This window comes from Mugil cephalus, chromosome 18, assembly GCF_022458985.1.
Source record: "Mugil cephalus isolate CIBA_MC_2020 chromosome 18, CIBA_Mcephalus_1.1, whole genome shotgun sequence".
In the NCBI taxonomy this organism is placed as follows: domain Eukaryota; kingdom Metazoa; phylum Chordata; class Actinopteri; order Mugiliformes; family Mugilidae; genus Mugil; species Mugil cephalus.
This window is the reverse complement of record NC_061787.1, coordinates 17652628-17767110: the sequence shown is the minus strand read 5'-3', so window position 1 is coordinate 17767110 and position 114483 is coordinate 17652628. Positions and strand designations below refer to the sequence as shown.

The window sequence follows — 114483 nt, the reverse complement described above, 5'->3', positions numbered from 1 at the left end:
GCTAATGCTAACTGCGAGCTAACGCAATGTTAGTTACATGTTTCAAGGGGCGTCCAAGCAGAACTACTTTACCCTCCATAGTGGTTCCACTTACTTGTTGTAATATCTTTGTTGGAGAGGCTTCACTTGATAAAGACAGACCAGGCTTTGTCCCTTCTGTGTCCTCCTTTGGTCAAATCGTCCATCCAATGAGTGAGAGTGTAGGGGTCGGTGAATAGAATCCCATCTGCCAACTTTTTAAAATCCTGCTCACGGTCTTAGAGAGTGAGTGCATTAGTATATTCTCTAAAATATGTGTTTTCCTCGTCCATTCTTGCCAAAACAGTCCGTTGAAATATGATAACCAGCGTTTACAGACTATTGTGCTTGAGATGTTTTGCATCCAGTTAAGCCCCGCCCCTCAAAAAAAACCTCACCTTGTTTACAAATCATGAAGGGGTCTATAGGAACACTCCAAGGCTGTGTATGAATCAGCAGAAAGCTGGCCTTTTCACACTTAGTTGTTCATAAAGGGGAAAAGGCAACGAAAACAGTCCTAAAATTCTCTTGACGCAGTGTTCTCTTTAAGTGGAAAATATTGCACTTCAAGTCCACTGAGAAGTAGAAAAGCAAAATCCTATCTGAGTACAGTTCGAAGCTTTCTGCTCCTTAGGAATTTAAATGAGCATTTGTATCTACTGGCAGAAGCATTAAACAAGTACACACAGACATGGAAATAGTTATATGATGTTGAAACAGTGACAGAAATGTTGTAAGAATAACGTGGAAGTGTTGAGTGTATATATGATCTCAGTATTTGCTGGAACCAAGTTAACAGGAACATGGGAAGAGGGCAAAAAAACTAGTGATCCCACTATTCCTTCATTATGACTGCCTTCCTAACATTGTGTAGGTCTCTCTTGTCCCTCCAAAACAGTTGTGACTCATCAGAGAATTGACATGGTCCTTCTGAAGGTGTCCTGTGGTGTCTGATAGCAGATTATTGTTTGTGGGGGACTTTGGGTCCTATGGGTTGAGGGGGTCTCTGTGGATCATACCACAGATACTTGATCAATTTAGGATCTAATAAATTTGGAGGCCAGGTCAACACCTTGTGCTGTTCTTCATGGTCAGTGTATGTTATTGTACAGATGATCGTATTATTGATAATTACTAAATAACAGAAACACGTAAGTGTTTAATTCAATAACGTTTAACAGGACTACTAACATTCTCTTAAATGATCACCTAGTTCAGTTCCAACCTTTCTGATGTCTGTTCAAAATAAAACGGCCATGAAGCTAAGATTTAGTGCAGGATTGTTATATTTCAATGTATTTTTCCCCTAATGTACCTAATGTTATGTCAAGTCAGTGTACTATTGGGATAGCTAAGCAACTTAGGTTTGATGGGTCAGCCCGTGGAGGCTGTTGCACAAAAAAAGCAGATGTCAACAACAACATCAACACCTTCTGTGGTGATTCAGAGCAACTTGTTTGACCTGATTTCCTCCGTTGCAGGGATTGGAAATTGGCCTACTGTATTCTGATTGCCACATAGGTCTATGTTTTATTTAATTTAACTTTTTCATTACCTAACAACAGAAGCTTGTTTGTTTAAAGTAATAACCAGATTTCTGAAATTGAGATGTGATGTTTACATGTTCAAAAACCTTATACATAAACAGTGCGGACAATGGGTTGGATCCTGTGTATTAAAAACAAGGGATCACATACTCATGGTGTGGTTGACAGAACCTGGCCAGATGCTATCTGTGCGTGCCACGCTCTCCTTTTGTCTCAAAAGTCAACCTGTCAGGCTGTTAGTCCGATCCTAATGTCACCTTAGCCTTTACATTTTTTTTTTTTTTTTTTCCAGGAAACAAGGCTGCGGTTGTGACAATGTCTGACCAAGTTCAGGTCATTATTGTCAAATGTGAAACAGGCTTTTTACCAGGTCTTGCTCTATTATGAAACGGCTGCGTGAGGTTGGTCTTTCTGTGTTATTGTGCTACACAAGAAACCCCCTTTTGTGTCTAAGAAAACCAGTAAAAAAGTCCAAATACTTTTCCCTCAAATTAAATTCTGCACTTGCAGCTGACCTAATGTTCACCCACGGTGTCTCAATCTCCTCTCGCCTTCCACAGGTGCCTGGGAAAAAAAGCCCTGCAGGCAGAACAAAGGAAGGTGTCCAGAGAATGGAAATGTCAAATGCAGCACGGGCGAGCCACTGTTAAGCCCTGAATCACACTCCTGAATGCATGGCCACTCTCCGCTGCTAAATGCTAAACTAATTGTGATCCATTCCTGCCTGAAATGATTTGGAAACCATTAGAAACAAGTGTTGAAACTCGAAATGGGATTATTTGTGTTGCATCGCGCAGCAATTTAGAAGCCAATCAATAGACAATGTGCTTAATCTAACTGATTTCAGGACTCACTGTTCACTGGAGGACTTCTGATCCAGACTGAGAGACGGCACAGTCGAGAACCCGATGAACTGAAGTTGTAACGTATGCAGCTGTCTTTAGGACTTGTGTTTCAAGTGACAATGGAAGTAAGTGGAAGTAAAATTCTGTGATATGATGAATTATATGTGATAGAAAAAGGCTTCCATTTCATCTAAGGATGTAGGATTTAAAGGCCTTACCGTCGGGGAGCAGGTGTCGGTCTTTTATAACTATGTTTTATCTGGGATTAAAGTTATGTTGAGTCATTGTGTAGAGTTTACACAATGAAAGCATTCCGTTTTAAATTTGAACGTCTATGTGTCACAGTCTCAAATGAAATATCACGCTGACATTTTCAAATTCCTCACAAGGTTTTTACAGTTGAATAAAAAGATAAAAAGAAATACAAAAAAATATAATTCAGTCGCTCCGCTGACTACATTAGAACTTAATTTAGAACTTGGCACTCAAATTGTGATTTTCTGTTAGCCCTTTAATACCCAGTGTTTTGCCTGTGGTATGTTTACACAAGTGCACTTTGGATTAGCATAATTACGTCACAGTTTGCACTATTAAAAAAGTTCCGAGAGTTTCTGAAAGTTAGGATATTACATTACGGTAAATTCACTTGTACCTCTCCCAGAAGGTTGAAACACTCTTATAACCTGCAGTAATTTGTAATTAATTAACAGAATTTGTTGAAAAAAAATGGCACAAGTCCTCACTCAAGGATGGTTTACTGACTTTTTTGTCGTTAGAATAAGCAAAAAGAAAAGCCAGGCGGGCATTCTGAGGCTTGGGAGTTAAAGGGTTAGAGCGCCTTAAGCTCATTTAAGTTACATCTGTGACCTGCTAGAAATTATCACCAGCATCCCTCCTGTGAGAGTCAAACAAGACATCTCATTTCGTAGGTATTCCAATGTTGATTTGGCCGGCCCCTCTGCCTGAGGTCGTATTGGAACAGCGAGGTTGAGGTTTCTGGCATTCTGCGGCAGGTTCAATTTACTCTTTCCTCCTCTGTTGCCAAAAGCTCTCCCTGTGCATGCCAGAGAATTTGTCAAAGTGTGATACCCCTGCAAGTTGCATCTAGATTTGATTACATCTTACCATAAAATTGGATGACTAGCGCGGTGTTTCCTTTGATAGGATTTTTGACAAGGACAACGTTTGTTGATTTCCAAGGATGCTGGGGTTTGGACAACGACCATCTGATCTGGTCTTTAAGCAAAGCCCTTGTTGCTTGTGTCCTTAGTTTGGAGAAACACCAGTTTGGGTCTTTATAGGAATAAAAACGGTATTTCTTCCTCTACGTCAGGAGTCTTCAATGTTACGCAGACCAAGGATCCCCAGACTGATGTAGAGATTAAGTAGGGACCCTCTACCGACTATATGTGTTCTACATTAAACTCAGCCTAGTGCTATTTATAAATATACATTGTTGTTATCATTTTGCATTCAATATTAAGCTATCCCCTATCCCTTTACTAAAATGTGTTGGATTCGTGTTACTGTGTATTTAAAGAAATATAAATTTGTGGGGGAACAGTTAAAAATATATATTAAAAATGTCAAATCAACAATACATCACATTGTTCAGGCAGTCGACTGAAAATGAGGTTTGAACACACTTCAGTCGCTAGCACGGTTGAACTCAGCTAACACTGAGGACACTGAGGTCATACCATCATGATTCATACCATGGATCAGAGGTGTGAACTAAGTAAACCTATTTCAATTTTCAAAACCCTTTCTACTTCGTCTCCATTGTATTTGAGAGTATTGTACCGTTTTGTTTGTTGTTTTTACATAAACCAGGCAGCTGTAATTAGCTTACAGCAGACTTCTACTTGGATCATGTCAGATACTTCTACACACAAATACACAGTATTTTATGACAAATGAATCAATGTAAAATAGTACAATTTGCCACAAACGAGAAAAGTAACTGGACATGATGACATGAAGGTGGGGAGGTAGGGTTTTAAAAGGAACGGCTGTGGGCAGATATTTTAATGACTAGTGTCTGTGTATCTCATAATAAATTTAAAATTAAGATTTCAGATTTAAATATGTCTGGGGATTATGTAATAATGCAATGATGTTCATAAAGCCCATATAGTTAACAAAGAATACAACTAGATACACTTAACTTAATCTTTGAAAAGCCATGTAAAGTTAATGACTTTGGGATTTCTAAAATCCTGGCTACCGCCTGGTTTCAAGCAACTCAGTGGATACTGACTGACAAAGGGTCAAAGCCCCAAAAATAAATCACACTTGTGTGTCTTTTTTGTGACAGTGGAGATATTGGTTGTAGAAAGATGGAAACACAGTGTGAGGTTTCTAACTTCTGTGTTGACCTCAGTCAGGGGCCGTTTGCAAATCTCCCACCGCTCCGGATATTAGGATAATACTTTGTTTGACGTCCGTCTCGGTGGCACTCCATTTAGAAATAACAGCGCCTACAACATAACAGCGTGATGTAAGAAGTAAGTACAATGATTAGGCTTTTTATCGTGTCACAGAAATGGAAATGTGTAAAGCAGCTCGGGCCTCGTGAAATGCACGGTGCACTGTTTGAGGGGTGATGGATCTCGTCGTGTTTCACCTCCACATTCCGCACCTCACGGTCGCTGTGCTGAAATCAAATAACATCCTCTGCGACAAAAGCTTTGAATTATGCATTGTGGAACTTAAATAGAAGAAAATCTCCATAAAGTCACCAGGTCTGACCAGGGACGCACCAAAAAGGACGGCCAATGACAACCATAACGTCTTGTAAAGCTGTGAAGGACCTACAGTTCATGGACAATACTCCACAACCCCCCTAGGAGCCCCGGCACCTAGCACCACCTTTGAGTCAGATTTATTTCTGTTGATGTTTTCTTGGGTCCTAAACTGCGGTCCTGCTCTAAAACAGGAAAATCACTGAATGTGTTTCTGTTTTTGATCCCTGCTGTAACCTGACTGGACTCCGTTGGAACACTATCTAATCGTAGCTGCTCACTCATCCCTATATGCTAATGGCAGCACAAATAAGCCAATAGGATTCAATTCCCACAGTCGGTTACAGTAACCAATATTCCTGTCAGCATATCCTGTGAGGACAAATTGGGAACATGGTATTGACAAAAGCTAATTTAGTGGAGCAGCCCCCAGAGTGGTGGACTTCGTTTCTCCGGGGCCCGCCAGGCCGCACCATTTGTCATCATTATCATTAGCAACAGGAACTGACCCATGTGCCCACTGCTAAACCCCAAAATAGCTCTGTCCCGCTGCATGTCCTCATACGTTTTTTTTTTTTCCTCAACAGTAATAAAACTGTACCGTTATTTAAATGAGAAACAGCATTTATTCTACCCCTCCAGGCTGCAAAACCCGGCCGAGAAAGCCGCCGCCTATCAGAGAGGCAACCAGCTGAAAGCACCGAGGCGTGACTTCATGCACGGACACACTGCGTACAGCGAGGGCGGATCTGGACGGTAGCCGCTAAGAAAGTAAATCCCAAATCACTCGCAGGGGCACGTAAATCTGAACGGGATGGCCCCGATTCACAATCAGCCCGAGGCAGACGCCTCTCAGCCTGCGAGCGAAGTGCAAATCCACCAAACTGTGTGGCCACATCCCCCTCCACCCCCTTCCACCCCCTCCGCCTCCTCCTCCTCCCCGCTAATCCATTTTCAATCATGCACTTTTTGGATTATGCCTGCATGTAATTCTTCTCAGGTATTGTTTTATAACTTAATATGATATTTCAATTTGGCCGAGCTGGGTTATGGGTTTAGGACGCCGTGCAGGATTGGGTAAGCGGCCGAGGTCTGGAGGCAGCAGATTGGAGAGGAGGGTTGGTGCCAGGCTGAGAGACGCGTGATAAACCTTTGACACAAAGTCCAAATGCAGCAGGTGCGTAAAGGTGGCGAGGCCGACCCGATTCAGTCATTCCGAGGCACGCCACGTTGCACCGTGAGCCCTGCATTGGTCCTGACTCTCACTTACAGATGCTAAGTAGAGGGAAAACTCAGATGCTTCCATCTTGACTGACCCTTTTCACATCGTGTAATGCTGAAATATATCATAATGCGGAGAATTCTTCCGTTTGAGATTAGATTAAACGCTGACAATGAAGTAGCCACTTCACTGACTTTTCCAGTGCTTCATTTCATCATTTCAAAAGGAAAATGCTGTTTCCATGATGCACTACTTCTGGATAATTTGCAGCCTGGCAGGGATGTAACAACCGCACTTATAAATGTAACAGATTCTTCTGTGTAAACAGTAGGGCAGATCTTACAAGGCTGAAAAATGTGTGACTTACAGTATTGTGTTTTTACTGAAGAGGTTTCTACATATCCACATTCATCACAGAGTAAGCAGTCTTATGAGGCACCCATGAAACAGATTTAGGGGTTGCTTGCCTTGCTATCCCGCAGCCATGGACGTAAAGAGGATTCAAACCAGTGAACGTGCAGCGTGCTCCTCTCTAACCGCTAGTCCACTGCGCTCACACCTATCTTCTGCAACAAGAATCCTCCAGCAGATGGTGCGGCCACACACAGAGCGCTGACCTCGACATCATGGAGTCAGTCTGGGATTACATGACACCGACTAAACCCGCCGAAGAACTGTTGAAAGTTTGCCAAGACGCTTGAAACATGTCTCCGGCCAAGTACCTGGATATCACCGAATACTGGTTCAGTCATTTTGAATGAACAGAGAATTAGAAACTCGCTTTTCTAATTTTAAGTTAAAACTTAAACCCTTTGTGCTTAAACTATACTTTTCTGTTAACACACCCGTGTTTATGCCAGTGCAGGACTTTAACTTTTTAGTTTAGATTTTACTTTTTTTTTTTGGAATACTCCTTTCACTGCTGGAAGTCACCACTGTCTGTTCTGTAAGTTTTCCCTGAATTTGCATCTTTCCGCCTCAGCCCCGTGCGCTCCCGATGACACAGCTGTATTCTGCCACATAAAAGTCTGTGGAACACTAGCTTAAATGCAATATATTTTTTATGAATAACCTGCCGCTCTCCTGCCCCCCCTCCTCCCTCAACCTCCCGGACTAACAAACACACCCCTCCGGATAAAGGCAACATTACCCTCCATTGAAGAGGCGAAAAAATTCAATACTTCTGTGCTTGGCGTCCGCCAGACAGGGAAGTGCAAAAACAGCTTTGCCCATCAATTTTCTAATAATCATCATGAGGTACGACAAGAGGAAGAAGAAGGGAGGAAGGGGGAGAAGAAACTGGAGTGGAGGTGGGATATTGGAAGATGGGGTCGTGTGATTACGGGTCTCTCAAGTAAAGAGCCGGGTTGGATTTTACGGCTTTGTCTCGGCAAATCTGTGAATAAAAACACTCCCCCTTGTTCAGACATATCCTCCTTTCGCGCCCCTCGCCGACCTTTAGCACGCCACAACTGACACAGCCGTACCTTAACATGTTGTTCAAGTGTTAGCCTTTTATTAGCCCCTTGCCTTCATTCACAGAACCCCGCGTGCAAAACCCAGTCTGCCCCGAAGCTGAGAGTTCTCGGGCCTTGAAGAAAAGACAGAAAAGAGCTTAACAGTCTGCGGATGAGCTTCAGAAAGTGTATTGTGAGGGAACATTTTATATGGTGTCTTTGTATTGAGTCAATAAATGGGAATTAAATGTGCTCTTTGGTAGCTTTCCACTGTGCTCTCCTCTTTCTTGTCGCTGAGTGAATTAGAAAAGGAGGTTCATGTCAGGCAAGTTGCCCTTGGGCTCGCAGAGGAGAGCGAAAAAAGGGAGGGAGGCAGCCGGGAGAAGAGCTGTCTCCACCGCTGCCCTGTATCCTTAACCTTTCCCCTGCAACACGAGTTAAAGATGAACTGAGGGAGATCTTAACCGTCCAGCAGAACAATATGTTTGGGCGGTGCAGGGTTCATAGATTAATGACTCAACTAGCCCTCTATTGGAGATACGTTCCCTTGAAAAACCTTGGTGGCCCGCATGCCGCTTTAGAAGTCCAGCCCGTCAGCTGGTGACTGCTGGCAAGTGAGCGGCTGACGTGATATTTTCTTTTCAGTTGCCTCACTGCACGTTTCTGTTGAATTTCTCCAGTGATTTGCTTGCGTAAGCCCCCTAATGTGGAAATGCGTTATCCATTCCCGGCTGTATGATTCACTGCACCGGAGACCTGTCCAAGGATGTGTCCATGCCCCCTGTGCAGCAGATAGATGCAGGGAAAAGCCATACATTACTTTATGCAGCTGTTGCAAATTAACAATGCTATCTACAACAGTGGCTCAAAATGTCAGAAGTGGTTTTCCAGTCTTTGTAAGTGATTCCTCATTAGCAGCAAGCTTTTAATTTCATCCTTTTTGTGTATTAAATGAATCATCCTCAACAGGGTTTCCAATAACTAAAGGTAACTAAATAACTAAATGATTTAGATAATGAAACATCTCATGTGTGACTGGGATGATATCCCCAAAACGACACGATTCATAAAATAATTAAAGCGTGCATAGTTTCTGTGCATGGCTGCATTCGGCTGCATGCTCGCTGGCTTCAGCAAAGAATTAAACTTCAGGTGAAAGTCAGTTGTCAAAGCCTCACCGCCTCATTGTGTCTGAGAGCAGTGAGCCTGGTCACTCTCTGTAGTCTCGGAGGCTCCTTTTTCCCGAGCCACTCGGAATCTTATATTTCTTTTTGTCAACCACTCGCTTGCTTTTTGATCAACTTTTTTTTTCCTTTTTTCTTTTCTTTTTTTTTAAATAGGTGCCGACTGGTTTTGGAGGGTTACTCCTGCGAAATCTGCACCTGTGCGTCCGGCTCTAAGTGACGCTGCGCCGGCACGGAGAGCTCTCCTCCATTCCCCGGGAGCGGCGGAGACAAGAGGGTCGCTCCCACGCCGAGGTCTCCTTGTTCCTGCGCCGTGCTGAAGATGTCCCGTTTTAAAGCGGATTTATTTGGCTGCAACAGGCGACCCGACCGGCTGTTCTCGACGGTATGAAGCACTGAGAACCCAGGTGAGAGGCTCAGACGGCCGTTCTCTTCTGATTTCATTAATCTCCAACTGGACGGTGGGGCGCGTAAACTTTTGAAGCTCCGCTACGACGCGCGCCGCGTGGGTGGCCAAATTGTGCGTCGTGATTAGAGAAAATAATCCGGCAATTTTGAGGAGCAGCTGTTTTTTTTTTTTTTTTTTTTTTTTTTTTGAAGGTTATATATCTGCTTTGATTGAGCTCTTCCTCTCCCGTGCGCGAAGATGTGGGCTAGTACTCAGCAGAAGCTTCACTCGTGGTGGTCAGATAGAAGCCAGGTGTAACCTTAAAGCTGCTGCGTGCGTTGCAAACGGAACAGACGAGTTACATCTGCTTTTATTCAGTTTTGTGCATAATTCACCAATATGCTTTGTTTACCGGACACCTGGACGCGTAATGGGGGCAACAGGAACAAGAAATTAGAAATGCATAAAATGCATGACAACGCTCTTGCTCTTGTGTGACTGGAAACCCACTCCGTCTTTACACTGCCTTTTAAATCAAATCCTTCTGTGGCAACTTTGACGCACGTTCCCTTCAAGCTCTGTCTGTCTTTACCTCCGACAATACCCCCGAATATTACAGGCACTGGCACAGGGCAGAGTGATGAATGTGCGGGGGTGATTAGGGGCCTCTCTGGGCCCATAGAGGCTGGATACGGGCTGTACACATCGGCGCATTCAGCTGTGTAGAGGGTTGTCGAGCTGCTGCGAGGTTAACCTGCGCGCCAAGTGTCATGACCTGACTCCTTCTAGCACCCACCCCACCCCCCACCATTCTCCCCTTCCTCTCAGTCCGTGGTAATCAATTAAGGTGTGAGAATGTAACTTGCTTCAGGAGCTTGATTTAAAAATAAATAAATAAATAAATCTCTTCCTTTTTCTATTGTAGGCTGCAGATGAAGCAGAATGTATTTTAAGCTCCGTAATCAGTCATCTAATTTGCCACGAGAAGAAGGCGTGAGTTTCTAACAGCAGATGGGCGATTTCCTAAATGATGATGAGTTCGTGACCTCCTATTTATACATTTATTGATCTATATATTGCCCATCTATCCACGGACAAGTGAACTTTTATAATTTTAGAATGATACCTTCACTCACCCTTCTTTATTCTTTATTCTGATTAGGATATGCACGCGTATCTCGTTTTTTATTTGTTTACGCAAGGATTTGGAGCAGTTACGCACAATTCTGCCTGTAGTAAACGGGTTTGCATTGGTTATTAACATGTGAAATTATGCACTTGGATGTGGCCGCCCATTACGGTTTGCTCCTTTGAGGACTCAAAAACACAAATATATGAACAACAGTCTTCTGTTGACGTTATCGGTTGGCTGTTGAGCAATAATCACACAGCGTCCCGATTTTTCCTCCTCCTATTTGCCCGGATGCTGAAATTCCCTTGAGACCGAATGCTCGCCGGCATTTGTTGGATAATTTAACGAGATCCAGCTACTCGCGTAAACTCCACTAAAAGAGGTTCAACTACAGGCGATCCTCCTCCCCTCTGAGTTTCCACCGGGTCCCGAAGGAGGATGGTGCGTGTTGATGCCTGTGAGGGGGTGGGTGGGGGTTGGAGGCGAGGTGGAGAAGGGCTGGAGGGGTGGGGAGAGAAACCATAGGTGTGCGCGGGGGAGAAAGAAACAAGCTGAGTGTGCGTCTCATCTAATAGAGCCTCGGAGCGCATTATCTTCCCCGCCATCTCCGTCTGGGCGGTTGGTGCTGCGCCGTGCCGGGGAAAACGGCCGGGAGAAGATGCGTTGACTCGAGCGGATATTCTCAGCAGCCGAGACTAATTGGTGTGATTCATGTCCCCGTTGAGTGGTCGAAGCCTATTCGTAGCCAGGGATAAGGAGAGAAAGAGAGAGGGGACGAGATACGCGCAGAGATCCGCAGGCAGGAGTCTTTGGAAATGAAGGAATTATAAAGAGGTCTAAAAAGAGGAGTAAGACGCGCCAGCAAGTCAAAGTTTCTTTTGCAGCAGTCGGGTTTCTTTCTTTTTTTCTGCGGACATCACTGTGTCCTCAGACGGACGCCGTGATGGAATGACACTTGGAGAGAGCGTGATGGACACTTTGGCACCGGGGCTCCTGCTAAAGAAATCCTCCAGTTCACACCAGGCGCGATGCTGACCCAGCCCTCGGGACGGTGATCAGTCATTTGTTTTGAAGTGGCAGGAAAATCCTCCTCTTGATCGAAACAAGAGCGAGAGATGGTGCGCACAGCGATTCCTCCGAGACTGACGTGCGCACTCATCACATTGCCGTTAAGGAGCGCATCTTAAAGAGCTTCATTCTTCATTCATGTTCATTCTGCTGCTCTGAACTTGTTGAACGGCGTTAAAAGAGCAGCGGGGACGGGGAGCGCTCGGTCCAACAGGGACAATCCCAGAAAGGTGAGTTTTCTCTTCGCTTTTAAAGTTTACTTTTGCGGGGTTGAAGCGTCATTCGCACCGTCCTCTTATAGCTCGTGAAGTTTTTGGCTCTGTCTTGGATGCATTTATCTCCAACACCGAACCCAGCACAAGGAAGAGACTGGCAGCTGTTCATCTACAATTTGTACAACTTTTAAGGTATTCCCACTCACTTGAGACTTGTTAATATTTGGAAATGTGGCGACCTTGAATGCATCCAAAAGTTGACACCCGTTTTTTTAAGAAGCGCCCCCTTGTGGTACGTCTTACGAAACCTTTGCCTATCTGTCACGCATAATTACATTGGTGTCACACTGCAGCCAACAGGCCTACCTTAAATAGCATACGTCTTTACATCAGCACCTCCTTGCAGTCGAATTTGTTTCCGTGCACGCTTTCAGTGTTGCTCACTTTATAATTTTTGTGTTTGTTTTTAAATTTTATATAAGCGGTAGCTTTTCATTTAACTCTAACATGCTTGATTTCATCGCAGCTTTACAGCCTGATGAGTTTGACTCCAAGCGGATATTTAACGCATCAGTCTGTGGGAGTTGCCGTGCATGGGAGTCAGAATCTGGCTGCACGATTTTACCTTGGCCTTCAACTGCATAATGGCCAAAAATTACTATGTGATGCTTTTAACTGCCAAAACATGATTGCTCCTGGGTTCAGGATCCATCCAAATTGGACGAACACATCGTGCATTTGAAGTGGAACATTTGAAGTAATAAGAAATAAACAGATAACAGCTGTTCACCTGCAGGAATACTACACTCCACTCGCAGTGGAAACAAACAATCGTATTAGATTCCAGTTAGCAACTCCTAATCACAAGTCATTTTCTTTACCTAGCATGACTGCAGTCTATTTTAAGATTTTTTTTTTACACATTCCATAAATAATAATAGGTAATAATGAGTCACCTTTAAAGCAGCTGTCGCTTTAAACCTTTAAACCGTGTGATGGTTCCAGCCTTTTCACAATATTGTCAGCTCGAGAGAGCTACCTGGGCGAGCACATTCTTTAGAGCTAAAGTGGACATTTTGAGTATCCAGACATGTCACTGTGGTTGCAGAATAATGTGCTAGCAGCCTTTTAGGAAAAGTGTCTTTAATAATGCATAAGGTGTTCCTGTGTCGCAAAAGAGAAGTGTTCTTGGTGGCGAGGAAGAGGCAGAGAGAGAGAGACAGGGAGAGAGGGATGGATGGCTGAAGAGAGGGAGAGATGGAGGGAGGGAGGGAGGGTGGCAGAGGCGTGATCTTGTCTGGCTGTGTCATTGGGCGCCCCGTGTGCCGCTGTGCATCTGGCGCTGGAGTAACTGACGCCCGAGGGTGTTCAGCTCAACTCGGGGCAGCGTCGCCACAGTCACCCTGTCAAGAGTGCTGCTCTCCCTCTCGTACAGAACTGCGTGAGGCAGCTTCGGCGGCTCAGGGGGAGGGGGGGGTGAGGTGAATGGGGCTGGAAAGAGGGAGTGATGGAGGGTTGTGGCAGATGCAGCTGGTGGAGGAAAGAGAAATACGTCCTCAGCAGTCAGGGACTCTCGTGCCTTTTGAGGCCTGGCCTGTCTGGCTCCGGCAGAGTGTGGGTTTGAAGGGTGGCGGCGGCCTCATACAGCGAGTTCACGCACAGCTTTGTGATACCCGGCACTGTTCAGTTTCTACTTATTATTGTTTTGTTTTTTTTTCTTCGCTATTTTCTCACAAGAGCCTAAAAGCTTTTCAAGCACGAACAAAGAAGACTGTAAAAGCATTTGATGAGACGTGCAAATAAAAGTAGAAATCAAGCCCCTGCACACAGACAGTTTGTCTAACCCTTCTCTTGAACCAGCCCACCCGTCCTCGGCTCACACTCTTTTAACCAACTGTCAGCGCTCCACACATTCGCTACCTGTCGTCATTATTAAAAGATCATAAGCCTGCCGATTCGGGGCGGCGACATTTTAAGAAGCGGGAAAGATTGCTAAGTGATGGACTGACTCGGAGGCAAGCCCCAGGGATGCATTATAGGCGTGCTCACTGTTCCACGGGAACGCTGGCTGTCATGTTTGCAGGGCCACGCTCCACTCTTCTTATGTTTATTCATGAGGACAGCGGCCCTATTGGCAGGTTGTTAACAGGCGAGATTAGGGATTCTGGAAAGGAAGGCAGAGGAATCTGGTGAGCAGAGCACAAAGAGCAGACAGGAGGCTTTTTTTTTCTGAAGCTGGGCCAGCTTCTATCTTTATCTATCTTTTATCTGTTTCTTACTGTCTGCCCTTCTGTCCTCCTCTCCTTCTCTCTCCTGCGCTCTTCTGGTTTCTCTTTTAGTAAAGGTGCTGGTGGAGAATATGAAACAGGTGCAGTCAGAGAAGATGAAAGTAGAGGCAGGACAGAAGCAGGGTCAGAAATTGCCCTTGAAAGCGCATAAACTGTGTGAAATTAAAAACGAAAGACGGGAATATAGCACAGATATCAGTAACCAAGTGGTTTATTAATTATTCCACTTACAAATTTTAAGCTTATATTAACTTTTTTTTTAGCTGGCTAAATAAGCACAAGTAAGTACAAGTACTGCCCCCCCGAGAGCCTCGGTAGACTGGAGGGATTATGAGCAGACAGTTCTCTCCAGTGAGGAGGGGAAAAAAAGTCTTTTTGTTCGGTTAACAAGTAAGAAATGCAGTGTGGAGCAGTCGAAAATGTTGGCACTACACGGCCGAGAGCGGGAGAAAAAGCTGAGCCCACACAAACCACTGGTCAAAAAAATATAAAACAATCAATAAGGGCAAAAAATGAAGTGGTTAGGGACAGAGGGGTGGAAAAAACAGAGTGTGTAGCTGCCGAAGTCAACCATAAAATACGAGAATTACAACATCTGAAAGCCTCATGACTCGCAGACCCGGTTCACACGGACACATGCGTGAGTTCTAGTTTTAAAAGTGAGCGGAGGAGAGAAAAAAAAAAAAGAAGAGCGGGGAATAAATTGAAGGATGTGTTCCTTCATTAGTTTATTTGATGACATGCATGATTTACAAGGGACTCCCACCAGCAGCGAGGGCTCCGGGGACGAGCGTGCAACGCTTCCCTCTTGATTTGGAGAAACACTCGGTCACGCTCGAGTGGCCTCGGGGATGAAATGGAAGCGGACACCGGGGGATGTTCCCCAGCCCCAGAGACAGGCGAGCGGCCGGGTGCAAAAGGGTGTCTGTTTGGGTGGGCGTCGACCTCACCAGCCGAACAACCTCCGTTCCAATCCGACCGCGCTCTGTGAAATATTCATGTGTTTAAATATAAAAATCTTGCAGGTCTCAGCACTGGTGGGTTGATACCCGCGGTGCTCTGTGGTTTCAGGCATGCCGTGACTGCGCGTCTCACGAGCTGGTTTACTGTATGAGGTTTACTGGCACTCGTAATATATTTAACCTGTAGCATTTATAAACCTGTTCTCATGCAGGTTTCCAGAATGCATGTAGCAGATTTTAGACTACACACTTCTACAGACACGCTACCTATTTGCTATCTCTTAAATTGGTTGAGGTCCTTGGTGCTCCACCACAAAATTGCTGCTTAACTTTTAGGAAAGTAAAAGTTTTACAGTTCACAACTATTTTGGACCATTTGTTCTTCAGGTTCTGTGCCTCGAGACACTAAGCATCAAGGAGTAGATTCCTTCAAGTGGATTCACAGTGGAAATATAACCATGGCGTCCAAAGGTTAGAGGATCAGAAGTATTTGGATTCACTTGAAGCCAAACCATATGACCTGAAGTCTTTAACCACAGACATCAGCAGACCGTTCCCCGGTGATGGCCTTCTCCTCAGCTCTCACATCTTATTGCTCTCTCTCTGCCTCTACTCTCAGCTGACTGACTCGGCCAGTCAAGGATGTTCCACCTTTTCACCCTTAAAAGCTCTTCGGTCGCCTCAGATGCGTATTTAGCATTGACCTGACATGAATTTGAGCGTGAGTAACGCTCGCTGTAAACCTCTGCGGGGGAGTCGTCAATGAAGGCCAGTGTGCCGCCTCCATTGACAGCCAAACACGATGAACCACGAGGCCCGTCTCTGGGGCCACGAACTCTTTAAGTGTGAGTTTTGTTTCATCGTTTTATGGAACTTCTTTCTGTTTGTATGTTTATGTAAACTGCAGTTGGCCTTTGGGTCTTTGAGGCTTACCGGGGGTTTGCACCTTGCGGTGAACCCTCTGAGGCTTTGCTCATGAAGTCTTCTCTTGATTGTTGACAAGGAAGCGTGTGCGCCTACATCCTGGAGCGAATCCTTGACTCGCTGTTCAGTCAAGCAGTCAAGGTTTTTCTTCACCATGCAAATCATTTTCTGCTCATCCACGAGACTTGTGCTCCTCCATCTATCAGGTTGTCATCTTCCTGTGCACACTTTTTATTTATTTATTTAGGTTTTTTTTATTGCACCCAACTGAGGATTTTGACAAACCAGCTGCCTTTCATATCTCTCTGGTAGATTTTTGAGCCTTATTGCCATCTTATACAGTCACCGCATTTTGACTCTCAACTCCACCTTCATCTTGTTCCAGAATCGGGCGTGTTTCCATGTGTGGGCTGGTGTGAACACAGCAATCGCACTCTGTTCTCAAACTAGTAATGGAGCTGAGAGGGTGGCCCAAACCAGCTTGTATTCTTTGCAAGTAGAACACATATTAGCCACGAACCAACACAATGACTATTGTAACAATACAACTAAGCAGCTCCGTCACGGGTGTGTGGCAGAATTAGTGCACCTTCTCAGCATATACATTGATCAGCCACAACATTACAACCACTAATAGGAGATGTAAATAACACTGACCATCTTATGACAACTCAGTGTTCTGCTGGGAAACTCTTGGACCTAGAATTCACGTGGATATTACTTAGACATGTAGCACCCACGGAGACCAGACCAGGAAAACTACCTACCATAATTCTCGTAATACAGAAGTCCTCTGATAAAACTAATCCAGCACGAATCCACATCTCTGCAATTCAGGGTTGATGAGTTTTTACTTTTTTTTCTGCCTCTTTGTCACTTAGGAATTATGAAGGATGTGCTATAAGTCAAAGTTTGGACAGATGTTAAAACACACAGTGGAGATGTCACCCAGGATAAATAGTAAAATAATAAATAAAATGTTAGGTAGGGGCGGTGTTACCTCAGCCAGTGGAGCGCACGCCACACGTGCTGAGGCTATATTCCTCTCTGCAGGCGGCCCCGGTTCAAGTCCTGCATCGCGTACCCTTTCCTGCGTGTCTCCTCCCTGCCTCCATTCCTGTCCATCTCTCTACTTGACTGTCAATAAAGGCTAAAATGCTTTAATATAATAATAATAATAATAATAGGTAAAGTATATGTTTTATCATCCATTATAATTTGCAAAGTAATTAAAACTGTCTCTGACATGCAGTAGAGTGAAATGGGAAGTAGCAGAGCCATAACAATGAAATGTAAATTTGGGTAAAACGCAGAGTTTGTTTGGCCCGTGTGAATGTGCCACATGAAACACAGACGTAGGGAGTAATATCTGAATCCCAGGACGTCTTTAGGTAAAACTGAACCCGTGCAAAAAAGGCTCTACACAATTTTGGGAGGGTGGTCATAATGTTTTGCTTGATCAGCGCATATGATAGTACAAGAGAAAATATTTACTGAACCTTTTTTATATATATACACTACCAGTCAAACATTTGGACACAGCTTCTCATTCAATTCATTGAGAAAGTGTGTCCAAACTTTTGACTGGTAGCGTACATATATATATATATATGTGCATGATTATATGAAGTCATACGCACACACGTATATATTTCCATACATGAAAGAATTTCCTGCACGCGCTCCTCCTCTGACGTCCTGAGTCTTGATCGATGGTTGGAGGAAACGGCCAGCCCTAAAATAAACCCTTTTTCTCGCTTAAAATGCACGTCCACACTTCTTCCATCTGCTCTCCTTTCCTCCACCTCACCTCGTCTCCTTGGGGCGACGGAGGGTTATAAGCGGGGAGTAATGAGAGGAAGGGGCCGCTGTGTCCGGGATGGAGGAGTAATAATGACCCAGCTTTTGTGATCTCTATTGCTTGTTATCGAAGCCCTCGCCAGGGCTTGTTGTCTCATTACCCGTGACTCGAGCCGCTTTTTATCCAGGGGTTGCACATGAGCAATGCGCACGCACTCTTAACACGCTTTTTGTGGCCATCTCTTTCGCCTCCGTCTTAACATGGTAATATTATGTCTCTTAATGGGAACAGGGAGCTCTGTGCCAAGAGTTCCTCTGGATAATTGGCTGCTTCCTCACCTGCTGACATCCCTCCCATTGACATTCTTACATTTTACATTTAAGGTGCTTCATTTCTTCGCCCCACCTTAACCTCCTCCTTCCTCTGTCCTCTGACTTACTGTACAACACATGCTCTCGCGTTTTATAGTTTTACACCCGTGCTTCTAATAAAAACCATGGATTAAATGCAATTTTCTTTTGTACTACAATAAATGCTAAAAACATTTTTTTTGAAGGACATATACACTAAAAGGCTGTGGTATTATTTTTCCAGTTCGCATTCAACGTTTGAATATCTCACATTCACCACATTTCTCTGCCTATATCATTTTGTTTCCAGTAGCATTAATGGATATCTTCCCATCTTGGCTGCTGTGCACTGTGGTGTATTTGTATGCTGCTGAGGTTTTGCCCCTGACCTTGGCTGTTCCTTAAAGTGATGATTTACATTCAATCAGATTGAAATGACTCTGAATGGCACGGCCCCCGAAACACAGAAACAGCCCCATATCCACCATACATCTCTGTACCATGCATCCCATTTACATTTTGAGAGGCACATAAAAATAGGATTATTGCCATATCCCCATACGTACATGTGAAGTATTGCTAAGTGTGCCTTTACGCTGCCGTCTTTCAGCGGGGCCCCTACAACTCAACGTCTCATGTTCACATTTTATCACGTCCTATATAATGAAGACCGCACATGGAAGTTGCGTGATAGTTTTAACACATCAGGTGGCATATTAAATGTGCAGCTCCTTTGTAACGAGGATTATTTTCCATATATTGTCTCTCTTGAATTGTCATATTAAATATACTGTATGCCACCGTATAATTACTCCACAGCGGGTGCTCCGCTTCGCATCCTGGATATCTTGTTAATTCTAAGAAATCCACATTTCATTCTCTGTGAAAAATCACGTGTGTGGTGTGTTAATGTAATCTGATTTTAGTGACACTATTGCTGTTCTCTTTAATTTAATGAGTAGATGCAGCATTAAGTCTAATCTCATCTAACCTGCTCTAATCTAATCTAATGTAAAAGATCATTTGAATTAATAAGCAATATTTCTGAACGGTGTGTTATGTCGTGTGTGACTGAAGTCTGTCCCTGGTGTTCCCCTCCCTCTGGTCTCATGTGTGTATCCACCGACCTAACTACTGCCGACATACCAAGGGATCATGTAATGCTGAGCATTTATTTCAAAACCTAAGTGTGAACCTGCCAATACGAGGAGCAGTGAAAGGATAAAAGGGAGCAGCAAAGTAAAGCTGATGTCTAGTTGTGTTTAAGTAGGCGTTTCAAAACAAAAACTTCAGACAAAAGGAAAAGCGAGGCCGCGGCCCACGTCTGGCAGTTATAAATGGATGCTATCCACCCTATGAAGTAAATCACTGTGTGTGATATATAGTGCTATGGCTTCTGCTATGGCCTTAAAGCCTGAAAGCTACCTGCTCACATAGGACTGTTGTAGGGTAAATTGAGCAACATCAAGGTACAGTGAAACTCTTGTGTTGCTGTATTTTGAAAAGGTAAATGTATTAATTATTCACTCCATTAAACTTTTGTGTATTTACTGTCATTTGCCTTTCAAATGTCTGCCCACTACTTTTTATGTGTACAAATGAATGTAGCAAGGCCAGGAAGTCTAACTGTAAACAGTAAAAGTCTGCATTAGGGCTGTCAAGGTTAACGTTTATTAATGCAAGCACACAGCTGGGGGCCCTTCAACCCTCTCCACCTCCAAACACATACAAGCTTTCAACAGCCATAGTTAAATAGATGGTTGTTGGTGGTAATAATTGAAGAAATTAAAATAAACTCTATAAAGAAAGTATATTTGTCTGCTCCCATGTTGACAAAAACATGAATACTTTCATTTAAGTTACAGCTAAAAAGCGAGATTAATTTGCATTAACTATGGAAATCGTGTGATTATTAGCGATTAACTGTTTTAATCTTCTGACTGAACATTTTAAACACCACCAACAACGTTAACGAGAGCTTGATCAAGACAGACAGTGGAGATGGCCACACTTAGCTTGTAGCTTGTATTGCTCATAGTGTGAATGCATGATTAGGGCGGGGCTTTTTTTTCTCTTTAGCATTAACTTAGCATTAAGGCCCAGCATAAGATATACAGGGATTTTTTTTAAAACTGTGAAGTACCTGAATTAAAATATAGAGTTGGTTTCATTTCAGCTCATTTTTCTTTTAAACTCATCTCTGGAGCAAGCGGCCATTTTTACCTCCAAAAAGATAGTAGTGGAGCATTAGCCCATCAAAGGCATTGTCTTTATAGGATTTTCACCCATCAGATGGAAAAAAAATGAATGATAACTGTTGCCCCACATCTAATGGATAGCAACTGCCAGATCAGCTTTTTAAAGGTATATTATGTCGATCTGGTGCTTACAGAATGCTGCTTTTCAAATATATATTATTAATGAGCCCCTAGATCTGACTCCAGTGCTCAGTGATAGCCATTTAGGTATCATAATACACCTGCTGCTGCCAACATTTATTTTTTGAGCTACTTTAGGCACAACTGTGTTCATTCTTTGCTCAAATTAAGGCAAGTATACAGTCTCACATTTCCCATTTGTGAGTCTCACAATAAGGCAGTGGGATTCCTAATGAGAGGATGCAGGAAATGGAATCAATGAATATTATGAATCAATATCAGATCTTTCGAATTGGAAAATCTATTTTTTAAAAGTCAGCCCTACTACAGATGCATTGTATTGATGTGTGTGTGCCCTCGCTTCGCCTTTATTAAATCTTTATTTGTGTATTTTTATCTACACTGTGCAGTTGTGGCACATTTCCAATTGTATAACCAGCAGAGTGAGTCTACAACATTAAGAAGAGTCCAGTATTCATGATAAGGTTGCTCTATGGTTAAATATTGCCACGGCCACATAAAACATGGGATTTCTTCATGTTCTTCACGCTCTTTCTGGTCCCAGCCCATACAGTGTGGGTGTGTTTGTGAGGTGCGAGGAGAGTTTGGAGGGCCGCGGGAAATGCTGCAACAGTGTAGGCTCGGTACTTCTGAGTGCGGTGGTGGTTTGGTGTGAAAGCACCCGGATCCGGTTTACCCTGATGGCCTGGCTTACTGATTTTCTGTGTTTTGATGGACATCACACACCAACATGTGGCACCCCATTCTCACACCCATGCAACTTTCTATTCACACTTACACCTTTTTATCCATGCGTTAGACCCGGCTAATGTTCTTTCACTGTCAAGTTCTATTCCCATAAGGGAAGTGTATTCACTTCTGCCTCCCCTCCCTTCTTCTGTTTCTTGCAGTGCCAGATCGTCGCGCAGGACGAGGACCATGATTGACAGCCAGGCGAGCTGAGGAGACCTGTCACTCATCTTCCTATCAGCGTGTCAGAGGGCTATCTCCTTCTCGCTTTCCCCCCCTCTTCCTCCTTCTCCTCCTCCACCACCACCACCACCGCCCTCCTCCCACCCTCAGTCCTCTCCTCTTATCTTCTCAATGGAGTGGTAACCCCGTCATCCCTTACAGTCATCCGCCACGACAGAAATCGTAAAGAAAAGCTCCTCATGCCTCCCCTCTCCAGTTGAGTGACTTGTAATAAGTGGAAGCAGAAGAGTGATCCCCCTGTTTCGCACCCTCTACGCGGCTCCTCAGAAAGGAGCGGAGAGAACCAGTCATGCGTTTCCATTTCGCGTTGACGCTGCAGGCAATATGGACTGGTGTTTGCCAGGCGGCCATGCAGCACTACCCCGCAGCGTGGGGCCACTACGACGTGTGCAAGTCCCAGGTTTACTCGGACGAAGGCTTAACCTGGGACTACATGGCCTGCCAGCCAGAGGCAGCAGACATGACCCAGTACCTGAAGGTTACCTTGGATCCCCCCAACATCACCTGTGGAGACCCTCCAGAGACGTACTGTGCCCTGGTGAGTACGCGCAAACGTGAATGGGCAACTGTGACGGACAGAGGCAGCTCTGTGCGTCATGCGTCTGCTCGGCTTGTTCTGGCCTCGCTGCTGTGACACACACGCTTTGTGCGTGACTCAGACACGCTGCCGCGGTGGCTGTAGGTTTGAGCCCATTGACGTCATGTTCTGCTGTTTAGAGAGCTGCTGCTCGGTGTACTCTGCAAACACTGTCTGAAGTGCTGTTGACGCTGCAGAAAACACTGTATAATGTGAACGCATGCATACTCCCTCCGTCCCGAAACACACACACACAAACGCACACACACAGAAATTGGAGTCACATGAAAATATTGTTGCCTCACTCGTGACTTAAAAGTAAAAAGACGTCCCAGTGCAGCTTTTCTGTTACGTCTGTGTTTATCTTCTGGAGGGACTGGCCTAAAAATTCAAACAATCTCTGGATGAAATAGAGCACAGATGGACTAAAAATACAGCAGCTTCTTTGAGGACATAAGGGGAGCATTATCTTAAGTGCAAATGCACAAAGTTTTTGTTTTTCTCGCGCTGAGCAGCACCTTTACCCACGCAGTGACTGCTCATTCCTCGGTCTTTATTTAAACGCACTGGTCCACTGATAATAATCAGTGTCAGCCTCCCTTATCGGCCCATATGGTCATTCTTCTACCTTTAAAATGTCCTTCTGAACGTTCTGAGGCCGGCAAGCGTTTCTTTGTATTGAAGCGCATTTGGATTCCTTTGAAAAATGAATCTGTTTTAGTTTACCGATGTCACTGTGTCGTCTTCTGAGGGTGTCCTGTGGTGTCTGGCGGTAGAATGTTGTTAGTGGGGGACTTTGGATCCTATGAGGGGAGAGGCCTCTGTGGACCATCCCACAGATACTTGATCAGTTTGGGATCTAGTGAATTTGGAGGCCAGGACAACACCTTGTGATGTTGGTGTTGGGGCTCAACTCATACTCAGTTCAGAATATGGTAACCCCACATATTTCCTGCAATACCAAGAAAAACTGGATAGTCCTACCACCATTCAGAGCAATGAAGTATGTGAAATTAAATGAGACATTCTCAACAGATGCCTAATTCGCTGTTAACTGTCCTTCAAAGTTATCTTCTTGTCAGTATATTTAACAACGGACGCTGACTGTAAACTGCTCGTTTCTTCGATGGCAGTCGTTTTGAAGAAATCATTTGTCAATCACCACGTAAAGCCTGTCCAAATGCTATGATTGGCCCTGCCGATCTTTGACAGGGCCTAATCAAATTCACAGCTGGGTAGGAGGAAACACTGGTGGGGAAGTTGGTCTGGCTTCCAGACAAATTTGTCTCAGTAACAGCAACTGCACTTCCAATATAAATCAAACATTTGTTCCCAAAATATATTTTATTACTTGGGTTGAACCAGTTTGAGCTAACTTGAGAAGAACACAACACAAGGGCTGAATCACAGGACAAATTGCTGCACACGTTACAAAAATTAGGATGATTTAAAAGTGATATTTTATAGGATTTAATCATCTGCTTTTTTAACTTGAAACTGACTTAATAGAAACGATTGGCTCATTCGGATGAACTCCTGTGATGGTGTTGATTGCGCCAATTATACCGCAATCATGAAAATTACAAATTCCCCAGGGCGCTGAAAATAAAATGAGCAAAAGATGCGTAACAGGTCAAGTATTTTATTAACAAAACGCCCTCCTCTTCATTTTTTTTTTTTTGTTTTGAGCCTTGAAACTCACAGCTGGTCGCCTAAGATTACTGCTAAATGATGAATCCATTTTGGGCCGCCGTGCGTTAGCGAGTCATCAAAGATTCTCTCTGAACAAATGCGCTCCTCAACAGCTTCAAGAGCCCCTTAGATAAATAGCGAGATGTTCCAGGAAAAGTAGTAAGTTGAGGAGTATAAATAGACAGCCGTCATCAGCAGAAAGTCAGCTGAGAGGGAGAGCAGAGGAACAGAGAGGGATTAACAAAACACAGATGACAAAGACAGTGAGAGAGGGGGTGAACATGAGACGGAGGCTCAGAGGACTGTGTGCAACGCATATGATGACTGGAGAACTAATATCTCCAGCGTATATAGGGATGGAGGCCCTGAAATGTGAATAATTCAACATGTTTTGTAGCTAATGTGTTTTATTCATAGGGCACATTATTCAGCCCGACATCTCTCAGGCACTTTAAAAAAAAAAAAAAAATGCTGACTTCCATCATCAGCTGACTCCGAGGTTGGTTGAAGGCAGAATGAATCAGCCGGGTGTGGGATGCCACATCTGGGGGGGTCCCGGTCAACAAATTCCGTTACCCTCCGTCCTGAACTCCCTGACCTTTCACTGATCCGCATTTGAACCTGAAGCGATCCTTATTTGCTTTGGAGCAGCTGCGTTGCGGATGAATTGTCTGAATCCCGCATGAACCGCGGTCATCCGTGCCCCGATGCTTCGGCGGAGCTGTTCTATTTCTGGACGCGCAGTTGAAACCGACTTTATAATTATTATTGCCAGCCTTTTAACAGTCTGATGATCGCTTATTGAATTAGCGGGAGTTTGCGCCGCGCTGTCGCCCTCGTGTCTCCGGCAGTCAATGTGGTGGGAGTGCTTCAATTAAACAGGCAGTGGTTAGCTCCCACGTAGCCATTTCCTCTCTCAGCCGTACTGTACTAATCACAAATCACAGGAACATCAGTGAAATATGACCCCCGCCGCTTACAATAGACTTCAATCCTCTGCAATTGGTTTATGTTTACCCCCAGGCAGTAACGTGGCTCCAAATCAACATCGGAACAATTATCATTGATATTTCAGCTACTCTGGCTGCCAATACACTGCTGCAGCGCCAATAGTGGTTTGCATCACAAGTCAGATCAGTGCAGATTCGGAGCAATTATCATTAGGCCGCGTTATTGGAGAATTTCATCTCTCTGGTAATTGATTTTGCGGAGGCGGGTGTATTTTAAAGCCTTGTATCTGCTTCCTTGGAGTGCTGGAGGTAACAGACACCACAGCCTGACAAGAGGAGAGAGACGGAGAGAGGTGCAGCGGCTCGAAGGCGTGGCGCTCATATGAACGTGCTTATCTCAGGTTGCGGCCTTCATCCCAGGGTCACAGATGAAGGGAGACAGCATCACACACAGTGCACTCGGCCGCACGCGCCGCTCTCCGCAGTAAAGACTTTTTATTTGCCTTCTGGCCCACTGACCTTTTCGATAGCAATAAGCTGGCATTCACTGAACTCCGGCACATGAATCCGCCATCATATGAGATTTCACTGTCCCCTCAAGTTAGACTCAGACTGGCCTTTAAAAGCGTGGACAGCGCCTCACAGCCTTTACCGGCTGACGACTTTGAGTCCGTGCGGGTCTCAGGAAATGCGCCTTTGAGTTCGGATTGTTGCAAATTAAATTCTTGAAAAACATAAAAAAGTACCTAACTGGAAAATCAATGCAAGCACTTATGCTTAATTGTGTCTTTGTTGTCCAGTGCAGGTGGATTAAACTGAGGAGTAGATGTGCTTTCTCTGCGTCTATCCACTGCATCGTGTTGAAGGACACTCAAGAGAATTCCGAGCGTTTCATTTACTTTACTGCAGAGATTTTGAGGTTACACACAATGATTCAAACAGCCCGACTTATCAAGCAGCTCCCGCGTTCCGCTTCTTATTTACTGCACGCGGCGTTGGACATAAAGTTGCGACTCCATAATTTAAAACGGCGTTCGAAAAAAAACGTGCCCGTGTCTGCATGGATGTCCTTAATGCATTCCCGTGCAAGTACTGTACTGTATGTCTCTGTCCGTGCCATCAATTTACAACCAGGAAGTGCTGATGAAGGCTGAAACCTGAGTGCCGGGTAGGCCGGTGCATTTCGTGGCCAATCAAATCTAAATGAGGAATCGAAAGAGGGGATTATTAAGACACAGTGCAGCGTGTGGCTTTCTCCCGTTTTAGCTTCAGTGAGAGCAGTTTAGATCACAAATAGGGTCCTAATAAATCTGTTTAAATAGTAAAGGTATCCGCATCAAAGCACATGATATTTATTTACTCATTAAAGCTAAAGTATGGAGCGTACTATCACTTTTCACTCACTTTCAATGCAACTGTGTGTGTTTAAATGTGTGATTTAAATATATATGGGTACTCTATCCATTGCGCAGTATCTGCTTCATTCCCTCATACTAAATTTCAAACCTTATAGTATATGGGACATACCATATGCTTGTGAGCAAAATAAAATGAGTTCAGTGACATAAAAAGTGACTTAAATTGTGTGTATGTGCTCTGAGCCCAACATTATCACCTTCTCTTAAGGTGTGCGACGCTGGATTTTTTTTAGTGGTATGGTTAGATTTGTTGTTGTTGTGCGTTTGCTGTTGAGGTCAGTCTGCCGCCAGGTGTGTGTCATTACGCTCCCTTAGAACTAACGGGGCTTCGTCAAGTCGTGGAAGACTAAAACCACAACTGAGGAAACGCGAACGCAAACCTTGCGGTATGTGTGACATACCATGCAGTACACCCGTGAGCAGAACCAAACGAGTTCAGTGACACCTTAAAATTGCGTGTCTGCTTTGTCGCTTTTTCTCAAGTGTTATGACAAACATCGTATGGCAAACACTACATGATACAAGCAGCACACGTGGTGTATTTTTAGTTTAGGTAATTGAATGTTTTAGAGGTAAGGTTAATACTAGATGTGCTGAGGTCAATCTGCTCCTTCAGAGTGAGAACAGGTGTGCATCGTTACGGCCCCTTAGAACTGGCGGGGTACGTCAAATTATGGAACGCTAAACCCACGCCTATTGACATTTAATTGGTGCCCCAATACCTGCTTTGACTTGTGGTTATCTCAATCGTTACATTTTTTAAATTTTTCAGGAATTGGCGCGCACACTTTAAAAAATTTTTTTGCGTAAATACCACTTGATTCACCCCCCTGCTTACCTGAGCAGATGGTCCGTTCCGGTGTATATATGTCTGAGAGGCAGCACTTCTCACTTCTTATTAGTGGGAACAATGCTTGTAGGTTGTTGTTGAGTTGTTGTTGAGTTGTTGTTGATATATGTTGTGCATGTGGTTGACTATGCTGAAAGGTTCCTCAAGATCTCCCTCAAATATGTGAATTATATAGAGTGCTCTGTCAAACTGCTGAGCAAATGGTGAAAATAATCACGTGAAGAGCAAAAATTGCAATGTTTGCACTTTTAACTTTGCACCTACAACGAACATGATTGTAATTGACCGACCAAATATCCAAGAACTCACTGAAGCGCCGTACGGGGGCTTTTCTAGGTGTGTTTGCAAATATATGTACTATAGGCTTGCGTGGATTTATATTGTGGTACACAAATCTGACCTTTCCCCATCACTTTATAAGCTGATCCTGGTTAGAGGTTTCAGAGAGACAGAGCGTTTTAACTTCCCCGTACCTCCGCCGTCACAATCTTACACACTGTGCCGCCTCTCAACAGGCTCCACGCTGACATTTCCTAGAGAAACGAGTGCGCTGTCAGCTGCAATATGTCTCATTTCATACCGCAACACTCAGTCAATGCAAGGGGTTAGAGGAGGATGAGATGGAGAGAACAGAGATGGCAGCTTCTTTTTTTTTTTCTTTCTTTCCTCTGATGGCTGTGACAATCTGGCTCATAAACGTGTCTTTATTGGCTTTATCTTCTGTTTTTTGTGAGGGTTTGACATCGTAAAAAATGAGAGGTGAATTTTTAGTTCTGCTGATTGATATGAAAATTCCAGTAACCTTGTCGCAATTAAATAGCATCAGAGACTAATCGCTCATTTAACAGAACTATTTAACATCAGAGGATTAAAACAACTCGACCCATTTTTGCGAGTCTACTTTCATCTTCACCAGACCAAACATAATAAAAGATTTATTGAATTTCTTGACAGAAAAAGGGGTTTGTTTGCTCGGTGATAGCTATCTGAGGTACCAAACAAAGCTGGAGCTGGATTATTTCTGTATATTTCGCCAACAGGCAGCGTCTGAGTCTTGACTGAATTTTTCACACATGATCTTAATCTTTGCTCAAGGGAATTCTGTCTCTCATGTGATTTAATTAGCCTAATCAACCCTCAGACAGTCTGAAGTCAAGGTAGCGCACACTACACTGTGCATTCATGACAGTGCTTGCCTTGATGGATAGCACACACTTCTTCTTTATGGATAGAACGGGTTTCATCGTCTAAGAGCCATTAAATACTATGCAGTCGTTTAAAAAGCTTAAGGCTGCAGTCAGGCTACTACTGACAGGACCACTAAATATAGAGTACGGTGCTGTGATCAGTCTGAAGAAGAGGAATCTGTGCTAAGTTACAAAATGAGTACTAAATTCAGTGATCTTATTTGGTGCATCGTCATACATGATCCTATGCAAAGTGAATTATTTGGAAGACTTATTTTGTAGTCTTTAGGCCAAGGCAAATTCTCCACTTTTTCGTGGATATTCAGCCAGTGTTGATGGTAGTTGTTGTTAGCTGAAGCAACAACTTTATTTGTATGTGCTATATTGATGAGGAAAGTTATGTTTTCTGGTTTTCTGAGTTGGACGAACAGTTGTCTATGATAAACAGTAACACTGCATGCAAGAAACCCTTCCAGCTTACAGATGGGCCATATCCTCCTACCTATAGGCTAATGCAGCTGCAGCCTCTGTCTGTCCCCTCTGCACCGAATAAGGACCCTGGCTGTCTGTCCTAGTCAGCAATTCTTTTCACTGCGCATCCCTTGCATTCTTGTTGTTTTAGACATGGCTTGTCTATAATATGAGGTTAAAACAGAGGTTTGAGCTCCTCTACTGTGGAGCCAAACAGCTTGTAGTCCTTCAGAGAACCAACGTCACTGATTACAGAACGACAGATTTGAAAAGATGAGTGAACATGTTGTTGTTCACTCATCTTGTCCCTGTCAACATGTTATTGTTGACAGGGATGAGCATCAATAAGATTTTACTGATACCGGTGCCATTATCAATTCTGCTTATCGATCTGATTCTTTATCGATTCCCTTATTAATTCCTCCTGTGAATTTTTAAACAACATGCTTTACATGCGAGTGATGTTTCAAAAGTGGCAGACCTGGTGAACAACAGGGCTGTTTTCTGATTTTAGCACTCAATTCCACTGATGTGATGCTATGAAAGAAAAGGCAGTCTAACTAAAATTGTTACGTGTGGGGATTGCACAGTCCCCTCTAACCACACCTCCAGTAGGAAATTTCATATTTTTTTAAGTGTACAAATTCAGATTTAGTGGAGAAATGAGGGAGGAAAATGAGCTTTAAGAACCTAGCATGGAAACCATACAGTGAAGAAGATTAACACATTTGTATATTGCCGGTGTTGCATACTTAAGGCTGTATCTACAGCCTTTACACTGCCCACCTCCAGTTCTGCACCCAGCAGTTTTACAAGCTTTAATTTTGCAGCTTGATGGGTTTCCCTGAAACTCTTCCAGTGCAGTGAGAATAGATTGAATATTGTCTAACACAGTAGAGAAACTGTCAGACAGTCAGACTGTACCTGACCAATGTGAAGGTTATAGACACCACAGTCAGAGGAGGACCTCATCATATTCTCTCCGAGCCATCCTGTGGCATAAACTTTGCATGAGCGTCAGGCGCTGTCTGAATTTTTATCATTGTCTTATTTCCTGCAAGCACTCGCTCTTCCAGGCCTTCAAGCACCAATACAAACACAGACTTGTCGGCCAAACCTGGGTCAGGCTCGAGAGAAGTCCATTAAGCAGGTGTTGGCAGAAAATCCCACACATCCTGTTGTGGGCACGTTGTGGCTCAGCCTTAGAGTCCGCAGCCCGAGAAATACTGAACGAGTGTCCAGTTTTATTTAAGTGTTATTTTCCTTGACTTGGATCAAAGAAAATAAACCCCTGTAATCACATCATATAAACAGTCTAAAATAATCTCTTAGCTATGTTTCGTATTTTAAACTGTTTAAAGTAAAACCACCCATACCGTACAAACAATTGCTTAATTGCTTAATTTTTGTTGCTGCAACTGCCAGTAGTCATTGTGCCAACACTTCTATCAACACAATATAGAAGGCTGCGTACGTAATCTGTGCAATTAACTAGCTGGGGATTGACTCACTTCTGAATCTAGCCTCAAGTGGACATTTGAGGAACTGCATTTTTTCTCAGCTGTAAATGAGACTTTAGATGCTTATTAATTCATCATTATTTTGCCATCATAAGTCGTTTTCGGGACGAAATGCACAGTACTGCCTTCTTGAACTTTTTAGCTGTTGGTAGTGTACATGGTGTCGCAAACCTCAGCCGTATGTCCTGAGAACACTGCTGCCAGGCATCTGCTGGTGTCTATAACAAACTGTTTATCAAGCTAACGACTATTAACTTTTATCTGGGAAGCGCCAAGGCATAATGAGAGAATGATAATACCAACATATTCCTTATCTACCCATTTCTGTCCGCTAATCCAAGATTGGGTCACAAAAGGCTAAGGATCCCTATGCGTTCCCAGGATCCCAGGACGAGATATATAGTTCCTCCATGTCTTATCTGGTCACGCTGCAAACGGAGGTGTCCACGTGCCATCCTCTCCAGATGCAGAGCAGTGGCTCCTCACCCTGTGAAAGCAAAGGGGCGATTCCTCATCCCTGGTGCGCCTTGAGATCCTGTCCATGTCCCTGTCCTTGTACCAAACAGGACTGGGCACACCGGCCCCACTGGGCATCACATTTCCTTCTGGCATTCAAAATTGCCAATAAAATTACAATACATAAACTTCGCATCACGATTCATGGACTCTTGACACCTAGAGGAAGCCATTTAGATGGATGAAAAAGAAAGGCAACCCCATTATTAGCCAAATGTCCTCTTGAATGTGTTGCCAACCAACTCGTGATGTTATATATCTGACTGCTGGCTAGGCCAACAGCATATTTAAATTGACCATCACCAGCTAGAAATGGAACTCACTGTATGAAATATAAGGCTTATTGTGACAAAGATTTCTGAGATGTGGTAAATCTGGCAGTACTGTCCTTGCAAACTGTGGAAAATGCAGAGCTGGGCAGAAACTAAGGGGCGATTGTATCGTGAAAACAAATGTCTCCCTTGTTCTTTTCAATACCATCTCATCACTACTTCATAATGACTGGTTTAAGTATTCTGGACTAGAGCGTAAGTGCAAACTGGATGAAATGTTTACTCCCGGGGAGGAAAAAAAAGTTTCTAAAAGTTGGTGAAAAGTTGGTATGCAGACAACATCAGGTGTTGCCCTGTGATGTTGCTGCTATGTGAGTGTGTGAGTGTCTATCTGGGCTCCATCAAGGCGTTCAGTGTTGCCTCACCGTTTACACTGCCACAACAAGATAACAGGGGGCCCCTTGACTCCAGCCTCCCACAGGGTTTTATGTTGACTTTTTTTTCTTTCTTTTTAAAAAAAAAATATATAGTTGCGAGCAAAACAAGTACTCCTCTTCCATAAACTATGGAGAGGAAGGCTTGGAGAGGGCTGAGAAATTGAAAATGTGTATCTGTTTTCATAGTGTTCAGATGTGAATGTTTAGACGGTGAAAATGCATCTTGGAAAATATTGTCTTCGGTTTATGAGAATGCAGAGAAGAGAAGGGGCTAATGTTTTATCCTGGGAGGCGTGTTTTACTTTTTATTTGGCTTTGGAAACTAAATACTGAATAACAGAAAAATACTGACATTAATTAACTGATCTATCAGAATTAGCCGAATATTTTTATGGCTCTTTAATGGCTATTGACTACGTACTTGGGATCTGTGGACATAATTTGAAGCAGATACATGTTCGGTCTCGGTCTGATTTCTCTGACGCTGATTTTTATTTTTCTATTACTTCTCTATTTTATATGACAACAGTGTTTTTTGTTGTTTTTTTTTTTTTTTTACCCCCTTTTCTCTGCTCTTGCTCTCTGGACTCAAAATCCCTCTTCCACTAATGGGGGCTTTTGTTGCATTTCACAGTTCATCACTTGTGGAAAATTATGGTCAACCCCATATCGCCCCCTGTTCTGCTTCCACCTCCGTGCATGAGGCTCTGAGAATAGACGGAGAAGCAGTAGTGGGCGGCTGGAGAGGCGCGTTGACTTTTAATTGCTCCTTGAACCACCTCTGCGGTGGATTTTCCCCTCAGAGCTCACTTGGTTGAACACTGATTTCCACAATATTCCCCTCCCTGAATAACAGGGACCTCAATAACAAATGGCAAGCACAAACACACACATACACGCAGGCCAACACAGACAATCTAACAGAGCCCCAAGCATGGCATATGGTGGCATTCATATGTAGAGGCTCTCATGTTTTCATTTATTTGTGTTGCGGGGCTTTTAATGTTAATTGCAGCAGATAAGTGGGAGTGTTCTGAATGGAGCAATCCCAGTGATCCCATCCCTCATTTTTATCCATGGTGGGAGGTCAGATGCTCCCACAACCGTGGCAGACGCTCTCCCTCTTCTACTCAGCATTTCAAAGCAGCAGGGTCTCCTATCCCTTATCAGCACAACAAATACCTCTTTCAGTGTGTGTGAGTGTGTGTGTGCACCACCCCTTCTGTTTTGTCTGTATTTACAACCACGTCAGGCTTTCATGAATCCGGAACTGCAGTTCACTTGTTACGGTCTTAAATGATTGTTCACATTTCTTTTACAACTCGTCCCTACACTTTAAAAGATAGAGCAGGTCCATTGCTATTGATACATCCAAACAACATAGCTCTGCAGTTGGAGGTAGATGGAGTGGTGGTGGCATAAATCACATGCTGGATATTGTGGCAAAGGTACAGCATGCTTGTCCAAATATAATCTTACTGACATCACAGCCAGTGCCATATTGCTAATAATGATGAGTTAACAGTTTGTCAAAATGGGTTGATGAGCAGTCTTCATTGTTGCCACCTCAAAGCATTAGGGACATCAACTTAAAGCTTTTGTGCAGGAACTGAACGTTGGTTACATTCGACCTGTAGAAAAATTTGCATGATACTGAAACTGTATGCCAAAAAGCAGTTTCTTCCCCCGGGCTGTTGCTCTGATGAACTTTGAGCAGTCACAGAGTGCGTGACCATCCTCACAATAACTCTTCATTAATTGTATATACTGTGCTGTTCAAGTTCTTTGTATATATCTGCTTCTACCTTGTATTCCTTCGCTATTATTCTGGATGTCTAATTCATGTCGTACAGTTTTCAATTTTTTTACGCTTTTATTTTTACGCTTATGTAAGTGCTTTGTCTTGTTCCATTGAGCAAAGTGCGATTCATATTCCTTGTATGTGCATACACACACTTGACCAGCGATTCTGATTCTGACCAAACTAACTAGCACCAGTGTGAACCAACAATGAATGTTTCCCAAAGCTGAAAAGAAGAGCAAATGTATCAATCAACAACAAACAGGAAAATAGGGGGAGGCTATCATGGATACACCCAAGTTACAAATGTAACTTGGGTTCTATGAAGGTATTGACTCTGCTTGTAACAATGAATGAAAAAGAGCATATGCTCGCCTTTTGACTCAAACTATTGTATGTATTAAAACAACTTGAAAAATCACATGCCAGGACAGTGCATTTAAAATCGAAATGCTTAAAATGGAGCATTTAAATGAAACAACTGCTTTAATCGCTGTCAGTGAAATGGCAAACTCTCATATATTTGCCCTTTTATGTCACGATAATATCATAATCATATATCTGACAACACTGATTGCAGCATGCCTCCTGAGGAAGGAGTAAGTGATCAGCAGTGACGACAAAAAGATTAGTGTTGGTGTGGTTTTTCCTCGTTAAAGGGACTAAGGGACTCTTCACAGTAGGCAGATTATTTACATGAGTCAACAGTGGGTTAACTATGCTAATTACTCCCACTACTGGAAAAGGGAGACAAAAGTCCTGCAGTTTGGCTTCAAGTCAACATTTTAAACACATTCACAGACGTTTAATGTTTTACTTCCTTGTCTGGTCCCGATGCGACCCTCTTATGGAGCATTTTAGTCATGTGGGCTTTTAAGCCCATTCTGTCATCTTCATTGTTTGAGGGAAATGTGAGTCTGTGCGCTTCACCCTGACGGGCTTTGGAAAAAAAAACTCCTGGATTACCTTGAGTGACGGCTCCAAAACCATAAGATCTGTTATGTCTGGCCCGTACTGAGTGTAGGGCAAACTCTGAATCAATAGCAACGCTATCAGTGATGGAAATTGAATGCGGAATCTGAACCATGAGTACCCCCTCATGAACTGCATAAGAGCATTTTTCCGCTGCTCATCTCAGGTATTTTTTCTCCCTGACAGATTTGAGTGCAGCCACGGCCGAGAGAAAGTGTAAAGTTAGTTGGGACGTGCATAAAAAATGGAGCGTGAAAAATAGAACTTGAGGAGATGAGAGGCCACAGATGGAATTGTCTTCAAAGTATAGCGTCGGCAGTCTTTTAAAGTGATATTACGCCCATTGCACACAGTCATTTTCCTGTGTGCTCAGCTTGATGTGACTCGGAGAAGTAATTTGACATTTGCTGTCATGTATAATTTGGGATGACTAGTTACTGATAGTTGCGAAAAGGCTTGTAGGATTACTACTGTTGCTACAAAAAAGACACCGGACAATGACATTTCTGCCATAGCTACACAAGGATATACATTACAAAAACGTATAGGATCAGCTGCAGAGGTATTTTCAGCCATTTGAACTTTTGAGAGCACAAAAAAAAAAGAACCGCTCCTCTGTGCTGTGTCCTACACATGGCTGAGGTGCTTTGTAAGCTAGCATCTGCCCCGCAGAGGGAACTGGAGTGGTCAGCGCGGAAGACAAAGACCTTGGAAAATGTGCTTGCTTAATTAAAGGAGGGGAATATCCAGAGCAGCTATTTACGCCTAATTCTGACATAAATCTGCAGTTATCGCACTGGCGAGACTGTCCTCTGTCCAATTTAGGAAGTACCCGAGAGCTTTCCCCTAATAAGCAATCCTCCTGATTAAGCCGAGGCAGGAGTTACAGTCTCTTTCTGCAGGAGAGCAAAGGACAAGAGTAGCGGAATTTAACTAGAGGGGAAGTAGTTAGCGAAATGTCGTCATGGATATTGAGGCGGTTAGTATTTTATTAACCCGAGTCAGGACGGAGAGAGCAATTGGTAAATTGGGTGTAGACTTGCAGTGCCTGCAGGACGTCGGCCTGAGGGTGGTGGGATATAGACACTTGACATTTCAACCGATCCATCTCCCACGCCATGCATTTAGGCAATACTGTCTATCTCAGTCCATTGCTGGCTCTAATTAGCAAGTTGTTTCATTTCCTGTGGCTGCTAAACTAGTTTTCAGCCCCTTTTTTTTCCCCCCTCAGGCCTCAAGCCTGGAATACGAGGACATGCACTGAAAACGTCTCCCGCAAGGTGCCAGGCACTTGTCAGAGCGAGCGCGATGTGACGAGGGTGCGAACGGTAATCTGTTCATTATGTTTGCAAGGACAGCGAGCGATTGTGAGGCCTGGCGTGGAAATGCATTTCTCCGTCCCCTCCGTCTGCACATCAGAGGCTTCTAAATGAAATGATTTAGTTAGAGGTGCCAGGCATTAGCTGCTACTCGGGGACACGCATTGTTGTCACGTTGAAGGCTCTCTTTCAACGGCATTCAGCGCGGCTTCAGACTATTCCCTCACCGTAAACACGGCGGCGACGCGCCAAGCTGCAAACATTGTGGCAGGAAGCGTTGGCGTTTGATATGAGCCTGCTACCTCCTTCTCGCCTGAGATCCCTTGGATCTCATCAAGGGCTTTCTTCACCCTGTGTTATTAGCTGGCTTGCTGTCTTGCCATCACCCTTATTGCTTCAGAGAATACGAGGGAAATACTGAGCTTACAATTGCAGATCAATTATCAATTACCCAACAATTTTTTTTTTTTTTTTTTTATGTAACTGATACATTTCTCTTCAGCTTTTCTTTGTGCAGTGCTGGATCTGAAAGTATGTATTATTGACTACATCTGCCAGCACTACCTTCATGCTGCTGTTGTCTGAGTTTTCTGAATTGTTTCAGAGATTTATCATTGTTCGCTTCATTTGGACTGTCAGGATGTCTTCAACCGTCTGAGCCTAGAAACAATAGCATGTAACTTCTTAGAGTGTGGTGACTTAATCACTTAATTTATGAATGACAAAGAGACCATGGATACCAATCTCATCTGTGCACTTAGAAGAATAATAATAATAAACACTGACAGGAGACCATCTTGTCACAATTCAGTGATCTGCTGGGAAACTTTTGGACCTGGCATTCCTGTGGATGTTACTCAGACAAGTCTTTTTGAATAACACACGGCTTCAGTGGTGTCACCGAACCCCAGACATGTACGTGCACGCAACACACAGCCAAAGTGCACCCGCACTCCTTTTTAAAGCCACAGTCAGTAATTCTGCACTCATTTTCAATTTTGCTCAGCAACGACTGAGCAATTTGTTTTAGTCCCAGCTGAATAAAATACGTCCTGCTAATAATCCTAATTAGCTCCCCTAATGTACTCCCCCCCTCCTCCCCTAAATACTCCCTCTGGTGTGCAATTGAGGGTTGGAACCCGTTCAGCCCTGCCACTACCTCTCAGCTGCCTGTCTGACTGATGAACACTTTTCAGCCTCTATGAAAAGTGAACGCTGGTGTTGTAGCTGTTGAAAGCTACAGTTAACGCAATAACAAATGTGTTAATTTCTTTTTTTAAATCCACAAGGAAAACAGAAAATCTCAATACAATCTGGGATAATTTTTAAGTACTAACGTTGCAGTATTTAAGACCAAAAGGCTAATACTGCATTTCTTAAAAGGAAAAAAAAAAACAGCTTAGAGAGAGTAATCCCTCAGCTTTAAATTATGTCTGTGTGTTGCACTATACATTTATATTTAGCCAGTGGCTTTCTTAGCCTGTCTGTCTGGATTGATTGCTGTGGAAGTTTGATAAACATTTGTCAGGATTTCCATTAGATTACCTTGTCCAAGTCTCGTTTCGCATAATTCTCTTAAATTCCCTTCACGCGAGACTTTGCTTTGAGAAAACGGACTTCAAATGAACTGGTCACATGACCCCCTGCGTCCTCTCACGTGACGCCTGTGATGGGGAAATGCGGAAAAAGTGTTTCCACTGCACTCTTGTGATAAACTTCAATATCAATACATCTCAAAAAACCACCTTATGAGAGCGTACAAGTATTTTAGCGTATTTTTCGAAATGTAGGTGTTTCCATTACCTGTTTTTCATTGTGATGTTTGGGTTTTACGCATGTTTCAGGCTAATGGAAACGTAGCAAGTGATGTGCATTACTTTGAAATCACCGTATATTGCAATTACTGTAAACGTCGCATAACTTCTCATCTGGAACCATCATCAGATCATCATAGGGTTTGGTCATACACCTTGTTTTAAGTGAAAATACTAAATGAAATCAGCCTTGGCTGCCTTTGTGTGTACTGAACCAAGATGGCGACCATGATTGTCGGTAGCATATAGCTTCGCAGAGCTGCTAGCCTTACCGCTCACGCTTGGCTATGTTAGGTTCTTTAGACCAGTTTAAGGGGAGGCATTTTTTTCCTTTTCAAAGAAAGTATAAGCAGAATTTATTATTATGCACCACACATCTGCCAACTTGCTAAAAACCAATACAAACCTTTTTAAAATGAAAACAATCTATTCCAGTAGAATTTGAGTGATAATGCAGGGTATGAAAGACCAGTTCCTGCCATTTTGTTACTGTGGTTCTTGTTATGAAGTGTTTTTTGTTTTGTTTTTTTTGTTTTTTTTGTTGTTGTATTTCTCAAGAGCATATGCACACTATAGCTGTTGGTTGTTTATTAGCTGACCTGAGAAGTCAGATCTGGGAAGGAGAGCTAGTGCCGCTAGCACCTCTAGAAAATGTAATAATTTTTTTTTAAAACAAACAAAAAAACACTTCACCAAAATTGCAAAACTGCAAAATTGTCTTTACAAAAACGTCACACATCTGAAATTGAGATCCGATGACTGAATTGAGAGGAGACATGTATATCTCCAGGTTTTATCCTCATGTTAATGATGCGACGGAGCAAAGCCTGGCTGGAGCCCCTTATTCATTGCCACTGACTCTTTTGAACCTGCGGAAGTGTTTTGTGGGAAAGCCAGTGTGTGTCTGTGCGTTTGTTGTTATGTGTGCCTGTGTATCCGGGTGCCATGTGGCACCGAGCGACTCGGCTTTGCTCTGCCAAGAGATAAGAACACAGTGTAAGCCGCTCGCTGTGCCAGCCTACTGGATTTCACCTCTGAATCTTTTTTGTTGGAAGTTGTAGGGCTGATCTATTTCTAATGTGACAATGCTTGCAGAGCACTGCATTGAATTTAAATGCTGTAGCCTACGTGCTCACTGTTAGAGCCCATTTGAATTATCAATGTCAAAGCACTTGAGAGGAAAAAGCCTTGTTAAAGCGTCCATGGAGGACAATCTCCCATGGTGATTAGGAATATTATAATGGAATAGGCAGGTCTAATTGTTTTGACAATGAAAGCGCCGTAATCTTAAGCACTTCATATCATAAAAGAACAATTACATGAGATGCTGTTTAATCTCCTGTTGTATCAGATCAGTGCGCCTAGTGAAATAAAAAGTAAAGGTGTTAGACTGTTGTGCTGACTGGATGCATGCCTTGCAGAAGACTTCTGCCAGTGAAATGTTGGCAGCAGTCAGCAAACAGGTCTGCAACAAGAGGGCAGTGCCTGCTGGGAAGTGTAGGTGGAGGCTGGCATATGGCTGATGGTTCTCACAGGCTTTTGCCTCACCAGTGCTTACCCTTGTTAGGATGAATTTTTAGCTTGTTTCAAGTGTGCAGAACTGTGATAATTCAGCCCCGTAGTGGTTAAGGCAGGTTCTTATCATGTTGAGCAAAGGGATGAAACCATTCTCACTAGAGGGATCAACTTTTACCCAATCAATTTGTTTGCATGGACACTAAATACAGTAATACAGGAAGTATGTATGTTTGTATAGATAAATGTTTACTGGCCCCAAACCATCGATGCAACAAGGACAGGACTTTTCGACATAGGCAAAGTAATTCTGCTGCAGAGCGTTGAATCTTTCAGAAATACAATAGGCAATGGATCCCGCCTCGTTCCCCTCCCCACACCGTTTTATTGACAAAACTGAATTCATGCGACCCGAAAAGATGACAAAGATGGGCTGAGACGGAGCCATGTTTTCAGCGCCTCCGCCCACATCAATTCAGGCTTTGTTCATTTGTTTTCCAAACTCTTGTTTGAAGAAAGTCGTTGCTTTGCTACCTCCATGATTCTGTCCCTCCGTCAGCTCACCTGATCTTTACCCAACGTGGTAGCAGACATGCAGAAAGAATGTATTTATTCCACCCGGAGAGAAACCATCAGGTCAAGTGTTCGCATAGTTTGAATAGACTAGCTGGAATAGATTAGCTGGAGTTTTCAACAGGTTTTAGGCTGTAATAGGTTCACACCAGCACTCTCAAACCTAAGTGGACATTTTTACTCTGATTGGGCTTTTAATTAAACAGAAAGCCCGGCTGGCTAACAAGGAATGTGCTGTTTACGTAATTTATTACCATCTTGCCTGTTTTTCATTGTCTCTGTCTCAGTGATCGGACTGTTGTCTCTTGTCTCATCTAATTGATCTTACTACTCGTGTATTAAAAGGTGTGATTTCCATTGGGGTTAGAGGTACCTTTTAGAGTTTGATTGTTCTCCCAACTTGTCGGCAAATGTTGCATGACTATTAAAGTGATGGTTAATACTGACAAGACAGTGGGAAAGCGGGACGGTAAAACACAGTGTGATGGGTTTCCACACAGTTAAAATTCCCATTCTTATCGGTTTTGCTCCTTATGTGCTATGCACTGCGTTGTCATGGTAACAGACGTAACTGACCTCTGTGCACCAATGCTTGTAGTTGAGGATGAACATTATGAGGCCACTGACAAATAGGGTGATCACACTTTGGCACAGCTCAGCTTTAAGTCCCCTGACAGTTTTGAGAAATGCTCTGCTGCGCGGTTAGTTGAGAGAGTGGTGATACTGCAACTTCATGTCGGAGGCATGAAGGACCTTCAGGACAAGCTTCACATTAGTTTTTATTTTTTATTTTTTTCACCCCCCCCCCTGCAGATATCCTCGTTAGATCCTGTTCTGGTCGTTTTTTCTGACAGCGTGGCTGCTGGATAGCTGACTCGGATGGAACCCCACTGTTCCCCACACCTACCAACTGAACACAGTGCATTTAATGCTGCAAGGATCCTTTGCGCTGACTGTCGGCTCCACTTGTAATGCATTTCCTGTGTGCCAAGCAGAACCTACATAGTTGGATAAAAATATCATTGCTTCAGGTGGAGGACCCCCATTGTTTCCCTCATGATCTAACATGTCAAACGTAGAGCATTCGTCTAATCCTAACAAACCCAATTACTCTTCTCTAAGCACAGAGTTGCTCCCTGAAGCGGTTACGGTTCATATGAATATTGAACTGGCTCTGTTTTTAGCTATTACAGCGACCTTGCATCTACCTTTGTTAAATAACCACTTGTGGCCCAAATATTGAGTTCCTTACATTTTTTTTTTTTGAGTAACAACATTATGAATATTCAGCCCCGAAACTTTTACATAAAGGCTCGGCACAAGTATGATATATGATTGAGCGACAGTCACTAAGCATTCGCACAAACACGCAACTCAAATCCCTGCTGGACACCGCCTGGCTGCCTCCAGCATAACAATCTAAATCCCACCTGATAATACCTCTTGTCACGCTGACAGCTGTCATCAAGTCGGCCGTGTTCGCTGTTGAGTTTGGTTTTCAAATTAGCAAGTGGATATTCTCGCAGTGGTCTTTGTTTTTCCTCTTCTGAAAAAAGGAAGAATGCACCCTCAGGGAATGCAGCCAGGCATACACTGAGTTGTGTTCGTGCTGCTGAAAATTGACAGGCGGTTTGATTTGACATTTGCTGCAGTTTGCTGCCACAATTACCGAAGCTGTGAGTGGTTCAGCTCGGATTATATCCGGTAGATACTGACGATGCTTAATGTCATTTGCTGCACATTGTAGCTCTGTGTGCGTTAAGCCGCTTCATTATAGACGCGGTAAAGATTTCTCATTCACAAACACAACACCGTCAGTTGTTGACTACGACTTCATGTCCTCTGTGCTTGCCAACCTCTGCGTTTTATTTCTGATTTGATTGCAGCTTAATGAAAAGCGCAATGTCTCATTTGTAATCTTTATTTGATTTATGCCAATAAGACAGGTGTGTAGTTTTGCATTGGGGGCGGGGGGGGGTTAAAAATAAACCTATAAAGTAATATCGCTAAACTCAACTGTCGGAGTAGCTGCCGCTTGTCGCACTCATCAGCATCGAAATGCTTGCAGGCCTCAGCTGCATGTAAAACAGCGAAACGATCATTACGTTAAATTAGAGCAGCGTTATGGCAATGATTTAGGCTTATTGTCGGCCATAAAACACGGCGTAAGTGGAGCCTGTGGAGTAATCACCCAATGTTCTGAAACCAACAAACAATAATATTTAATCGTCTGACGGAGCTGGAAGACTGAGGCGTGCCTGCCCTTTCACTCCCCTTCCTGGTTATCCCTAATCTTACCTGCAGCGGGCGAAACGGCAACCACGGCCTGGGACTGTATCCGTGTACGTAACGGATATACAGAATGTGTACACCGTCTGTCTTGATGGTGCAGCGCAGGGTTTGGAAGTGTGTTGGTTTGTGTGAACTGGGCTGAGGTGAGGAGCCTGAATTATTGAGAACCAGCCTGGCTGCCCATCACACCCTTCCACCTCCCCTGGTGGAGAGATCCTGCTGCGAGGAGCGTCTGGTTTAGCTGAAAACACCAGGTTCCTCTGCAGCATTTGTGTCCAGAGTTTTGTTGTTCCTACACAAAAACTATGAAACTCTTAATTTAATCTTAATTTATTTTAGCTGATTTCACACTGAAGTCATAGAGCTCCTGCTGTATTTATGTGCTGCCTCGCGCGACATCTGAATGAACATCTTCTGTGTACGCGCCATGCACGACTGCATGACTACAGTTAACGGTACATAGCATTTTCGGGATCTTTTTCTGAATGCATTCTGAGCACAAGGACAGAACCTTTTTCTCAACGTGGACAACACCTTTTTCTTTCAGTGCTGTGAGCCAAACTGAGAGAGAAAAGAAAGAGACAGTTAAAACCTTTAAGATTATTAGTTGTTGTTTTTCGGAATTTTGAAATGTCGCTTCATTTCTTTATAGTGATACTCTTTATACTAACCAGTGTTAAAAATCCATAGTGTTTAATAATTAACTTATTGTGGGGTATAATTTACTCCAAAGGCTAATGGATAAAGAAACAGGACTAGTGATTCTTGCTCAGTTGATCGGCTACAAAATGTGATCTTGGCCTTTGGCACACACACACACACACACACACACACACACACACACACTCACGCTAAAACATTAGCATTTCCACTGCTGACATTACAGGCTTGTTGAGGTTAAGCTAACAACGGGACTTCCTTTGTGGTTGCGTGTCACGGCTGTGACATGACATTGAATATACATGGCAGCATTCATCTCCATTCACCAAGAGATTCACATCTTATTATCAGAAAAGCTGGAGAGTATAAATCAGAAAGGAATATAAACTGGACCAAGTGTCCTGTTGCCAGAAACGTCAGAACACAAACCTCAGCTATTGTTTAATTTGCAAAGCTGTGTGCTTACTGTTTGTTAACTCTGCCTCGAAGGTTTCCTTGTTGGACAAAATAGTGCATAAAGGGAAGGCTGTTTTACCGTCTTATAAATCTAGGATCTTTAAGCACTTGAACACGGTATATTAATTGCACATTAGAAAACAACTTGTCGGACCGGGCATCACCATACGTAGGATTAGTGCTTCTTAAAAGACACCATTAGAACTTCACTAACATCCTCCATTGTCTACAAGTGAAATTGTCAGCTATTTTATGCACCGCAGCTTATTTTCAAGGGTTTCTTGATATTTATGAGGTTTATTAATTCACATTGGCTGCCACACTCCCATTAAGAAGTTAAAACTGGGAGGAGGTTTGGCAAGGCCGTTTTTTGTCTTGCTGCCAACACGCTCTCTCCAAGGGTTTCAGCCTGGAACTGCAGACAGACACGCGCACTCGGTGCAGAGCCAGCGAGCTTTCATTGTGCTCGCCGGTGCGAGCAGCCTCATGTGCTGAGGCGTAATTTTGCGGATTAGAGGAATATTACAACCCGACAGTTTTAGCGAATTGTCGATGATTGTCTGTTTAGCTAATTTGTTAGACTAACTGCTAAAACTGATTCTGTGTTCCACTTTCGCTGGTGTTAACAACTGGGGACCCAGGATTTATTTGCCAACACACAAGCTGGCTGCAGGCATTTTTTTCTTTTAATAAAGGTATCATAACACACTAACATTTGTTGAAGCCCGTGTGAGCTAATTCAAGTATTTACTGATTAGTCTGCTTTTAAGTAAGGTCCTAGAAATTCACAGGCAACGGTTCATCTGTGTTTGTGAATCTGTAGCTCAGTATTTATCTTTTTAATTCCATCAGAACAAAGAATTATGTATTTAATTCGAGATGGATGGGTTTGAATCTGGGTTTGCCGCTAAAGTCCTTCAACACCAGTTAAAGAGAGGAAGAAAAAAAAAGAAATGCCGAAAAAGAAATGGTGTTCCCCAGACGGATTGCACATAGTAATTTAACACAATTTAAGCTGAGAGCCATTGCTTAAATTGTGAAAACCTGCCGCGGAAGTTATAAAACTCATGTGGGGGAAAATACACAAAACACAGATCAGGCATAATGTTATGTTGTGACTCAGTTGTGACTCATCAGAGAATGGACATGGTCCTTCTGAGGGTGTCCTGTGGTGTCTGGTAACAGGATGCTGTTAGTGGGGGGGTCTTTGGGTCCTATGGGTTGAGGGGAGGGGCCTCTGTGGATCATCCCTCAGATACTTGATCAGTTTGGGATCAAGTGAATTTGGAGGCCAGGACAACACCATGTTCTGTTCATGTTTTTCTTAAACTGTTTGTGTGTGTGTCTGTGTCAGGCTGCATCCTGCTGGGGATGGCTGCTGTCAGTTAAAGGATTCATAAAATCATGATACAAAGCAGTCTGTACTTTCTTAGTGATTTCCAACTCGTTAACAGGAACTTTGAATCAAAGTTGATCCGAACACACACAGATCAAAAGAAGAGAGTGGGCTGATAATGCCAGAGATAATAAATCTATAAGGAAGACTGAATTACAACCAGCCCTCGCTCCTCATCAATAGTGTTGAGTCAGGGGAAAGGGGGGAGTCTGATATTCCTCAGTGATATGCATTATTTCTTTTCTCCCACCGCTCCATGGATACTTTATTTACGTTGAAATTAAATGCCAGTTTCACCGGTAATGACATTGTCAATACTGGCATCAAAAAGGGTACCGTTATTTGATTTGTCCAGTGTTACTGATGATGCATCTCGTTTTGTCGACGCTGTTTCAGTGTTTAATGTCAAACACACGAATGTTCTGTTCAGCCTAATTGTGAGCTGTGTTTACTTTTGAAGAAGGATTTTTTTTTTCTTTTCCCCTCAGCATCCATCTCTCGCGTTTCCTCGCCTCCTTCCTTGCCACCGCTTCCCCGCCAGCACGTTCTCCCTCGCCAGTATCAAAACTAGGCCAGCTGAACAGAGTAGGCACGGAGCCGTTTGCCGGTGCAGTTGAAATGAAAGATAAAGGCTGAAGTCAAACAGGCTGTGGCAAGGCAGAGCCTCGTCGGCGCTTTCCCAAGTTGCATCCGTGAGCTGTCGAGGCGCTCGCTTCCTGCCATGTTTAGCATCGTGACAGAGCATTTGTAACACCTCCGCCCATGGCTTCCACAACTCTGTCACGTCAGATGAAATCAACTTTCAGAGAGGGGAAGTTAAAGCAGAGGTGGTGGAGGGGAGACGGGGAGAGGCACGTAACAAGAGTAAGTGCGAGAGCTTTTTCTGCTTGGCGAGGAGGGTTTTGAGATATTGTTTGGGTTGAAAACACAGGCACTGCACCGTAGCTTCACTATATATTATTATTGTTGTCAGGCAACGGGGGGAAAAAAAAAAGTCTAGCCTCGGCCCGGGATGTGCGGAAGCGCGGTGAGGTGTTGAATATCTGAGCAGGAAGCCAAGAATAAGAATTCCCAGACACTAAATCCAGCCTCACTGTTTTACCACTCAACGTGCTTTTTTTCTGTTTATTAAGTAACCGTGATGTTTAGAGATATTGTCTGCAACAACCACCAGACTCTGGGAAATGGACTTGAGGTGTAAAAGTAGACTGTATGTTCTGGAGTGAATTTTCATTTTATTTTTTTCAGAATGACTCAGTATGAGGCCCAATTCAACCAGAAGAAAGACAAAAGCACCTCCACCTATAAAAACATAGTCCTACAAGCAATCAGGACCATTTCATTGGAGACAAATCCAATTTTATGACGTGTATGATTACTGTCACTCATCTGTCCATCACATCATAAAGCCGCCTATATTTGATTGGCACAGCAGATCATTGTGTTAACAGGTAGTAGATTCCCAACAGAGCGACTCCGGACCATTTTGTGGGCAGGAGAAGTTGGGGCTGGCTTCCAAGCTACTGGGACTCTGGAACAACTTTTGCAATGAATAACCAGAGAAAACAGGATGAATTAGTCTCTAGAACACGAAGCGGAAAAATAAAAACAATAACTGAGGGTCTCTGTATGCCGATTAATGTTTTAGTTGGATTTAAGCATTGACCCTCAAGGGCAGTTTGGTGTGTGGTCCATGGAAATGCTAATTATTATCATACCCTCATGTAAAAAAAACAGTACAGCTTCATTCAGGAGGGAATATTCAAATCAGGTTTACTGTCCGTTGCCAATCATGGTTTCCAAATCATTGAATCCAGCTCCCCTAATCAACTTCTCACAAGAACCAAAACCAAAATGCCACTGAAGTTTAAAAAAAAAAAAAAAAAAATCAGCAGATCCCGATTCAGCCAGCTGACCTCAGGACTCTGTGAAGCCTTCTGGGGTCTGCTCCCCACAATCATTTTTTTTTAATCTAATTATTTTTTAATACCTGTGGGCCAGGCGAGGCTTGAGGCTTGATCCTGGACAGCGCATAAAAAAAAAAAAAAACAGAAAGCAGATTCTGTACATTTTTACAAGAAAAGCGTGGATTGTGCAGAGCTCCTCCAGGTCTCAGTGGATAGAACATGGACGGACGTATTCACCTGTCCTATACGTCCTTCTGATTATGAGGGTCATTTACATACAGAAAGACTCCAGTACACCGTAGAATGCTTACTGCCTGTCAAAGGGTAAATATGACATGATCTGATATTACATGATACATTTATCCTCTTTATAAATTACAGAATACTAAAATGAACCCTCACACATGTAGATCACAAATGATATGGATACAGCTGAATGTCAGCCCCCTGAATCCTCTGGATCTTTTATATAAAGCCACCGGAGTTCAGTGAAGGGAAACGATAAACGAAATACAAGGAGGTATTAAAGACAGATCTTGATTATGTGAAGATATTTAACAGGGCGGTACAGGATTGTGTAATTCAGGACTTTGCCGTAATAGCAGGGTTTGGCTGCCGTACATGTATTGGATGGATTTACAGTAAATCAGTCTGTACTGGGAAGCAGTTGCACACACATGCGTGAGATCCTTCTGCATCACTGAGTTGCACTTTACTACGTTTATTAACAACTCCCTCTACACTCGTTCCCACTAGTTTGCGGCCTGGTTGCAAATGCAATGCATGGCTCTTGGATGGTGAGGAGCAGACCTTGCATTGAAAATGTAAGGCGAGTAACCTCTCTGTGGTTGCAAAAAAAAATTAAAAAAATTACTTTTTATTATGCACATCTTCACAAAAGTTCATAAAAAAATGGGATCCTAAATAGGAACTGCAGTCAGCACTGTTCTTTTGTCCACAATAGAAGCTGTTTCTACCACTTCCACAAACAAGGAAAGAAGTGACTATGATGTTACTCTATTCTGTGCACTAGATCATGTAGATCTCTGAAGAAGACAGTTAAGAAGTTATGTATGTATATTAGAAGAAAAGTGCTCATATATGTGTGTGTGTATGTATTTTTTGTCACTCCCAGGATGACTGGAGAATTACAAAAATGTGGCAATTCTTGGTTTTAGGACACTGTGCTCTGAAATAGTGAAAATCTCAGTAGTGTTTCGTATCACTGTTTCCCCGGAGTCACCAACCATAGGAAACCCACTTGAATAAGCCGTTTTGATTTGACTCTAGTGTCTGTTCAGACTCGTCTGAAGTCTACCAATCAGCTCCGGCTTGGTCTCCCCCTGTAGGGCTGTCAATCAGGGAAGCAGCTCATTAGCAGAGAAGCTGCTTACACTTCACTTTGTGCATTTAAAACATGCGTTTCATCAAAATGTCTATCAACTTCTGGTTTGAACCTTGAGATGAAAACGACTGTGAACTGTGTTACAGTAGATAGATGACCACAGTGCGGCTGTTTACTCACATGGAGGTGTTTGGTTGAGGAGGTTGTTTGTCCCTCAGGCCAAACGAGAGATCAGTAACATCGAATGAAAGTTTTCAGTTAAATATTTCAGTCAGAGGTACATGATCAGCGTCGATTTAACCTCATGATTCCATGTTGTGTGTCTAGATATTTTTTTCTTAAATAATAATGCAATATGACCACCTCCAGGACGTGGACCGGTGGAGGCATTAGTATTCATAATGGAGGTTTAAGAGTACAGAACCCATGAAATAAAATGAGCATAAAAAGCCACCGCATATTAATACATGAAGACACATCCTCCATTATGCTCCCTGCCCTCTGCGGCAGAACGCAAGGCCATCCAGCTCCTCTCATGACCAAAACACCTGCTGCCAAAAGAGAAAAAAAAAAAAAAACTGACAAAACTGTTAAAAAATATTTGACGTGATGGTGTAGAATTAATAATTCTCCCCTCAAAGGACCAAAGACTTTATGCTGATATAGCATTTTGTTTTGGCTAGTTTAAGCATATTTGTTGACTTCTTAATGAACGCAATAAGTGTGCGTATAATCCTGCTTTAAATTGCAGCCGGAAAACCATGTGCTTCTGTAGAAATTTCAACACACACACACACAGAGACACACACACACACAGCTCTGTGTGGTCTCATTAGTTGGAATCTCTTGGTTTAATTAATCACTCATAGAGAGCTTAATTCCTCTATAATTTGGAGTGGAGTTGATTAGTGTAGTATTTCCCTCTGGCCCTGTTCAAGTTTTTGACTTCCTTTTCAGTTTTTTTTTCTTCTTCTTCTTCTTACCCATCTACCTAGGCTTCTCTCTTATGTTTAATAATGGCAGCTCATCAGGAGCTGAGAGACAATCAGCTGGCGGAGCACCCTTGACTTCCTTTAGAGGGATGTGATTTCAGTGGCGGAAAATGCTTGAACTCATTGTTGTGGAATCAAGTGGATCCTTTCGAGAGTCTTTGTTGCAGGCTATTAGGATGGTCTTGTTTTTATTTTATGGACTGCTGCCTTTTTCTTTTTTTAAACATGACAGGTGTCGGGTTGAAGTGTGATGTGTGTCTTCTTGCATTGTTGCTTGATGTACGAATGGTTCTTTTAATTTTATTTCTATCATGTATGATGATGGAGAACTACAATTGTTGTTAGGGTTTGATTTTTTTATTCATGGTAGTTTAGATGGCTTTTTTTTTTTTTTTTTTTTGCAGCAACAGTGATACCACAAGAGTGGTTATTAAAAAGGGGAATAGTCATCCTCTCATCATAATACTGTGTTATTTAGCTTTTTTTAATGTGAAATTTGAGACTTTCTTTCATTTTTGTTCTGTAAATATACAACAGTGACAAAGATCATAGGGATACTGCCAAGTGAATTCCCGTGTGTGTCCTGATTTTTTCCAGTTGTGTGTGTGTGTGTCTGTGTGTGTGTGTGTGTGTGTGTGACTTGCCTTTGAAAGGGAATATTTGTGTGTGTGTGTGTGTGCACCCACTTTGCCTGTCAGTGCGTTTGAGTGCCGTGATCCTGTGAGCTGTGAGAGAGGGAAAAAGGCCTGAGCTCTTTTTCCCAGGAGTCATCTGCCAATCATTTTCTCATATTCAGTGGTAAGAAGAAGAAGAAGAGAGAGAGAGAGAGAGAGGGAAAAAAATCGCGAGGAGGGAAGGAGACAGAGAAAGAAGAATAAAGGCAAAAAGAAAAAGAAGAAAGTCTCCCTGTAGAATGACTAAATAGACCTTCAGTGATCTGACAGAGAGGCCTGGAGCTGCATCCCAACTACGCTCTGCACAGTTAAATATCCACACTGGGAACGCTGTGCTTTACCACACTATTGATTTTAATCATCCTTTTAAAAGCTCAGACTTTGGAAGGGATGATGACAAGAAATTAATAAAATGAGAAACCTCAAATACGCAAGGAAAGAACATAGAAATGTTCTGGTGACTGATTATTATGATTATTATTCCATTTATATATTATTATTATTTTTTTTTGACATGTTGAATTTCCCAGACCCGTTTTGAGATAATTACAAGGTTCTAAATTTACCCTGTGCTCTGACCAGTGGCTGGAAGAGTCACAGAGCTCTTATTAACGCAACGTCCTCTTGGCAGTTTGTAGAGGCTCTAAAAGAGGAGTGATGCTTGACGACTGCAGCTTGATTGCAAAGGCTTCACCGAGAGGGAAATGTAATAATGTAAGAGCTGTGAGAGCAACAATCATGTGACGGACGTGACGCTGCTCTGCTTATTCCTCAACGGCAACAGGCCAGATATGAAGTCATTTAAGTCATTCCTAACATCGTTCATTTTCATATTTGCATACTGGTCGAGTTTAAAAAAAAAAAAAAAAGTGTGGCATCTGTCCAAACACCAAAATCTGTAGTGACCCAAAGGTCAAATAAGCTATTTAAGGGGGAAATAATAAAGGGGAATCAAAAAGCTGGTAAGGTCAGACAAAAACAGTTTTTCTTAAAGTCAGCATCTAAAGAGAGATCCTTGAATTAGTTTTTCTTCATCAAAGCTAGTCAGTTATATATTTTTTAGTTCAAATATGGTGTAGTATACTTTACATTCACTTATGGATAACATTTTATGGCCTCTTAACGGTCAATAAATAAACTGAAACAGTACAAATGATGCTGGTGAAACTAAATGTCTAAATTTATGTCTAATCTGCAGTGGTTTAGAAATAATTAAAATACATTTAAAATAAAAACTGATCAAACGGATTAAATCAGGAATACACTAAAAAGTAACATGCATGGAAAACAAAGTACAGAAAAGATGAGACTTGTTCTCGGTTATATGTCACTAGTCTTCTAAAAGTATTAAGGGAACCAGTAACTTAAAGGCTGTAACTTGGCTGCTACCTAAAACACTCCCAACAGGTCTCTAGACAATTACGCAGTGATTAAACATAACTGAATATTCTCTCGAAGCGGCCACGTCCCCTGCCACCTTCTGTACCTTCAAGCGCATTTTGAGGGCAGATTTAACAAAACAGCAGGGGAACACTGGGGAGCATTGGTCCGAAATGTATTTAAAACGTAGCAACCTGCAACCAGCATGAAGCAGCTGCCGAAGCCCACGCGGCACGCCTCGGTCAGGGAATGAGCAGGAACGGGTCAACGGCAACGGTGGAAGATCATCGATGCTTCCATGAGTTTTTATTTCCTTTTCTCGGGGAGGGTGCCTTTGTAATTGAATTGTAATTGAATTGACTGTATTGTGCACACAAGATGCTAAGATGCTATGAGTGAGGTTTCCTTAAATCTGTTCTATTTTTGGCTTGAATTGCAACTGTTCAACTTAAAGCTTCAGCTCTTTGTAGAGTTGACATCTGTGGCTCAAAAACACCTGGTCCTGTCTTATGACTCCAGCACTTTAGCCTTCATGAATTACACGTTGCACTATAATTCACCCTTACAGCTCAGTGGTGTGGTTTGCAAGGGGTGATTCTTGCCAGATAGTGTGGTGCTAATGGTTGGTGCGTTGCTCTGCCATACCAACAATAATTGACGCTCCTGACCTTTGTTATAGCTCAGACATTCCTTTGTGTTCTCCCCGTTTTTCCCTCTGGCACCAGGGCAGCAAATGATCCAGATCTAATTTGTAAGGTGGGTAGGCTTGCTGTTGCAGGCAGACTGGGGATTTGTATCCATGGGGAAGAAGTCGAGCTGCTGGGGTTATGCTCTTAGTTTGGGCAAGGTGACAATGATCCATATCTCTCTGGAGGGCTCCTATGTAGGATATGTAGCGCTGTTATACCATTAAAAATATCAGCAGACTGAAAGATGGCGTGAGAGAAGGGGATGGTGAAGGGTGGAGTGGAGTGGTAGTGAGAGTGATGTAGCCTCAGCTCTATAATGTCAACCACATGAGGGATTTCTCAACTAAAAGATAAGGGGTGATCATGTCTACAGGCCGGCCTTGTTTTCAGCTCTTAATATATAGTGTCTTCATTTTATCTGACAGGGCAGTTTGATGGAGAGACGTTGCACTGCAGTTGTCGGCAGATCGATCAGGCCCTTGTGTATTGGCTCAGTTTAGAAATGTCATCTTAATAAAAGATGAATGGCACTCGTCATGGAAACAGTGGGAGATATCCGGGATCCACTCCTGGTATGTTACGGAGGCATCATTTTAAACTACAAAGAACCTGTAATCCAAATGAAAATTTAAAGGGAGTCATTTTTGTTTTTCTTTTGGAGTTGTAGGTAGGTTTCCTCTTTTTCCATTTCAGCACGCAACCACATAAAGGTGTAGATCAGATATTCCCAAACAGGATCGTTCGTGTGCTACTAGAGGAAGCACCTTTACAGGTTTAGCAATTTTGAAAACAACTAAATTATACTCTGATCAGCCATAACATTATGACATATGATAATGTTGTGACTAATCAGAGAATAGACATGGGCCTTCTGATGGTGTCCTCTGGTGTCTGGTAACAGGATGTTGTTAGTGGGGGTCCTATGGGTTGAGGGGAGGGACCTCTGTGGATCATCCCACAGATACTTGATCAGTTTGGGGTCTAGTGAACTTGGAGGCCAGGTCAACACCTTGTGTTGTTTTGCATGTTTTTTGAGTTGTTCCTAAACCATTTTTGTGTCCCCGTGTCAGGCTACATCCTGCTGCCATCAATGAGTGTCATTGCTATGGGGTGGGGGTGTCTGGTCTGGTCTAGGTGGGTGCTACATGTCTAAATAACCTCCACATAAATGCCAGGACCAAAAGCCTCAGTAGAACACTGAGTTGTCACAAGATGATCAGTGTTATTTACTTCTCCTGTCAGTGGTTTTATTGTTGTGGCTGATCCGTGTATATCCACATATGTGTCAGAAACTTGGTTACCAAGCAAGCCTCTTCAACAAATGCAAATCTTACCAAAGATGATTGAAGTTCTCGTGTATAGAAAATACCGGCTTTAATGGACTCATTTCGAACAAAAGAGGTGTTTCAGTTCGTCTGACTACTCTACTGTATGTGCTTCTTAGATTTATATTTATCCTTCCAGACATCGCTTCCTGTGTCGCTCCATTAACACTTAAACCATGGATACAGTGAGTGAAAAGGTTTCCTTAACTTAGAGTTAACGGCACCACAACACTGTGCCTCTGCACTGCACTGAACCATTAACCTGTCAAGTTAACCGCCTGTGTTAAAGGTAAACTTACATCCATCAACCAACCGCCGGCTGTGCAGCTCCTGATGGGCGTGCTTACCTCACCCTCACAAATACACCACCTCTTAAGGAGGGGATAACGTCCTGTCCTCCGAACCGTATCACCCGGTGGTGCCCGCGTTGCCATATAAAAGATAATGGAATATAAAATCGTTATTACGTCCTCTGAATGTGCGGAGGCTGCCCGCTGAAGGCTTCCCCTGCTATTGTTTCAAGGCTCATGAATCTCCTAAATCGCTGCCGGCGATCACGGCGAACGCAACACGGGGACGTTTACACATCGTCTCACCTCATAACCTCCCGTCACTTGACTGGACGGCCCGCACTGTGGTGCTGGGGGTAGTTCAGCGGAGCAGCTCGTGATGCCGTTGATGGCCTGTTGGTTTCCCCACAGTGGTGCTACAGAAGAAAAATAAATATAAATCTGGCGGTGCTCTACGGCTAACTTAAAGCTGTGCTCTCTTGGAGCACCGGTAGTGGTTGTGCACGTGGATTATTACCAGCATGTGTTTTCAGTATATTTATTATGATGCATTACTATATTTAGCCACACACATTTGGCAGAGACCTTGCTAGTTGCACATTAAAAAATACACAAGTTATACTGATCTTTCTTAGTGGCTACAGCATAACGCAATCCTTGGGTTTTCCATCCTGAGCCAAAGCAATAAGAAGGCACAGTGAGCATGCAGTAGATGCTAAAACAATGTCTGATCTCACACACAGCTGGCAGGAGAACCTGTCGTGGGTTTGTGATTTGCCTTGTTGTCCACGGGCCAGTTTCCACGACCTCTGGCTGACCCTGAGCCATTTGAAAATATGATTGTAATCCTTGTGAGGATTTGGCCGGGGTGTCTATTACCACTGTAATCTGTCACACTGGCATCCAGTATTCATTCCACGTCCAGGTTAAGCTCCCCTTTCCATCTGCACCACCTATCACCATGGGAGAGAAAGGGGGAGGGAGGTTCCAGTAAAGGTGTTGGCATGACTGGATGGAGAGAGAGAGAGAGAGAAGGAGAGAGAGAGAGGGGGTGGGGGGTGGGGGTTTGAAATTGAGAGAGCACTGCTTCAATCAAGCCCCTGGGTCGGGGTGAAGAAATCTATTGTGGAACACAAGGTCTCATTAATGCAGCAGGGATAGCTTTAACCCCCAACCCCTCCTGTCTTACACACACACACACACACACACACACACACACATGCACACACGCTCACCTTGCCTTGGAAAGAAGATAGAAGCAGAAGAGAAATGGATAGATATAAGAAAAGGTGTTATGCATTTGTAGGCTGAATGTGGGAAATAACCAGGTAGAATGAGTGGATTGAGTGAACATTGTTAGTCTAATAAGTAAACCAATAATGCGTCTTTACAAACACCGGTTAAAGATAATAGTCAGTTCAGATAACTGATCTCCATCTGTCTTTGTCTCTTTGTTGTGTTATGAGGACTGCACGTACATTTGTGTGCCAAATGCAGTATTGTGTGTGTAAACTAGGATGTTTCCCCTGATGTGAGAAATGAGATACAGATACAGAAGACTGTGAATATGCACAGTAGCTGATATTAAAGTTAATAATAGAACACATTCAATATATTTTCTTTAGTGAGGCGCTGAAGTTCAGAGTGGCCCAACAGTGTCACTAACCTTCGTTTAACCGCTTTGACAGTGTAGTTTCCAAGTTGAATTCATTTTCCTCTTGGCATGAATCAAGATGAATAGAACTCATATAAAGTAACATGTAAAGGATAAAAATGGCCCAGCGTCAGTGCTCTTTTGTCCAAAATGCAAACCAGGACGTGCTCCAGCAGCTTTTGTCAGCACTTTTTTCCTGTGGCAGCTTAAATTGTTTAAGAAGCTCCTTTTTTTTTTTTTTTTTTTTTTTTTAAAAAAGAGAACTTAAAAACATATCAAATCGAAAGACTTATTCATCTGTCTTATGTTGAGACACAGATCAGTTTTGAGAGCCAGAAACAAACCGTGGGAAGCAGATGGAGTGTGGATTCAGGGTTTCTGTCTGGCTTCCACGTCCAAGACATCTGTCTCATCGGCGCATTGGTTTGATTGGTGAGAGCCCATCTATCTAGATGGCTTGTCTGCAGTTAGTAAATTTATATTCCCCCAAGTCCCATCCTCCATCAGTGGTTACTGTGTGGCTGGGCCAAGGCTGTCAGCAGCCATGGTCATATCTTATTTTAAAACTGGACACGGTCAAAACCTCAGCAACTTAACTGCTCCTCTCTTCTTTTTTGTGCATGTGTCCTTAAATATACTCACCCTGTCCCGACTGTTAGTGCAAGTACATTAACTGATGGTATTGTACACTGATCAGCCACAACATTAAAACCACTGACAGTGAAAGTAAATATCATTGACCACCGTGTGACACTTCATTGTTCTGCTGGGAAACTTTTGGACCTGGCGCTCATGTGGATGTTGACATTCTGCTTCCAGACACCACACGACCCATGTCCATTCTCTGACTCACAAGTTTTGGAGGCACATGGGAGACCTACACAATATTATAATGTTGTGCCCGATCAGGGTATATTTAATTGAAATTGTAGTTGTTTTAATAAATGCTAAAACTGAGGTGCCTCCTATAGTAAAACACAAACAAAATTACCCAATACTAGGAAGGCGGTCGTAATGTTATGCCTGAACGGTGTAGAGCCCCAGTGCCACATGGTGTTTTCTATGTATTGTGCAATATTTATTTCCATTTAAGTCCAGCAATAAATCATAAAATTGTGAAAATCTGCATAGAAGTAATTAAACAGCAGTAGAATGTTCAGATTTATTTTCTCGTTAAAGAAGAGGTTATTGTTTTAAATATTCTACTCCTTTAAATGACTCATTTTAGGTTAACGCAACCCGAAATATTTAACCGGGTGAGCGCCTTGTGCTGTGCTGTGTTTGTTAGTGGCTTGTCTAATATGTCTAAAGCAGCAAGACCAAAACACTTCCCAATGACCTCAACGCTATAAATAATGCTGGTCTGTGGGGTGCAGCTGAATAAGATTAGTCTAATTCATTATCCACCACGTCGCGGCACTGCTGAGTTTTATTCCTCTAGTCAGTTGGCTAAATTAGCCTGAACAGTTTGAGAATAATGGGGACTACTCCAAATGAATTTAGAGCAGCTTCCCGATGATTTGTGAAATCCACCCACCGCCACATACTGTTCTGGTGTGTGAACGCCCACCTGCACACTCACGCGCTTGTGCTCTCACAATATCTAGCTGCACCCCGATGCTAATAATCGCATTAAGTCAGTGTGTTTTTTTGGGGTGGGTTGGTGGCATCTCTATTAGCGGCAATTTGCCGTGACCTGTCAGCACTGGCAACGGCAGCGCTGGCTTTTGTAATATGCGATGGCTGCCCTCCCCTCCCCCTTATCCCAGCCACTTATCATCACCCTGGGATTAATAGAAACATCTTCTGTAATTACAGAAACGCCGCTGTTGTCGTGCCGGGCGCTGTCAATTCTTTTAATGTGTGCCAAACCATTAATTTGCTAGCAGAGGCCTCAGCGGTGCCCTACAGTAAAACACAGAAATCTGCTATTGATTTTCACGAAGCCATATACTCAGCATTTTATCTCCTTCTTCTCTGGGAGACCGTGAGGTTATTGATCTTCATAAAGGCAGTATTTTGTCGTTAGGCGAGAAGCGGAGGAGACGGTAATGAAAGGTTTTTAACCTGTGTGTCCGGGGGATCGCTGGACCACAGGCCGGGGCTGCCAGGTGCTACACGCAGCAGATTTTCAGCCGCTTGGCCACGGGGATCGATATTGATACATCTTTGTCTGATTGCAGAGATGTGCTGGTGAGGACGGCAGTTTGCGTCTGCCTCCCTGGATATTGCAGTAATGGCTGACCATTGGATCTGTCTCATTTAGACATAAAGGAACAAATAGTTTGACCTCAGAGATGATACAGTTGCTCTGATAAAGACACCATAAGAACTACAGACTCTACAGGCTGAAATATATAGGCTACAGCTTAACTTTTGGACTTGAGGTGTTAAGTAGTGTACATCAAACTAACACTGGCATGCTGTGGGCTGACGGCAGCATTAATGCACTAATTCTTCTTCAACTCAATTTATCTCACTGCTATGGTTTCTTGCTATTTTGCAGAGTACGGGTTTATATGCAGAACCAATGAGCATATCAGCTCTGATAAATTGTTGAAGTTTAACATCCTTATTAACAAGAAACTGAAATTGGCTCCGCCTTAACATTTTACAAATGGCCGACGTACTCGCAATTCAAGTGCTTTTTATCCTAAAATCTGCTGATGAGATTTCTATACTTAAAGGGACCATTTACCGCCGACACAGATTATTTACACTACAGGACAGAAGTGGAGATTTGTCTTTTTTCTGTGTTGTTGAAATGTTGAAAATATGATGTTTTGAACATCTGGTGCTCAAAGCGGCAAAGTGATACAACTGAGAAACTCACCAGTTTGTAAAAAGCCTTTTTTTTTTTTTTCATTCAAATAAGGACCTACTTTACGTCCACCTGAGTGCACCCACCAATCGAATCACTCCACAGGAAGAAGCGTTCAAGTACCATCTAGTTCCAAAACCCTGAATCTCACATCAAAGATGGTAGAAGGATAAATGGCACTACAGACCAGGGGAAAATATCGGATGGGTTATTGGGTCAGCTGTCCCTTGAAGTGAGATTTTCTATTTGAGGGATAGGAAATTAGAATAATTGCTGGGTGTAAGAATTAGGAGTTGCACATTATTAGAATTTTTAAAGTCAGCTGTTATGTGATCAAAGTCAAGTCGACACCCACTGTCACGTAACGATGACGTAACTAAGCGATGAATTCTGCATTCTTGACCAGGTCATGTACTACATACTGTGTACTGCAGATATGTATAGCCTGTATAAAAACAGACTGCACCTCAGCACCATGATGGGGTAATGTAACTGGGTTAAAAAAAAAAAAAGTATTCCTTACTTTAAAATACTAAAAGTCTAATATCTTTGACAAGACTTGCTCTGTTTTTGTATTTCGGGACTGACACATCATGGTACTATGGGCTTCATCTTTAGTGACGTGTTTCCATACACCCGATGAACCAGTGCTAGTTTACTGCAGTGACTGAATGGGCTCCTCGCCTCTGTTCTCGGAAGCGTCCATGTTATGGTCACGTGATCAGTGACTAGTCGACATGATGCTTAAAGCACCGTGGCACAGCAGTGAGGTCAACAAACTGTCTATACAGCCCCTAGTAAGTAGAAGAATACAGCACAGTACAGTACAACTGAAAATCCCATTTCAAGGCAGAGAATTCATCAAAATGTTAAAGTTTTAACATTCTTATTCTAAAACATATTAAAGCACCATTTAGATTAAATAATGCGCTGACTGAAAGTGGTTCGGTTAATGCGCTTCACAACATAGACAAGCGTCCTGCATGCCAAGTGTGTTTTTCAGAGGTTGCCCACGTGCCTTAAGCACGCATAACTGTCGCCTATGAGTTATTACACATCTGTGTGTGGATACGCGGTGCACCAGATGCTGCTGTTAATGGCACACCTAACCTCCCACCATAAGATGTTATACTGAAACCCAAGTGGAATTTTCCTCTGCCAGCCTTCTTCCTTCCTCCTCCTGGCTGTGGCCGCCGCCGCCGTCCAGTGCTGGGAGAAGCCTGCAGGGGATGGTCCAGACAGGATATTAATGGGGCCCTCCAACAGTCATGAGGCCTGACAGAACCCTGTTTCATTGTCACCTTGCCTTGGAGGACAAGGAAAATCTCGCAACGCTTATTAGCCGAATGGAGCTGTTTCTCCCTCTAACTTACTCGATCTCTGCCTCACCGCTTCATTAGACGGCCTTACATCAGAGGCCTGCTCTCTCCCTGTTTCCTCACCACATCGCCACACACACACACATACACACACGCACAGGGTGACATCTCCCACCTAATCAAGTAGTGGATTATCTTGTCCTGATAAATTGGAGCTTGTAGCACTTGAAAGGTCCTCTTGGAGGAGTGCCTCCTCCCCCTGACAGCTAGATCGAGCCCCCAGGGAACAGGGAGAGAGAACATAGTCTGGTAATGATTTGTGGTAAATCGGACAAATGTTTTTGGAAGGACCTCTTTCAAGCAAGGGCCTTGATAAATTTAAAGTTTGCGAAAGATACTCTGAAAACCACATAAGAAATTTGAGACACGAGCAAGAGAATGTGTGTGTCTGTTTCTGTGAATGCAATTCCTGAAATGATTGAGATGTTGTAATCTGGTGCATGTTTAGAAGTGTGAATTTAACTGTGTGGAAAGAGCAACACCTGAGGTGTTTGCAAATAGTGAAGAAACTGAAATTAGACTTTCTTTTTTGTTTGCGAACAACATGATGTGGTATTTGTAGTTACACTGTAAAAGAAAGGAGCTCTTGAAAGATACCTATAAAATGCCTATAGTCTTTCCCAGTGATTTTCCTAATAATCTACTGGAATATAACTAACTTTTCTTACTGTTCTCTTGTTTCCTCTGTTCTCTCTCCATGTAGGAGAACCCTTACATGTGTAACAATGAATGTGATGCCAGCACTGAGGAGCTCGCCCACCCTCCAGGGCTGATGTTTGACATCGAGGGCCGCAACCCCACAACCTTCTGGCAGTCCACCTCATGGAAGAAGTACCCAAAGGCCCTCCTGGTCAACATCACTCTGTCTTGGAACAAGACCATCGAGCTGACCGACGACATTGTCCTCACCTTCGAGTCAGGCCGGCCCGAGCAGATGGTCCTAGAAAAGTCGCTAGATTACGGACGAACCTGGCAGCCCTACCAGTTCTATGCCACCGACTGCCTGGACGCCTTCACCATGGAGCCCAAGACAGTGCAGGATCTGACTCAGCATACTCTGCTGGACATCATCTGCACCGAGGACTACTCACGGGGCTACGTGTGGAAGTACGACAAAACTGTGCGCTTTGAGATCAAGGACCGATTCGCGCTGTTTGCCGGGCCACGACTCCACAACATGGCCTCACTTTATGGACAACTGGACACGACCAAGAACCTGAGGGACTTCTTTACCATTACCGATCTGAGAGTCCGCCTGCTCAGGCCTGCCACGGGAGCTACAATGGTGGATGAAAACAACCTTTCCAGATACTTCTACGCCATTTCTGACATTAAAGTTCAGGGCAGGTAAGATTGATTTTCATCTGTACATAAACCACATGCCAATTCAAATATTACCAGCTAGGAAAAGTGTGTAAAACCCCAAAGCCCCAGAACGCTAGGAACTCAAAAATGATTTAGATGATTCAGTTGCTTCAAATTCTCATATAAACCTGCAATTAATTAACTGAACTTAAGTCAAGAGGGGCCCAACCAAATAGTTTTTCTTCTGGTGTAATACCATGAAGAGACGTGTTGAGGATGTAAAATGGAGTTTCCAGACTGATACCTCAGTGTTTTTCTCTGGCTTTATTGCACCTACAGTACAAATAACCAATAGTGAAGAAAAATGTGTTTACCGTTGGACATTCTTTCCAATTAGGCAGTGGATCCATACCAATGTGCAGAGTTCACCAGTTGTCAGCATGTCTTAATTAACCAAGCTGCTTAGGGTTTGCTGAAGCACTCTGTTTTGAACGCCGAATTCACTCAGCTGTCTCTTAGCCCGTGGAAGACATCAGATGTAGCGTTTCCGCCGTCAGGTCACTGCACACTGTAATTAGTGTTTGATTTACAGGATCCACAGAGGGTCATATAACATGAAAACAAGATGCCATTATACTGTTAGCGGAAGGACCGACAAACGCTTCCCCCGCTTCTCAACGCCACTACACGAGTCACTGGGGCATAGACTTAAGTGGATCTGTTTTACACTGTGTGGTTTTTCAATTTAACAGATGTGAATGTGGTTGTGGGGGTGAAGGAATGAAGATTTAATTACTCTTGTTTTGCTCTTCACACATGAGAGGCTCGCGGTACAGAAGCGCAGAGTAGCGGAACGTCACAACAGTTCGAGGGAATGGGTAGAAGTGTTGGAAGTCAGGCTGCCAGACCGTGGCTCACAACTGTGGTTATGTCACAGCGCTGCCTCTGCCTGAAGATAGACTTGGGAAGATGACTGCAAATAGAAACATCAGTGGTGTGCGGTTCAGTCGTAGCACACATTTCTGAATTGTTCTGAGCAGTGTAGTTGTGTGTGTGTGTGTGTGTAACTAAATCAAGGGTTTCAGTATGAGGGTTAAGACATCACTTGTCATTTCATCCTACGCTGGCTAATACGGTATTTGGCAGCTATGACAGTATTTACGGTAATATTGTCAAATGCCTTCAAGTATTATAACGAATCTCTAATTTGTTGATTTCCTGAATGTCTTTAAAATTGAGTACAACCATTCTAGACATCCCTCTAATGCAAAGTAAATGGGCAGGTAGCCTTGAGCGCTAGGGGCTTTGATAATGAATGCCTCGCTCAGAAATTGAATTTTTGACTTTTCTTGTGATTGAGAAGGTCATTCAGCAAAAAATAACTGGAGGGAATTTACTAACACAAAAGAGCCCGACGAGGCATTCATTCAACACACGCCCAAATAAAGGGGGCTGTCACAAGCGTAGATTATTTATTCTATCAGACTAATCATGACCAAACTCATGCATCCCTGTGGGGCTGTAGATTTGAGCAATGGCTTTGCGGCACCATCGGGCCGTGGTCGTTTACCAGCCTGCTGCTTTTAGAGTGACGCTCGCCTGAGAAATGTTCCCCACTGTTTACCAAAGGTAACACACAGTTCAGCCATAATGAGATACACTCTACACAGAGAGGCTTCACTCTCCTTTTCCCCCTCCCATGGCGAATCACTGCACAGCCCCTTTTCTCCATGCGTCGTATACGAGACATAAGCTTCTTAACCCCAGAATGCAGTTCTGTGAGACTCGCCGGGAGAGATTTTGCAGGGCCAGCGAGGTTGAATCTGGCATATTTGACTGTGCTGGACTCGGCTACCAGACGCATGGATGATGGGTGAGGGTGAGAGCTTGCAAGATTTGCTGCCCTTGCCACAACAGCCCGAGAAACAAAGAAGGGAACCTAAGCTTTTCGTCAAAGTAGGTCGACCTAGAAAAGGGAGAAGAAGCACAATTCCGCAGAAGTAGTCCTCTTTGCATTTGTAGCATGTGGCTAAACTTCCTACGGGGAAGCAAGGGGTGTCATGCATGACCATTCTATTATAGTTGATTACAAGGAAGGACCGCAACAAAGGCACTAGGAGGAGAAAATCGATTCAGACAATTTCAAATCAAACCAGGCATGGAGCTGTGAGATGGATGGAACAATGCATACAGGCGACTTAAATGAATTTGACGCCCTTACTGTTTCATGGTATCAGCAGTGCTAAATGGGTGTGTGGAGGGAAAAGCATGGAGTTGGGAGGATTTTCTAATTATCTACTGCATGACTTTGGAATAATTGCGTCTCTCTCTCTCTCTCTCTTTTTACATGCTTTACAGTAACTGCAGCCAGCTATTTCCACTGTCTCTTCCCCCTTACTCGATCTCCTCCATCCCTTTCCCCCCTCCTGTCTGTGATCAATACAGTGTAATTAAAGCTGGAGAACATTCAGACTACTGAAGTCTCTCTTTCTGGTTCTTGGTTTCTGTCTTTCGGGGATCTGTCCCCCTTCCATTTCCCACTCTGCGAAGTGCATTGAGTCTCTGCCTTAATATGTACAGTTGATTGAGATCAACTTCAGTTCCACCCAAAAAAATGCTACCCACCACCCAACCAAACATTTCAGCTAACAGGAGGAACTGTAGGTGGCATTTTTGGCACTTTGTTGTTTCCTAATCACTGTCATGGTTTTTAATTTCTAAAATCTACCACGACGGTCCTTTTAGGACAGAGATTTAAATAACCTCCTAACCTGGCAACAGATGATTTTTACTTGTGCACACACACACATGCTGTTGATGGATAAAATATAATTCAAGCCCACATCGTGAACTCGATTTTGAGTTTGTTGCTGCCCTGTTTACGTAACACAAGACATCGAGTAAGGAAAGAAACTGTGTTTTAACCAGTGTAATATGTGCCTGCAGGAGTCATGAATCCATTTCAAAACCATAAATGCAGTGAGGGGCGTTAGGGAAGGCAAGAAAAAACCTGGGTTCACAGTCAGGTTGACTGCAGGGTAGACAGGTAATTCACTTGACGTGGCAAATTGGTTATTAGATGCTCGGCCTCTTTTTCTTGCCCAGATTCCCTTCAGTTTCATGGAAAGAAAAGCTTGTTCAGAGAAAACGCTAACGATGGACCAGCATCTCAGGATATATGAGTGGACGACTCACAGTCTGTGCCGTTTGTGTGTTCAAGGACTACAGGCCCAGAGAGAATTAAAACCAAAGTCTCCGAACTCCAGGAAACAGGAACAGGCCTGTTGCCTCTGAAAGCTCCCAGTGGTGTTTGGGGTCAGTGCCCGAGGATACTTCTCCAGCGTAGCACACCAAAGTTGCAGACCAGCCCCTTGCATGGAGGACTCCTCCTGTGGTTCATGTGTTCATGGGTGAATGCGAAACACGGCAAAGCACTAAGAATCCCACTACTGCAGAAAAAATCTCAGACCATTTACAGGACTCAAATTTTCTTCTTACGGTTTCTTCTTTTTATCGATGTATTGAAAGTAGTCCAGGAAGCACACATGAATTCCAATTTCGTTTCACTTAACAAGAACTTGTTGTTGTTTATGTTCACTCTAATGTCAGATGTGGTTTTAGATTTGTCTTTTACAATATTCTCTCTAGATGTCAACTACACAATCCTTTAGCATTTTAACAATTTATACACAGTATATGAAAGACACCTTGGATGGATGTTTGGTTTTAGTTTGATTTCTGCTTCAGACCAGTGTATTCGAGGTACATTAGCCACAATTAGCATAACTCACCTGATCCTGTAGTCAAACATTTGGTGGTCATTGAATTGTGGGTAATGCATATTCAAGATTTTAACAAGGAAATTCATAAAATAATTTCCTGGCATGGCAAGTATGATTGATCCCGACCCCTTTTACGTAAGCTGCCCATTGCAACTATGTTAAATCATTACTGTACAATAATACATTCATGCTCTTTAAATTTACAGTGATCGCTGATCAGCTCACTGGGTTTAAATGTCTAACTCAAAGAAAATGTTTGGATTTTTAAAAAGATGTTGGATTATGTTCACGTAATGTACTGAATCATTCCTGCAAATTGATTTAAACTTGGACTGAATCTGGCTGGAAATTCATGCGTAGCAATCACATTTCTATACCCATTCTCACTGCCCACAGAACATGTCATAACGTCTTTTCCACTGCAGTCATCATTCCTGCCCACTTAAAGGAATATCTACTGTTTTTTTTTTTGGCAGATTATTCATTTCATTAATTGCATGTCGTGCAATAATAGCCCTGGAAGTTTATATCGGCGTGGCTGTGCATTATTGTGGATGACCTGTCATCACCACAGCATTATCACTACAGTGTTACACTTTTTGGATCTAATCCACAGTGTTACAGCACATTCATAAATGGAAACGCAAAAAAAAAAAAAAAAAAAAAAAAAAAAAAATGGAAGCTTTTCATCTGAGGCAGGCAAAAATGAATATACCATCTGTAAGGGATTAGATATGTCTCCCACAGTGCATGGGTCACACTTTTGGTGCTTTCTAATTGCTGTGTAGTTTAGTGCATGTGTGCTTTGGATACAGCTGTTCCAACTACAGATCAGCAATTTGGTGAGTGATGGCTCCATCGGAACTCCCCTAAGGGAGGAACAAACAAGAAGTCGATCTGCTTTTTTTTCCCCACTTTCCTTCTCCCTCCACAGTGCTTGGCTTGCTCTTAGGCCTGCCTGTAGTCGACAGATAATCTATTTGTGCTAATTTCATGTTTCTTGCTGCCCACTTCCTCCTTGAATAAGTCACTCCACTTGTCTACCCTCCTTAGTCTCTCTTTTTCTCTCTCCCCCCTTTTCTCGCTCTCTGCCACCATAAGCATCTATTTACCTCGCACTGCGCTCTGCACTTCAGCCTTATTTTTTTTATTTTTTTTTTTAATCAGCAGTCTGCATTAGTCATTGTGTGGGAGAATGCCGCGTTTGTGGGACAGGCCGAGCGGCTGGTCCAGATAACTTGGGCCATCTGTTAACGTCCGCGCCACATGTTCATTTTAATGGCTGCTATCAAACGACCCAACTGCATTTTGTTGGTCCAGCAAAAACGAGCTAAGTGAGGTATTCCTATAGTCAATGAGGCTGCAAGTCAAAATACATAATGTATGACTCTGACAGATTTACTGCACAATGAGGTCAGTGACAGTCGAGGGTCTGGGCTGAATCGTGAAACAGAGGAAGGCCGGAGCTGCAAAGTGGCTCTAACAATAGACCTAATTTAGCTGTTCACATTTGTGGTATTTCCAGATGCTAAAAATGTAGTACCCCTTCTACATACATACACGTCTATTGTGGATGATATACTCCGATATACAGAGATGCAGAGATAAAAAATAGAAAATAACGTTGGTTCCTTCGGCTGTAAACTGTCTTCATGTATCACTATTTAATATAACTTCATCTTAAAACATTAAAGAGCTAAAACAATTTGGGGGAACTGCAAAAAAATTACTTGAGTGCATTTACTGTTACGTAAACTGCTTGATAAGTCATGTATATTTTTACTATTGCCTTGTACTGTATGACCTCTGACCTCTTGTCCTCTGCCCTTCATTGCTTTTCGTTTATTCTCTGACTGAATGTGTGCAGCAACATTTTTTATAATTTCCTTTTTGGAAAAGCTGTGTACTGCCTCTCTGGATGAGAGGATCGACGCAGGACGGTTTCTGAAGCGGTGATCCTCAGGTTTTCAGCCAAAATCATACCTCTTCACTTTGAAGGTTTATGGTTATCTCTAACCTCTTTGGTGTCTCTGTTTCAAGATTTTATCCTGCTTTGACCAGCTTTAAATGAATCTATGACAGAGTTTACTACCGATACGACGACTGAGATCCACTTGGCAGCTAAAGCAGGTGTAGCTATTACCCTGAGTTGACACTTGAGACCTTGTTTGACATCAATGAGGGACTGTTCTGCTTTGACCTGATATGGACTTTCATTTATCTCAGAGAGCCTCTTTACCTCATTTCATTTCCATCCACAGCAGACCTCAGCCAGCCAGCCTTCAGGCCGACCCAGCTGCCTCTCCATTCCCTTTGTCTCTTTCTCACTCCGTCCATCAACACCTACATCACCTGTCGCTTCTGACTTCTGTCCAGGCCATTCCTCCACCTCGCAGCCTTTGATCCTCCTCCCTCGGCTTCGTCTCTCGCTGACGCCCTACCTGCTTTTGAGTCTGCCAGGTTGAGAAGCTCAAAGGAAATTTTTATCAGTTGGAGCAGAAACCTTTTGCTCACCCTGTCCCTGTGTGCTGCGATAGCTCGCTTTATGAGGCCCATCAGATCTCTGTTGTCCAAGCAGCCCTACATGCAGTATGCACGCTTTTCGGAGCATTTGAATGTTTTTGCAACCAACCTCCAGCTGCACGGAAGCAAGGACGAGCTGGCAAACAGAGACATATCCCCGCGTGAAATAAACCCTAATATGATTTATTGGCTCCCTCAGTCCTCATGGGGTTTTTAACCAGTCTCCACACAAAGCCACCTGCAGTCCCCTTCTAGTCCTGCTTTGACTTCTTCCTTTTCAAATCACTCGTGAGAACAACAGTGTTGAATCGGTTTCCACTGCTTTACCCATGTAAAGCGTTTACCATGAACAGTCATTTGTGCAAACATGTACCCATCTCCAGTACAGCTGTTGTGGGTGTGCGTGTGCGTGAGCAGTATTAATACATCCCCATCCAAATTAATTGGATATTCCCAGCTGCTAAAACACTCCCCAAGCAAAACACATGTGAACCGTGAAGGTAAAATAAAAATTAGAGGAGATTCGGAAAAAAGTCAGAATATGAGGTGGGATGGCAGCTCAGCTGTAGTGCAACATATTCCACATTTAGAAGCCACAGTTGTTAGCCGTGTGCGCCTTTACCTTCTGTGACAATGGAAACTGGAATGGGGCATATTCCTGGATGGTGGGAGAAAAATATTCAGTGTGGTAATGTTTCTCCTGTCAATCAATCGTAGTTGAGATGCTTAATTAGCTACTGTTAAGGATTGGGGTACATTTTTGGCAAATCTAGTGGCGTGAGTTCGTCAATGGCAGTGTCAGTCTGTGGGTGCATCCAGGCTGAAATATCTCAACAACTGTTGCCTGGCTTTATTCAGTCATCCTTCATCATTCAGCTCTGTTGCAGTTTCACCCTGCATTCCTCCAGCTGGGCAACGGGCTTTTTTTTTTTTTTTTTCTTTTCTCACGTTGTTGGAGGCAGATGCAAAATCTTAGCAGTATGGTGTTGCCTGATCTAACACGAAGAAAGGGCTTGAAGATGGAACATGTGTGTGTTCCTCTGCAGTGGCTGTTTCGGTATCTGAGGTGGTGGACATACGTACGTGATTTGTTCATTGGGTTGGTTTCAACACAATTTCAAAATATCAGAGATGAACGGGGGAAAGTGGACCAGTCACAGTTGTTGCTGTCTGCTCCGACACAATGTGCAGAGGTGTGTTGTGTTCCCAAAATGTAAATGTTGCTTTACTGTATCTTAGCTGTTTGCCATTTATTGTGATTTTGTATTTATATAGTGCTCCTACGTAGTGCTATACTTTCTATCCATACCCGTACAAGTAGTTGCGACTCATATTTTTATATAACATTTTAAACTGAGAGAAATATTTAGCTTTTGAAATAAGAATCCCAGAAAGATGTGGATAGATGACTGGAAAACAAAATTTGAAAAACTTGTATCCAAGGCCACAGTTCCAAAAATAAAAAATATTTTTTGTGAAGCAAAAGAAGTTGCGCAATGTTTTTCTTCGCACGTATGAAATATATTTTTTCCAAGTAGAAATTCTTCTCACTGCCTTTTAAAACCTCCTCCGTCTTTCCCCGTGCTGCCTACTATTCTCACATACAAATGATGGGATGAAAGACGGATGGATTTTGAGTGCTTAGGCACCGTTTGCTGAATTGCCCCTTTTCAAAGACAATCCAGCTTAAATCCATTGTACTGTAGTGTCATAGGGCTGCTGCCATTTCATTCTTTTTAATATTCATAACACAAATAGCAGTCTCTGGTTTGTGTTGTTCCTTGTTTCAATGACTGCTGTGGTGTTTATGAAGAAGGCCGCCTATGGACAAATCTCTATAGGTACAGTTAGTTTGATCAGGGTAATCTTTGCCTCTCGTTGGACCGCCTTTAGCTTTGATTACAGCAGAATTCTCTGTGGCATTGTTTCGATAAGAAGCTTCTGCAATGTCATAAGATTTATTTCCAAAAAGTGTTGTATTAATTTTTCTCCAAGATCTTGTATTGATGATGAGAGAGTCCAACACATCCTAAAGACTCTCAATGGGGTTGAGGTCTGGACTGTGTGAAAGAGTGGTTCAGGGAGCATTTTCACACATGGATTGACCTCCACAATTTGAGCCCTATGAATCCTGGCATTGTCATCTTGGAATATGTATGTACAATCAGGGAAGAAAAAATCCACTGATGGAATAACCTGGTAATAACCTGGTAATAGTCAGCTGACCTCATTCTTTGGGTATAATGTAGCTGAACATAGACTTGAGCAGGTGCAGCAGCCCCAGATCATAGCACTGACTAGATAATAGGATCATGACTAGTGCATCACTTCACCTACCTCTCTTCTTACCCTGACACCCCGTCACTCTGGAACAGGGTAAATCTGGACTCATCTGACCACATGACCTTCTTCCGTTGCTCCATAGTCCAGTCTTTATGCTTCCGTGCTCACTAGTACCTTGAGGCCTTTTTTCCCAGTTAGCCTCATTGGTGGGTGGTTTTCTTAAAGCTAAACAGCTGTTCAGTCCCAGTCCCCTTCACTTTGTATTTATGTGAATGTTCTTACTTTCACTATTAAACATAGCCCTGAGTTCTACTGTTGTTTTTCTTCGATTTGATTTCACCAAACATTTAAGTGGTTTCCCAATCACCATCAATCCGGATTTGTTTTTCGGCCACATTTTTTCCTTGAAGACGATGGTTCCCCACTATCCTTCCCGTTTTTAATAATGTGTTGGACGTTTCTTTACCCAATTTTAGTAGTTTCTGTTTCAGTCTCCGTAGATGTTTTCTCTGCTTCATGCATGCCAATGATTTGACCCTTTTCAAAAAGATAGGAAAGAAAGAAAAAACATCTTTTCCACAACCACAGGATGTGTCTTTTCACATGGTTGTTAGAGAAGTGAGAAGCTTCTCATTATATTAATTTTTTTCCCATTTTTTCTTAAATCAGTTGTTCTCTAATCAGATGGTGTTTTTGCTTCATAAAATACACGGTGTTGATGCTAATTGATAATATTATTATTAAATACTTCTCAACCCACTGAACTAAAACAAATTTAAAACCTTAGATATAAAAGAGTGTATCTTTGCTCTTGATTGCAAGGAGTCACAATGCAACTATTTCCCTGGGTGAACTATGGCTCTGGGTGCGTATAAGTCTATACACACCCAAAACAATAGAGCGGCCACCTGCAGTCAAGTAGTATAAAGATCACATATGTAGGCTGTCGTGGAAGTGTGGGTCAAACACAAATTTTTACATTAATTTTGTCGTACAAAATTAAATTGAGATCCATATGTAACAGAAGGGTTCAATAGCACAACTAGTGGCAAGAAACACCACAGTGTTCCTTTAATAATTTTAATAACTAAGAGAAGTAAAAACATACCTCTTTTATATACATGAAGCCATCTGGACATACGGCCTAATAAAAAGGTTCGTTCTGAACCGTGATATCAGTGATGACAAATACAGAAAACAAACTCTGGGAACACTGGAGAAACAGCACAGCGCAGTTCAGTCTTAAAATAAAACGAAGTACTCTGAAAGCTTTATGTACAAACAAAATCAAGTGATAAGCCACCATGAACACTGAATCCAGAGAAGGTGTACAAGCCAATCCGCAATTCCTATTTATCGCAGGCAGAGGAATCAAGCGAGTCCAGAGATATGAGGAGCAAAGCGACAAGTGACATGAAAGATTTTTATCAGTAGAGCAGAGGACGGGAGGCGCGTCGCCTCAACAAATCCCTCTCTTGTTCCCGGGGAAGAAGCAGCGTTCATTTTTCACTTCGGGAGATGAAGTTTTACACTCGGGCTTGATACTGCTTGTTTCCTCGAGTGCTAGATTGCTGATAATGCAGAATTGTGTCTGCATTGATTTCTCACCCTGTGAGTTTACCATTATTAGTAGTAGCCAGCACAACCAATTGAATTTATGTCCTGGACTGGAAGACTGCTGATGTGACCCACATGACGAGACAAGTCATGCTCCACTGGTCTACATATACATAGGATGCGGTGGCATCACATCCAGTATTTCCATGAATTAGACGCAGTGTCTGTGTGTCTGGAAATACATCCCTCAGGTAATATCTATCACATAGCACATAAATCATAATATCACATAAATCCAAATCTACTATGGGCAGGAATTCAGTCTAAAAGAGGCAGACATAAACACCTATACACTATACACATATAATACAGGCTGTGTGATAAATATGTTAATATGTTGCTGTCGTTACATTGAAACTAATGGGCACAATGAGCCATTTTCCGATCTGATTTCTCATAAAGCCTTTTTTGTTTAGTTTTTTAGCTTCAAGCTAGAGTAGACAATTACCTCCGTTGTGCTAGAAAACGGGTCTCCGGCTCTGATACCAGACGCATTTTTCTCTTCCTCACCGTCGACAGAACACATTCAACATTCATGCGCTGACCCATTTCATTAATGGAGAGGCCTTTTTCGCCGCGTCTCCCCCCGTCTTCGTTGACCGCGGCCCGCCCTCATAATGGGCCCCCCTTGTCAGGTTTTCATGACTGATCATCTCGTTGACCTCTCATTCACTCGCAGCCTCCCACCACCACTATTGGCACATAGTGAATGGCATCTGGAAAACAGAAATCACTTCTTCTCCTCCTACAATTTTAAATATTTAAGTTTTGTAAGCAGGTAAATTGCGCGATCTGTGATTTGGTGCAACGTCTTTGATTTCTAAAAATTCAAACCACATTCTTGACACTTTTTACCTGTGTTTCTGACATTCTAGAAGATATCTTTCTACTGTTCCTTCACACATCTGTCACCAACTGTGGATTTATTTGCGCTGAATCAAGTCAAACGTTCAGTCACTGCAGCAGGAATCTAGATGAGTAATAAAGCAAATATATCCTAAGAAGTGTACCTTATCTATTTCAAATGAATTGTTTCTGCTGCCCATTAAGATGCCAAAAATTATATACACCACCCTTGCCGTCGAATTGCTATAATGTTGTCAGTTAAAACAAAAGAGAATGATTTGTTAGAATCAGACTGCTATCTCAGGTTTAAAATGCATCATCTTCTCATTAAATCCATTTCATAAGTTGAGAGACTCTGGTCTGGATGAACTTATTAGTTGAAATTAAAACAGCCCTGCTACCATTAAACTTGTCTCTTTTGATTAGAGGCCAATAAAAGTTGACAGACTGAGCTATGATCTCTTAACATTAATATTTGGTGACTGAGTGAGCATCGATGGCACCATGTGCTAACAAACTCAACAACTTGTAGGGTAGCTACTGTATATTGCTCACTTTGACCTAAGTGATGGAAAGCGATGATGAGTTCTTCAGTGATACACAGCCTGAAATACCAAAGAGTTAGCTATCCTCTCATCACTCAGAACTCCCACTGAGCTAGCCATATCGGCATGGGCGACATGAGAAGAGGGCCTCGTCAGTGAAGAAAACACCATATGGTAGTGTTTCCCTGTCACAGGCTGAAGCAGAGACAGCATTTCTAACAGAGGCAGAAGTGTTGACAGCATCATCATACTGTTTCTGTTTGTCTAATTCATCTCTTGTGCTCACACAAACACACACGCGGTGACAGCGCTGATGTGGTAAGATCCTAAACCTCCCCAAGCGAGATATTTGATTCTGATCTGAAGACGACGGGGAGTGATGAATAAAAACCGCCTGATAATGGGATCATTGAGTCATGAAAAGCGATTCTGAGGGAGTTATCTTTTGCGGAGGCCGATGAATGCAGGCGCTCATTATGTATGGCCGTCCGATGGTGCTCTAGCCTTCAAGCAGAACGGGCTTGTACAATAGAGCCGCAGCTGACAAAGGAGGAGGAGGAGAATACAATCAAACAAAGAAAAAGTGCTGTATAGAGTTTTACAGACCTTTGCTCCTTCGCCAAGGTAATGTTACTCACTAGTGCACGATGACTCGCGTGGATGTGGGCTGATGGCTGAAGACAGTGGTGATTATGATGTCAGGTGATGGCTTGACTAACTGATACAGAAGGTGGGCTCTGTGGTGGGGGCAGAGCTGGAGTCTGGAGTCCCACATCAGTGTTACTTTTTTTTTTTTTACTTTGGTGACAGTGAGGTCAGTGAAATACTCTATATTGTTTCTTGCCCATAAGCGATATAAGTTACACTCAAGTATATATATAAAATACTAGAAAAGCACTTGCGTGTGAAGTGAAAGAAACATTTTTAGACATTTTTTTATATATATTTTTTAATTTTCCCACAAATTTACATTTCTTTAAATATAAATTAATATGAATCCAGCATATTTTAGTGAAGGGATAAATGGAGGCTGAAGACTTTATCTTTCAGTCACTTCACTCATTCACATCTGATACAAGAGCTGTCTCAGCAGCGCACTGTTTCACACAGAACGCCTCGGCCAGATTCCCTGCAATTGGCCAAGAGAGTCAGTTATTTTTTTTATCCGTCAATTGTGTATACCAGGCAGGTATGTTTATGTTTATGGCAGTTGCACAACTACCCTACTGTTGCACATGTTTGACATAAAAAAAAAATCAATATTTGAATCTGTGTATTATCTGAGCTATAGCTTTATATTGAATGCAAAATGATGATAATAATATTATAAATAGCACTAGATCGAGTTTAACATGGAACCCATATAGTAGGTAGGGGGTCCCTACTTAATCTCTCATCAGTTTGGGGTCCATGGCTAAAAAAACCCTTGAAGACCCCTGCTTTATGGGCCCTAATGAGGCAGTTAAGCGTAGTGTTGCAGAGGTGGTCCTTGCAGACCACATTTGACCTGATAATGTTGCCTTTCCCGCTGCAGTACTTCTTGGTCTCGAGTATGTACAGGGGGAATGGGGGATGCATCAACCCACTCATTCTCCTTTGGGTTGTGCCCATGGTATACCCGGGCAGGACGAGCTTCTTCTGGAGGAAGACATGGGTGTCCATAACTGAAAATTTTCAGAGATACTCCATTCACAGAAAAGACCTTACAGTCCCACCTGTAGATGACGCAGGCATTTGTCAGATTAACATCATTGCTGAATGCAAACAATCTCATGTACCACCTCCAGGACCACCTGGTGGACCACCATGTCACTCTTATTAATGCCCCCCATGTTGGCAGTGTAACTCTGGATAACAGCTGGACAGCTCACAGGTTCCATCCTCTTGGTGTCACTGAAGTACCTGATAACTGGGGACATAGGCTCCACCCCCATGTCTGTTGACAGCAGAGTGACAGTTGTGTTGCCCTTCCATCTGTCGGGCAGGCTCCCATAACCACTGGTGATATGGTCATGTGTACCATGAGGGGCTGCTTTTTTCTCCATCTCTTTGATATACTTGAGTGGAGGCTTTCTAATTCTGTTGTCCCTGGCTGTCCTTGTGTACCTGCAGTTCTCGGAGGTACCACACTACTTCGAGGCTGGTGGAAAAAAGTTGTCTCGTCCTCTATTTACTTGAATGGCATAGATTTATGCTCCGGCATAAATTGCAGTCGGACGCGCTGCTTCCCAGATATGTAATGACACGCTGCTGTCGCCCTACTCCTTCTAATGTGTTGCAGTGATTTCAATAAAAGTTCAGCATTTATTAGCCGCTGACTAGCTTTTAGCTGTGCAATTACAGAAAACTGTTGACCAATTATGCTGATGTTGTAGCCATATGTAGTACAGATTCTTGGACTTTGAACCAGCTGCCTGATCATCATCACCTCCACCAAAATGGCAACAATTGAGGTCCTTCTTTTTAAATGCAAAGCACAAGGCCTGATAATGTCCATCTTTACAGGTTATATAATAATCTGTTGTATACTAAAAAATAAAAAAAAAATTAAAATAAAATCACTATCTTTACCAGTTCAGTCTTTCTGAATTTGTGCCGAGAGCTGTATATCAGATTTCCCCCTGTTTATTGAGTTGAGTGGTCTAAGAAATATGTTTCTGCTTTATGTATACAGAAAGATTGAAATTGTAAAGGTAATATATATCACACTTCATGCGTCTTTTTCTTTGCTCCAGTATTTTCTGTTTCTGTCACTCAAAAGGTTTTCTTGGCATTTACTGCGTTTCATAGCTGACATGTTGATGGTGTTAAGCTTGTTTTGGCTTGTTGTCTCTGGTTTCTCTGGCCTGTGAAACACACAGACTGCAATTTTTACACCTGTTTTTCGCACACGTTGAATAGCAAATATATCTCCCTCTTCCCATAGGAATATGTTTCAAGGTGTGCAGCATTGGACAAAATGCGCAATTTTAATTTGCCTGTTCAGATGTGTGACGTGGCTCTCTGTTAAATACAGGCAAATAATACCTGACTCAAGAGAGCCTTAAAGCTGATTGCCCACCAAATGATCATCAAATGAACTAAATAACTAAAATAGAACTACATTCCACAAAATATAAACTGAGTGAGGTAACAAAACAATGGTTCAAACTAAAAAACTGATAGTATAAAATGTGGCTACAAGATTCTTTCTTAAGTGACAAATAGACCTCCATCCTCTGCTGCACCTGTCAGTCTGAACTAACAAATCTCTCCCAGTAACCATTTTCAGAAAGTTCCATTTGTTCCAGTGCCTTGAAATACATTATTTCCAAAACCTGTAAGTTTTGTGTTATTTTGCAAAACCAAAATCCATCTGCTGCTCATTCTCCACACACAAACCCATTTATTCTCTCCAAATCCCCAATATCTCTCCTCCTCCGTCTCTCACACCTGCACTCCCTATTTTGAAGCAACTCCTTACATCTCATGCTCCTCATTAATTACAAGGAGGCATATTTTATGTAGTGGAATCGTTTGGCTCCCGGGTCTATCAGGGGCTCTTGGTTTCAGCGGAGCAGTGAAGGCAGCGGGCTACTAATGACCCAGGGTTTAAGCGGGAAAAGAGACGCTAAGTGCTCTCAGAGTTAACCCCTCTGCTAGATGGGAAACTGCCAACATTTTCTGTAATTAAACCTGCTCTTTGGGTCCTACCCTGGTCTCAGATTATGGCCCTTGGTGGGCGTTGCCAGGGGAAATATCTGCTCCTGATATCGGGATTAAGTGACAGAGACGAGGGTTGCCAGAGTCTAATGGCGAGTGGCGCTAGCAAGAGGCAGGAAGAAAACAGAAGACAATTTCAAAAAAAGTGACTGTTTTATTATTTTCTATTCTTTTTGCTTTTCATTTAATTCTCATATTGTTTTCCCATAGACCATGCAGCTTTTGTCCTCTGGGGTCAAAACTGACTGATTGGCGTAACTAATTATGAAGGCCCTAAAGTTGGTTGTACACATTGATAACCAACTTGTTTTCAACTGATTAATAAATATTGGACACTTAGTTGCAAAATGAATGAGCAGCAAATCACATTTATATAAAATTATGTGATACAGAAAGATTTGATAACATTTGACTGAGAGGACGAGCTGTAATTTATCATCGCAGAGAATGATTGTCGATAAAATAGATGTCTCAGTATTAAATATTTGAACAAAATGTCTGATTAAAGAGAGGTTACACGTGTAACCTCTGACTCATTCACAGACAGACAGACCGACTAGGAGAGGTTAGACAGCATCGGACCTCTCCGTGGACTAGCCTCTGACCCAAACTGATCAATGCAGATGCATCTTTGGCGAGTGACATCCATTGCGAGCTCCGAGCAGTGTCGACGCTTATAAAATGACAAGATTGGTCAGTGTCAGTCCTCCGTCTGATCTCGCCTTTGTGCGTTCGCAATGCGCTGTCCTCCCCAATGATGGAACCTGCGTACGTCGGGTCCATAGCCAGAAGTATTTAGCCGGGAGCAGTATCAGTGAGGCCCAGCATGTCGATTCTATTGAACTGGCTTTGGCATGTCACAGCCAGTAAAGACCTCTTGATTGACTCCTGCTTGGATAGCATGTCCAACTCCATACATTAGTAATGCTGAGGATTCGGTAGATGGATGGCTCGGGCGGATTGATCCAGACAGGTGGCACGTTTTCCTCAAAGCATGGAACTGGAGAAGAACAGAGCGATTACGAGGATCACAAAATATACTTGGAAGTTTTTGTGTCAGCAGTGGGAAGTTGTCAAGTTAGTTATGTGACAAATTATTTAGAGGAATGCACAAGAAAAAGCAAGACTGTCCACTCAGCAGAACAATCACTAAAATAATTAAAAGTCCTGGATTATTTTAGTATATTTTAGTAGCTGCAGCTGGGTCCCTATTGTGCGTGCCAGACCAAGGCTTAATTGGCTGCTTAAGCATATCACTTTTCCAATACTTACTGTTGTAAAGAGCAGCACGGGCAGGTAGCACAGCTGAGGAGTTATGAGTGCAGTTTCTGTAGAGGATGGACTCCACTGCACACAGTCTTTTTTTTCCTTCCGCATACTGTATGTTGTTTTTTCTCAAACAGCAATGAAAATCATTACCTTTTTCGACCTCAAATTATTTCCTGCGATGTCTTATTGTGTGTGTGTGTTTCTCTCCTGTTGCGTATTTGTCAAATGAGTCAAACGGAGCTGATGGTGATGGCACGATTGAATGCACTTGTTTAACGACACACCTCATCTCACCTCACCGGAATAAATGGTGGAGGTCACCTATGTATGGTGTTGTTCACGTTTTCCCAGGAGAATGTTATTTTAGTCCTTAGAACCTCTTCTAAGGCACTGTACATATACACTTCCTGGCCAAAAAAAGAAGTTGAAAACCAAAAAAAAAAAGGTCTCACGCTCTATGTGAGACTCTATGCTCCCTAGCAAACTGAAGCCTTTTTTCCCAGTTAGCCTCACTAATTAGTGTTTTTCTTAAGGCTACACAGCTGTTCAGTCCCAATCCCTTGAGCTGCCTTAATGTTGTGTGTGTGGAAATGCTCTTACTTTCACTATTGAACATAACCCCGAGTTCTACTGTTGTTTTTCTTCGGTGATCACTTAAACGTTTGGTGAAAATAAATCGATCACGATCCGTCAGGATTTTTTCCAACCACATTTCTGCCTCAAAGACAATGGTTCCCCACTATCCTTCCAGTTTTTAATAATGCATTGGATAGTTCTAGTTTCTGCTTCTGCATTAGACATTTTCTGTGCTTGATGCAGCCAATGATTCGACCCTTCTCAAACAGACTAACAACCATGTCTTTCGACACGGTTGTTTAAGAAATGAAAAGCTACTCATTTCATCTGTTAAATCCAGGTGATGACTTTTTTTTTTTTTTGTCCAGGCAGTGTATAATGAACAGTGGATTTCCATTAATTGTATTCTCATGTCAACAAATTGAAAACCGATGACAAAGGCCGGCGTTATAAGAGGAAAATCTGCCACCCTTTTTCCCCTCACAGCCTTTCTGAAACTGCCTACTCTCTGGTAAGAGGAAAAGGAATGGGGGCGATATAATGAGGGGAAGGTTGGGGGCTCAGGTTCATCCCGGGAGAGCTGGTGCTAAGATATCCAGCAGCTCCTTCCAACTTCCCATAATGCACTGCAGGACAAGGGGGAAAGAGGCAGAAGAGACAATTGACAGGTAACACATTACCAGGTACACTAAGCTGATACAGGCGGCAGCTGCAAGCAACATATCGATGGGGGAGAACCTGGTAGTGTATATCACTACAGAGATGTGTGTGTGCAAATATATTGTACAGTATGTTCCCCTTCTGTGTGTGCAGTTAACCATTACACCGACAACAAATCACTTACACACACACACACCTCAAGACCATTTTCCCACCCTCTCGTGTGTTTCTATTTCGTTTTCATCACACATAATTAAGCCGCCGTAGCATTCTCCGAACCAGCTGCCCCCTCGCCGCCCCCTGGCCCTCGCCACCCCCGTCGTGTTGTCGCTCATTTACAGCGCACAATAAATGCTCTTTTAAAAAAAAAAAAACAAGAGAGGTGTTTATTAACTGAGCGTTTAACCCAATTGGCTTGTGTCTGAGAACACCTGGGCGTTAGATTGAAATTTAATTGCTTCACTTAGTTAACCCACTTAAGGACCATGTTGAGTTTCGTCTGCTCAATTTGTTGGGATCAGCAGCTTTGTGCATCGGGGATGTTGTAGGCTTGGATTGTGGATAATTACTATTAATTAGAGGCTGATACTTTTGGCTTCGATGAGCAAAATGGAGCCATGGCTGTGGATGAACTTGGATGAATGGAGTTGTGGAAGCTGTGTCTGAGGTGCTAGGAGGGAAATGGGTGTTTTCCCGGAGAACCGCTGCTTTCCTTTCCTTTTTCGTGCGCGTGCTGTTGGCGGCGCCATCGGTGGGGAGGAGCGATGTGCTGTCGGCGCCCGCTGCGTCAGTCTGAATTCCATTACTGCAGAGGTCATAGACAGAATGCTCCAGGTAAGTTAAGTCTCAACGGGCTGCTTTGCTGCACCAAAGCAAACAAAAATAATGCATTTGCGTCCAAAGGTATCTTTTCACCGCCCGCATTTCCAAGAGATTTTTACACCCTTGTCAGATATAACAATATGTTTGTTGCCTGCTCTCAGACAGAATTGGAATCAAAACTTCAGTCAAGATTTTTTTCCTCACTCTTTATTTATTTATTTTATCTATTTATTTGCCAGTGTAGCAATTTGAGCTCACAGCCTCATGGGTAATTTTATGAATACATATCAGGACCTTTAGCTCACAGGCGGTGGCTGCCACACTCAATAATGCCTTGAGCAATATCACTTTGTGCGCCCCACACAAAAACAAAGGCGCCTTAGCCCCATGAATATTTATTAATGGGAGATACTGGAGCAGAGTTAAAAATGACAGACTAATAGGTGGGCGCAGGAGAGACAGATGAAGAGAGTGATACAAAGACTGATAGACAGCCAGGAGAAGACAACCCACTGAGCTCTCAAAGTGGAGGCGTTGCCATAGGAAGTGGCGCTGCATAGGAATCCCTGCAGGAAGTTTGCTAATAAAATGCCGTTAAATGAAAGTTTACCCGGCACTTTCTCTGAAGAAGTTGTTGGTGGTGCAGCAGTGAGGGAGCCTCCTCTGGTGTGTGCATTCGGCAGCCTGTGCTGATTGGAAGCACAACAGCGCTGGTGGGCATGAGACCCTGCGGGCCTCACCGGCAGCCTCCATCATTATGCCGGTGGCGCTATCATTTCTGGACACTGACTAAAATGTTGCCGACGTTAAAAGAAGCTGAAGGTTAAACCACAAAGGGCGACGTGTGAAGCGGCTTCACACCGCGTCCCCCGCCCGCCACACTCACACACAAATATAGGCGCTGCCGCAGCACACTGATTCCGGTCCTGACTTTGTCTGCGGTGTGGACTTAATTGCAGCCACTCTTAGTCTGTCAGTGTCTCTTCATCTCGTATGGATGTTATTATGGTGGCGGCAAAAGTCTTAATCCAGTGTGACGGAAGAATGTCACAGCCGAGCCCCATGGGTTCCAGACAGTGTCGTGAGAATCGGGTCGAAAGTTGCCTCTTCTCACATGTAGCACATGTACAACAGCAGACTGCCCTTGTCAAATGAGTCCTGACCTTCTGGAAATAGTCTTTTAGGTGACGTGTGACGTCTTGGCACAGTGCACAGGATCAAATCAGCTTCCTTGTCTTATATATACACACGCACGTGCAGGGAATTGGTTCTGTGCATTTAAATAAGGCAGCCGTGCAAGCACCTGGGGAACAGTTTGAGGGAGGAGGGGAGGAGTGTGCTTATGCAATTTTGACAGTTTTGAAATTGCTGGAAATACGTCTAGTGCTGATACCAATCCGACAAAACATTATGACCGCCTTCCTAATAATGTGTAGGTCTCCCTTGTGCCTCTAAAACAGTTGCGACTCATCAGAGAATGGACATGGGCCTTCTGAGGGGGTCGTGTGGGTTGAGGGGAGGGGCCTCTGTGGATCATCCCACAGATACTTGATCAGATTGGGGTGTAGTGAGTTTGGAGGCCAGGACAACACCTGGTGCTGTTCTTCATGTTCTTTTGAGTTGTGTGTCTGTGTCAGGCTGCATCCTGCTGGGGATGTCTGCTGCCATCAAGGAGTGTCACTGCTACAGGGTTGGGGTGCCTGGTCTGGTCTGGGTGGGTGGTACATGTCTAAGTAACATCCACATGAATGAATGTCAGGTCCTTAAGTTTTCCAGCAGAACATGGGATTCTCACAGTGTTATTTACTATTTACACTACACTACTGTCAGTCATAATGTTGTGGCTGATCGGCGTAGCTCCCGTGTTTGCGGCTGAAATTCTGATTTAATCTCAGCCTGTGTTTAGATGTATGGCATTATCTTTTGTTGGTTGAGACGAGAGACATAAGATATTGAAACGCTGGTTAAAAATATATCTGTCTCGGAGAAAACTGAAAAGTGCATCCTTCTTACTTTTGATTTTTTACGAGGCGCACAGACCAAATGACGTGATTTTAAAGGATGCGCATGGAATATTTATAATTAATGCAAAGCATTTATTTCACATGATAATAAATAATTTTAGAGAGCGCTGCCAAATAGACAAAAAATGCCAAAAGCAAAAAAAAAACAAAAAAAACTACACGTCTCATTTTTCAGAGAATTCGGCTACAACAGACATCACTTGCTGCAGGTGACATTATTAATTGATATACTGGGATCTCGACAGTTTAGCAGATTGGATTGATATCAGGGTCAGGAAGCGGTGATAGATTGAAGACCGAGTCCTTCCTCTGAATTATTATATTTATTCAAGGATCACGTCGTAGCGATGCGGGATGAAAGACCATCGGTTTCTATCTGTGTCACCTCCAGCACCTCTCTACTCCCTCTCCCTTGGGAAGGGTTGGAGAGGTGCCTTTCACCTAAAATGAAAAGCCGCATTCGAAGCATTGAGACGGGCTTGAATCATTCCTTTTTTTTTTTTTACCTGACTCTCAGCTTATTTGCCCCCAAAATAAATGAGCAGAGTGCCGTTAATCCGCGGTGAGTCACGTCTGTTGGAAGACTGATTTCCAGTTTGAGCCAGTGAAGGCACTGACGCAGGCTCATGACTGTTGCTTTGGAAACAATGAGGATATCTGTGGTGGTTCAACAAACCGTGTGTCATGTCATATTTTAGACGCTGCATTCAATAAACACGGTTTAAAGTTATTCACAGCTACAAAGATGAGACCGATGTAAAAACCTAGAAATGTAACCCTTCCGCTGATGAGCGGATGATAAGTACGGGCGGCCGTAGAAAGCGTTGCCACTTCATTTTCACAACTTTTGTTCACAACCCCATCGTATTGTTGTCTGCGGCGAAGGTGTAGGAGCATTTCTCTGAATACTTCATGCGGCATGAGGCTCATAAATTCATTTAACGGATAGATATCCCCTCAATACTCATCTAGCCCCGGCAGAAAATGAATTTGCTGACTTTATTGTTAAATGGAGGTTCTGGTGAGCAGGATGTGAGTGAGGATTTAATGCACCTTAAGGGAGTCCCCCCTCTTCCCAAACTGGAAATCTGCTTCGGAGATCTCATCTCATATTAATTTGTCACAGGGAAGGTAGCCGTGCCTCTGCTCCGTGCCGCCCTCTGGCTAACTCTGAGCCATCCGTCGTCTCGCAGAGCTACGAGCCCGTTCGATTTCTTCATTCTGCAAAGTGCCTGTTCCACAGTTTAACTTACCTTGTTTTCCTCGCCCCTCTTTGTCCCTCGCTCCCCTCCCTCCCCCACCTTGCCTCGCCCAGCCACTGTGACCTTACGACAATTATGCATCCTCCAGTGGGACAATTAAAACTGAGCTACCTTCCAGAGAGGAGAGGAGAGGAGAGGGGAGAAAGAAAAGGGAAAAAATAATGATGCCAGATTTGTTGGTGCGGTCGCCTGCCTCCTTTGAACTCCTCCGTCTCTTGAAGTTGAAGAAGCTACCGAGCTGTTCCGACTCTGTTCCAGTGCCACCACTTGTCAAGGACGCTCTGTCCTTCAGCCGCATTGTCCAACAGAATAAAAAGCTGTCTGTTTTTTTTTTCAGCGCTGGGAAATTCACTCGTGTTGACGTGGTTGTTCTGTTCTTAATCCCATCCCTGTCCTCCCACCCCCGTCCCCGAACGCCCCTTTTCGACAGGTGCAAGTGCAATCTCCACGCCAACAGCTGCGTGTTCGACAAAGAGAAGTTGAGCTGCGAGTGCGAGCACAACACCACCGGGCCCGACTGTGGCCGCTGTAAGAGGAACTACCAGGGGCGAGGGTGGAGCGCCGGCTCCTACCTGCCCATCCCCAAGGGCACGGCTAATATCTGTGAGTACAAGCACTCTAACACCAGCATTTAGTTAGAAGGATGGATTGTTTGGGAGTACGTGTAGTAGAGATCAGGGGTTTTCAATGTTGTTCAGGAAAGAACTCCCAAACTTTATGTGTTCTACATTAAATTTGACTTAGAGCTTTTTATAAATATTCATTATTATTATCATTTTGCATTCAGTATTAAACTATCCCTTATCAGTTTACTAAAATATGTTGGATTCATGTTGATGTGTATTTCAACAAATTCAAATTTGTGGGGGAAAATTTAAAAATATATAAAAAATCTCTCTCCCCCCCCGCAGTACCTCTGTGGACCCCTAGGGGCCTATGGTATAGATCTTATGAACACTAGAAGAAATATTCAAGAGAGAAGAGTGAATAAAATCCCTATTAACCATATTTTTTTGTATTAACGGTTAAATATTCAGATGTGACATGTCAAAGCAAAGCGAAGCAATTAACAGACTTTCAAAAACATAAATGGAGTGAAAAGCTAATTTATTTAAGTTACAAGCTATAAAATCTTCACACATAAAACGCCCCTCTCCGTTCTGTCGCTCCTCGTTGTGATGTAAGGACAGCGGAGTTCTGAGTATCTGGAATTAGACTAACCATCTGCAAAAATCATGTCAGATCAGGCTAAATACGGGCAGGCTGCATTTGCAAAACAGAACGGTCATTAATAGTGTAACCGCACGTAGCAGCGCGTCCACGAATTTAACAGGACAGTTACCGAAACGTCCAAGCGTATTTAGAGGCTCGCACTGCAGCATTAAAACAAAACGGAACCGGCCCAAACACTGGCAGCAGCTTCACACGCATGAATCTTGCCGATTTCGTTTCTTTTTGCAGCATGTGTAGGATTCGCAGCGTGTCCTACACCCCTACCCAATGCGAACGCAACTGTAGGAAAACTGTGCTGAGATGCAGCCTCAGTGGCAGATGCCCCCATGTCTGACTTCACTCTTCGTTACCAGATTTCCATCCTTTACAGAAAAACACCCACGACATCAAGCCGGTGCTTTGACTGAAAAGACCACCCCAGTATGTGAACAAACCGAGCGCAGCATAAGGGCGTCGGATCCCTCTACCTTTCAATTTCAGGCAATTTCTTCAAGATGTATTCACAAAGCCAAAGTCACTTGTAGACCTTGTGAAACAAGCGCCGCTTCTTGTCAAACTTTTTAAGAGATACTAGCAGACGAAGCAACACGTGATTCTAGTGCGTTGCCGTCCTTAATTATTAAACCGCTGACATCCCTGCAGAGTCTTGGGTGAGTCCATCTTCTTTTCTGACGCAAATACGGGCGACCACGTGCTGCTCTCCTGTCAACACTTTTAAAGTGATCATTCGCAAATTGCATAGGTGAAAAATAGGTCAGCGCATCGCTCAGTTCTTTCGCTCCAGGAAAACATCAGTGCGACTTAGAAACACATTCTTGCAGAAGGCTTGCCACTTCTCCCAGGTCTTTTCAGGAAAGAATAGCATCAACAAAACATTGTGTATGAAACCGTGCCAGGAATAACAATTGCCGTCACTGTATGCTCTATAATTTTGCATCCAGACTGCATGACCTTGCATCATTACATTTTGAAGTCTGTTGATGTAAGGGTCCGAGACTTTTTTTTTTTCCTTTTTTTTTCTAGTGCACAAAATGTATTGGAGTGAATATTGTTGTTCAGCTACAGCTGCGATGCTAATGTAGATGGGAGGGAATTATTTACCCCCGGCGCAGCTGAAGTAAGTGGGCCAATGTCTTTTTGTCTAATGTCTTGTGGTGACGTCACATCACGCGAGGGATGTTTTGTATTCTTCGCGCGCAGCTTGGGTAACCTCTGTAGGTGGAAGGCTGCGTTTGAGAAACAAGACAGAGTGACAAGCTTTTCCTCCTTTGTTCTCAAGAAAAAGGCCTCTGGTGGTTTTACTTCACTTCCGCATCAGCGTGAGGACGTTGGTTATGCTGATGGTCCGGCCTCAGCGTTTTAAACCACAGTGCAGAGCGGGAACTGAGCTGAGCAGCACACGCTTGATTTACATTCTCCACTTGACCAGAATCACGACTCCAAATGAGCGAGCATTTTACGCCGTAAGTGCTCGATAGTGCTGACATGCGCGCGCCGTCTTCGCAACTTGTTTCCACTTCCCCCAGGCAGATGAAAAAAATAAATAAATATATATATAAATTATTGCAGGTTTAAGAAACTTTGCTGAACGCTACTTGAGGCGTCTGCATGAGCAAACCTCAGGGAAGGAGAGATTTGTAAAATGTTCTGTTATGTTGTTTGTTATATCAGGCTGTGGAATAAAAGTTTTCTTGACTAGATGGAGGCTTACAAGGCTTTTTTACGAGCATGACAAATTTGGAATACATTACGTTCCCCATTACCTCCTTTTTCCTCCAAATTGTTGCTGTTTATCTTGTTCACCAGCAAAATATCTGGTCTTCCTGGGTTACGAACAAAGCAATGCCAGGGCGTGAGACGCTGCTCCCTACATGTAGTATTAATGATATGTCTCGAATTGTTAAGATCTGGGTCCAGAACTTTAGAGCAGGAGTTTTTCAGGCCAATGACCCCCAAACTGAGGGAGAGATTAAGTAGGGACCTTCTACCTACTTTATGTGTTCTGTATTAAAATTCTTCATTAATATACAGTATTATTATCATTTTGCATTCAGTATTAAACTATCCCTTCTCAGTTTACTAAAACATGTTGGATTCACGTTGATGTGTGTTGAAAGAAATTTAACGACCCCCCCTGCAGTGCCTCCGTGGACCCCCTAGGGGTCATGAATACATGACAGAGCGAGTGTTATCTCTCACACGAGCGCAGGCTCCGCAGCAGCCAGTGTTCCTCCTGAACAGCAGCCCGTCCAGAGCGACCAGCAGCGGGGCTGTAAACTTCCACTGCGCCGGCGTTCATTTGAAAAGCCCCAACTTTTATCCCGCCCCGTCCGCTTATTGCATCCGCTGTGATTTCTGCCTTACTCCGCGCTGCTCGAGGGCTCTCAGCCGCCAGCCACTGATGACTTATTCTGCCTCCCAGAGGATCCACGTTATGAGACTTAGAGAGGGTTAGTGAAATGGCCATTCCCTGAGCTCAGATTGACAGCACATTATTAAAAAAGGTGACACACACACACACACACACACACACATACACACAGGTGCTCATCCTGACCTGAGTGCGTGCGCCGCACATTCATAACCACACAAGGACGCACGCACACACACATTCCTTTTGCCCTGCAAGTGATGAAAAACAGTCCTAGTATAAAGTGCATTATTATACTTTGTCTTGGAGGGAGAAAAATCCATAATGTAATAACGCTGTGAAAAATCTATAAGAATGCAAGGTTATCCCTCCTGAAAGGAAACGAAAATGCACAAGGCTGACAGAAAAATGCACCTTGTGCTGTTTGGTAATTTTCAGGCCCATTCAACACCAATTCTAAAAATCTCCTTCGCTTTCAGTGTTTTCCCCCCAAACCCACTGAGCATATGGCAGCTCCGCGGAGACAAATTTGTCAAAGATGGAAATTTAATTAAGATTTAATTTCTTTTTACTATACCCATCAAGTCGTCTGATGCGATAAGGAGGTCGATGAATCATCACCCGGAGGGGGCGTGGAGTAAGGGGTTGGGGTTGGGGTGGTGGGTGGTTGGGAGTCATGATATGTAGATGGCACATGATATGCGAGCGCAAAAGACGAACATGATTTAAAAAGTGATGAAGGAAGAAAGGGATGGCGAAAATAGAAGGAGGGGAGCTGGGCATCACTCTCTGTCAGAGTTAACTCAGCCTTGTGGGGTGGCTATGCCCCCCCCCCACACCCCACCCGCCTCCTCTCATCCTCACTCATTCTCGCTTCCTTCCTCAGTGGAGACAGAAGGAGAGGGATCAGTTTGAGAATTAACCGTGGCAGTTCATTTCACTGTGGGGCTGAGGATACTGAGGGAAATACGAGCTCACGGTGGAAGGGAGGAGGAGGGGAGGGGGGGGGAGCTAGTAACCGGTGTCCTCTGGAAAAAAACAAAAAAAAAGTTGATTTCAAAGAATAAAAATGTATCCTGAATGTTTTATTGAAGCCAAAATCCCTCCACGCACTTGCACTGCAACTTGATTGGGAGATTTTTTTTTTTTCATTTCTCACTCCCATGTGTAAGTGTCTGCACGCAGTGTGAAGGCATGTTGAACAAAGGCGTGAACCTAGGTAGCTCCGGTACGACGTCAACACACACTCAAGGCTTTCATTCCATGAACTCACTTCACTGTCAATAGTCACTTGACTGATTTGTTCTCATTCTTTTTTCTTCATTCTTATTCTCCTATTGCATATAGTTCCACACTGACAGCCTTCTTCATGAGTGGACTTATGTTGTCGGGGCCCTTCTGCATGCACCAAAACGTCATTAGTTGTCCTTTGATTCACCCGAGCAGAAACGCACAGAGGTGAACAATGATATCCGACGTAGAACTGCCACAGAATTGCAGCTGCAGGCTCCAGATGTTAGACCTCCGTGTTAAAATCAACATGGTGCAAACACTCTGCAGCTTATTTCACAATAAGTGTAAAGCCTAAACATATTCGCAGTTAAAGGCGTGGCCACTTTGAGTGTCAGGTGGTTATCTTCAAGGGTTGTCCCAGCTGTCTGCATTGGTGTCGAGCGTCTGCCCCGGCTCCTCTTTGCACATTTTATGAATGAGTAAGGCTGTGTCAGTATGGGACAAGCAGAGTCACCACACTGAGCCTCAAACTCTCCTAAAAAAAAAAAAAAAACTTCAGATGACATCCTTGAGGGCTCATCTATCTTTATATGTAGCCAGTGGATTCATGACCTTATAAAACTCTCGTCTGTATGTAGCTGGTACGTACTCTGCTGAAGCTATATCTTCAGTGGAGGTTATGAATTTCTAGACTTTTGAAGCATTCCTCTTTTTAAAAAAAAAAATAAATAAATAAAAAATACCAATCATCCACCCACCTAGATCAGACCAGGCACCCCCACCCCATAGCAATGACACTCCTTGATGGCAGCAGCATCTGTGGGATGAACCACAACATTCTGTTGCCAGACACCACAGGACCCCTCAGAAGACCCATGTCCAGTCACTGGTGTTTTTTGCTTTAAATATAATAATTGAAATTATAGAACATCCATTGGAAATAGACAGAAATGTGCATTAAATATATGAATACATGATACACGCACAGAGACTTCATCTGAAAATGCGTTCTGTCATAATCACTTGCAAATAATTTAAAAAAAGCAAACTATCACAGGTAAAAGACAAGCTTGTGGGAAAGAATAGAGAGAAGCCTTTGAAGGTTGTGACCCATCTCTGCATGGTGACAGCAGGGTAATTATATAAGGGGAGTGTGCAGCACGGTCCACAGCTTGTAAATGTTCAGGTGTTGACTTGGACGATAGCTGTTATGATGACCGTAATAAGATTTCCCAGCAATCACCTCCAGCCGTTACTGTTTCATGATGATCCCCAAGATGTGTTCTTTAGTTTGTTGAGGGTCTGGCAGTGTGTGTGTGTGTGTGCCCGTTGTTTTGACTGACAACGCTAATTGAAAGACCTTGTGCTCGTGCCTTTAACGGGGGAAGTCAAAAGAAAGAGGGTTTGCAAATAATTGTCTTTCCTCCCCACGATGCATAACATTTACAAAAATTAAGTCCTCAATTGCACTGTCTGTATCTTGATGACACGGGTAGATTACGTTGTCAGAGGAGGATTAAGAGACACTTGTTCAGATTTAGCCGGAGCCAGCCTCGGAGTTTATGGATCAGCTTTGATCAAAGCAGGAGTGGACATGCAGTGGATTTCTCAGGCGTGATTTATCCCCTGCCCGGGTAGAAGATCCACATCAGCAGTCGTCAGCCAAATAACAGCAGCATGTCTAACACGGCCTTAGCGTGTTAACTTAGCCCCGTGGTTAGCTCTGCTCTCAGTACAGTAACCACCACGTTGGCCAGTCCAGGCTCATTTTATTGTGCCGTCAGTTCAAAGTGTCATTGATAGCCAATTCGTATAACATAGAGATAACATTAGGAAACCATACTGTGGACTGTTAATGTTTTAAATAACAAACCGACTGCGTGGCTTTTTGGAAGCTTTCAGCTTTTATCCAGCTTTAATCAGCTGAGCTGGCAGACATGCCATACACGCCACTAAATATAGAAAAAGCTCAAAAGTGAGATGCTCATCCCCTTTATCCCCCTCCATGTCCCCTTTAAACCTATTGAATTTGTGAGAAAAAGAAACAAAAAAACATTTTCATTCTCACAAAAAAGGCCACAGATATGTCTTTTATTTGTTCTCATTACCCGTTTAATCACTGAGCTTGATTTTATTCTAAATTATTGACTTGGAAAAAGTTCATATTTCTGTGTGACTCTTTTCTGATAATACATCTGAAAAGACAAATTGTGGCCTATTTTGAATAAATATCCATTCTGGTTGTGATTTGGAGTCACTTCATAATTTTGATGGAGTTTGACTCCACTGACCTGGGAGGTGTTGACTGTGGACCAAACGCACACACACTTAATCTCACATTAATTTGAACAGACACATGATAATCCGTTTACGCCTGTGAACGGTTCCGGTACGGTGTGTGGTTCACCAGCGTTCTGAATGTTCTTTAAATGCTCAGATTTGACTGTAACTATTATGGTTTGCAGACACAACAGACTTTGTCAAAAGTTTCTTTTAGTTCTTCAAATATATGCTTATTACAGGCGTTAAAAGGGGTTTAATGAGGCCTGGGTAACACATTACTAACTAATGCATAAGTCTAATTACTTTACCAATGAGGCACAAATAACACTAATATAATCATACTACACATAAGCAAAATGAATTATTGATGCCTTAAAAAAAAAGTAATATTTCTTGATTTGATATTTAATTTGAAGTTCCCCTATGCTGAGGCTTGTGAGGCCCTCTGTAAACCGTGCGGATTGCTCATCGGGCTCACTGCCGCGGATTCATGCCATATGTTTATGCATCCACACACACTGTGTGTACACACGGCTTTGCTTCCCCCTTCTCCCACTCTCTCCACACATAACACCCACTCATTTTACCCCCACTGTCCAGGATGCAAATCAGCGAGGAAAGTAATGTCCCTGTAAAACTCACTCCTTTGCATCCTGGACTCGTTCGGTTGCTCCTCATGCCATTCTTCTTCTTCCTCCTCCTCCTATTCTCTCATTTTCTTTCATGCTCACATTCTCTCCCTCGCTCCTTCCACCACAACACCGCCAACCACCCCAGAGACCGAGCTTGTTTACTCTGTCTCTTCCACATCTCTGCTCTGTGCAGCTGTGACGGTAATCTTTCTTTCAAATATTTGTTTCTTCCATCTCCACATCTTTATATTATTTTTTTTCTCCCCTCATTCCTCCCTCCCCCCCATTGCCGCCGCCATCGACGTACACCTCATTCCGTTCCCTGAAATCTTTAAGTGTGCTTCTTCCAACTTGGCTCCCGAGCACTTTAAGGCTTGCCACCTTCAATTCAGATCTACACGTTGAGACGGAGCAGGCGACGGAGCAGCACTCCGCCGTCTCCAGCTGTAATTTTGCTCCTGAGGAATTCAATCACCTTGCATGTCGCGTGCTTGTGTTTTGGCTGCCTTTCCGCTGCTAACCAGTTAGCAATGCCTGTCACCACCGCTGGCCTCTATATAGCCAAAGAGCTCTAGATGATGATGGATTGCTATAAAACGATGGCAGCCAGGGAAAGTAATTACCAAGTTTGCCTGCGGAGGAAATTCAGCAGATAAGCCCTCTTTCCAGAGAAAAGTCTAGGTAGCGCCAAAGCAAGCAGGTGAGATACATTGAAGGTCAGAGCGGAATGGATACTGACAGTCATTCAAGCACAAACAAGCACAAACAATCAGATTCACATGTGAACGACGGAAGGCTCCTCACAGTAGAATCTAAGAAGTATATGGAAAACTTGAGCAAGACGTCCGTTCTTTCTGCTCATCTTTGTCTGCATGTGCATGAGCTTTTTTCGGTCAGGGAACAGGATGTGAGGCACGTACTTAAAGCTTGCTTTTCCACGGGAGCACATTTTATTGTGGCTTTCCAATAATCCATTCGCGAGGCCTTGGATGGTCGGCAGCATAACTGGAACCGATCCAGTAAAGAATAAACATCGAGCACTTCAAACCGCACTGCCCCGTGAAGTGAGATTTATTGAAAATCAGTTGCTGTCCCACACGACTCGGGCCGCACTGTATTTTAATGCCGCCTGTTTGTGTGCGCAAGCGTCACACGCGCTGACCCCACATCTGCACAGATCATATTCAGTGACTTGCAGGGCCCTCTGAGATCAGGTTCGCCACCCGGCAGCTATACAACCATGATCCCTGCACAACACATAAAAATCAATGGAGCACACCGTCAACATAAGCAGCTCCTAATGCTCTTCCTGTGTGATAGGACGAAATTAGATTGCAGCCATGCCCCATAATGGCGCGTCCGGGCAGGTGAAGAGGATTGAAAATGACGGTGATTGAAAATTAATCGAATGACCCGACATGGGATCCATGGATCTGCTGCTGCCCCACAGGTTGTTTATAAAGAAGTGAATAATTGCATTGAGGGACCACTGGTGTCCAAGCCCATGACCTGGAAGAAAAGGTTATTTGGGCCTGAACTCAAGCAAGTGGAAAAGTGTTATTTGACAAATGAGTAATCATTTTGATTAACCTTGTGTCAAACATGACTCATGTTGTAACTAATTACATTTGACGTAAGGAGTGTTGAGAAAGTGTCACAATATACTGCGACGCATAATAAATGCACATCACATTAAAATGGTGCCATGCCTTATTCATAACATCAACATCACATTAGTCTGAGTAGTGTAGTGAGTAGTTTAACAGTTGTCATCCAAGTGCACGCCCTTCCAGTACATCAGCAGACCATCGATGGTGTATTTTTAACATTTAGCTGAAGGTAAACCTTATTCATATACAATAGAGCGCACTGAGAGTATTTACTCTGCATAAACACCATTAGAAAGAATACCTGCGCTCAAAAGTGTGAATGTAGTTTTGTGATGCACACTAATGGAGGTCCGTGCCATGAAGAGTACAAGTAACCCCTCTCTTTCTCTTTCTCTCTGGTTTTAGATTTATATCCCTCTCCATTTAATGTACTGCTGCTAATCTTCCAGACTAGATGTAGATAGTGCCTGTGTGTTATTGCTCTGTCAGCTACTTACCCAGAACCTTTTAGCACTGCATTACTATATTTGTTTTTACTGTTCAGTTACAGAGCTAAAACACTTAACACATTTTCAATTCTGTTAATATGTTTGACTACAGTGAGCAGAAATAGCTTAAACTTGGTGTGCACATGCAAGTATTATTACTGGTTACACACATAAGCTAACATCAGGGACGAGCTAAATGTGTTAGCCATGAAAGGGGTTACAGTTAATGTAACTTGTAGCTTAACCTCGCACACTAATGTGGCAGGTTTTTATTCTCCTTGTCCATGGATGAATCACGACGGAAGTTAGCAAGTTAGTACCTAGCTATCCATAGTAGTAAGCTAACTAGCTTAATATGCGGCCCTCAATTAGATGACCTGTGATTTCATCATGGAAAGTTGTGTAGACTAAATCCTCGCCTTTCACGTGATAACATCAGCTGTATTGTAAGTTGTGAGAACTCCAATTCAAGACAACTGTTAGCTTCCTAAGTGGCTAGCTCAGAAACCAAACGTCAGGGTAACTTGGTGAAAAACGGAGGTATAATGGAAGTGTGAAGCCGATGGGATTAATTTAACAAACAATAACATTACCAAGAAATATTATATGAATAAGTTGCAATACAGTTCACTTACCATCCACCATTTTTAAAGTATTTGCACTTTTCCTCATTTCTACATAAAAGTTAAGTGAGAAGGCCTGAGAGTAGACAAAGAGAACCCAACACACAAATGAAAAACTAATGATATACGTGTCTATATCTGTGAGGGGCAAAAGTAAGTGTACCTCAAGGGTGAAAACTTAATTTCAAGTCCATCTGTTCACAAGTGTTTCCAATCAGTGTTTAAATAAGGCACTTGTCACAGTCTGATCTTCACAACACATGTTGTTTGATGTCATGGGCAGAGAAACTTTTTGAGGAGCTCAGAAAAAGAGGCTGAACTTCTTTGCACTTTGTTGTGAATCTTTCAGGTGCTCATATTTCCAATATCAGAGTTTCACTGTATTTACTACACTAAGATAATGATTGCAGTTCATATTATGTTTTTAGTTGTCTGTATTGACTGTGAATCAGCGCTGCCCATTGTAACTATACTTGGCAATTAAGATGATTGTGATTCAGAAAGTCCTTGCCTTGTCCTTCCTGTCCCCTGGTTAGCATCTGTCCACCCCCTTGAGGTCTGACATCTATTATGCTCTGCCTCCATATGTCAGCATAGCACCCCCTCACCACCACCACCACCACCACCACCCCCTTCACAGCTCTCAGACAGGTCACAGATTTGGCTCCTAAATACAACTGGCAGGCACACATCAGAGGACAAGTGCCTAAATGACAACAGTTTGATTAAAGTCCATGTACACAAACGCATGCACACAGTCAGGAAATCCTCATCATGTTCCCCATGAGAATTTGGAGAGATTTCGTGATGGCTCCATTAGATAAAAGGCCCGACCAAAAATCCTGCACATATGCCTCCTCTGCGTCCTCGGCTGAAGGTGTGAAAGTGAGCAGATGACGGGAGAGAGGAAGACAGGGCTCTGTTTATTTCATGTCTTCTCCACCAGTTTAGAAGGAATGCGAGCGCGGGTCTCTTATTGCCCATCATGCTTCCCTTCCCATGGTGAGGGGGCTGTTTGTTTTTGTGGGCAGACAGCCTTATTGAGGGCAGGGGGTAGAGCATGCGGGAGGGAGCCTCCGTTCAAACAGATGATTAGAAAAAGTGGAGCTGGCGTCGATGTCCTGAAAGCAAATTCCCGCGAAGATGAATGCTGACCAAAAATACACCAGCAGCGTGTTCACGTGCCTCTGAGGGAACACAGATTCACGCTGAGAAGAAATGGGTCCTTAACACTGTCGAATATGGACGTGTGTGTGGCAAAGATCTAATTGATAAACCAAAGCGGGATGTCTGCAGTTGGTTCGGATGGGGAAATGACTGGCGTAAGAAGGGAACGTTGTCAGTCTCCTCAGATCCGTAGCCAGCCACCATCCTGGTGTGGTGAGAGATCTGGTCACCATGGGGATGAGACAGACTGTATTATCTGCTCAGTGGCTGCCTGGCTCAAGAGATTGCTCGATGGAGGGACGGACAGCGAGGCGGCAGGATGAGACATGTCCACCTTTGGTGTCTGAGGCAGAGTTCCTCACGTCTGTTGCAATTTGATATGGACGTATGTGAATTGTGTCTGCCTTATCTATTTCCCACCAACACGTATTCCAAAAATAAATTTACACTAATCACTAATATTTAGCCGTCTGACAGTCACAGGCCTGTTCACTAAAATAGAATTTTCACTGACGTCGGTACATTTTTGAGGTGGGTAGCTTGCAGCAGTGACCTTTTCCTGCCAACAGCGGGAGCATCAGAGGAGAAGTAACGGAGGAAACAAGAACAAACCAAAAAGCTGTGAAGATAAACAGGCAGTAGACAGCACATAAAAATTCTGTTCTGAGCATTGCATATGATGCAATCATCTCAGACTTTGTCATTTCAAGCTCATCAAGCCAAATCACAAGTGTTGTTGTGGGAAATCATTTAGCCGCAAGGGAGGAATGCAGGACTGACAATGTACTTCTAGACAGAAGGAGGAATGTTGAAGTTATTGCCTTTCAAACAATGTAATGCCTCAATTTAAGCTGTTTTTTTTTCTTTTCTTCTCTTGCAGGTATTCCTAATAGCATTGGTCCAGTTAGTAAGTAAACAGTTACAAAGGAGCCATCTGAATGCTTGATGCCTTGCTTGATGTTCCACCCTTCACCGTGCATCCCTGAACTTGGTGCCAAGTGTTCATTTCTGATTCCAATCTTTCTACAAAGACCCACTCAACTGTTGACAATACCAGTTTTTATTTTTATTTTTTTCGTGGTTAGCATAAGCATAAGAAATAGCTTGAGGCTATATTGTCACGATGTGAGCATATTAATTTACTTTATCCAGACACAACCAGATAACACGTGCCTGGCTCTGCATGCCGAATGTAATTTGTTTTGGGTTTTTTTTCTTTCTTTTTTTTTTGTTTTATTTTATTTTATTCCTTCTCTCCCATGCATTATAAATAAATGGCATCTAGACTTTATTAAAGTGCCAAGACCTCTCTGGCTGTGTAATGTCACAGGAGGTCATTTTAATATAAGCCGCAAGCACCTCAGCTGGTATTATCTTCGTCAACCAGTAGCCCCTCAGGAGGAGGAGGAGGAGGAGGAGGAGGAGGAGGAAGAAGAAGAGAGGTGCCATGTCTCGAGTTACCGCTGCCTGGAAGGCTGCGCGATGCACGAAACCACAGGATCATATTGAACAAGTCAAAGTGCATTCACAGCCTGGTTCAATTCTACTTTACATATATATATATATATATATACATATATATATATTATTCATTCCCTATTCTTAGTGACTATCCTCTGTTCCCAGGGTAGCAGATTGATAGGTAAATTGCTCCCTACCTACCTGACCCACGACCGACCTGCATTAACCAGATGGTAAAAGATCCATTGAAGTTGACTCACCTGATCGAGTTACCTTGTTACATGGTGATAGACAGCATATTCAGAAATATAACATAGTAAGAGCTGTGTAAACCAAGCATCTCAAAGAACAACTGCGAGACGCACGCAGACTTGTTTTCATCAGTTAATGACTAAGATGACCACTGGGCAGGTTTCCCGAAACATGCTCAGAGGGGGCAAACGTGGGTGGAAACGGGTGGTTTTTAATCAGGCTTTAGTTTGGTAGCTTACGCAAGATGTGAATTCGATGCTGTGTCATGAGTCAGAAATGGACACATGGCCAAGAATGCCCCAGAACCACTCCCCCACCCCACCCCCACCCCAACCCCTCCACCCTTCCCCGTAAAAATGTTCCACCGCTTGCCTCCGTCACCACCTCCTTTAGGAATGATGCCTTCTTCCCTCGCCTGGCATGACTAGAGCTTAGTGTGTGTGTGTGTGTGTGTGTATACGTGTGTGCATGCTCTTCATACTGTATATACATACATGTTCACATCAGTCCTCTCCGTCCCATCCAAAATACCTAGCCAGATCGTGTCCAACGACTGTCCGTTTACGGGGCGAGCGTGCATGCTGATAAGCGTGTGCTTGATTGTGCCCGGGTGTGTTGGGGTGGCGGGGTGCGTGTGTGTGTCGGATTGGAGTGGGGGTGGGTGGGGGGGCACTCTGACAAACTAAAGTCTTCACTCCCCATCCAGATTGGCCCACAGGGATTTAGATTTCTCAAGAATGCCCGTCTTGTCACGGCTGTCACCCACAGGCCCAGCGTAGCACTAAGAACTGAACACGCTGGCTGTTTTTTAAAAGCACGCCGAGGAAGATGAGGCTTCTCGCAAACGCAAATCAAGTAGTTTATGTCGGCCTTATTAATAAAGTAAGAATGGAATGGGGTAAAAAAAAAAAAAAAAAGGAAAGGTTATGATGTCCTTGAGGTTGTTGAAAGGAATGGAAGCAAAGCTAAGCTAATGTGTGGACAGAAAAGAAATTTAAAAAGAAAGCCCTGCACTTTTCATGTTGTTGTTTGAAGGTAATTGAATTCCTTATTGACTTTTCTCAATTCTATTTCAAGTTTATTAAGCCAGGCAGAATCGGCTAATGCGGACCATTAAAGCGAAATTAATATTTTAAAAAACAATTCTGGCTCTGCAAGATTGCATTTCATTATAAGTATGGCATTGATTAAAATCCGTCACCACTCATTTAGCTCGCCTCACCTGAATATTCTCCACAGCAAAATAATTAATGGAACCCAGATGTGTATTACAGCCAATCAATCGTCAACACAGAACAATTAAAAATGAACTTATTTTACCAATTAGACCTTTCGGAGCAAGGCAGTGGGGTTTCCTGATTAGTATTTATATTTTTCCAAATGCATATCACAGATTCGCTGTTCACGATATGTGTTGTTTTTGAAGAGAGAGGACATACACGATGTAAGAAAACCACATCGCAATTTTTAAGACACGAGATTTAGAGCAGTGGTGCGGTGTGCCCTTTTTATTCCTAAGCTCTTTATTTGTTAATCTGTCTTTTTTCAAAAGCGCGTCTCATCCAGTGACTCATGTGACTCTTACCCACTGGAGATGTCACAGTCGTCACTGATGCCACAATCCCCGTGCAGGATCAGCTGTGGTATATTTCGCGGGGAGATAAAAATGAAAGAAACGGATGAGACAGGAGATACTGAGCGAGCAGCTTTTGTTCAGGCAGTTTTGAAATCAATGACTGGGTAATGCTGAGAGTGTTTTAAAGTGCTCGGCACAGTGGGCTGACCTGCTAAGCTCAAAGCTAATGTATTATTTAATTCGAAAAATACTAATAAAACCCAAAAATGTTGAAAGAATTCATTTTCTCCATTTACTCGAGTATCTAGGCTTCTTGCCTAGACACCGCTGGATGTTAATTACCCGAGATTGCATGATTCATGGAGTCAATAGGAAAAGGACGTAAAGATCAAGTGAAGAGATGAAGGAACGCAACGAGGAAACTTATCTGTAGTCCTCCTTTTTGCTTCAGTCCTCTCCATTTCCAACCGCAAAGTATTTCCCTGACACGGAAATACTGACTTGTATGTAATTATGAGGTTATGCTACCCACAGCAGTCCGTCATTCCAAGTCCCAACACCTGCCATTATTTATTCATTGTTATTCCTCCACCAGAAATACACTGTAATTAGATATTGATTACATAGTCGATGTGATGAATTAAACAAAATGCCCCCCAACGTCTTTATCTGCTATACATAGCATAGGCTCCCTTGCATACATCGTGACTTTATCTCTAAGTTTAACAAGGTTTTTTTTCTTCTTCTTAAGTTTTCCACTCATCATTACCTTTGCCATGAACATACACGTAATACCAACCCCATGGAAGTCACACAAATTACATACAATGTCTCTCCAATGTCCTTCCAGTGGATCTTTGGATGCATTTCTTTCTGCTCGTTCTTGTCAGCCCTGCCCCATTGTATTTGCTGTATCCTGATTTACTGATTTGAATCATGCTGGACATGTTCGTGTCTCCAGTTGTGTGTGTTAACTACCACGTAGTCCCCCCCCCTTCCCCAACCCACACACAAACACACACACACACACCTGCTCTAGGCAAATCTGTAAAGTACATCAACCAAGGGCACATGAATAACTCCTGGTTTCTCTCAATTGCACGCAGTTGGGCCGAATGTGTCATCCCTAGGTGTCGCTAACCGAAAAGAAGGTAGGCATCTAAGATTATGCAACAATTCTGTTTTCTTACAGATTCACTCACCTCAGGTGTTTGCATACCAATCCAAAATGCCTCTGGTAGCTACGGTTGTTTTTTGGGTGGTATCTTCCCCTGTCCAAGGGTTTCTGACACACCATAAGCACTTGCTCATGATGGGGGTTCAAGAGGAGGCTTGTGTATTCACGGGGCACTGTTGTCGCAACATGTGTGCTCTGTACATTTACGCACGTACGGTTTATTTGAATCAGGGCTACGCATACTCGACTCCCCGTTAGGTCCTCAGGGATAAAAGCAGTAGAGGTTTCACGGTGGTTGTAGGCAGATGTTGAGCTCAACTCGCCCATGACGCCGATGTGATGTGCGACCTCCTCACAAAACAACTAGCACACAACCACTCAGCTCTAGCGTTTCCATGACTGCAGCCAAGCAGACGGAGCGTATGTGTCGGGGCTTATGTCACCTCGTACATTGGCCGATGCTGGGCCTATTATTTCTTTCCCCCCACTGTTTGTTTTATGACCGGAAAAGAACCGAGGGATTGATGTGCTCCATGCTAGCCAGCTTCCTTCCCCACGCTCCTGTGCACAAGTTTATAGGGCGACAATCTTGACTGGTCTCCGCCAAGGTGGAGAGTGTTCGTCTGTGGAAACGTACACGGAGGCTTCTGAATTATACAAAGCACTTGTTAATTAAATGAAGCATAAACGAGGGACTATGATGTTTGAATTGTTCAGCATCTAAGGCATTTGTAACAGATGCTGCTACATGCAGCCAGCTTCACTTGGCAAAGTCACTCCTTATTTCCCAGTGCCATCTTTCATCATTATTGCGTATGTTTGTTTCTTTTTTTTACAGTTATGTTATTTGGTAGGCATGATGCTTGGTATTCTCAATTCTCTGACATTACATGTATTATGTTTAATTACAATATCATGTTTTTTTGTTTGTTTTCTTTTAATTTGTCTAGTAGCTCCTCAAGTTGCATTGTCCACTGCCCCTTCTGTCCACGTTGCAAACAGCAAGCGAGGTAGGAGCTCTGGAATTAATACATTGCCCCCCAGATGACACCTAAGCCTTCTCACTGTGTGAACTGATGTTTATGTTTACCTGTAAGACCCCCCTAACCCTTTCAGCACCAGCCCACAGCTAGAGCACTCTGCCTGTACCCCTAGTTCAGTGCTGGACTGATGTCTTTCACTGCATAGGGCGCGTTGAGGACTCATCCGTTTATGGAATGATTTCTAAACACTATAAAAGTCCCGTGGAATCATTTCTCTTCAGTGCAAATAAAGTGGGTGTTTGAGACTACGACTATTTTTTGAGGTAACGTGTTTCCGAGACTCTTTATTCCCTATGCGTGCATGATTTATGACCTTAGCCTATTTCTAGAAAGGAGAGATTATTTGTCTTCTGAGGGTTTGTCTGTGAGAGTGAAACGTCTAATGTAGAGAATCTCGGTCTATACTAAGATAAGACGTGCTGATTTCGGTGAAAGGTGACGTGGACTGGACTTGCTGCCTGCGCCCTCGTTTCCGCGCCGTGTTGGGTTATTAGCGGCTGGACTAAACTGACCCCAGTGCAGATTCTTAATAACCGCAATCCCTTGGACAAAGGTCCCATGTGCTAACCCCTCTATTCTGGAGATGAGAGTGGGCTGTCTATCCAAGCGTCTGCCAGTGAGGCTTAAGGGTCACATCTGTCTGCGCTGTGACACATGGTATCAGTGGTCACTCAGCGTGGCAGACTGATCTGTACACGGAGACAGCTGAGCTGGGGCTGCACCCCTCCCATCCTCCTCCCATCCTCCTCCTCCTCTCTTCCTCCTCTCCTTAGGGCAGGCCTGCTTGTGAGTATCATAGACTGTAGCAGGTTTCGCAGTCCGGCTTCAACTCCTTATGTCTAATTAACCATGACATAACACCGCGTTGTAGGCAATGACACACACACTCTCCCAGCAGCAACTCACCATACGCTCACTTGCCTTACTGATTCCTTTTTTCATTCTCTAAGTCGGCTTGTATTAAAAACAATTACCCAGCTATTTAAGGGGTATTCCTGGGTGAGTAGAGGGTTTCTTGAATTAGGAAAACCAATCTTGTCATTAAAGAGGTTTATAACATAAAGAGCCATCACAAATTCCATCTCATTCTCCGTCATGTTCCTTTTGAACCAAATAAACCATGACATTTAGAGCTCAATTACCCCCAAAATGTCCAAATTCCCCCAACACTGTTCCCAGTGGTTTAGATCCATCCCATTCGTGGTTTGACCTGCCTTACGCTGTGGTGTTCCTGATGTGACCGTGTCTCTATGCCATCATTTCGGAGCCGTCCTCGCTTCGTGTTGTGGTGTGCTTGAAGTGACGTGACCTTTTTCCAAGTACTACTAACGCCATGCTTTTCTATGTGATGTCCTTCTCTAACTCTGGCTGTGCCCATGCCAGACGAATCGTGAACTGCCACTCGTCTCGTCATGTCCCCAACATCATCTCCTCCTCCTCCTCCTCCTCTACCTACGATCTCCATTTTTAACCTTGCATGCCATTGCACCTCGCTCAAACTCTTGCTAACCCCACTTGCTTTGGCACTCGCAGCAAAACAGCAACAATTCCAACACTCCCTACGGCGTCTCTTTCTTTCTTTCCTTCTCTCTTTCATTCTTTTCTCTCCTTCTCCTCCCCTCACACCTCCTCTGTCTCTGCAAGACTGCGAATGCTTCGGCCACTCCAACCGATGCAGCTACATCGATCTGCTAAACTCCGTCTTTTGCGTGAGCTGTAAGCACAACACTAGGGGCCAGCACTGCCAGCTATGCAAGCTGGGCTACTACCGCAATACCTCAGCAGAACTGGATGATGAAAATGTGTGCATAGGTTAGTCCCCCACCTGCCCCCCCCCCAACCCAACCACCCAACCACCCACCCACCACCACCACCCCGTCGCCACCACCACCACGCTTTCACACTGTCTCAGCCTCACGTCTCGTCTTTAATTTCTCACCAGTGGAAGTGTCACTTTTCACCCCCCACCACTGCCACCTCATCACTCATACACCCTTGTTTCTCCATGTCCTTGGATTGGAGTAGTCTTCCTCCTCTGCTTCTCCTGTTTTTCGCACAGTGGTCACTCATTAACGTCTTTTTCAGAGTACTCAACAGGGTCACTCATCTTAAGCCAGAGACATAGCAACTCTTTAGTAGTATTTTTTTGTTGTTGTTATCAGATGTGTTTTTTGTGCAGACAGATTCAGGACTGGTGCAGTATAGTTGGGTTCCATCTACTAAAAATATAGTACATTACATGTCTTCAGCTTCTTGGTAAGTTGTAAAACATCACAGCTGTTGAAGCTACAATGTGTAATGGAAACTTTGCAAAGATCTTCCATAATCACCACTCTGGTCTGTGCAAACGTCTTTACTGTATGTCTTTATGGTAAATATGAAGCAGAAGCCAGAGGGGGTGTTGGCATAGTTTAGCACAGCTTAGCACATACATTGGAAATTACTGAAAACAACTCCAAAGGTAATAGGAATTGTCTTGGGTCACCTCAAAGAGCTCACTCAAAACCAAACTGTAAAAATGTTTCAAAGCTCGACCAGCCTGCAGTCCATGTTCATGCCAGCATTCAAGGGTTCCCATAATCCGATGCACGTCAAGTGCAAGTGATGAAAGTTTAAACTAATTGCCAGTTACACCTTTTATGCAGGCATTCGTAAAATAGCATCATCCATTCTTCTCATGTGTAATAATTGCATTTCACATAGTTCCTAAGACAATAGTTTGGTCCCTTTTCAATTCTTCCACTGCCATGAGGAGTGTGAATTCACAACTCATGGTGGCAGGTGCATTTGTGAGTCCTGGGGGGGAGGGGGATCTGACAGGCAACAAGAGTTCTGAGAGAAATGTTGCAGGGAAGTCACACCGCCAGTCAGAGGTGCCACACAAGTGCATATGTCATATACATGAAATGGCCTCGGGAGTAGCAGCTGAATCCCGTCACAAGGCGTCAAGAGTCACCGAGGCACCACTGCATGCCAGACTCGAGCGGCAGCCCCGCCTGTTGTGCCGCTGAACCCCCTCGGTTTGTCACTTGCCGTCACCTCTCTCCTCTTGCCTGACCCCTGGATGTCACTCGGGGTGCAGCCACGTGCAGCCAGCGCTGCCACAGAAGGTGTAATGTGATGGTCAGGGACTGTCAAAATAGGTGTCACTTTGACTGCAGAGAGCTCCAGTTGCTGTGGAGGGCGTGGAAGGTCAGTGGAGTGTAGGACACTAGAAGCTTGACAGGTTCCGTTTTTGTAGGCTGTTTCTTAATTGTGCACCGTAACATTTCTCTTCCGTTAACGGCGAAGAGAGAATGTGTATGCCAAATTCCTATCAAAGCATACTAAGTATTTAGGTAGAGCGAATATTACTGCAATGCCCATTTCAATGTGTTCACTCATTCCCTCTTTATCTTTGTCCATGCCATTAACCATTTACATACCCATTAAATATACTGTCTTCTACTTTCATCATTTTTCTGTCTCTATCCGTGTGAATGTCTCAGATTTTAGAGGAGCATGTTCAGATAAGCTCATTTCTATCTGAAACCAAAGCTACTGATAACGCTTTACAGGTTTGCTCATTGCACGCTGTTTATTTAAATAATGGCAACATTAATTATGTAATTATTACAAATGTGTTGTAATGGATGTTATCATGCATTTAGAACCAACTTCATTCCTTACTCATTCTGTCTCCATTGCAGTTGAAATGGTTGCATTTTTTTCCTGTATGAGAAATCTATTCACATTTTTTTCTACCAGTTAAAATAATAATAATAATAGTAATAATAATAATAAGCGCCTTGTTGAGCTTATAAAAGAGCTCAAGGACAGCAGTCCTCGCTGTGAAAATCCTGTGCCGGGAACCCAAAGCACCACCTTTTTCTCCAGCCTTTGTGTGTATGTGTGTCTTGTTTTTCCAGAGTGTAATTGTAATCCCTTTGGCTCAGTCAGTGATCGCTGTAATGGCACAGGATTTTGTATATGTAAGGAGGGCACTACAGGGCCTAAGTGTCAGGAGTGTCTACCCGGCTATTTGTGGGACGATGGCTGCAAATGTAAGTAGAACCACAACCCTCCCCACGCAGCTCCCGACTCTTCTCCCCCCTCCGCTCTGCCTGTCTCTCTGCTATCCCTTAATGTCTTTTCTCTCTGTGTGATTCCTGAGCTTTGGCTGGAAGAATGCGCCACACATGCGCAGGACCGCCTAGCTGCCTTGACAAACACAGACCTAACACATAACACGAGCTAACCCAATATAGGACTAAGCCATTCCTTTCATTATCCCAACCTACATTTCACACTTGCTGTGGCAATCTAATATCAGCAGGTGCCCTTTGTGGCTCAAATAGAGAAGAAGCATTGGCATGGCAGGATGCATGCTGCTCGGTAACTCAGTTATCCAGGCGTGTCGCACACCAACAACACAACAGCTGAGTCAATATTGACTGCTTGACAGCCTGCCTGTGATCTGTTTGAGTAGCCATCACCCCCTTTGCCAGTCCACCACAGGACAATGTCATCCAGCACCAATAATTTTTAAAGGGGAATGCAGGTCATTTTTAGCTCCGGCTCATTTATTACTGTCTCCTGTTTATATTTCCCCAGGTCATTTTACAATGCATGCCCTGTGTAGTCTTTTTTTTTCTTTCTTTCTCAAATGTCACCAATTTTTCATTGTTTCCTTCAAGTCAAACTTTGACAAACATACGGGAGGCAGACAACATAAACACTTCAGTGTGATGGATTTTAACTCTTTGCAATAATGTTTTCTGCCTTCCAAGTTTTGTCAATCAGTCTCAAATTACTGAACCTCTTTGGATCTCATCTGGAGCGGCTTTAAAAAGACGTGCATATCATATTGTGAGACAGAGTGATACTTGCTGTTAATTGACACTTAACCATCCATGGCCCCGATCTTTGGATCAAGTTGCTGCAGATTTATAGACCTTTACAGACCACAACATGCCTCCTTTAGCTCCACATTAATCTCTGTCATCGCTAACAACGCCGTCCTAAAGAAGACGTGATTTCAGATTCATTTCATGTGGAGCTCTGCATTTCTTTATGTGGATGTAAGGTGATAACGAGTCCCCGCAGAGTGTCAAATTATCATCAGGGACGTCGGCAAATGGTGAAAAGTCTTTGTCTGCTTTCATCCAATCACCAAACCTGAAATACTGAAGCAATAAGAAGCCTCTGAATGGAGTAATTTCTCTACATAAAAATGTAAATGGGCTTTATAAAGGAGCAACTTTTGGAATTCATATAATTTCAGAATTGAATTTGGGATTTCATGTTTTTTAGATCATCTTGATAAAGATAAAGATTACAGTAACACACAGAGAAACAAACCCCCTCTGCTTGCATTGCAATAGTCCAATAGCGTATAACTACATCTGTGTTTACCCTGATTTCCATCCATCAGACCTTTGTTGGAGCATAATCAGTTCCCAACGGAGCGACTCCAGACCAACTTTTCCCAAAAACTTTGTGGGTAATGAGTATATCGGACCGGCCAACCTTTAGTAAATGTGTATTGAACCAACTTCTGTATCTAAGAAAAATGCTAGGCTTCTTGAATGTGAAAGTCATCATGTTTAATATTCAGTACACAAGTACACAACTTTGTACAGGCTTTATGTAGCTCAGCTTATGCATCACATACATAATGTGAACAGTACATCTCAACTTCACTTACTTCCAAAATAGTAACTCCAGCACCACTTGCAGTGTACGGAACAACTTTATTAGAATGATTCGGCTTTAGGATCATCAAGGAACGTAATGCAAACGTTTTGAACAGGGTATAAAAAATTTACAATTTAGCTTTATATAAAATATGAGCCAATAAGGCACTTGGATATATGGTGATGTTATGTGGTTTTGGATTAGTACCAGTTTGATTCAGAAATTACTGACAGTAAAGTATTTAAAACAGGACATAAGAATAATACAATATGAATGCACCAGCTAAAGCAATACAAGATAACCCAGTAAATAACGCTTTATTGATTAGTCCGCATTTATAACCTCAAGAAATAAAAATAAAAATTGTAATACAACTTCATTGGTTGAGCATATACCCAAACATGAAATTTGTTCTCTGCATTTAACCCATCTACTCTGAGCAGTGGGTAGCCACTGAGAAGTTTTCCGGCCAAGGAGCCCAAAACTGATTAAGGGAGAATGAGTGCCCTACTATATGTGTTCTATATTAAACTCGGTGCTTGTGCTATTTATAAATATACATTATTACATTCAATATAAAGGTGTTCAAATAATACACAGGTTCAAATGTTCATTTATGTGACAAAGTGACAAAGATCCATTTTGGCCTCAGTAGTAGATGATGGAGCGACCTGCACTGTTAGCTTCTCTTCTGCTAATATTGAAGCATGCATCTGGGACACAACTTCATACAGGCTTTATATAGCTTAGCTTAACATGCGTCACATACATAATGTGAACAGTACAGCTCAACTTGTCCCTTTCCTACAATATTTTTATATTCAGGTTAATGTGCATTTAAAGTCATTTAAATTTGTAGGGGGAAAATTAAAAATTTGTCTATGTCTAATCAATTAAAGATTTAGCGATTTTACAGTTTTTCCCTGCAATACCTCCGCAGACCCCCGTTGAAGACCTGCGCTTTAGGGGTTACATCTTTGATCGAGAGAACTTCAGCCCTGAGTGTAGAGAGAGCACTGGAACCAGTGACCCTAAATCGTCCCAAAAGTCCATGTCTGCCCCATAAACCTTTAAAAAAGACAATCCGAAATCCCTCTAAGTTGATGAGAGCCACAAACTGAAAACAGCTCAGTCTGATGAATCTGGTCTATAAACCAAAGTGTTCCTGGAGTTTTGACGCCGGTACAAGGAAAAATCCATTTCGTAACACGCACAAAGACTTTATTTTTCTCTTTCATCTCAGCAGACTCAATAGACTAACAATGCAATGCGCAAAGCTCCATGAGCCTCTCTTGGTGGATGAGGCTGGTTAAAAAATGCACCAAACAGCTAAATGCAACAGCTTATGATGAAGTTGTGGGATGCACTGAACATAAATCAACGAGGTGGATGCACTTTACTTCCTGCTTTTATTCAAGCTGAACATAAAGCACGTTAAATACGGTGTTCTCAACAGCTTGACGCCACATTATTAGAGATCATTTAACTACTGTATTCTTAGTGCGCAGCGTATAAATAAGAGTGATATGAAGATGCTGCATTATGATTTAAATTCAGTGTAAAATATGTAGCTGGTTTATTTTAGTAGCTCCTGACACAGATGGATGCTCATTAAAATGCACCGTTTTCGACTGTTTGCTCTAAAATATTCAGTGTGTACAGTGTAAATACACACTGTCAGCATGCACATCTGTTTCTGCACAAAAGGTGGGCACGAAGGCAACGGTTGGCACGGCTCGCATCCCATGTCACCTTGGGATGAATGCATGTACAAATCCCGAAGCGCCGCGCGAAAACACCGAGAAAATTGAGCCGTAGAAAAGCAGTAATTAAATGTTTACAAGTAACATGTGAAGAAAAAATGAAAGAAAATGTATTTTTGTTGTTATGGATTGCCGCGTCAAACAGTTGGGAAGTCACATGCAGCGCACGCGAGAGAGAGAGGGAGAGCACAGAATGGATCAGTAGTTTTATTTGTCAGATTAGTCATGAAGCAGTGATCAGGAAATCAAACAAACATTGGTGTGTTTGCATGTTTTCAAAACTTCTGCCTCAATATGTCTCAAACTTTCATTCAGTTTACAGTGAGATAAGAACTTTAATTAATGCTTCCATTTGTACAAAGCTACAAAAGTTAAACGTCGGCCCCAGACAAGATTTCTGACATGGTTTTTCATAAAGAAGTACAATTGCTCAGCTATAAATAATGTAATGTAATATACACCAATCAGCCATAACATTATAACCACTGACAGGAGGAGTAAATAACATTGACCATCTTGTGACAATTGAATGTTCTGCTGAGAAACTTTTCGATCTGGCATTCATGTGATGTTACTTAGACATGTATCCCTCCACCTAGACCAGACCAGACACCCCCACCCCATAGCGATGACACTCTTTGATGGCAGCAGCCATCCCCAGCAGGATGCAGCCTGACACAGACACAAAAGCGTTTAAAGAACAACTAAAAAAAAAAACATGAAGAAAAGCACAAAGTGTTGACCTGGCCTCCAAATTCACTAGATCCCAAACTGATCAAGTATCTGTGGGGTGATCCACAGAGACCCCTCCCCTCAACCCATACGACCATCCTGTTACCAGACACAACAGGACACCTTCAGAAGACCCATGTTCATTCTCTGATGAGTCACAACTGTTTTGGAGGCACAAATAAGACCTACACAATATTAGGAAGGTGGTCATAATGTTACGCCTGCTGTATTTATATGCAGAACATAAAAAATTCAACCCCTCCTCCCTTGACAACTCCCTCTATTTTTTTTGTTTGTTTTTTTCATTTCAAAAGTTGTGAGAAACTGAAAAGAAATTTTCCGCGAATAAAACATGAAAGCAAGTCTTTTTGTATAAATAGCTCCACACTAGAACCCATATCCCTCTATAAAGACACATTGTTGAGTAGAGGGGAATAAACAAAAAGTGCACTGCTTCTGTTTCTTCGTATCAATTCTGTATTTTATCAGAGCGGGAGCCAACTTGACTCCCCCCACTCCTCCTGGAGTCAGAGTCTTTCATGCAACCATCGACAGAGGAGCTGAATTTGTTAACAACACAATGGTTGTGATTGGTTGTAGTTCTTTTTATTTCTCTCTTTATCAGTTAAAATTCACCCTATAATTAAATCCAAATGACACCGTACGAGACTGATAAAAAATGAGTTTTGCTACGCCAGGCTAGACATTTGTCCTCTATTTTACTCTATTTATCAGAGTAATGACTACATTTCCCAGAATGCAACACCCCAAAGCAGCAGGTGATCTGTGCTGTGAATGTTCTATACTATGCATAGTGTGAAAAAGAATAGTATAGTGTTATATCTAGTGTTACCAAATAGTGCATAATTTTCCACCACTCTAGCTCCTTACTGCATTGCATTGTGGTCTACTGAGGCTGTGGTGGATAAAATAGCATTTCTGACTCTATTCTATTATGGATTGTTTCTGTATTGTTGTTGATGTTTTTGTAGCTAATAAAAAATCCCCCTTTACTTAAAAAGTAAGTTTTCTCAATTTTTCATATGTGCTCCACAAAATGTTTTCCGAAATAAGTTTAAAATGAGAAACATAAGAGATAATGCCTGCGAGAGGAGCTTCTCCTGCCGAGTGAACCGAAGTAGTCTGAAAACTTTTTAGCCTTGACCTTCTTTTGGCATTCCCCACTGGTGCAGTATTTATGTGCGTGGACAAGACTCCATCTGCATGCAGGCTGAAAAAGGCAATTAAAAACTTAAATCTCTCGTCAAACACATCACTTTCCCAGACAGGCACACCTAGTTCATCGGCGCCCTCTCCAAATATTATCGCTCACATCCAAAGCAAACGCAACAAATCCTGTCATTTACTGCTTCTGTTTACATGCAGTAATGCAAAATGGTTAATGTGAGAAATTAAGAGCAAGATAAAGGTGCAGAGAAATCCTACCTCAACTAAGTTTTCAGCCTCATCGGAGATACTCAGGATCGTAACCTATGATGCCCCGTTCGGTTACTTTGTGTGGCCTCGGGTGGTCATCCCTTCAAAGTGCTACGCTACCTTTAATCTCACAGGCCCCTTTGACATGACTTGTTATTGATCCTCCTTTTTAAATAATCAATATGTCTGTTTCATTTTGGACCTCAGCTCACATTAATTGGCAACAGATGAGGCGGTCTGCCTGCAGGGGTTAGAAATTATGTGAACTTTGCTTTGAAATCAACTCAACTTGTGAAGTTTTGGGGCATCACGCAGAATTCAGTTTTAACTGCATGATCCTTAAAGTGAAGATTTACTCCCAATATCAATAGATAGCTATAGATATCTGTAGATATGAAGCCGATCACCTTAGTGTGGCAATACAATAACGGCTACTTAGCATATTTCCAGTACCTGCTGATCAGTCGGCTTTTCTGCAGCCTGTTCTTCAGTAGAGAACCTTTTATTAGTTCTGAGATGTTGCTGGGTTTCCTCACATGAACTTCTTCTTTGGCTCCTACTACAACATTTCTATTGGATTAAGTTCAGGACTTTGACTTGTCCACTCCAAAATATTCATTTTGTTCTCTTTTTAACCATTATTTTGTAGAAAGTCTGGTGCGCTTGGCATCGTTTCTCACGAGATTCAGCTCACAGGAGGTTTGCTGATATAATTCAGAATACATCGGTCCATCAGTGATAGCAAGCCTTCAGATGCAGAAAAACAGCAGCGCTGCCTTTAACAATTACTCTCAGTCTTTTTCAGCCAATTCAAGCATTGTCATCATTGCAATTTTCTATTTATATAGACAGATACGCAAAGAAGAACTTTGTTGCTGAAGATGACTGTTAGTAGTCAGCTCAACTCTTATTTGCAGACCTGTTTTACTAGTTATTGTTGAATTTATCTGATTTTACCGAGAGCTGTAGTCCTCCAGAGAAAATCTTAATGGGCTGAAATACATTTTTCATTATATGCCATGTTAGATGGGGAGCTCTGTGATGCAGTCTACAGTTTTTCCATCTGTTTTAACCCCAACAACTCCCTCGACAGGACATCCGAGGTGTCTCTGATTATAGCTGGACTCCTTTATTTATCCGTCCCAACAACTGGACCCCTCCAGACAGATCTGCACTTAAACCTTCCGATCTGCCACTTACATGTGTCCCCGGCAACACTAAATTGCGGTTGATCTGCTCTTAAACCTTCTGTCTTTTTTTTTCAACCGAAAACTATTTCAAAACAATTCTATCCATTTTTCTCTCTCCGACACGGCAGTCTAACATCATCCTGTAGTGCGTGTTGTGCTATTATTTTAAAAGTAGTGTTGGGGGGGTGGGGTGAGGAATATATGCGATGAAATCTGATTTCCAGTTTGGCCTTGGTTACATCCGCATCTAGCAACGTGGACCACTAAAAAGTCAGTATTGTGTAGTCTTTATATTCCTCCATGATGTATAATTTAAAAAGTCTTAATGTCATGCCACTGGCACGATGTTCTTTTCACATTTAATCTTCTTTATTTTGAGGTGCTGCTCATCCACCAAGTTCCTTTGTACCTCACCAAGGTTGGCCTTGGGCTGGTTTTACTATGAAAAGGACGACAAACACAATGAGCATCTCATTACAAGCATTTATGATACATTTAGAGCAATATAATATATATATAATATGCATAGAAATACATGAATTCGTATCATTCATTTTATCACGACAGCGAGGAGGAATAAGAGGGACGAGATGCAAGTTAATATCAAGCCCTCGTGATTCTTTATTTAATATATCTGATGGCTCACACATTTTAGCCTCATCTTATAGAGAGGATCAGTCTCCTCGTAGGGGGTGAGGTGTAGGGGGTGGGGTGGGGGTCAGATGTCTTATTTGGACCAGGATGTGCATGGTAATTGGTGAGCTGTGGCCTGAAGCGAAACTTACCGAGCCAAACAGCAGCTCCCTTTTCTGCAGCCAAACAGACGTGGCACAAATAGGATTCGCACAGTCAATGTTTCTTAACAAGCCTCCCATCAAAGCCCTATTTGGCTATTCCACGGAGACAGCATGCCTCCGAACCCGAGTATTAGGCGAGAGGTCTTATATTTGTTATTGTGATATTTATGTCCCATAGAGTTCATAGATTGCTCACCACATTGTTTTCCACTCCCATAAAGGACTGAAATGGGCAGAAGTGGCCCCTGTGTTTATCACTGTTTATTTGTCTCTGTTGGTTTATTAGTTTGAGCAGCGCTGCTTTGTTTGCCTCCAGCTTGCTTGACAGCTTGCCTCCACTGGGAATAGAGTGGCCTCAGCGTCCCAGCTCTAAATATACACCAATTTTCACCTGACGTTCCGTTTGTCTAAAGTCAGTGGTGTTTGGGGAAAGCCTTGCAGGCTTTATGGAGACCGTGGGTTTCTGTGCAGGAACGTAGGTGATTTGATGAGGCTTTAATAAGGTGTGTTATTACACGAATCTCGTTACGGACTGAGAATTGCGCTTTGAAATCTTCTCTGTTTAAGCGTCTGATGCAGCAATAGTTAACTTCATGTCTTATTATTAAAGGAGAATGTGATATTTTATAGACGTTACATCTAGAAAAGAATAAAAATTCTGCACATTATAAAAATATGATGGCAGGTGTTTTTAAATTATTTAAGGGGTGATAAATGTAGAGGACGACCACTGGGGGCGCCAACGACATTTTGAAATGCTTCACGTGGCGGCTTAAGTGCGTTTGCTTTTTCTTACAACCTCCTACTAACACTACTAACTTGATTTATTCAAACTCTACTAGATTTGATCACTATGCATGTGCAGAGTTTTAAAAATGTTCTACATTTCATATATTTCACTTTACACTGTTGTATCCTAACTGTTGCAGTATTTCAGAGAAAAAGTGTGTTAAAAAAAGTGTTAGTGGGACATTTTGGGAAACTTGATCATTTCATTTCTTGCAAGGAGTTTGAGGAAACGATTGATATAACTTTTTGCTTTAAAAGAGGGAGCTGGTGTTAACATGGCACAAAAAACAAAGGGTGAAGCTAGCTAGCTAGCCTGTTCAAAGAGAACAAATATTGTACTATATATTGTATATATTGTGTACATCTGTAATTTTTGGTTGGTTCTTGGTTATTTTCTTTTGACTTCCACTTCGTGTCAAACAAAGAGTTTAAAGTAAGGCCTTTAAATATATAAAGTCAACCATACCTTTGCTGAGGAGCAATCTTGAAGCTCAATTGGGCGCCTCCAACCGCAGCCATATTGCCAATGCCTGACTCCACCTAACCTCGTCTAAAAATTAATGGTGGAGGTGGAGCTGATGCCAGGGCAGAGAGATGCTTAATTCTAAGAGTAAGAGCTCCGACCAGTCACTCAAAATGGTCACACCCTTAATCATACCAATGAGTTATCACAGCCGTCATGAAAGGGAAATTAGTTCCAGTGACCACTGGAAGAACTACCAAAGGTTGCCACCTGACCAGTATCAAGCTGAATAGTTGTGACCTTTGGACAGAGCTAGACAAGCTTCTATCTGCAAGTCAGTGAATGAGCATCTTTCCCAAAAGTGCCCAGGAATGTCCAGTCTGGAATAAAATATGGTAACACTTTACTTGAAGAAGTTGTATTATGTTTTTTTTGAAGTTTGATTCATTCCTGTTGGATTCTCACTGCTCTCTCCTGTCTCTACGCCGCAGCCCGGGTGTGCGACAACGAACTCCTGCGCTGCCAAAATGGCGGCGAGTGCGTCAACAACGTCCGCTGCAACTGTCCCTCCGACTACACGGGCCTGCTGTGCGAGAAGCCCCGCTGCGAGTCGGAGCTGGGGGGCTGCGGGGGCCCGGACTCGGGCCAGGAGTCGCTTACGCCTCCGCCCGCCTCCAGGTGTCTGATGCTGCTGCTGTTGCTGCTGGGCTCGGCCGTGCTGAGAGAGGCCTCCTGCTGGCCCGCCGCGCTCTGAAGAGACCCATTACCTGGTGGGGGTGGCACCCTACCCCCCACCCCTCCCACACCTCCGTCTCCACCTTAGCCCACCCCCGTCCCCTCCCGACCCGCCCTTTCGAATAATCAACGACCATTTAAAAAAAAAAAAAAAAAAAAAAGAACAACCATGAGCTTTCTGGACTGTAACGTACTGAGCTTCTCCGCCGCCAGACTCAATGGACACTCGCGCTGACGATGAAGGGAATGTGCCAGCAGACAAAAGAGTGCAAAAACTTTTCATTTAATTTCAAGGAATATATAGAAATGGAAAAAAACATATACTTCTAAAAAAAAAAAAAAAAAGCCAGATATTATTAAAAATACGAGCGTTTGCCTAATAAGAGTGAAATGAGCAAAGAATGGTGAGTCCTCCCCTCCCCCCTCTAAGCCATACCAGGTACACGAGCTCCTTCCACTTTGAGGAGGGATAACTGAAGATGACAGACTTGTTCACTTCCTCTCTTATTGCCACGGCAACAACAGCTGCGACCAATCAGCTCTCGCACGAGCCGATAGTGGCCCGCTGGTCCCTCTTGGGATGCTTCTGCGAGTTAATGTTGGCTGGACTGACGCAGAAGAAATCAAAAAGAAAATATATATATATATATATATGAAAAAAAAACTGTCCCAGATGAATGGCAAAGACTGGCCTCAGAGACAAAGCCGTTACACTTCAGTGCGACGACAAACAGGAAGAGGTGAAAAACCACGGAGCATTCTTTGCTGTCAGTGCATTGTGGATAGAAGGAAATCTGTCCGGACTGCCACTTTGTGACAAAAAAAAACAAAAAACACCTTGCCCACGTTGATCCCCCCTCTCTATCTCTCTGTCTCTCCCTCCAGCTCTATCTCATCCTTCCCCTCTGTTCACCCCCTCCCCTCCCCTCCCCTCCCTCCCTCCAGTCCTGGTTCCCTCGCCATGCTGCCACTGACCTGTGCTTTCGTGAACGTTACTCTGTAAACCCTTGTTGGTTGAAAGATTCTTTTGTCCAATGTTAGTGATGCACATGTGTAAGAAGCCCCTCCCCCTCCCTCCAACCCTCCCTTCCCCGTCCCCTTCCTTTCATCCCTCTTCCAAAAAGATACTCCAGTGAAGCTGTCTGATTCTTTTTTTTTTCTATCTTAGAGCCGCCACGCTCCCTACGACCACGGTCAGAGGATAGTTTTCACCCGAGCAGACGAGAAGTGCATAGAAAACCATCAGTGTATTTGCAAGTTCTTTTCTTGACAGAGCAAACGAACAAAAAAAAAAATGAGTCATGTAGTCCTTTTGTATCTTTGCCGAACTGTGATTGAAAAAAGGCAACCTTTAATGTACCTATTTAAGACATCCAAATGCGGAAGCTACTGTATTTCTTTTCCTCTCTTTTCATTTAATTTTCTTTCGTTCACTTCATTTATTTATTACTTTTAGTTGTGCAGTTGATTTTCCTTTGTATTGGCAACGTGCTGGCATCAAAGAATATCAGTTTACATATACAGTATTAAATAAAGTGTAATAAAAATCCCACCAAAGGACATTATAAATGTTTTTGTTCTTGCTTTAACACTTGAGAATTTAAGTGAATAAAAGTTTAAAAATAAAACCGTGTTGATCATTTGTAGATCTTCCAATAAGTGCATCATTCATTCACACAGTAATGTCACAGTAATGTGACCGTTTTGTAGCAAAGTTGCACTGAAAGTAGAGCCGCGGTGTTTAGTTGCTGCACTTCAGGAATTCATTTAAATTCAGCATCGGTGTGTCCTGGAGAGCCATTTGATTGGCACACAGCAGGTCAGTTGAGCATGAAGAAGGTGTGACACCATGCAATTCAGAATGTACTAAGACCTC

At 43.1% G+C, this 114483-nt stretch overlaps 1 protein-coding gene across 9 annotated transcripts; it reads left to right on the top strand.

The window, feature by feature from the left end:
* Positions 1-8939: 8939 nt before the first annotated feature.
* On the top strand, positions 8940-114230 carry ntng1a (netrin g1a). 9 transcript variants are annotated; one of them, XM_047568650.1, is made up of 9 exons: positions 11057-11835; positions 21435-22054; positions 59364-60007; positions 82307-82479; positions 94397-94423; positions 97912-97956; positions 98936-98992; positions 102934-103068; positions 112364-114230. In XM_047568650.1, exons 2-9 carry the CDS (start codon positions 21806-21808, stop codon positions 112624-112626), a joined length of 1593 nt encoding a protein of 530 aa, XP_047424606.1. In that variant the 5' UTR covers positions 11057-11835; positions 21435-21805; the 3' UTR covers positions 112627-114230. The 9 variants fall into 9 exon arrangements, with proteins under 9 accessions (XP_047424604.1, XP_047424606.1, XP_047424605.1 ...); XM_047568649.1 differs by having other exon boundaries at positions 98933-98992; XM_047568648.1 differs by lacking the exons at positions 11057-11835; positions 97912-97956; positions 98936-98992 and adding exons at positions 8940-9424; positions 100670-100837.
* Positions 114231-114483: the final 253 nt, after the last annotated feature.

What these genes read in the sequence shown, in the direction of transcription:
- ntng1a (XM_047568648.1), top strand. Translation starts at nt 21,806, where the DNA reads ATGCGTTTCCATTTCGCGTTGACGCTGCAGGCAATATGGACTGGTGTT. An exon ending in CAGAGACGTACTGTGCCCTG is followed by an intron (nt 22,055 to 59,363) that starts GTGAGTACGCGC and finishes CTCTCCATGTAG; the next exon opens with GAGAACCCTTACATGTGTAA. An exon ending in CAAGGGCACGGCTAATATCT is followed by an intron (nt 82,480 to 94,396) that starts GTGAGTACAAGC and finishes CTTCTCTTGCAG; the next exon opens with GTATTCCTAATAGCATTGGT.